Source organism: Lacerta agilis, chromosome 3 (assembly GCF_009819535.1).
Source record: "Lacerta agilis isolate rLacAgi1 chromosome 3, rLacAgi1.pri, whole genome shotgun sequence".
Taxonomy (NCBI): domain Eukaryota; kingdom Metazoa; phylum Chordata; class Lepidosauria; order Squamata; family Lacertidae; genus Lacerta; species Lacerta agilis.
The window spans coordinates 94,581,242-94,725,420 of record NC_046314.1 but is presented as its reverse complement, the minus strand read 5'-3'; the positions used below and the strand labels follow the sequence as shown (position 1 = coordinate 94,725,420).

The following is a 144,179-nucleotide window of genomic DNA, read 5'->3' as shown; positions in this document are numbered from 1 at the left end:
AACCATCGTTGTGTGGGATGTTGACTTCTGTTTCAGTGTATCTGAAGAAGTGTGCATGCACACGAAAGCTCATACCAGGAACAAACTCAGTTGGTCTCTAAGGTGCCACTAGAAAGAATTTTCGATTTTGTTTTGTTCAGAATCAGGAAGGTGAAGACTTGATCTAGATTCTGCTGCTTCTTGATTTTCTGACTGCAGCAACCCTAGCACAGCCCTAGCAGCCAGATCAGGTTGCATGGTGTGAAAGCATTTCTAGACCTATGCCCTAACTGGCCTGGGGCTTGAGATTTGGTGAAAGACTGGGCCCTTGTTAGCCATATCTCATGTCTCAGAACTCTACTTAAACTAACCTTGCATTACGCCCCCCCCCCACTGTGAACAAATTCATTTAGCCAAACCTCCAGTTAGAAATGTTTTTGATGTTACCAAACCAATTTCAGTAAGAGGAGAAACAAAGGACCCTGCCAAGTTTCATGTTTTATACAGCAACATTTATTTCCTTTTCAGTTTTCAGGTTTTATGCAAGGAAACACAAGAGTCATAACTGGTTTAGCAGAAGCCCGTTGTCACTGGCATGATGTCGCGAGATACAGATATGCCAATTATGTCTCCAAAGCATTGGTTTCAAATACGACCCATAGAATTTAAGAGATGCCTTTCGAGCTACCACTGAGCAAAAGGGTTTGGAGACTAAGCTCAAGAACACTTAACACACAGAGAGAGAGAGAGAGCGCATGTGGGGGAGGGGGAAAGAACCAGGCTCACACATTTGTAAGACATGGGAGTGTTCTTCACACAGGCATTTTAATGACAAACCCAGAATCACAGAGGTATGAAAGCTCCTGTTATAAGTAAGGCTGCATTTGGCTTACAAAAAAAAATAATCTGTCAAATATGTTCTTATTTCAGGCACATGAAGCATTATAGTACCTTTCAGTCCACCAAGAGGTGAAGCAATGGTGCAAGATAGAACTAAAATAGAATATTTACTGTAATATTCAGTAACTGTTTTGTAAACATAAGCCAGAGTCCCAGAAGGCTACATCGATGCTGTTATGAAATTAAAGCAGCATATTTAAATATTGTACTTAATACCCTTAAATACATAATACTCCTTTCACGAGAAACTTAAAAAGTCAAAAAGCAGAGGGTGTAGTGTTAAAGGTAGTTCCCCGCCCCATCAATGAGAAAAGTCAGAAAGTGCATTCTATTCTAAACAGTTTCCCCATTGTCTCAGTGGAGTCAGTGCCAGAGCTGCTCTCAGTGCTCTTAAATGAATCTCTGAACAGAAACTTCATTTGCATACAGCAAGAGTTAGAGGTGCTCAGAGGCTGGGAGCGAGGGGGGGAAGCAGATTTTATAACATAACAAAGACATCTTCAGCACTACTTGCTTCCAGCACTTTAAGTGGTTTTGAAACATTCTCCAGAATTTTAGGTACCATTGTTAAACGCTCAGTTTTGTTTTGTAAAGGTAATTTGTTTGCGTAGTATGATGTTTTGCTCAGAATAGTCCCACTGAAATTAGTGGGCATTACTAAGTTATGTCCTTTAATTTCCACAGGGCTGCTCTTGAGTAAAAGGCTGAATACCACCCTTTGTATTAGAGGCTGGTTCTACAAATATTTCGTGATTCAGCAAATAGACCCTAAGTGTTCAATTATTTCAAATCTCTTTGAGCAGCTTCATATATTAACAGTCAGTGGATACAACAGTGTGTTTTCACAATGAAACTTGTAATTTGAGGTGGCTTAGTACTCTGTTCATTGCAATATCCCAGAAAGCTATGATTAGTTTTCGCTGCAAAACTTCAGAATAAACTCGCACAGCTACTTCACCACAAATGCACGTCCTGAGCACAGTGTGTTAATTACTTTTATCTACATGGAACAGCCTTCAACACCACTAGCATTCAGGAGAAAAATACTACCTTATACAAGAATTTACAAAACTGGCTTCAATATTTTCATATACAATCAAGTACAAAAAAATGCCTCCTATAGTTGGAAGGTACTCCAGCTGTTCCATTTTCTTCCAAACGTACCTAAGACAGCTGACATACCAGAAACCTTACCTGCAAAAGCAGAGATGAACACAACATATTCTGTTGTAAAAGCCAAGCTATTGCATAATAATAATAGTAATAATAATTATAATCAGGACCACACCTGGTACACAATTAGCTGCTTTTCTCCCTTACCACTGCAGTGCAAACTCAATGAGAGTCAAAGTTCGTGCTTTAGAGAGACGAAGCAGTCTTTGAAAAAAGCTATTACCATATTGCAAAGTATACTAACCCAGATTTTAAAAAAAATTGGCCCATCAGGGGACAGATGAGGTTAAAAGTGAGACTCTCTTGAACTAGAATGTTTACTATGTGGGATATAGGCCACACACATTTTTAAAAGAGGAAGGGAGGGAGTGGGAGACAGAGAGTGAGCAAGCTCATACTTCTAGCACTAAAAAGATAGGAAACCTTGGCTTCGAGACCCAGAATTTACAGCATTATTGTAGCTTTCCTGCCTGTCCATCAATATATGCCTGCCCGTTCCCAGCTATACCAATCTAGCCATGTCAATGTGAAAGAAAAGCAGCTGAAAAAATCTTATTAAAATACAGCTCCATGAGAACTGTACAACAGTTTTTACATGCGTGCAATAATATGTGGGGGACAAACTGGGAGTATTAACTAACAAGTGGCCCTTATAACAAAGAGCCCAGAAGGAAAAGGTAGATGTATTTGATCATTTTACAAATACATATTTCCAACACTTTACAGCTCCTTAACAGAATAATTTTGTTCTGAAAAAATGAGGTTTGACTGCAACACTGCTGAGCAGGGGGTGTAGAGTGGAAGCCACTGATCACTTGCTTTGTTTGCAATTCCATGCCAAGAATGACAAATTAGTGACTTTCCATTTTTAAGTTGGGGAACAAACCTAAATAGCAATATAATAAAAGAGTCTGCATTTAAACAATGCAAATTACACTGCCCCACCCCCACCCCCCCTCATCAAAAAGGTAAAGTAGCAATGCATAAGGAAGACCTCAAACATCCTATTTCTTCTTGTAGTTCCTGGTTCTACAGCAATTGTACATAAATCAACTGTTGGAATAACTAAAATATATAAGGAAATTTTGCAATCCCATAAAGACTTCCAATAAGGGCTATTAAAAATGCTTTAGAAATAGTCAGCATTAATGCCAGCTCTGATTTAAGAATTAGCTCTATTTCTAATTGATCAAGAACAGGTAAAGGCTAGTTGCAATCCAGAAATCTATTGGCTAGCACCCTTGCATTCAACATAAGATTAGCCTCTGCAACTTCAATAGAACTAAGGTGGCGATTTTAAGAGGATTAGCCAAGTGGCTTGACTGCAATCCACAAATTTATGCAGCAATTCCATTTCTGAACAGGTACCGGTAGCAGTAACTGCTCCTCAAAACCAAGAGCAGAAAAGGCTAGAATTTGCTCCAACATGCGCATTCAATACACAAAATATGTTCCGGGTTATGAGAATTGACTGGTGGAGGAGTTCAGATGTCACAATAAACCGTGGTTTATTGATAAATTGTTTATTAATAAGCCATGGTTTATTGACAGGAAGAAGGCCCCAAAAGTCTCAAGCTCCTGCTGCTCCTCTGTATGGCTACAAGGAGGTCAGAAGCTTTCACTTCTGGTTTTGTTTTTGTTTTATTAGCTGCAATTGAGCACAATTCACCATTATATCCAAAACCTAAACTGTGGATAAACTATGGTTTGTTGAAACAAGCCTGCTTCATAACCCATAGTATGAAGTTGATTTGTTTCAACCAAATCTTATTTAATAATTATTATTGAGTTTGGATGAACTGAACAGCTGCAATTGATGAAGACTGGATGTGAAAGCTTCTGCTTTCTTCACAGCTGGATCTCAAAGCTCACTCATGTCACAATAAGCCAAGGTGTGCCATATCCTTCTCCAACCTGATACCCTCCTGGTGGTTTTGGACTAAAACTTATCACACCTTGGCCACTGCCATGTTGATTGGAGCAGAAGGGAGTTGCAGTTCAAAACATCAGGAAGGCACCAGGTTGAGGAGGTTGATTTGAAGCAGCTTAGTTAAGTTGTAACAGTTGCTTCATGAAGCAGCTGCCTGTATTGTGTTAAAAATAATGCATTTCAGCTGCACATTGGGTAAAATGGCTCATCATGGCTCATCATGAAATACATCAAATGAGAATATGTTTATACACTGCTAAATTCCATGTTTTTAAAAAAAAAGTAAAAAACCTTCTTTTAACTCAAAACTAGATGTAATCCAAACAATATTAACTCTTCCATTTCAGCAAGCCGTAGATGACACTGCAATGACAAATATCAGCTGTTTCTAGTGCTGGCATAAATTTACTTGAAAGTAAGGTATTATTTAAAAAAATTCTTAAACCTATACAATTGGGGAATGCACAAACTGAGATGCCTTTAAAAGGACTGGTCAATTTCTGTCTTAAAAGTTATCCTTAGAGTCATGTGGATATGCATATCTTTTACAAATCCCATTTTCAAAGCAGCCATTTTTCATTAGGCCCCCAGTACAACACATAAACAGGGTTTGTTTTTTTAATCAACCAGTACTAGATATGTTTTAAGATGCTACTACTAATACTATGGAGTATAACCTACATGAAATAGGGTTCACTTTTTCATGTATAAGGGAAAAAATTCCTCAGTCTACCTTAAAAAAATAATTCTGCCAACTTTGGCTTCCTTTATGGTTTGTAAAACATTCACATTCACACACACAATAAGTAGAAAGGCTTCTTCCTGGATTTCTCTAACACATACTGATTTCCAAATGGAGAAATGGGTTGCTGAAGAACTCAATTTTAATTTTTAATCAAAAAAAAAAAAGCAGCATCTTGGCAGAAATGTTGATACTGGTTCTCCAGAGTTGTTGAAGCATCGGTAAACTTTTCGGTGTAATTCCACTAAACGTTAACACAAGCACATATTGTGTTGGGACGGCACAATTATATCCTTTCAAACAGGCAGCCTAGATTTAAGTATTGTGACCAGAACAGGGACTTCAACAATTACAATACTTTGCAACTTGTCTCTTTAATGCTAGTCTTTCTTCTCAAAATCAACCTGTGGTTGAATCCAGACTTCACTCAGCACAACTTTGGGAATTACAAAGACGATTCAAACTGTTTGTTAGGATCTTCCTCAAGCTTTACAGTAGGTATACACTCTGATTTAGTCCTCCTGGTTTTGTGCTGTGAAGAGTCAACGGCTATTTCAGAGAAAGAAATAGAAACGGAAGGGGACTTATCGGTCTTCTTTGTAGTAGTCTTTCCCGTAGTTCCACAACACTGCTTCAGAGCACACTGGGTTCTGCAGGGAAGTTCACATTTGGTTACAGCCTCCCCAATAGTAAACTCAGGCTGTATGGTTGTTGCGTGTATCCCTTCATTATGAAATACCTCTTTAATATCCTTCGCAACTTTTAAGTAAGTTTCTGGGTCCTTAAATTTAATGTGAGCAGTGCCAATGATCCTGCTTCCTGCTAGCTGCCAAACATGCAATTCATGGACAGCTTCAACTTCTTCCAGTTTGCGGAGTTTCGCATTTAAAGAACGAATATCAATTTGTTTCGGAACTGTTTGCAAAAGGATGAGGGCGGATTCTTTAAGAAGTGGGTAAGTTGTATAGAGCAGAATGCAAACCATTATGAGACACAATGCAGGATCTAAATATAGAACCCAGCAGGGACCAGCTACAGGAATTTTCCATAACTCAGTTGTATTCAATCTACTAGATAACTGTGTAATGTTTTCTGCACAATCGTCATTGATACATTGGTTAATGCAAGGCCCATCCTTAGGGCAAGGAGTCCAGTAAGCGTAAAATACTAAAGCATTCACCACAACAATAACTGAGCCCAGGGCATCTCCAAGAACATGAAGAAATACTCCACGCATATTGAGTTGACCACTAGTGTCTTCGTCAGGTTCTATGTCCAGAGCGGTGTCATTATCAATATTCCCATTTGGCTGAAGTTCCATTTGGTTCTCTTTTGCCCCATCACCTGCAAACACAAGAGCAACATTGTTACATGGACAGGAAGCCTTGTGGAGTGGGTTAACAGACTACTAGCAATATTGGGGACAATATAATATTTGGAGGAGGGGAGTTATGGAAGGCAGTTCTCTTTGTAGAGTTTTGCAACCACTAGTATACACACACCACATTACAGAATAATGACTTGTAACAGCAACCAAGTCAGTGGTTTTTCAAACACTACAGAGAGAAGTCATCTTTTCAGATCCCAGACCCACTTTTAACAGAAACCTGTAATAAGGAATCTCAATATTAATATTTTAATAATATAACCATCTTTCTGCTCTTCTCATTTTCAGGGGGTGGGTGGGAATATCCTAACCCAAGAGGATAAAAACAACAAAATGGTGGTATTACTGCTAGTCTAGATGCCCCAGTTATGGGTTCTGACTTGCAATCTAGAAACACTGATTCAGAGCATTCAAAGGATTCAATGTATTCTCAGTATTCCTTATTATAACACTAAAGTAGGTCACTATTATATCTGTATTACAAGGGAGGCAGCTGAGAGAGGGTGGCTTGATGGTGGCAGAGCTAAGAATTGAATGGAGGCTTCTAAGTTCAGAATCACAACACTACACTAGCTCTCATGCATTGTTTTAATAAATTAGGTAATGATTCAGTAAGATTGGGTGGAAAGGGAGGGAAGGTTAAAGGAGCATGCAGTCTGTGTGCAGCAAGGAACGGGGAGAGATTTGAGACATTTCATTATTTTCCAAAAAAATACAAGCTCCAGTCTGCACAACAGGTACCATCAGTTGAAATAATGCACTACCATGAACTATCATGTCACAGATATGAAGCAGCTTATACATGCCTACATGTCCACAATGACATGGCAGAGAAGCCATGTCACTGCAATGGCAGGTGGCGTCTATCAAAAGAGTGGCAGCTGTCAAGACCATATGAAGTCAAATGCCATTACTGTAACCTTTGTTATGCAAGTATTATTTTGAACTGGAAGTTATTCCAACTTTGAATTGTATTGAAACAGACATGCACCCATCCTACTTTACAAGTGTGCCCTCAATTCTGATTCAAATAAAAAAGACTGTCCCAGATACTAATAGTTTTGAGAAACCTCTCTGCAGCTTTTTGACACAAGCAATTGTTCTCACACTGGAATATCATACAAATGGGTTTGCTGATACAAACCAGCCATTACATCAAAGGAGATTTTTCTTTTTGTGAACTGCAAAAAGTTTTTGAGATATTCACGCATGGATATCGACTGTGAGCAAAATTTTGCTTGGTGATTTCACCAATATAACCGGTAGAACTGGAAACCATCACAACTCCCACACTTGTTTCACCAGGTAAACTCCACCTATATAATGTACTTTACAAGTCCCAGAAGTAGCATCCTCAAGTGAGTTCAAGAGTTATGATCATGCATACCAAAAAGAAGACAGCTTTTAAAAGTAGCAGAAAGTCAAGGTCTGCTAACAGGTATATGCTTAAGATATGAACTAAGCACACTGATACATCACTTTTAGGCTTCATGACCTGCAACTATAGGAACTACTCAAGAAATCCTCCTTCCTGTTTTGCACTAAGAAATAAAGCTGAGTGAATAAGCCAGCATATTGCCTAATTGTGATAGTCTTGCTCTGCCGGGCCGAACATTTATCACCTCCAACTATTGCCAGACTAACTTTATGCCCCCCCCCTAGTATTTTGCAAAACTTACGTTCAACTTAAAATCCTTACTATACCTGGGGCAGGACATAGAAGGTTTGCCATGCTTGGCATAACTTTTTAAAAATATATTCAATTCCATTCACTTGCAGTTCAGTAAAGGAAATATAGCTGTGTAGTCTGTTGGCAGCTAATCATCCTTCAACTGTATGGACTAGCTTCAGTGGAAGACTCTGGGCTACATACAGCCCTAGAGGAACAACAGTGTGCTACCTAGGTGCCAATACTGAGGATGACTGGTGGGCTGTAGAAGACAGAAAGAGAGACCCTCTAGAGACAGAAAGAGAGAAGTTGGTCCACTTCTCTATGAAAGGGAACTTCGCCATACAACTACTTGTCCAGATCCTACCAGCTGTCATAATATGCCGCCTGACTATTATCCTATCACTGACTCCCTATTAAAACATGAAATAGAGGCTTAAAATAATTTAGTGGCATAACCTAAAATTATATTAAATATACAGTAGTGTATTGCCATAGATTCCCATTTATTTCTACAGTAGATAACAAGTTCTTTCATCTGAGATGTTGCTAGGATCAATTATGAGTTCCAGTGGCCTGAAATTAAGAGATGACTTTTCAAATACATAGGGCCTTTATTTTCATTTTTTTACAAAAACCAAATTACTAATGCTTTAATGAAAACAGAATTAAGCAAGAATACCAAAGCAGAGCTAAGTAGTTCAGCTGACATAGCAACGAGCAACAATGTAAACTTTTGTACCACTCCACTTTTACAGTATTTTGGTAAGATCCCAGGAAATTATATCTGGCTTGAATAGGTCTTTAATATTCTGACTACGCTGATGGTTTTGCAATATTTCAAGTCTCTAGAAGAGCTGTAAGCAACACTTATAAACAGACACTGTATTCTGTATTATCAGAAATAAAACAAAACTGCTTTTTCATAAGGAATTTTACATTCCACATCCATAGTCATGATCATTGTCATCTATGGATAATATGCTTCCTATTGCAACTTGGTTCCATTTAAAGACCTGGCAAAAGAGGAAGTGCTTCTAGTTACTGGAACCAATACCATGCAAAGGCTTTGGGTGCAGATCAGGAATGTCAGCAGAGTTCATTCTGCTCATCAGGAGTGTTGGGAAGGCAGTTAACAGAAGCTTCAGCCTTCTGTGAGCTTTGCCACTCTGTCCACTTTAATGCAACGTGTTAAACCTTACATAGTGGGTTCTGCAAATTTCCCCATGAGCCCAAATTGCGCTATAGGATATAAAGTTTCCTTCATCAAGCTGTAAAAGAAAGAAGGTTGATTGTAGGACCTCAATTGTCAAAACTGTTCTTGGAAGCCCAAGGGTTCCTCAGTGGCAAGAACATTAACAGCAGTAACTTCCTCTGTAACAGCTTGCCCACCACTACTGAATTTCCCCTGCAATGCATGGTCACAGGAACTTATGGTTCCTAAAGTCATACTTTTTCATTAAAGTAGGATGGAAGGCATGCCTGACCTGTCTTATGTGCTTTTAAATCTGCATCAGACTCCTCTGCAAGGTTCGAAGGCAGACATGCTGGATTGTCTCAGCAGACATCTTGGAAAGGGGGCTCTAAAGGTAAGAAATCTGAAAAGCATTGCTGTAGTCCCTTTCCTTGCGTTCTGCGAAAGCTTAATGCCACCAGCAAAGATTGTGAAATGTTGGTGGCTTTCATGTAGGGAATTCAAGGTACTTACACTGGTACCTCTGGTTAAGTACTTAATTTGTTCCAGAGGTCTGTTCTTAACCTGAAGCACCACTTTAGCTAATGGGACCTCCTGCTGCCGCTGCACCGCCAGAACACTATTTCTGTTCTTGTCCTGAAGCAAAGTTCTTAACCTGAAGCGTTATTTCTGGGTTAGCGGAGTATGTAACCTGAAGTGTATGTAACCAGAAGTGTATGTAACCCGAGGTACCACTGTATCCTATAAAGTAAGGTGTGTTCCTGTTCTGTACAAAGGGGTCCTTCCATAAAACAGAACAGAATACTGAATGGGTGCTGCAGCAGCTTCCCATAATTCCTGATGGTCAGAATGAGCTCCTTGACATTCCTTGATCTACACCCAACGCCTCTGCATGGTATTGGTTTCCAGTAGCTAGAAGCACTTCCTCTTTTGCCAGGTCTTTAAATGGAACCAAGCTGCAATAGGAAGCATATTATGCGCCAATGACAACTATCACCAAGACTATGAGATTTGAAGTGTGCAATTCCTTAAGAAAGGGCAGTTTCATTTTATCTTTGAACCTACAGAATGCAAACGTCTGTTTAGAAGTGTTGCTTACCGGCTCTTGTGCAGACTAGAAATATTGCCAGGCCGCCAGTTTAGTTGGAATATTAAAGACCTGCTCAGCCGAATAACCTGATTCTGATGGAGGCTCGGACCGCTTCCGGGTACCCCTCATATTTGGGGGTGTGCGTGAGAGAAGCCAGCCATCCCCGGGCAGAGGGGAGGCCTTCTCGCCCACCTCTCTTCCCCCCCCCCCCCCAGCTCACCTAGCTTCTCCAGGCTGACTCCATTGAAGCCGCTGAAATTGTCCACCAGGGTGTTGGTCTCCTCTTCTTTCTGCCGGTCTCCGGAAGGCTGCTCTGCCTTGACCCGGGAGTTGCCCCGGCGGCCCCCTCCTCCTCCCCCGTGCGAGTGCCCGTGGCCTCCTCCGCCGCCGTGCTGGTGGAAGAGACACAGCCCCAGGACGTTGACGAGGAGCCCTGCGGCGCCGACGCCGATGACCACCCAGGGCTGCTTGATCTCGTTGGGCTCGGTGAAGCGCTCGATGGCCTCGAGCAGGATGGTGAAGCAGAGCGCCGTCAGGAAGACGGCGTTGACCAGCGCGCCCATCACCTCAGCGCGCACCCAGCCGAAGGTGTTCTTCTTGGTGGCGCGGGTGCGCTCCGCGAAGCGCACGGCCACTAGCGCCACCACCAGCGCCATCACGTCGGACAGCATGTGGAAGGAGTCCGACAGCATGGCCAGAGACTCCGTCACCCGGCTCACCACCACCTCCACCACGAAGAACAGGAAGGTCAGCGCCAGCATGCACATCAGCCGCACCCGGCGGCATCCCTGCTGGCGCCGGACTGGAGCCTCCGCGCCCATCCTCAGCCGAGACGGAGGAGACCCGGCAGGACCCAGGCGGCGCCCACGAAGCGGCCGCTGTTGCCGAGGGAGGTGGTGGAGCGGCGGCCGGCGGCTCTTAGACTGCGCCTCGGCCGCTTCAGGCTGTCGACGCTTCGGCTTCTTTGCTTCCGCTCTCCTCAGCCGCCGCCTCCGTCTGCCGCCGCGTTCGAATGAGGACCAGTAGCAGCGGCACCGCCGTTCTTTGCAGACGGTTTGAAACTAAACTTTGCACCCGAACCCCCTCGCACTCCTTTCCACACGGAACCCCAGAGCCGCCCGCCGCGTGGGCCCGCCCACTCGGGGCCTCCTCATTGGAGACGGCTCCCGGCAACCGCGCCGCCCGCCGCGAAGGCCCGCCCACCGCCGACTCGCTCATTGGCGGCGGCCCCGGCAACCGGGCGGGGTCCGGTCACGCCTCCCCCGCGAGCTGATTGGCACCGAGACGGACTTGCGACCAGTCCCAACCGCCACGCCTACACGCGGCTTCGGGATTCGCCCGCCGAACCTCCGGCTTCGTCTGGGGGGGCGGGGGCGCGGCCTCGGGGGGCGTGGCGCTGGTTTCGATTGGGGTGACGCGGTCAGTCGCGGTGTACGGCAGCCTATCAGCTTTCGCTTTCCGCTTCTGCCTCCGCCTCCGAAAGAGTCATTTTTTTCGGGACTGGTGCAAAACGTGGTTGCGCTGAAGGAACAGAAGAGCCTTCTTCCTCCTTCGCCCCTCCCCTCCCTCCCCCCACCCGCGCGCATCGTCCCGGTTTTCCACACGGCCCACCAGTGGAACGCGGCATTTACCTCACAGTGGCTCTTTTACACCCGGCCCGAGCTTCCCCTTTCCGCCTCGGCGATACTGACCGGTTGACCCTCCCGCTCTTGGCAGCCGCTCCCGGACACGAGGCGAATGTAAGGAAGGAGGGCGCTGGGCTGCATGTGTGAACCTGTCAGTGCGCACGCGATACACCGCACTCTTCCCCTTCGCAACAACCAAGGGCAACGGTTCCCGAGTAACGATGTCCCTGTGTCCGTCAAAAGCAACAACAACATTTCCATACATTTCTAGGCTCCCCTGCCTCGGGGGCGCCTACATATCACTTGCCTCATCATCCTCTTGCAATGTAGGTCGTGCCGGGGGGGGGGAAACAGGACTGGCCCAAGATCGCCCAAAGAGTATTGTGGCACCTTATGTAACAATAGATCTTGTTTGCCCTTTAGGGTAGCCACCAAACACTCGTGCTATTTAGTCCGCTCACAGCCTCTCCACAACATCCAAATAAGTGAGCAAGACTCACCCACACCATAAGCGATATGGCAGGGTAGACCCAAACTATTTTAGATCATATTTACCGCTTTGGGACCTTACAAAAAGATCTTGGCTTGTGTTCTCCTATGCTCAAGCCTCCCTAGATAGCAGCCTGCCCAAAGCATTGAAGGTCCTGCTTTTCTTCTCTTGGATGATAAGGTGAATCCTCCAAATAACAAACAGATGCCAAAGCTACTAAGAATCCCAAATGCGCACACATTTCCATGTTGTCACCTCTCCAGGCAAAGCAATGCGTGTTCTAGCTGTATGGACACCACCTACCACACCGACTTGAGTCGAAATGTATTAATATCGGCTTGCATTTTACGCACAGTCAATGCCCATCCATCTCTGGCCAGCTTGCCGTATGATGCACAAGTGGTTCATGACATTCAGGCTTTGACAATACAGGCACTAAAACAAATATACCAGCCCTCCCATCTCAGTCCAACAGGCCCTGATGAGGCACCCCATCTTGTGCCAGATATTGTGACAGCCGTAAATTCTTCCGTAGCTCTGAAAAATGTTTGTGAAGGTCTGGAAATCCTATATTCAGCACAGAGCTATCTGTAAAGTGTCCATGAATCTGGTAGGACTCACAGATTTCACAGCCATCACTTATAGTTTAGGTATTAAACTGATTGATCCAGTCACCATTCAGATTACCACCCTGCTCTGAACAACCTAGGTTTTACAATAATTGTTTTGCCAGAATTTAATCAACCAGCCAGCCGACCATTTTTATCTGAACCATAAGTCTCAACAGAAATAAAACCATCCCCCAGCAGGCGGCTGTTACTGGAATTCAGCCATTGGGATGTGTAATTCTGCCTGGGGGCTTGTGATGCCCAGAAAAGGCATTTCTTTTCCATTTTGGCTATCTCCTCTGGAAGGCACAAGGGATGCTGTTATGGATAAAATCTTTTTTTTTTTTTATAAGATTTTTATTATTTTCCATTAGAACAAGAGAAAAACATAACATAACATAAACACCAACATTAACACAATAAAAACACAATACATAAACACATTCAAACAATGACAATAAAAAGAAAAAGAAACTTATACAAACCTTAAACTAACTCTTATCTTCGTACTTTCCTTATTTCTATCTTCACTATTTGGGGACTTCCCCCATTCCCTCCACTGTTATGGATAAAATCTTATTTGTTTTAACGAAAGCCAAGCATCACAGCTGACATAACACCTAATATAGCTTTATGCTATATTAGCTCGCCACTGTTGGCATTGCTGCAGCATGCTTTCAAGAATCACCAATACTTTATAATTTTAATTTTATTACTACTTCCTTTCTTTCATAACTTTAAAGGTAACTTTCATGAATTTGGGGGTTTGTGGACTGAGAACAGGCAATTGTTTAGTGATCTGTGGTTTCTCCACAAGAGGGGTGACTTGAGAATATATTTCAGCATAGCCAATAATAATCAAATTCCAAAATTAACTGCCTGTTTACACTGCCAGTGCTTCAACGTCTTGCATCATTTCATTTTAAGGATATTAAAAGTTGCCTGTTTTCCAAATGGTGTTCTTCTCAGACAGTCTCAGTAGATTAAATCTCCTCGGTGAATAGTCCACACTTGAATTGTGGCAGTTAATTCCAAGGTCATCTGGCAGTTATTCCTGATAATAATCTGGCTGATTCAGTTATTCCAACCATTATTTTGATAATGGAATGGAATGTCCCTCAAACCAACTTTTGCCATTACTATTCCAAAAAGCAGCAGTTGCGAAGAGAAATTGCAATGGCTAGAACTGTTAGAGCAGTTTACTCTTGAGTAGTCCAGTGTATCTTAATGAGAGGATAAATTGTTTGGAGACTGCTGCAGCAGGGCTTCCCTTTGTACACAGATTCTTAGCCAACTGCTCTGTGATATTTCTTGCTACTGCTATCTACCCGTATGTAGCAACACAATTGCTTGTGGTTACTTTAGATTAAAGTACGCACTAGCTAATTCTATCTTCCGCTGGTTTGATTGTGTTGCCTATTGAATCAAAATGTCAAGATTTTACACTTGGAGCCAGCTAGTTGTGGCTGTTGTAAAGTTTTGGTTTGGCTGTGAGAACTTCAGGTTCAAACATGCTGCTGAAAGCCTCTTCGCAGATACAAAGTGACAAATTTTATGATTGTTTTGCTACTGAGTAAGCACTTGCTAGAAGTATGCAATTGTTAATCTAACCCTCCAGCTAAATGTACCTGAACAATATTTTTTTAAAAAAACAAAACAAAACACCATAGGTTCACATAAAAATACAGGTATCACATTCTTACATGTGGATCATGCAATGGTTGATGCTGTTACTCTGCAGTTAAACATGTGTATCCTGCTCCTCTGCCAAGGAATTAAGTTCCACCATATCATCAGATGTGAATTTAATTCTCTGTCATTTGGTAAATTGTGGATTTTCAATGAAATTGATTTCTTTTAAGGCTGTAATACTTTGGATAATGACAAATAATACAGATAATTATGAATTTCAAAGGATGGCTGTGTTTTGGTTTGCGTACTGTTTTGGAAAGTGTGAATTTGATAGATTTGGCTTTAAATGCATAATGAATCAGATCTTTTCTCCATCCCTATTTAGAGTAGAACCACTGAAATCAATGGGATTAAGTCAGTTGTCTCCATTGATTTCAATATGCCCAAGCTAAGTATGATTCAGTCAGGTACAACAACCAAGTAGAACTACCTTCCAGTAACCATAAATAATGTTTGGTCACGATGTCAACATACCTTGGGTCAAAGCAATAGGACTTTTTAGTCCAAAGGCTTCTGGTTAACTTGTATAGGTGTGATCTAGGTTATAGAGGTGGCCAGTTCCATATTCTACAGCTCTATGAAAAGCTGGTTCTCAAAAGTCTGAAATTGCCATCTAAAATTCAATCTGAAATGTTGTTTCCAGTATTGCCTGAATGAGGAAAAAAACACAGCCTATTTACACAGATACGAAAGGGCAACCTGCTTCCCAATGCATTTCTAGGCACTGACAACCACTTTTCTTCATAATGATGTTTATTTCCATCTTAAGGGATGCAGTGTTCTCCAGTTTAATAGTATGTGGAAGCTACAGCTATCCATTAACAGTATATGTATTTATCCGTTTAGCAGTACATGTCTATCCAAATGTTAAATTACATACATCCACTGTGCTCAGTGGGGCTTACTCCCGGGTGAGCATTACAGAATTACAGTATCAATGCATCAAGACAAAAAAAAAGTATCATACCGCTGTACAACTTCTTCCTTGAACTCCACCTGTATCAAGTTATGGTACAACACATAATCAGTGAATTGCTGACTGCAGTGTCATATTTCTTCAGCAGTATCCACCCACTACGTCTTCAGTATGAGTTAATAAGCCAGTGTATTACCCAATTATGGAAATGAATGGCAAATTAGTCAAAACATCTGGCTCCTCACAAGTCCTTTCATTGCTGGGGATTGTGAAGGTGGTGGTGGGGAGAACATTTATTAAGAAGAGGAACAGAGTACTGTGTAGCTGAATTACTCTAGGAGGCCAGTAAAGGAAGAGGAAGGAGGGATGACTCACGATTACTGCTCCTTACTGAAGTATTTCACTGGGGATTTAATACAGAAAGTTTTTCTGTTTTCTCTGCAGACCTCAGCAAGGCTTGTTTGCCCCTCACCACCCATAAAAGTGAGCTCCACATGAGATATTTTGCTGTTCCTTAGTCTGATTCTTTTTTCTAAAAGGGGAAAAACTCATAGTAAACAAGTTATATTTAGTTAGTTACTTTTATTTAAAGCAGGGCTTCCCAAATTGGTCTGTAGACCACCAAAGGTCATTGAGCTTCATTCAGTTGATCTGTGGCATGTCTGTAAAAATGCAATTAAAAATCATGCAGGATCTAGCACAGCAGGGGGGAGAGTATTAAGTGGTCTGCCAGGACTGTCTGGTATAGAATTTTTTTCCCCCTTGGGCACCATTCAACAAGCATTCCTGTCCAGTAGAGGCCTTCAGCCCTGACAGAAAACAAATCACAAAGGCATACAGGGTCCATTGCTTAGTGCTAGAGCACATCTTTTAAATGCGGAAGGTCTGAGGTTCAATCCCTAGCATATGGAGGTAGGGAAATAGCCTGCCATGTACACACACACACACACACACTCATTCACACTCCTAGAAATCCTTTTAGTCTTCACTCCAGTAACAAATGGAATCACTCATAGCTGTAGTGCACACCTTCAATTTACAATCCTTGTTTCATGCCATAATGTCCGGAATGGTTTAGTATAATCAGGATCCAATCTTTATCCCCACCTTTCTGGGAGTAAGCTCCGTTGAACTAAATGGTACCAATTTAGGATTTTCATTTAACAAAAAAAAAAAATGATTGCAACTACCTGTAACAGGAACCCACTGAGACAGGAAAGCATTGAAAAGTTCAAAAGAAATTACAGATCCAATTAGAACCTTCCCCCCCCCTTTAGTTTGTTCTTACGAATGGCAGATGGCCTGTAGGTGTTGCGTTCTAGCATCTGCAAGTTGGTGCAAAACAGTATGTGGCAAGGACAAATATCAGATTTAAAACTGTTTTGAAGAAAGGAAAGGGGAAAGTGTTGGTTTTGGTTTAAAAAATAATTGGTTTTTAAATAAAAGAAAATGAAAGAAAAGCTTTAAAACCTGCGATTCCTGATACTGGAGGGAAGAGTGGCTCCATAGTATTCATTGTCACAAAGCATATGCAAGTTTGTAAATATAGATATAGCCATCTCTCTCTATACATGTACTGTAGTCTTGCTTTTCTGTTCATAAATAACCTTTTATACCACTTCCACTTTGGGAGGTTCCTTTGACCTTGTTCTGATACCCTGGGGGACCTTCTTTGTTTTATGCAGACCATAACTGACCAGCATAGCAGCTTCAACATATAAAATAAAAATATATTTGTGGAAGGAAAAAGAAACAGCTTTGGCAATCATTCAAAAGGGGTACCGTATTTGTTTTTTGCTCTTTCCACATATTCATCTGTTCTATGGGAAGCTAGTGATAATGATTCAGCAGAAGGAAAAATTCTAAAAACAATAAATTTGTGGAAGCAAAAGAGAAAGGAAAAAAGAACGGTAAATATTTTCCTCTCCTGTAATTGCAGGAATTGCCCTGTGAGTGGCAAATTAGTAAACTGTACATTTGAGCTATTTTTCTTGTGAAGAATATATTTCTGGGAGGTGGTTTACAGACAGTCTCAGTCAGCAATGGGGACACAAGTACTTTGGTGATCAGATATTTAATTATCTGTTTCCATTTCTGTATGTTTCAGCCATTAACCATAACAAAATTGGTAATTTAAACACTTTGCAAATTAAACTGTATATTGGTCTGATGAGATTTGAAGGGCAGAGGTCTATGATATCAGTAGGGAAAGCTTCAGGTATACTCTGATATAGGTGTACATTTTTTTTTTGTAAAATCTAGGAAGAAAGAATATGAACAGCAATCCATCTCTTTCAAAATGGTGTCAGGCTGAATCATGTATCAGGACACAACATCATTGTCTTGTCATCATTAGTGGTAATGAGAGATTTCTCCTAATACAAATGCCAGCATTCTCATCAAGTCCAAAGAAAAAGAGGGAAAGGGTTAATTAAAAAAAAAAAAACCAACCACCCCAGCTAATGCTCTTTCTTTCTTCTCTTTCTTTCTTTCAAAAAACAAAAACAAAAAAAACCCAACTCTCGACATTAAATGCAAAAGACACGTCTAGCTTCACTGCTGGTTTGGTCCTGAGGCTGTATGTAGGATTAACAGCACCCAGATCCATTTTCCACTCTGTGAAGTTCTTTATTTATCTAGGCCTAGCCTACCTCATAGGGTTGTTGTTAGGATTAAGGTATGTTGCCTTGAGGTTCCTGGAGGGAAAGTGGGATAGGAGGGCAATAAATAATAGCAAATTAATCATTCATACTAGTAGTGAACCAAATTCTCCAAGCGTGAATGCTTACGTAGCCAAAACACCACCATCCACACACAGGTGGGGGGCCACCAGCAAGTTTTTTTTGGGGGGGGAGATTTGCAGAAGTATAAAAATACTTCCAAGAAAATATCTAAGGGGAATCCCCAGCCCAGCCCCCAAATGCCCATTCCAACAGGGCTAAGCATACTTGATGGAATGGAATATTGCCTGACAGTTGGAAATCCAGGGTGGTGGTGAAGCTGGAAGCCTGACCAGCAGCACTCTGTACAGTGTCACACTGACTGGATGCTGAGGAGTGGTGGGAGGTGCCAGTTGGGGAACCCCCAAACAAGGGAAGGAGGCTCAGAGCCTGGGGATTGGTGGTGGGAGTAGAGGGAGAAGAATGGGAGGAGGAGGCATCAGAAGCTGAAGAGGTAACAGGGTGTAGTGAGCAGGAAGAGTCTGTGGCAGAGGGAAGTCCAGAAGCAGGGGAGGAGGGAGGCTAAGAGGCAGAGATGCCAGGGACTGGGCAGAGGAGGAGTGAGTGGTGGAGACCGCCTCCCCTGCTTGACCCTTCCAGGAAGGTGGAAGAGGAAGACAGTTTAGAATTACAACAGGGCTTGGAGGGGGAAATCTGGGAGATAATGGGAGAGGAGAAGGAGGAAGCAGTCCATAGCTGTCAACTTTTCCCTTTTCTTGCTAGGAATCCTATTCGGAATAAGGGAATTTCCCTTTAAAAAAAAAAAAAAAGGGAAAAGTTGACAGCTATGGGAAGCACCAGGGTGACAACAGCTGATGGACATAGTGTCTTTAGAAAGCATTCCAGACCCCCCTTCCCAGAACCCGGCCAGCCTTGAAAGTAGGAGAGCAAAGAGCTCAAATGCAGAGGGCACATAACAGCACTCATAGGAGAGACAATGAGATTGATGAATGGGGGAGTGGGAGAGACAGGGGTGGAGATTCACTTGGGACAATGCCATTATCCAAGAGGCTGGGTTCTATAGCCTCTCTGTGTAAATACTGAATAAAAAGGCAGACGGTAAGAAACACTTCCTTGTCTTTGTACGTTCCTGGACAACCAGCCAGGAGTTGCTGGCAGCAGCCTGACAAGAGATGAGTCAGGCTGGTGAAGAAGCCAAGGTGTCTCCCGCTTCTGCTCTGATGAACGCCCCACCTCCCTTGTCTCCCAGAATCAGATGTATGAAGAGGAAGAAATATAGTGGTACCCCGGGTTACGTACTTCATTCGTTCCGGGTTACAGTACGTAACCCGAATAGGACGTAACCCGAACAATTCGTTCTGCGCATGCGCAGACCAAAGAAACCCGGAAAATACCACAAAAAACACTCTGCACATGCACAAATCGCGCGCACGTTGGGTTGCGCTTCCGGGTTAGCGGAGTTCGTAACCCGAAAAGTACACAACCCGAAGCATATGTAACCTGAGGTACCACTGTAGAGAAATGTGCACCAGCAGAGTCTCAGATTGCTTGGGAAGGACTCGAGAGAGGAGGCGGTATAGGCAGCTATGGGAAGGCAGAGTCCTTTAGTCCCCACAACAGCCTCATAGGGGCTATATCTACCAGGGTGGAATCTACACACATATAAAAAAACGCTGTGAAAATGCTTTTTTAAAAAAGCTTTGAAAGATACATTGAATTTGCCATAGCTCACTGTCGCCATCTAGTGTCACATTTGTATACTGTACTTTACAGCACACGTAGAACGTTTTATTTGCAGCCATATACCTGAGCAGTGTGTGATTTATTACTGACTGGTTCCCTGACACACAGCAACTTTTTTGTTGCAGATCCCACTTGTTAATAATAATTTGCATTAGAAAGCAGGCTAGCTGATAACAACGAACATTCCATCCCCACCTCCCGATTTTCAAGCAGCAAGGCATCAGAAGTATTTCCCCCCCACATATTAATACATCTGTTGCAATGGCAGTTTCAAGTAGGCGCAATCATATTATAACTTCTCTTGAATCTTCACATGCCATTAGGAGCCAGCTTGCACAGTTTTGAATATATCTGCCCTCATCTCAACAAACTTCTTCTACTATAAATGACAATTACCATTAGCTGAATAGCAAGGAGACGTTATTGCATATTATTAAGATGGCTCTGTTTCTTCTCTGACTATGAAATCCATGTTAATTGTAGCCTCCAGTTATAAAATGACAATTAAAATAATAGAACATCGGGAGAATGTTTGTGAGCATGAAAAGATTTATTATCTTATGTTTTCAACCAGTTGTAAGAGTCCCTTGGGGAAACCAACTATAATTATGGATAGTTTTGAAATATTAAAAGGCACTCTCCCAGAAACATAGCTCAGTTTTTGGCTCACAACTGAAGCAGTAGGTATGGGATGAATTGGCTTAGCTCATTTTTCATGGGGAACCTCATGAACTCAGAAAGCTGTAGAGCAGCCTTCCCCAACCTGGTGTCTTCCAAATATTGTTGGACTACAGTTCCCATCAGCTCTAGTCAGCTGCTATCTTTTTTTCTCTCTTGTACAGTTTAGAGAGAAAGCTGGAAAAATCACATGTCCCCCGCCCCCATTTCTTTTCTATCAGCTCTATGTGATTTTCAAGACTCGGATTCATTCTACTATATCTGACTTTTACTCAGTTCCCTTGGGAAAGGGATGTATATGTGCATGTGTGGTGCTGTGGTCTAAACCACTGAGCCTCTTGGGCTTGCCGATCAGGAGGTCAGTGGTTCAAATCTGCAAAAAATCTGCAAAAAGGGATGAGCTCCCATTGCTCTGTCCCAGCTTCTGCCAACCTAGTTGTTCAAAAACACATCAGTGCAAGTAGATAACTAGGTGGTGGCAAGGTAAACAGTGTCTCTGTGAGCTCTGGTTTCCATCACGGTGTCTCGTTGTGCAGAAGCGGTTTAGTCATGCTGGCCACATGACCCAGAAAGCTGTCTGCAGACAAACACCAGCTCCCTTGGCCTGAAAGTGAGATGAGCGCTGCATCCCCATAGTAGTCACCTTTGACTGCAGTCCTTTGTCCAGGGGTCCTTTACCTTTTTTTTAAAAAAAAAAACAACCTCTTGTTGGTTCTCAGGAGAAAGAGGTCAGGTGTGGACCTTGGTAATATGCTGCCCTGTGCAAAGCCATAGGCTTTGGGAGAGAGGAAGGGGGACTCTAGGACCCTGTCAAACCCCAGAAGGCACTGCCTTAAATCTGCCCCTGAAAGGGATTGTTTAGGGGAGAGAAGTAACCAGAGGGCATAACCCATAGCATTTCTGAAAAATCCAACCGTCCTTATGGGCCTGTAAAAATTGGCCACCTTTGCACAAGGACTTCTGAGTGGGAATCTTCTGATTCAGAGGTGGGCAATTTGAGCAGAGAAGTACTGGCATGATGGGCTTTGATTGTAGCATCTACATCTGGGGTTGGCCCTGAGGGCGAGTTCTGCTCTGATTCCCAGTCTCTGGCCTCATCCCCTAGAAGAGAGGATCCTGCACCCACAGGCCTGTCGTCTACTTTGGAAAGGATGTAACAAACACACAAAGAGGCTAGAGCTGTTTCAGCTTCTGGATCTTTAAATCTACTATGGATCTATGGTGTTAGCAGGGCTTCCCCCCCACCCCAAAGCCGGAACATGCCGGAACTCAGTTCCAGCACCTCTCAAATGGGCGCCATTGCCATTCTAAGAGAACAAGGGAGGTTTTCATGCACCTCTTTTTCCAGAAAAAAAATACCGCAACACTGGGTGTTAGGATTTATAAATACTTTATTTATAAATAAATAAATGCTTAGGATTCGTGTTTAAGCAAGGATTATGCGGCAGACACCAGTCTCATGCCAACTCTGCTTCTGGCCAGGGGTGTAGGAAGGGGGGGTGCAGGGGTGTGGTCAACCCTGGGTGTCATCCCTGAGGGGGTGACAAAATGGCACACCGCAGGGGGCACTTACCACAGGGCCTGGCCTGTAACACGCCCGAGCCATGCATCTCTCCTGGGAGTGACACAGTGGCTCGGGGCCCTGTGCTGCTCGAAACGGCAGTGCGGGGCTTGCGTCTGCCAGGCGGACTCCGTGGGCAGTTCACCGCGGTGCCCCCCTGAGCGGATCACCACGGCACCGCCCCTTGGGTAGCTATGCTTTTGGCTACTTCCTTTTGTGCCAGAACTGCTCCCAAGTCTTAGGATGCTATACCTAGGGAATCTCTCCCAACCCCCAAACTACACCCTGTGGCTCTCATTGTTGGATGCATTTGAGCACTTTTAGGGACACAGCAAGAAGCTGGAAGTATTCTGAGCAATGCCATAGCTATTGATCTTTCCACTGAAACAGGCCCTGGAATGTGGACTTTGCTCCTGTTTCAGCCTCCCATTGACTTCCTTGTCAGTCCCACCTTGACTATGTTCTCACCCTGACACTTTGTATTAAATGGCCAGACAGTTAACTTTGCTTGGGTATATTCCTGCCTGCCCTGATTCCTGCTCGTCCCTTTTATGACTTGCTAACATTATTAGCAGCAATGCAAGGATAATGCAGCAGGCAAACCACAAGTCACAGGGAGCGAAAACGGCATAAAGCTCAGAGGGATGGTGAAAAGGCCTGAGCAAATAAAAAGATCTTCATCTGGTGCTGAAATGACACCACTGTAGATACCAGGCATGTCTCTCTGAATAGATCCTTCCACAGTCAGAGACCCAACAATGAAAAGGCCCTCTCTTCCCTACTGGTGTAACAGCCTCTCACCCATTCATAGACTCATAAAGCTGTAGAGTTGGGAGAGACCCTGAGGCTGAGGGTCATCTAGTTCAACCCCCTGCAATGCAGGAATCTCAGCTAAAGCATCCATGACAGATGGCCATCCAACCTCTGCTTCAAAACCTCCAAGGAAGGACAGTCTGTTTAAATTAACCAGCGGTTGTTGCTGAGTTCAGGATTTGCAGTCTCGTAGTTGGTGTAAACAATGAGGAGGATAGTAGAATGGCTAGTTGGCCCTTGGCATCAGCATGCCAGGGATGCTTAGGCTGGCAGGATGTGCAAGGGTGTCAAGGGTGCTTCAGAGCCAAAGGAATGCACAGGGCAGATAGTGAACTCTTTATTGTCAAAGATAACACAGCAGCTTCTACAGCTTGTGTGCTATGCTGCAACAGGGGACCACCCCTCCTCCACCAGTTTATGTACCTTTGCCCAGCAGGCTATGCCTGTGTGGAAGCTTCCTCTGCTCATCCCTTTTCGGTCCCCTCCTGGTTCTGGGAGACAGTGGTGGCAGGAGTGCGCCACTGACCTGCCTCTTCCTTGTCTTCTTCCCATCCATCCTGTGCTCCACCCTCCAGTTCTGAAGCTTCCCCTGCCTTTGACTTTTGCCTCCAGGCCCGTAATGTTCCCTACAAATCACTGTAAGGAACTAAGCTTTCATACCTGTGTTGTAAGAATTTTAAGGTATTTTATTTTTATATATAATAATTGTTATTAATGTACCAAAACAAATAAGGCCACATGTCTGAAAAACAGCACACAGGCCTCACTCCATTTTGACTCCCAACTGACCAAGTATTTCTTTGTCTCAGGAACAAAAGGGGGGGTTGCCCCTCCAGCTACTCAGCAGCCCTCTGCCTGAGTGATAATCTCTGGCATCCTGATATCTGAGTGTCAGACAAAAAGGTGTGAAAACTTGGCTGGGATATAGGGAAATGTAAATATCTTTTGTTTCACTTGATGGGTTTTTGGTGGAGGGCAAGAGGCATGGGGGCAGGGTCCAAGATGCTCAGATCATTGCTACCAGACCCTCCCAATTTGTGATGTAATTCTAATGTATGGAGGGGTGGTCTTGAGCTGGAGGGGGGCAATTTCAAAAGTTTATATAGGAGCTTGTGCGCCTTTGTTCAGGGTCTTTTGCTTGCAAGACACCCTGCTGCAGCAGTTCTAATAAAGGGCTACCGCCTTGCTTTGGGAGATTTTGTATTGTCTCTATTTATTCATAAGTGCTCTTGAGAGGAGGGGAGCCCTACTAAGGCTCTCCCCCGGGTTTGTGGACTCCCTTCTGGGGTTGAACCTAATTTTTATAACACCTGCTTAGGACAATCCAGGTAGTAATTCCCTAATAAACTTCTCCAGTTCCTTGCAGTCCAGTTCAGAAATGGCTCAGGACCTACTTGTAGGCTTCCCATGGGTATCTGACTGGCCACTGTGAGAGCAGGACATTGAATTAGATTAGCCTTTTTGGCCTGATCCAGCACAGCTCTTCTTTTGTTCAATTAAATAGAGCAAGCCACTGCTATTGAGAGTACATTTTAATAGGACTGAGATGACAACTCATTAAGGTTCCTTGACCTTCCCTGTGCTTAAGTAACACAACACTTGCATCTATTATTAAGGGTTATATACTTAGGTTGGATTCTTTCTGTCTAATAAGGCAACACATACATACCAGACCTTCTGGCCTGCTGATTTCATGAAACTCACACACCTACCATAATAATGCTGCCATCTCAATTTTGGCCTTGCCTACTGAAAGTGCTTAGTCTGTGTTTTCTGGCATTCACATATCCCATTTGATTTCAAGCCAATATATGGGACAAGTTATAGACCCCTATCAAATATTGGCTAGCATGTTGAAGGAAATCTACTTCCAGCATAAAGGATAATAACAACAACGGATAAACAATGCAGTTCCTAAAGTGGGAAAAGAAAACAGGACTGCACTGCCCTCTCCTCCAGCTGTTTACTTTATCTCCTTTAGACACGTCCTTCAATGAAGTTTTTCCATTGTAGTGGATATCTTTCTATGCAGGTTGTTGAGTGTGCCAGGCCAACACTATCTCAAAGAGTCCATGAACAGCGTGTTGAACCCTTAGTGACACCAGGGCAGCTAATAATTAAACCTGAGATTTTAAGTATCGATGCTCAAATAAATAGCCAATACTCAAGGAAAGAATACACTTTTTACACACAAAACTAATACTAAAGTTTAGCATATATTTATCGATTGCATTTATATCCCACTTTTCCTCCAAGAAAGAATCATAGAATTGTAGAGCTGGAAGGGACCACAACTGTCATCTTTTCCACCCCCTTCAATGCATGAATAGTTCACCCAATGCGGGGCTTGAGCCTACAACCCTGAGATTAAAAGTCTCATACTCTACCAACTGAAATATCTGCTCCTTCTCGTTTTAGCCTCACAAATACCCTGTGGGGTAGGTTAGGTTGAGAGATAGTGACTGGCACAAGGTCACCCAGTGAACTTCATGCCCAAGTGAGAATTTGAACCCTGATCTCCCAGATCCTACACAACACTGGCTGATTAATATTGTTTTTGGCCAGGTCTTTACTGTTTATTTGAGTAACCAAGGGCAACTTTAAGTGCAACCCCAGCACATGTCTTCATAACCTTATATTCTTTTCCTTGGGTCAAAATCCTCCTACTGTACTATTGCATGAATCTTGGTGCACTGTGAAAACATCTTTATTTCAGCAAGCATTTCCAAAATGTTGATTTTATCCGGTCACGTTTAATACTCTCCTGCTTGATTTGTTTGGTATGTAATTATGGATCTTATGTTGCTGGCAATCAATTGGAGATCTATGGCAATAGGTGGTTCATAAACATCTTAAATAAGTAAATACTACCTGCAACCGCAGTAGCACAATACAAGAATTAAGAGGTGGTCTCTAAATGCATGCTTGGGCTTCAAGGTGGTTTCTGGGTCTGGAAAGGTGGAAGCCAACTGACCTAAAGCATTCTGCTCTATTGTTGCTGGGACAGTTGGTTGCTCTACCACTGACTTAGAGGTACTACGAGAAGAGATAATCATATGTGTTGAAAAGGCAACTGTGTTTCCACAGAGGAGAGAGAGAGAGAGAGAGAGAGAGAAATTTAGTAGAGACACAAACGTGGTGTGCATAAAGAAGAAAATTTTAGCATTGCCCTCTCCCTGGTATTTAATTATGAGCAGGCGGTTTGCTTGTTCTTTGAATAGATCTTCAAAAAACTGAGCCCCCCTTAACCACACCTGCAATGTGAGTTCAGCCACCTCTGTCTCTAACATCACTGTGAGAGTGAGGTAGCACAGTTTGCACTGTTAATCCTTTTCAATGTCATTAGCACACCTCTTAATAACAGGCCTCTAAAGTGAAGTATCATCCCAATCTAGCAATTGGGCATATGTTGACAGCTGCTTGCAGCCGCAGTAACTCACCACTGATGTTGGTGTAGTGTAGTCTTTTAGCTCCCAGTGAGGAAGTAGATACTCTGAACAGTACTGGGCCACCTCGATGTGTGGCTGACCCCAGTATTTCTAATTACACGTCACTGTCTCTCATTCCCAAGGTGCCTCTGACTGAACTTCTGCAAAGGTGACCAGAGACAAAAGGATCCTTCGCCCTTACTAGTTGTGCAGAAAGAGAGATTTCTCATCCTGTCATTGTGACATGTAGCTTCAGGCAAACACCCGGAATCGTTTCTGAATTTGCACGATCTTCATTAAACTTCACTTGTGCTTACAAATAATGGCATAAACAGCAGAATGGAGGGAGATTGTTTCTGGGTGGAAAAAATAATAACATTATCATTCAAACCTGAACTGTTACCGGGGGGGGGGGGCAGGTGGTGGTATGGAATATAGTACCTGACACCGCTCCCTTTAGAAATATAAACTCTCCAAATTTTGTGTGATATAATGTGTGCAAAAATGTGTATATTAGGAGAAAGTGTGCATAAGAATAAATAGCTTACAAGAATGCATGGTATTAGAGAGGCTGCTTGCAGAAACATCGGCATTTCGCAAAACTGCATGCACAGATATGAAATTTATGAGAAGAAGAAAGAGAGTTTGGATTTGATATCCCGCTTTTCACTACCCGAAGGATTCTCAAACCGGCTAACATTCTCCTTTCCCTTCCTCCCCCACAACAAACACTCTGTGAGGTGAGTGGGGCTGAGAGACTTCAGAGAAGTGTGACTAGCCCAAGGTCACCCAGCAGCTGCATGTGGAGGAGCGGGGACGCGAACCCGGTTCCCCAGATTACGAGTCTACCGCTCTTAACCACTACACCACACTGGCTCTCATTATGAGAAATGTGTGCTAGAATGCCAGTAATTTTTCCTGTGGAATTAAAATAAATAAATAAATAAATAAAAATTTATTGCAGAATAAGGAGAATGAAAGTTGGGGGAAATGAGAAATAGAGAGAAACCAAAATTGAAAGTTTTCTCCAACAGTTTGGCCCTGGTTCCCCTCCTGTTTACCCTTGCTGCCTACCTCCTGTCCCCTTTAAGCAGGGGCAGTGGCAGAAGAAGGAGAAGCATGTTCCACTTAGCTTGCCCCTCCCTCTGGGTGGCTGGGAGGATAGAGCCACAAGGACAGGATTGCCATACGTCTGGAATTTCCTGGACATAGACAGAATATGGCAGTCGGAAGCAGTGTCAAGGGGAAATCGCTGAAATGTCCAGTAAAATCCAGATGTATGGCAACCCATGTAGATTTTGGTGAATTTTCTTAAAAACAGCTGAAAAACGTATTCGTATTCTTATTATGATTCCTTAGATTTTGCCGAGCTCAACAACTTGGGGCAGAATGAAAAAGACAGCAGGGAGATGGATGTGGAGTGTGCTGTTTGTGTCCTCTGAGGGCATGTTGTCCCTAACCTGGAACCGCCTCAAAACAACATCTTGTTTATTAGCAGAAGCAACAAGGTGGCATTTTCGCTGCTGCATTCTAGTGTGTCTCCCTTTTTAAAAATAGAACAGATTATAGACTCATTCCACAGCTGGCATCTGTTCTTCCTGTCAGATATTATGCATCCATACTCTAACTCTCTTTTATGTGAAGCCTGTCATTCAAAGGATGTTTGGGGAGCATGCAGAGTTGGGGGCTTCGGCCCCTTGTGGTCTACAATTATGCATTTGTACACCTGAGCAGAGCTCACACACAAACATACACCACACATGTGTGAGGACTTTATTCAAGCATTCAGTTAACACATAAAGGTCAGGGGATTGAATATTTCAGAGCCTCCAAGTGTCCCTGTTTTCTAGGGACAGTCCGGGTTTACAGAAGCCATCCCAGTTTCTGATTTGATCCCAGAATGTCCTGCTTTTCCTTAGGATGTCTCTATTTTCATCAGAGAAAAGTTGCAGGGTATAGAGTTAGCTGACCGCTGATCCATCTGAAGGCAGCCCTGTATATATTTTATTATATTTTTATGTATGTTGGAAGCTGCCCAAAGTGGCTGGGGCAACTCAATCAGATGGGTGGGGTATACAGTGGTACCTTGGTTCTCAAACGCCTTGGTACTGAAACGCCTTGGTTCCCAAACGCTGAAAACCCAGAAGTAAGTGTTCCCGTTTTCGAATGTTTTTTGGAAGCCAAACGTCCGATGCAGCTGTTGGTTATTGTTTCCGGGATGCCTGCACCAATCAGAAGCTGTGCCTTGGTTTTTGAACATTTTGTAACAGACTTCCGGAACGGATTGAGTTTGGCGCTTTTGTTTTTGCTATTTATTTTGCGTTTTTGTTTTTGAGGCTTTTTCGGTTAATTTGTTTTTGTGACTGTGTGGAACCCAGTTCAGCTACTGATTGGTTGACTGTGTGACTGCGGAAATGGATAAAAGCCCCCCCCCCATCCAAACAATGGCTATCATCAGTGCAGGTAAGAAAAAAAATTACTTTTAATTTTAATCATCTACAATACTGTCTTATTTGTTTTATAGTACAATACAGTACATTGATTATTGCTTTCATTTTATGGATCAATGGTCTTGTTAGATAGTAAAATTCATGTTAAATGGCTGTTTTAGGGGTTGTTTTTAAAAGTCTGTAATGGATTAATCCGTTTTGCATTACTTTCTACAGGAAAACACACCTTGATTTTGGAACACTTTGGTTTTGGAACAGACCTCTGGAACGGATTAAGCTTGAGAACCAAAGTACCACTGTAAATAGTAACATGATGATGATGATGGTGATGGTGATAATGATGTCATAGAATGTCCCTATTATCATCAGGAAAATGTTGGAGGAGGTGTGATATTTTCATCACTCCAATAATGAGCAGTGAGTACCAACTGGAACAAGAAGGGAGGAACCCTGAAGTCTGCAGCAGCACAAAACATTTTTTTAAAAACACAGTAACTACTAAGGAGGCACAACGCTTCAGAAACAGTGCAGTGAAAACCGGGTGTGCTCAGTAGCCATGGAACGTTGAATCACTTGGAAAAGAAACCCAGGGCTGGATGGAATGGAGTATCCCGGGGAGGGCATGGCTGGCTGGAAACCTGAACAGGAGCACGGCTGCCTGGAGAAAAAGATAGTTCCACATATGCATGTAAACACCCGTGTGCTGTAATAGCAGTTTTGAGAAAGCATGGAGAGAGAAATACTTCAAACAAATAAATATTATATAACACACATAATTTGGGTGGAGCGTGTAAATTACATGGAATGAGGCAGTGTTCTGGTCAGCACATTGTGGCTGAAGTCACAGCAACCGTGGTCAATAAATTACCTTAACCTGAAGTAATTACAGCTGAATCCCAGAATAACTAGCTCAAGTTATTGACCTAAATATGAGGCTGGTGCATCAAAAGCAGTAGTAGCTCTTTGAGGCTGCTTCAAAGTCTCTCAAAAGGTGCTCCCTTGATATTGAGATAGGGAAGCTTGCATTGTTTTGTGTCACTACACCTGTAGTGTCGGAGTGGTGGTGGGCCAGTTTTCATGGCAAGTCTATCAAACATTTCCAGTATCAAAGGAATCGGAAGGCCTTGGCGTGAAACATTCAACACACACGCAGATCTATTTTCCTTACTCGACCTTTGTCCCCTGTCATATAGTGGTCAGCGGCATCGCCCCCATAGATCATCGACTCAAAGGAAGAAAATTACACTTTAAATGGGTGTGGATCAATGAGGCTGAAATTCTTCCAATAATGTTTAGGAGATACTGGAAAGTGTATCCAATGGGTTGCCTTTTAGAATGGTGAAATGATCAAGAATGTATGAACACAGGGGTGTGGGGGTTTTTTTTTCTATGAGCCTTACATGTCTTGTGGAAGAGTTTGTTCAGTCTCAGTCACACAGAGAGAAAGAGAGAGAGAGAGGCCGCTGTTATGTTGGGGGGCTGTATTTTAGATAACAATAGTCCAAGAATTTGCATGTGATCTACAGGCATATGCAACTTGGCAGATGGCAAGTCTCAAACAATGGGCCTCATGTCAGAAAAACTGGTGGTCTGGAATAAAAGGGGCACAACAGGCCATATGGTGGTGGTATATACTTGAAATGATGAGAGGGAGTTTATACGTAATTCCCAGTTAAATATAAATATGATACATTGGGATACCATTAAAACATTATTAAATAGTGACATTCTTGGGCACATTAAGGGTCATTGTACTATCACGACGGTGATGAAGGTGGCTTACAGAAAATGGAAAAGAAGTAATGGTTTAAAATAATAATAATAATAATAATGACTGCAGTTAATAGCATGGAAATCTTTAGTGCACAGAAGCTGTTGAGCTTCAGTCTATTGCAAGCAACAATTTGGCAAACTTGTTCCACTGGTTACAATAAGACCTGGCACAACAAAACAAACTTTAGCAGCAATAAATAGGCTTATGCGGGGGGAGAGAGAGAGAGAGAGAGAGAGAGAGAGAGAGAGAGAGAGAGAGAGAGAGATGAGTGTTTGCTGTGATGTGTGTTTCCACGATCTTCACTACCTGTGGTACATAGGAAGAGCCCTGCTAGATCAGGCCAAAGATCCACCAAGTCCAGCATCCTCTGGCCAACCAGATGATCATAGATTCATAGAATTGCAGAGCTGGAAGGGACCCCAAGGGTCATCTGGTCCAACCCCCTGCAAGGCAGGAATCTTTTGCCCACAGTGGGCTTGAACCACCAACCTTCTGGTTAGCAGCCAGATGCACTGACCCACTGCACCTCATGCAATTCCCCCAAGCAGGAGCTCAAAGTCACTCTTCTCACCTATGTTCCCCAGGAACTGGCAATGGCTGAGAGAGACACCCATTGGAAACCCTGGAGAGCTGCTGCCGGTCAGTGCAGGCAATGCTGAGCTAGTTGAACCAAGGGTACAAGGCAGTGCCATATGTTCTTGTACCTCTCTATGTAAGCCTTGCTCATCGGGTCTAACAATAGTCATTCAGAGTGCAATTCTGCAGTCCCCTAGCATTCAGTTTATCCGGGAAGAAGCAGGAACAGAGAGACAATCTGGGGACCCTGGGGGAAAAGAAGTTGCTGTGTGCTCCTGGGACATATGCGAAAGTTTTTGCCTTGGAGTGTTCTGGCTGCCCATAACACAGCAGATCCAGCAGTACAGCAGGGACCTGTCCCAGAGGTAACCCAGGGAGCAGAGGTGCAATAGCTTCCATGGGGCTGCTCCACATGCTGCTCTGTAGGTGCGAGACCAAAAGAGGTCTAGGTCATGGAATTCTACTCAATATTCATCCAGAGCAGATTTCAGCATATAGTTACCAGAGTAAAAACTTAAAACATGTTGCAGGATTCCCCAAAAAATAGACCAGAGGCAATTAATATTACATCCAGCAGAGCTTTACTGCTACCGAAGGCAAATGAGCATAATGGTCACAAATCCAATACATTCAGGATTGGCACTGTCCATAAGAAATCCAGTTTCAGCAGACTTAACTTAAACTTAACTTAAACTCCCAGTAGTAATGTACGGAAGTGAGAACTGGACCATAAAGAAGGCTGATCGCCGAAGAATTGATGCTTTTGAATTATGGTGCTGGAGGAGACTCTTGAGAGTCCCATGGACTGCAAGATCAAACCTATCCATTCTCAAAGAAATCAGCCCTGAGTGCTCACTAGAAGGACAGATCCTGAAGTTGAGGCTCCAGTACTTTGGCCACCTCATGAGAAGAGAAGACTCCCTAGAAAAGACTGTGATGTTGGGAAAGATGGAGGGCACAAGGAGAAGGGGACGACAGAGGATGAGATGGTTGGACAGTGTTCTCGAAGCTACTAACATGAGTTTGGCCAAACTGTGAGAGGCAGTGAAGGATAGGCGTGCCTGGCGTGCTCTGGTCCATGGGGTCACGAAGAGTCGGACACGACTGAACAACTGAACAACAACAACAACTTAAACTTACAATAACTTACAATGTCTAAAACCTTAGCACTAAGCATATTATGTATAGAACACCACACCAGAAGGAAGAGAGACAGAAAGAAAATTTGAAGCCCAGGCTCCTTCTGGCCTTACTTTTATAGTTGCATGACCTTGACAGAAAAGATAACAGAACCAGTTTAAGCCAGCTGTACTCAGCTTCTCTGAAGGAATAACCCAAACATCATGAACCTTCTGCTTGTTTCTTTTACACACAGAAGCTTCCAGAACCCTCTTGAATTAATTAGAATAGGAAAGATCTCTACACATCAGATCAATACTTTCTGCACTAAGAACTGCAAACCCAAAGGTCTAGGCTGCAGCTTGTGTAGGTGTGTGGTTTGTGTTTGGGCTGGCCACACACCACGTCTGCCTTGGCCTTGTCTGCCCACTGGCATGCAGATCCAGAGGGAAGATGACCCTCGAACTAAGAAAATGTTTTTCATCCCTGGTGTAGGACCAGTGAGTTAGTAGAGATGCAGATTATCCCAAGGATTTATCCATTATGAAATAAAAAAATATGAATACAGGCAGGGCAGAGCTGCAATATAAGCAACTCATCATTATGCAGAGCTCAGATACTGGTTGCAAGGAATTCGTTAAGGACATGATAATGCACAGTGACTCTAAATCGGGGAAATTTTGGCCCTCTATATGTTGCTGGACTACTTTGTCTCTGACCATTGGACATGCTGGCTGAGAGTGAGGCAGGTGGGAGTTGAAGTCCAGCAACCTCTCAATAGCTACAGGTTCCCCATCTCTGCTTCAAACGAATGGAAGATCGGGAGATCCTTTGGTAAGCTGTTTATTTATTCGCATATTTAAGAGGCATACCAGTCACGTAGCGGCTGAAACTAGACATCCTAAATAATACTGTTGTGTGTTTTTTAAGGTCCACACATATTTTCTTAAGTAGATCTAATGAATCCGGATTAAGTGCCAGGGAAACTGATAACAGCTCATTAAAAATGGATCCTGCATTTCTCAGGAGACTTTGAAGTCTAACCTCCCTAGCTCTAAGTACGTAGGTGAAACTGACGGTCAGCAAGTGGATTGAAGTCACCGTTGACTTCCAGTGAGTAAGGCCACACATCTAGGCCAGCAGGAACCTGGGGCAGGAGCAATGAAGGAGGGAGGTATGCACACAGCACCACACCCAAACCCTTCATCATGCTCTTGATATACCAGCCTATATATGTATGGAAGATGTGTGGGGTGATAGTCAACTAAGTTTTACTCAGAACATACCTACTGAAATAAATGGACCTAACTTAGTTATGTGGAAGACAGGAGTGCCTGGCGTGCTCTGGTCCATGGGGTCACGAAGAGTCGGACACGACTAAACGACTAAACAAACAACAACTTAGTTATGTTCATTAATTTCAATTAGTCTGCTCTGAATTAAACACCTTTAACAAACAACAATTCCCAGGATTCTTTGGGGGGATGGATCCTTTAAATGCCTACTCGAAAGTAAGGTCCCACTCGAAAGGCCCAAGCAGACATACAATAGGAACTATGGAGTCTCCGGTGACTGAATAATTAGTTGGTTGGCATCTGTCTCAGGAGACAATGGAGGAGTGTGCCATTGGGGGTGAAGTCGAATTGTTGGAGAGTTACAGCACCTGCTGTGGCTGTAGAGACTGATACGGGAGAGACATGTTCTGTTGCAGCTGGGGCAGATGAAGGCTTCCGGTACCATGGTGTCTCTTCTTTCTGTGCTCCTCCCAGCAGTCATTTTTCTTCTGGTCCCTACTGTGGATGCACAACCTCTCTGATTGTCTTTAGGCACTGTGGTTGTCTGCAAGGGATTCCCACATGGTTGGGTTGGTGCTGCCAGCCTTCATGTCATGTTTGCAGACATCTTTGTAATGCAGAATTGGGCTGCCAATTGGCCTGGTGCCTGAAGCCAGCTCCCCATAGAGCATGTCCTTGGGGATCCTGCCATCTTCCATTCTGTGGACATGACCAATAATTAGATCCTAAGATAAAAAAGCCAAAACTAGTTCTTTACAGTCTCGCTGCTCCCCTGCTAAGATGCTGAATCAAGTTAAGACTTTTCTGAATTCTGATTTATCATCTCGTCTTCCAAAACGGATGCGGCACGTCCGGTTTCTGCATCAGCCACCTGTTTAATAAATGTCCTCATGCGTCTTTTGTACAAGGTGAACTGCCAGCCACTGATTAACCCAGAAACAATAATGCTATTAGCAGAGCCTTTTGTCTTAAGCAAAGGTTACGTTGCCAAGCTGTGACACAAGCCTGATGCTTGATAACTATAATCTATGATTGCGATGACACATAAGAGAGATGTTACATCTGGGCACGGGGGAGATGTGAACAGTATTCTTTTGACTACATTTTTCAACAGACAAAGCAGTTACTCTTTCTTTCTTTCTTTCTTTCTTTCTTTCTTTCTTTCTTTCTTTCCCCAAAACTGCACAGTGAGCCAGTTGGAATGTCATGTCTCCCTGCACACACACACCCCCACACACATAAATGTATGAAAAGATCAAATCAGCACCTGTTTCTCTCAGTCCACCCAGTGCACTGTTCCATCTGAATAAATCACCTGATTCTTACCTACATGCATGGAAATTGTGAAATTTCTTTATTTAACTAGGAATCAACCATGCAAGTTGCACACATGTTAAGTGGTCATTAGCTGATCTGTCCCTAAGTACACCGGCAGGGACAGCACACTTAGTGGGTCAGTGGAGAGGACCTTCACACACTTTCCGTCATGTACCGGGCTAGGTAGACTGTGGCGAAAAAGTGCCACCTGTACCGATGACAAGACTTCCCCTTCCTCACCTCTCCAGAGCGGGTTTTGAGGAGGCAGGGGTGGGGAGGGGACCGGAGAGCAGAGTGTCATTGAATTCTACTCAGTATTGATTCAGAGCAGAACTCTGACGTATAGTTAGCAGAGTAAAAACACATTGCAGGATTCCCCCAAAAATAGACCAGAGGCAATTAATATTACATCCAGCAGAGCTTTACTGCTACTGAAGGCAAATGAGCATAATGGTCACAAATCCAATACATTCAGGATTGGCACTGTCCATAAGAAATCCAGTTGCAGCAGACTTAACTTAAACTTACAATAACTTATAATAAGTCTAAACCTTAACACTGTATACAAAACACCACACCAGAAGGAAGAGAGACAGAAAGAAAATGTGAGACCCAGGCTCCTTCTGGCCCCACTTTTATAGTCAGCACGACATTGACAGAAGAGATAAGAGAACCAGTTTAAGCCAGCTGTACTCAGCTTCTCTGAAGGAGTAACCCAAATATCACGAACCTTCTGCTTGTTTCTTTCACACACAGAAGCTTCCAGAGCCCTCTTGAATTAATTAGAATAGGAAAGATCTCTGCGCATCAGATCAATTCTTTCTGTACCGTACTAAGAAATGCAAACTGACACAGAGATGGGAAGGAGGAAGTTCTGTTGCACAAGCAGAAGGCTACTGTGTTGTATGCAACTCCTCATGTTATAGATTGAAGCCCAGTAGTGGTAATGGAATACTGCTCAGTGCTTTGATGCCTTGAGCTCAGGTAAAAGGCAAACGTTCGGGGCCACAGCCAAAAACTGAGGTGGGCAGCCCCCAGCAAACCAATTGACTTAACTGGGTTTAGGAACATATCCCCGCTTTCTGGACTATGGCACCAGTCTACTGAGCCCACACTATTTCTTGCTTATGCAACATGCTGCAAGGAGCAGGAGTTGTGGCCAGCTATTTTATGCGTAATATGTTCAAAACAGCACAATCCATTTGCAGCATAATTCAAAAAGCTTAGTCAGTGAGTAAACAGGCAGTGGCATCTACTGCTCCTCCTTACCGCCACCAGTGGGGTATCTTGGGGGTCTCAAATTTCAGTGGCACTCTGTGCAACGCCAACATTTGGTGCCCCCCTTTCTTATCTTTCATTCTACATCATAGTTGTGGCGACCCCCAGGCTCCGCGACCAGTGCGACTGAACTGGTTGTGCTCCCCTAAATCCTCTTTTGCCACCGCCACCATTGGCAGGGCAGAAGAAAGAGGTGGGTGAACAAGCGAGTAATTTGCAATGGTGAAGAGGAGGTCCACAAGGGCTTCTTGTCAAATGGCGCCATGCTGGACTGGCAGGTGCCCAATCCTGGTGACCCTTGACACCAGCCCCAACACCTACAAACAACAAGAGGAATACCATTCCATTGAAACAGGCAGCTCTCTTCATTGTCTCAGCCTCACATTCATGCTGGTTCTCCGGTGCACATTTGAACAAAAACTGATTGTCCTGACACATGAAAGGACAAGCCAAGAAATGTAAACAAACACTTTGTCCAACAGCTAATTAGCAGCAGCAACTAACATGCCAAAGAACACTAGAATTGTGTGCTTTGCTTCTGTCTGTCAAAAACATGAGATAAGCCTGCTGGATCAGGCCAATGGCCCGTCTAGCCCAGCATCCTGTTCTCATAATGGCCAATCAGGTGCTTGTGGGAAGCCAGCAAGCAGGATCTGAGCACCAGAGAACTCTCTGCTCCTGCGCTTTTCAGCAACTGGTATTCAGATGCAGCACAACCCTCCCTGCTTTCTACGTAGGAAGTGCTGAATCAATACGCTCTTTCCACAACCACTCATTCAACAACTCCAGATTATGCAATGTTTTTATTTCGAACTGGGTGTAACCCAGTTTCAGCATCATGAAACCTTCACCTTGCTCTGCGACTTGGCGGTTTGAGGAGACTATATGGATTTGTTGACAAACTGCAGAGCTAAGTTCTGATTTGGCTCGAGAGCCCAACTTTCCTACTGGCTGGAAGTGTTCGAAATGTGGATTAGTGCTAACCTACCTCTTATTATATTCTTGGCTTTCACCATATCCTTAGTATTAAATATGAGGAAGAAGTCCTGTAAAAGTGACTCACAGAGGAAGATGTCTCAGAAGATACAGAACAGGTGCATTTGCTGGTGCTTTAATTAAAAAGTGTGCTGTCTATTGCCACAATCTTTCGAGAGATCTATTTCCTTCTTCTTTAGGTAGTCTAATCTTTAGCAAACAAAGAACAGCATGGATTAATCCTCAATATAAATTTAGAACATTTAGGAACTGCTTAGTTTTTTAAAACCTCTCTTAAGTACGGTAGTGTCCATAAAACAGCATTACTGAATACATAGGTTAAATTTCCAAATATGAAAAACAAGTGTACATAACTAAATTATATGTCTCGATGGGCTTGTTGAAATAACAGAAGTTCATTGTGAGGTCGTTGTGCAACATATTTCTGCTTATCTCCTGAGAACGCATCCATTGCCCTGTTTCTTAACTACCGTATTTTTCCTCCTATAAGACGCCCCCATGTATAAGACGAGCCCCAATTTTAAACCTAATTTTTTGGTTAAAAAAAAAAAAAACCTAGTCTTATACATGGAAAAATTCTGTATATGAAATCTATAGAGGGACAAGTTACTCACAAACAATTCTTAGAATTAAAAGGTGGAATGGCTCATGCTATCTCTTCTAGCTCTGGATTTCTTGCCAGAGCAAAGGGATGAACTAGATGGCCCTTAGATGGCCCTTTTCCACTATGGTTCTGTCATTCTATGACTCAGCTCAGCATCCTTGTGAGGAAGATGCTATCGGTGCCACTTCAACCATCCCTCCCTACCAAATATTCCAGGACTACTCCCTCCTCTGGTCCAGTTGTTGGATGGGACTGATTTGCTTGTACAGGTAGAGGAAGGAAGTTGAGAGGGGGAGGGATAGAGTACTAATCAGAGTCCTCTGCAGTATAACAAAGGGTAACACAGTGGGAGTCCGGCCACTTTGTAAAAAGAATTTGAGAAGGTCACAGGGAAGGTTAAAAAAAAACAATTAAAAATTCAGAATTAAAAACAGTTAAAATAAATTGCAATCGTGGGAATAGGATGGGTCTTGAAAACATACATCCTCAGTATTTGCTGGAAGTTTGATAGTGAAGGTGCCAGATGGACCTCTGTAGGGAGGGAATTCCACAATGTGGGGCTGCCACAGAAAATTCAGGCCATGACACCTGAATTTCTGAGAGTGGAGGAACTACCAAGAGGGTCTATAGAGAAATAGGTGGTCTCTCGGATATTTTGAGTGTAAGTCCTTTAAAAACTAGTGCGAGCCCCTTGAATTGGGCCCACAAATGAATGCAGTCCCTTGAATTGAGCCCCTTGAATCGGGCCCACGAAGTCAATGCAGTTGTTTCAGAACAAGGGTTCAAAAGGCAACCTGGCCACTGCATTTTGAACTGGTTGAAGTTCCTCAGTAATCTTCAAGGAGAGCCGCACATAAAGCACATTGCAATAATTCAGTCTGGAAGTTCTCAAAGCATAGAGTACCATGGCCAAGTCATCTCTGTCCCTGATGGCCCCAAGTCTCCTTGGATGTTGCAGGCATCATGAGATGACAGAGGGGCACCCTCCCTAACAACCTGTCAAATTTGGCCTGCAGTGCTGAGCCTGTGAAGGTTCTGACCTATGAAACCAAAAAGGTTCCCCACCTTGGTTTAAGGTGAAAATATTTTAATCTGCTAGTTACAGGAAAATAAACTTTTCACCTTCACTGAAGAGGGTTGATGAGCTGATGCCACTTTATCCTATCTCAAAAACATGACTGATGTATCTTGACAACTCCCATATTGTCACTGCATTCATTTGAGCAAAAAGTACTTGACATCTTTCTAGTCAACCTCATTATACAAGTATAATTGTTTCATGACTTTGTTCCACCACCCCGGAAGTCATTATCTCAAATGGTCTTGTGTCGTGATTTATTGCCCTTCTTATTGCTTTGTTTATATTACCAGCTTTAACGTGTCTGGATTCTCCAAACAGTGCAGTTTAGCGACTTACTATATGACAGGTCACAGGAACATCAGTTGGCGCATGGCCAGGCTATGCCTCCTGCTTATTCTGAGGCACTCAGATAGCCTATTTAAACCAAGGGGATTGAGCATACAGTAGCTCTGTTGGAAGTGCAACAGCAGAGATCATTCTGTGTGCAACTTAAGGGTTAACTTTCCTTATCGTTAAGGTCAATTAGCTAAAAGGGGAAGGGTGGAGGTGTTGAGTGGATTTTGACTGAAGGCAGTAAAGGCACTTTCAGGGCCACACCCCTCCTCTAAGAGTATCACCTCTGTCTTAGTTCAAAGGAAACTGCCTCATGGGTCAGGAATGGGAATTTTAATTTAATTAATAATAATAATAATAATAATAATAATAATAATAATAATAATTTATTACTTGTACCCTGCCCATCTGGCTGGGTTTCCCCAGCCACTCTGGGCGGCTTCCAAAAAATATTAAAATACATTAAAATGTCACAGATTAAAAACTTCCCTAAACAGGGCTGCCTTCAGGTATTTTCTAAATGTTAGGTAGTTGTTTATCTCTTTGACCTCTGATGGGAGGGCGTTCCACAGGGCCGGTGCCACTACCGAGAAGGCCCTCTGCCTGGTTCCCTGTAGCTTTGCTTCTCGCAGTGAGGGAACCACCAGAAGGCCCTTGGCACTGGACTTCAGCGTCTGGGCAGAATGATGGGGATGGAGGCGCTCCTTCAGGCATACAGGACCGAGGCCATTTAGGGCTTTAAAGGTCAGCACCAACACTTTGAGTTGTGTTCGGAAACATACTGGGAGCCAATGTAGATCTCTCAGGACCGGTGTTATGTGGTCCTGGCGGCCATTCCCAGTCACCAGTCTAGCTGCCGCATTCTGGATTAATTGCAGTTTCCGGGTCACCTTCAAAGGTAATTTTAATGATCTTATGAGGAAGTTACAAGAAAGGAGATTCCAACTGAACCTTGGGAAGAACTTTCTGACAGTAAGAGCTGTTCGACAGTGGAATGGTCTCCCTCGGGAGGTGGTGGACTCTCCTTCCTTGGAGGTTTTTAAGCAGAGGTTGAATGGTCTTCTGTCATGGATGCTTTAGCTGAGATTCCTGCATTGTAGGGGGTTGGGCTAGATGACCCTTGGGGTCCCTTCCAACTCTACAATTCTGTGATGTTGATTGTGATCTCCTGGGTGTGATTCATAGTGCTAGATTTGATCTTTAAACATGTAACTAGTTTGTGGGCCTGAGGAAACTTCCAGGTGCTTACCGGTATTCCTTTTGGATGTGATTCAGTCACTTACAAGGAAATTCAGGTTGCGCAATGCAAGTCAATTTGGAACTCTTGCACAACAAACCTGTTTTCCTAACAAACAAAACCTGGGCCTTTTGCAATAAGGAAAGGGGCCAGAAAATTCTCACACACATACAGCTCCCTTCAGAATTGGTACCGAAGGCAGCTGCCTCATGGGTGTAGCAAGTAAAACAATAGATATTCTTAGCTAACTAACTGACCAAACACATCAGTTCTCTTCCCCCCCCCCCAGTCCTGCCCCTCCCAACAAAAATCCTGGCTATGCCGATGCTCTGCCTCATGGTACAGCACGCCCTTGCCTACTGGCTGTGCTGGCTGGTACTCATGGGTGTTGGAGTCCCAATAATATGTGGAGGACCACAGGTTCTCCTGACCTGACTGAGGCTCCCAGGGATTTAAGACAGAGGTCTCTGCCAGCTCTATCTGAAGATGCCAAGGATTGAACATGGGACCTTCTACATGCAAAACAGCTGTTCTACCTCTGAACGATGCCTCTTCAAGTTTGCTGCACCTGGACTTTTGCATCCCTGGTGATGAGCAGCAATGGATGACATGGAAAACATTATTGGTCTTCAGGCACTGTACATCCAAGTGGTCATAGGAAGCATCAACTACAGCAAAGGTAAAAATTAGGTCACACCTGGAAAAGCTACTGAGTGATAGGATTGACACCCTTGTGGTCTTAGCAGGAGTTTCTGTGCCTTTAATTCCGGGCACTTTCAGATTATCTGTTTATTCATCTTGATTTATTCAGAGGAAGATTAGATGCTGGCTAGTTAATGAACATTCACTGGGATTTGTTTGCAGGGAGGATAACTGATGTTGCATCAAAGCCAGTGGTAGCTCGACATTTTCCTGGTCACTTTCCTTATCACAAAAAGTTTGATCCTTTTTGGAAGCAGGTCTGTTGCATCAGACCTCTCAATCAACAATCAAGCTGGAAGTTCCCTTAGATCCCAGGTTCTTTGAGGCAAAGAACTGTCTTTTGTTATGCTAACCTGTTAAGCACCATGTCAACAGATCTGAACAGGAACAGTAGCACATTGGTAGTAACTAAAAATGGCAAGGGAATTAACTTTGGTGATTCATTGCAATTCTTTTTGGGTTCAAAAGGTGGGCCATGGTTTTGATAGGAAAACAATTGGGAGAAAGGCCCATTTGACACAGTGAGCCTAAGGGTAATTGTTGCTATTTTGAGGTGGGATACAACTGCATATTGGCAAAATTAGGTTTGCGATTATAGAGGATTGTGAGCTCTTGTGCCACAAACCAGCTTCCCCAAAAGATCAGACTTTTGTGTGTGCGTGCAATAATGCTTATTTAAATGAGCCACCATAGCCACTAGAGGGCTGTGAAAATGTGTGCCCTGGGCTTTTCAGGCAGCTTCGTGTGTCCATTCTTTATGGCACCGTTTCTCAAACTTTCTTTGTAGGGGTGTAGTGCAGTGGTAGAGCACATGTTTGCATGCAGAAGTCCTAGGTTCAATTCCTGTAATTAAGAGGATTACATGTTCCTTGCTAGAAGAGCCTCCCATTCTCACAGTCACCAATTAGATAATAGAATAATAATAGAATAATAGAATGGGGGCACGGGTGGCACTGTGGTCTAAACCACAGAGCCTAGGACTTGTTGATCAGAAGATCAGTGGTTCAAATTCCCACAATGGGGTGAGCTCCCGTTGTTCAGTACCTGCTCCTGCCCACCCAGCAGTTTGAAAGCACGTCAAAGTGCAAGTAGATAAATAGGTACCACTCCGGCGGGAAGCTAAACGGCATTTCCGTGCACTGCTCTGGTTTGCCAGAAGTGGCTTAGTCATGCTGGCCACATGACCCGGAAGCTGTACGCCGGCTCCCTCGGCCAGTAAAGCGAAATGAGCGCCGCAACCCCAGAGTCATCCGCGACTGGACCTAATGGTCAGGGGTTCCTTTACCTTTACTAGAATAATAAAATAGTACAACCTCATGAGAAGAGAAGACTCCCTGGAAAAGACCCTGATGTTGGGAAAGATGGAGGGCACAAGGAGAAGGGGACGACAGAGGATGAGATGGTTGGACAGTGTTCTCGAAGCGACTAGCATGAGTTTGGCCAAACTGCGGGAGGCAGTGGAGGATAGGGGTGCATGGCGTGCTCTGGTCCATGGGGTCACGAAGAGTCAGAAACAACTGAACGACTGAACAACAACAAGAGCTGGAAGGGACCCTGAGGATCATCTATTCCAGTCCAAACCCCTGCAATGCAGGAATATGCAGCTCCATGAGGTAGACTGAAGCAGCCGCCTCGGACGGCAGAACACCAAGAGCAGGCGCCCTTGGCCGCTGGTGGGGAAGTGGTGGCGGCAGCGGCAGCGGCAGCAGCAGCAGCAGCGTCTTCAAGGTCTCACAAGATCTCACCAAAATCTCGCAAGCTCTCACTGAAATCTCACAGGATCTTGTGCATGCCGCAGGATGTTGCAAAAGCCCTTCAAGATCTCACCAGAACCCACCGTCGCTGCTGTGCGACCCAGAGAAGGGAGCCTTTAGTGACAGCAGGGGGGGCATCTTCCCATTTCACCTCAAGTAGCGGAACAGGATGCTTCCCAATTGTGATTCCCAGTAGCTGGCATTCTGGAGAAGGAAGATAACCTGAGGGGGAGGGGAGGTAGTAGCCAATGATAGCTTTATCCTTCATGAATTTGTCCAAAGCCCCACTGCTGCTTTAATGGAAAGGATTTTTTTAAATTTTATTATTTTACTTTTTTCAGGGGAAATGTGCTTTTGGGATTGGTGTAGGGAAGACCTAGGAATTCTTTCATGGCTTGGATTTTAATCTGATAATTGTAGGTCTTTAAAAGGTTACCTATGCTATCCTGTGCTCCGGGAACTAGATGTGTTGTGCATGTACAAACCCTACCAAATTCTGACCACCGCTCCAGTTGGGCGGTAAGGAGGGATTTATGAGGCAGGGCCAAATTTCCTGCAGCTAGAACAGGATTCCTAACCAACAGAGAATGAATGAGGCAGGCAGCCAAGCAAATAAATAAGTAAAACTAGTTATGTAACACACTTTGAGTTTGTTTAAATTAAGTATTATCATTTTTTAAAGTATTTACAAGTACATGAGCACTTAGGCACCGATATGCTTTGCAGTGAAAATATGGTCATCAAATTAATAAAGGACAATGAACAATCAAGTCCGAACTAACAGACAAACATTTCAATTACTTGGAGTCATATAAAACAGCAGACATCAACATGAATTTCCTGCAAGCAATGACAACGAAGAAAATCTCAAGTTTCCCATTTGCCAAATGGCTCGAGGGCTGCAAATTAACTTTGCATGCTAATCATTTAATGCGTATGAACAGCAAGCAACCTGGGAAGACGATTGTAAGTGCTGGTCCCATAAATCACTTCTCGTTCCATTTTGTTTGAAAAAGCCAAACAAATGTTTGATGTGCATCTGTGCAGATACACAGTGGACCAATCCCAAAATCACAAGCACTCTAAATTCCATCAGCTTCAAATCTGAATCAATATTTAGTGACACCGGCCTGTTACTGATTGCCACAGAAAACGACTTCCCAGAGATTATATGCAGGATTAAGTCAAAGAAATTCCCAAGCGTGGCCTTTATCCTTCTGCACCATCCTGTGTCAGATACAGGCAAATCCTTGCTGTTATCATACTAACTTTCCAACCTTGTTTGGCCGAAAAGATTAAATGGAAAAGCAGTGTAAATGACGCACAGTATTAATGCAGTATTAATATCAGCCTATCAACTGTTCTGCAGTCGTAAAAATTAATATTTAATCTTTGGCTGTATTCTAACAGTGATCTGAAATAACCTTTAATGAATTGAAGCTATAATCCACCCTATAAACACTTATATAAGGATAAATCTCATTCAACACAGTGTTTGAAGTACACATGGATAGGATTGCATTGCCTGTCTTCCATGGTTTATCACAGGAGGAGGATAACCCGCCAGAAGTTGCAGAACTACAACACCCATCATTCCTAGCTATTGGACATGTTCGCTGGGGCTGATGGACATTGTAGTTCAGCAGCATCTGGAGGGTTAAAAGGTTCCCTGCACCTGCTATATATGTACATATACATACAGGGCAGGCCTATAGATGTCTGCTCAGAAGTAAGTACCCCTAGGGAAGTGGGTATAGGATTGCAGCCTTACCCTGGAAGCCCCAGGAGGCTTGCTCTGGAGTAAGCATACCTATGCAAATGAAATTTTGTTGTTTTTGATTAAAAATACAACAGGATCCAGTGTAACCATTGCATTTCCTTGGGTTTGTGCCTGCTGACATTGACTGCTTCAAAAAGAGTTGCACATTAAGTATACAACGTAGGAAGATTTTGCTGTGATGAAGGCTACAATTGTATGCACACTTAATCTAGGAAAGGAACACAGTAGGATTTGGTCCTGCATAAGCATACATAGCAGTGGGATGCAAGTCCCAGGGAAAACAATTGAATGGGATTTGCATAGGGGTGCTCTGGAAATTTAATCAGAGGTAAATCTCTTTCAAGACGGGTGTGAGCCAACACAACACAAATGTGCATTGGCTTGTGTAGTGTGGCTTTTCCTCACAGTAGGAGGACTGTGACTCTGTAGAAGAGCATGCGATTTGCATGCAAAAGCTCCCATGTTCAGTCCCCTCCTTCTCCTGGTAGGGCTGTGACACACACATCTGAAACCCCGGAAAGCCACTGCCAGTCAATAGACCCAATACTGAGTTAGATGGACTAAAGGTCAGATGCAGTAGAAGGCAGATTCCTCTGCTGCCCTCTGCAGCTGCCCCTTCCACAAAATCTGCCCTCGATTGGATGGGGGTGAAATCTCTCGAGATTTTGGGGTCACGTGGCAGTTCTAGGGAGATGGTCCCTATCTCCAGGTGCAGCAGGGAGCACAAGTCCTGTGGTGGAAACAGAAAGCAGGCAGACATTGGATGCTGCCCAAGGATGTTTGCTTCCAAATGTAAGCTTGGAATACAATGGGACTTATTTCTGAGCAGACAAGCAAATCCTTAGCAGGAGGTAGCAGTAACATTGCTGGCTTGGACAAGGACCCTAACCTTAGACTCCCTCAGCCCATTTCTGCTGCACCTGGAGAACAGCTTCCTGTTGGCCAACTAGCCACACCCATGAAGAGCAAGAACTTTGCTACAGCTGTAACAAGTTTTCTACAGAAAGCCATTCTGAGGCCACAATAGGCTGGTGAAAACTAGTCTTAGGCTCCCCAGTCTTTCTTCACTAGACCTTAAGATGGCAAGATGTTGGAGAAACCAGGTTTGGTAGGTTGGTTCAACCTGCCAGTGAAGAGCAAGAAGTTTGCCACAGTTGGTTGTGGGTTGTTTCTGGGGGTGCAAAGGAGGGTAGCTGCCACTACCCCTTTGGGCTGAGATTAAAGGCACACCTCATGGGGGGTTGGTTGTGGGGGAGTTTGCTCCTAGGTGAGAGACTGGAATGGTTAGGGTGAGAGTATGTCTCTGCTTGCCAGCTCAGTAAGTCAGAGCTGTGCATCTGCGTGTCCGGCATCTCTCAAGCCAGAAACGAAAGTAAAGTACAGTACAATAACATCACATGTGTGAGAAAGCAGATAGGACTAGTGGCTTTCTCACAGGATAAAAACAGACAGTCACGTCAGCCTCACTGCTGCTTTTGCAGCTTGGCGTGTAATAATATCCTGACAATTATTTCCCCTAGGTACCAAGGTGGAAAGCTGGGGAGCTGCTGTGTGGTGAAAGCATGACTGCAGCTCATGAGTGGGATTGGTGGGTGTTCCAGCACCTCTTTTTCTAGAAAAACAGCACTAGAAGTAAAGAGTACTGCAAGGGTTTGGAAAACCTAGCTATTCAAGTGTCAGTGGAACATGTTGCTGTAACAGCTTAAAATTCACATTTCAAGTTACTTTTGTAATTTGTAAACTGGTATGCAAAGGGGAGGCACAAACCAATAAAAACCAAGCACTTATCTGCCATAGTTCTCACTGAAGATAGATAAGCCATTTCTAGGCTGTAATGCAAAATAGCATGTGTGTGTGTCCGTGTGTGAGAGAGAATTTTAAGAAGACATAAAGCCTGCAACTCATGTGCCATGTGCATATGACCAGGCTGCAATGAAGTCAACAGCTATCCCATTACTTCAGAACATGCATGTATTTCAGAGGAGTTGGGTGGCCATGCTTTTCTAAAATAATGTGTTACAGGTGGGTAGCCGTGTTGGTCTGCCATAGTCAAAACAAAACAAAATAAAAAATTCTTTCCAGTAGCACCTTAGAGACCAACTAAGTTTGTTCTTGGTATGAGCTTTCATGTGTGCCCTCTGAAGAAGTGTGCATGCACACGAAAACTCATACCACGAACAAACTTAGTTGGTCTCTAAGGTGCTACTGGAAAGAATTTTTTATTTTATTTTGTTTAAAAATAATGTGGCATGTGAATATAGGTTAACGCTGAATGCATGAGCCAAATTCATTTGACAGTAAGCTCTACTGAAGCAGAAAGGAGTTAATTTCACATATAGGCACTTGCAGCTGAGGCATAAGTCTGGCTCACCACATCAACAGAGCAAGTGCACCACCTTCAGGCCACTGGAGAATTAAGCTATTTAAATTCTATCCAACGTTTTGGATTAACGAAAGAGACCAAAAGTGGCTTTATACATTCATCACAAGGCGCAAAAAAGACAAAAAGGCATACAAGACTTTTTACACTTCTGCTTTTAATAACATGTTGCTTCATCCAAAGGTTATGTATGTATCCTGACCACTGAAGTCCATATATCTCCCTGCCTGGGAAATTTATGACCTTCCTTCAGACGTAAGAAATCATGTACAGCCATATTTAATGTATAAAACCTCTCATGAGAAATGAGTCTTTAAACAAAAGGCTACCTGTAAATTCTTTTCCTCCAGTCAAATTTTGCTATCTACTCCGTTCTGTGGGGATGTCCTGGAACACATTACATACTTGGGTCTCTTTTTAACATTTTTCATTAAACAATAACATTTCAGAAAACTTTGCAGGGCAAGTAATTCAGCTAATTAGAAGGAACAGATATTTTGCTAGGTGCAACATTATGCTTGTAAAACATCCAACTATTATATACACCTAAATTAGAGACTCAAAGTGAGGGTTTTTTCTTCTTCTGATGCAGCAGAATCACTTCCTTAAATCTTATAGCCAGTGTTGTGCTATTTGTTAAAATCACATCGTAATCATTAAAAAAAATCTAGCTAACCACGCCATGAATATTTATATTTAGAACTGGCCTAGCAATGCAACACTAGCAAGCCGAATGCAAACTCTAAGGAAAAGAGTTATCCGCATACAACCACACAATTATTTACATTTATTTACATAGTTTAAAAGACTATTTTAGCACCTTTTCTAAAAACCATCCTACGCAGCCTTTCATCATAAACACCACAGGAAACATCAGCTTAAATGACACTATTGAAAACATCACAGTTCTGTACACGATACACACAAATATTCAGCGCATTCCGAGAAGCTGGCGGCTTTTGAGCTGGTAGTGTTTCTCCAGCTCACAAAGGGCTTGAGCCCGCAGGTTGGCAGCGTAGAGACGCTTCTTCAGATTACCACCTTTTTCTTTTGAGAGGGGGAAATTCTCCAGGCTGTCCTCTGACTGAGCATTTTCTTTGCTTTCGTCACCAAACTGAACCTTCTTTTTTCTCGTAGTGAAGACTGGCAGCGCTTCATCATCTTAAAAAAACAGAAAGATGCTTTTCAAATACTAAACTCTCACTCACTGCATATTCATTTACAGTGGTACCTCGGGTTAAGAACTTAATTCATTCTGGAGGTCCGTTCTTAACCTGAAACTGTTCTTAACCTGAAGCACCACTTTAGCTAATGGGACCTCCCGCTGCTGCTGTGCCGCCAGAGCACGATTTCTGTTCTTATCCTGAAGCGTTATTTCTGGGTTAGCGGAGTATGTAACCTGAAGCGTATGTAACCTGAGGTACCACTGTATTCTTTACTCTGGGGGTGGATGACTTCTGGCTCTCTGATGTCGTTGGGACTCCCAACTCCCGCCATTCCATGGAGTTGGAGTCTGACAATGTCTGGCAAGCCAGAGGTCAGCCACCCCTAGTTCACTTCCTTCCATTTAGAGTTTTCAGCAAAGGCTGCAAGTGTTCATACCCCTCTACAGGGCAAAATTTTGATTACAGTGAAGGCTCCACAGCTGCCACACTCCTTGTAAGAAAAAAAATCACTGAGATCACTGCCTTTTGTTTGGGGAAGTGTGTGTACCATGCTAGTTACATGGGAAAAAGTGTTCAGTACTAGTAATAATAATTACTAATACTATTTATACCCTGCACATTTGGCTGGGTCCAGTACTCTTATAGGGCTCATCTGGGAGAATGTGCCTTCTAGACTGTGTACACGTTATTGTGAAGGGAAGGATCATCATAGAGATCTGTGTGTGAAAGAAAGACAGAAATAAATCTCATTTGCCTTAGGAAACTCAGAATAGGGTCTAGAAAAAAAAAGAGCCAACGGATGAGGGGCCTTGTTTCTTACTTTTAATTCACCTCTGAAGGACAATATTGGTCTTGCACTTTTATTTTATAAAACTGAAGCAATCTGCAAGTATGAACCAGTTTAAAACCATGTCAAGTGGGTGCAGCATAAACATGCTTAGTTGAAGCTAAATTTCATGTGTGGCAATTGTTTATACACAGGAAATTGGCAAGTGAGCACATTAATTCATGTATATATTCTTCTTACACCCACAGTATACAACACTGCTCCTTTACTGAGTTTTAGTGTTATGTGTTTTTATTATTTTACACTGCACAGGAGGCTACATGTTCCATACAAAAGGGTGGTTTCACTGAATGCTACAGGTTTTGATTTTATTACATGTTTATCCTCTTCGTAGTAACTCAGGCCACATCCACCCATACATTTAAAGCAGTATCAGACCACTTTAACAGTCATGGCTTCCCCCAAATAATTTTGGGAACTGTAGTTAGTTAAGGACACTGAGTTGTTAGGCAATCCCTATTCCTCTACCAGAACTCCAATTGTCAAAGTGGTTGGCCAATCAATCCTTCTTCCCACAGAACTCTGAAAATTGTAGCTATGGGAGGGGAGTAGGGAGGTCTCCTAACAACTCTTAGCATCCTTAACAAACTACAGCTCCTAAGATTGCTTGGAGGAAGCCATGATTTTAAAGTGGCATCATAGTGTTTTAAATGTATGGTGCAGATGTGGTCTCAGACTGCATACCCACATGGTCACAAACAGCTTGGGAAACCGTTTATGTCAAGAGAAACTGGCCCACAATTACTTAGCAAGTTTTGTAGCTGAGGAGGGATTTGAATGCAGGTCTCCCTAGCAAAGGATGAGGAACCACCATGGGGAACATCAGTCTAGCAACATATGGTGGTTCCCCATCCTTGATCTAAGAACAATGATTAATCATGGTTTTTGTATCTCAAGCTCAGTCTTCTATTTGGAAGCAGATTGGTGAAGTGTCAGATGTCAGTAGTGATGGGCAGCTGCCAACACCCATGTCCAAGGAGAGCGCCCCACTGCCAATGCGTGGAAGCCTCAGGCCCAGCTGCTGCTCCCACCTTCAGCTGTCATCTATTAATGATGCAACAAGGAGAGGTAACATCCACTGACTTCATCCTCTTCTTCTGGGAAACTGAGGGGGAGGTGAGTAATTTGGCTGTTTTGAAGGAGTGTCTAGACCCTGGAAGTAGCACTGACCCTGCTTATCAACTGATGGACATAACCTAAGATCCTACTGGAAGCAGCAGCAATAATATTTTTATTTATTTGTTCAAGTCATGAGAGAACTGAAGAAAATTGGGCAACTAGAAGGACACAGCTAAAAATGAAAAACAGCCCAACTTTCATTGAGTTAGGTAAAAGCAGTCTTCTCCAACCTATTGCCCTCCAGATGTTTTGAACAACTCTCATCAGCTGCCAGCAGCATGGTCAAAGATGATAAAGTTATAGTCCAACACTCCTAGTGAACAGCAGATAGAAGGTCCCAACTCTGAAGATACTGAATACTACTTGCTCTCATGTCTGTGTCAGGATACATAGAATGTTGTGTAGCCTAGTAAGTCTGCAGGCTTGAGCTTGCTTGCAAAGTAAAAGAAGCTGATGCAATAGACCTGCAAACCTTACTGTGTCAGAGTGACTCAGCAGGAGTGGGCCGACAGATGATTGGCTGTTGTCTTGTATTAAAAGGGAACCTGTTAAGCAGGGTGTGGTGGTGTAGAGTGGAGTCAGAGAGAGTGAGAGTGAAGTTGTCCTAGTTGTCTTTGTATGAACTGTCTGTATGTATATAGCTCACATTAAAAGAATACTGCACTAAAGAACCTGTGGCTTTTGCACTTCTCTGCTACAACGCTGTGGAGCAATCCGCGACAGTCTGTTCCAGAACTTGGGAATGCACTGCCAATCTGTGGCTACAGCATTATATTTGTCTTTATCCCCAGCCAACCAAACCCCAAGTGCATGCCATTGTATTTTTTTCTCCCACTCATCCATCCCTTCTCTGACCCACCTTTGGACAATGTACCATTTACATTGATAGTGTGGGGATTTCCCCCTTTATAATAGTAATAAAAAAAACAAGCCTGCAAAATGTTCAGCTTCAAAACCCATTCACCCGTGGTCCGTTAGCCCACTTCAACTGCAGCATTTATCTAAAACCTGAAAGTAATCCCTGCACTACATGTTATGGAACCATATCTAGATTTTGGGTACATCTAGACAATAGCTAAAGATCAATAATAAGAAAAGCACCAATAACTGTCTTTACTATGCCTCTTTTTCTGAGGAGTCACTGGGCCTAATTTGCACATCACAGTAAACCATAGTTAACGGTTTATCATGAGCATGCTGTTCCAGGGTGCTTTGCTCCTTAATGCTAGAAAACAGGAGAAACAGACCATGTTCTTTAGCTTAGCATTATGCTAAGACATCTCTGTTGGTCTGCTTAGTTCCAAGAAACACAGGATTAGTAAGCCAAGAATAAACCTAACTACAGATCTAACTACAGATCTTGACTTCTGAGGAGTGAATGAAACTATGATGCCTGACTCGAACATAACACTAATCGTGGGATTGTGGAAACGCAAGTGGAGAGCAGCTTGCTCATAGCAAACCATTAACTGTGGTTTACTGTGATTCACAAGCTGGACCAATATCACAAAGAACTGCCTGAATGTAGAAGTAGATATTCAAACAGGCAGACTTGTGTGTTGAACTGTAAACAAATAAAAAGTAAGGCTTGTTTAAGGCTGCTTGTGTTTTGCTAGTCTGTGGCAGCCATTTGCCAGAAACTAGGGGGTGGGGGTAAGATTAGACAAATAAGAGCATTTTTCTTTCCGTTTGCCTTTTGCAAGGTTTCAGAGGGCTTTGTTGTCATTTTAGGGTCAGAATTCCATGGTTGGCAACGCTTTAGAATTTCTATGGCAATCGTTGACCAATTACATGAACACTAACCTAACAAATGATTTCCTGAATACGCATTGTGTTTGAATAGTGGGACTGGTGTGTATACAGCTTTACTTACCATGAATGGTAGTAATTTAGCCAAGCAATTTCTCACATCAAAAGTATATTAAAAAGGTGACTAGTGGGCATGCAAAATTAGATATTTTGCAAGTAAAGGGGGGGTTCTTATGTTAAGAGAGCCCACTAGTCAGGCCTCCTTTACAATTGTTTTGAATAGACTTTAATACCTCATTGTAAGGCACTGTAGAATACCTTTTTGATGCAGCTTAACTGCAATGCTTTCAGATTTCTTTGGCCACAGGAGATGTGAAGGCCCAGAAAACACTGGGCAAATTCAGCAAGCCCACCTTTCAAGGACTTTCAATACCCCCAACCAAAAATTACATATTTTAATGATAAGAAAAGCCACACATAACATAGAATACAGCCTGCATATGGAACAATAACAGACTACTATATGCAAGAGCTGTATTATTACAGGACAGCATCCAGCTAGGTAATATTCTGAATGTAACTCCCTGAAATCAATGGACTTTGGTTACTTAAAGTCCATTAGTTTCAAAGGGGCACCACCCAGATAATGCAATTGTTAAATTATTACTCAAGTCAAGTGGGTTTGCCCAGCGATGCAGGGCCCTTAGAACACAGAGCTGGGGTGGAAAAATATCAGTTGCAACCACAGTGGCTTTTTTTTTTTGCAGAAGCTTCATTCTGATTTGAAGACTACAAAGAAGTTCACTTCCTGAAGATGCTTTGATATCACACCATTCCTTTTTGAAAAGTCAGATAAATAAGAATTCTATCATCATTTAAGTTTGTAGTGATTAGCAAAGACCTGCCTGTGATTTTGAAGGGAAAGCCATTATCCACAAAGAAAAATGGTATTTTAAAGAGGCTACGTTATTTGCTGGATTTCTTTACTAGGACTATTGCTCAAACAGCAACATACTAGAATTTGGGTTTTGCATTGACCAGACACCCCTTGGCAATTACTCTGGTAGGCTTCCAGAAGTCCACACAGCTAGCTGCATGGGGTTTTAGGCTTCCATTTATTATACAGGAAGCCACTCCTGCTGCCTGACAAACAGCTTTTGAAATGAAGAGGGGGATCCCAAAGAAAAGTCAAGTTTAAAGAAAAAAAATCAAGCTGCATCAGTTCATGGTACCCCAGGCTATATGCCTAGAAAGCAGCATAGAACCTAGAATTGCAGTATTTTAAAGCAAGATATATGAAAATTGACTAGACTACAGTAAGTCTCCATCATATAAACCCCAAGTTAGCCTCTTTGCACTGCCATTTACAAAATGCTAAGTTAAAATATATTTTATTTCAGGATTAACTTTAGAGTTCAAGTAAGCCAAAATTGGCTCCAAATCGTAAACATGTAAGACGACAGAGGTATAATGCACACACATAGATCTGGCACTAGAAAGTGACAGCTGAATTGCAGAAAATATTCACTGAAGTCATGATGCCTCCCATCTTGGGTAGCAGTGGTATCTCAACTAGGCTTAGCAGTTAAGTAGCAGAGGCAAAGAGAAGCAGAGAGGTTTAGGTTGTCCAACTCATTTGTCTGAGTGGCAAAGATGTTAAACACCTCTGCCCCTGACCAAATCTTCAAGGAATTCACAGTATACAGCACTTCAGAGCCCTCCTCTTAAAAGTCATGATTTACCATACAGATGAGGAGCATCAACAACTTGAAGTATCCAGCATTTACTACTGGCAAATGGAAGTACCACCACAGTGGGTATCCAATCTGGCCCCTTCATACACATATTAAGCCCACCCTAAGCTGCCGCCAGTATTAAAACATACTGGAGCTGCCAGGAAAGCTAGCTTAATATCCACCATAGAAGGAGCGTTACTAGAGGTCACTAGTACTAAGGCTGGTAGCATCTGGGGGTTCCTGGTTTAGCAGTCCGTTAAGAGCTTCCAACATCTTCTCCTACCTGGGCATGTCGCTGGCTGCAATAGCCTCTGGTCCTTGAGTAAGTTGTAATTCTTCACCATGTTCTCAGCCCTGTTTAGAAAGGAGCTGGTTAGTAAGAGAAAAGCCTTTATCAAAATAAGACACTTTTAGACATTTTAAACCAACCTAGCCAGTTTTTCTTCTGCCAGTCTCTCTCGAACACACAGTTCCCGCTCTCTCTCTGGAACAAAAGACAAGCCATGTTATCCAATTGCAGACAGTGTGCACCTATGACAGCTTTTTATTCTTTTTTAAAAAATAATTTTTAATTGAAAACTTTTAAACTCCGTACAAATTATCAGACAATACAATCCCATAGTATTTCCCCCTTTCCCCTTCCCACCCCCCCTTCTGAGACCTCCCCCAGCTCCCTTAACTGCTTTATTAAAATCAATATTGTTTCTGCATATTGTTCAATTTCAAATTTTGTTTTCCTGTTGTTCAAAATCCTACTTGTTAATAAAGTTTGTGTATGTTTATTCAAATCCTGCCAGCGAATCTAAGTCTGACAGCTTTTTATTCTGACCAGTAAATGGCCCATGGGGAAAGCAGCATGCAACCTGCATAGTATGTGAAGTCCCTCTGCTTCTATGAACAGTGTCCTTGGCTTATTATAGAAGGATAAACAAGATCCATAACGGAAAACACACAGTGTCACTGCATCCATGTTTAGGCACCATGATTGCACCATGAAACTATTAGTTGAATATATCATCTATTCAGATGCATTCCAAGTTACATATGACTCGACCCTCATTCATTCCAAATGTGCTGCCGCATCATGCATGCAAGAAAGGTGGGGGGTTGCAGGTAGTGCTGTGGTCTAAACCACTGAGCCACCTGTGCTTGCCAATCGCAAGGTCGGCAGTTTGAATTTGCAAGACGGGGTGTGCTCCCACTGCTCTATCACAGTTCCTGCCAACCTAGCAGTTTGAAAGCATACCAGCGCAAGTAAATAGGTACTGCTGCATCGGGAAGATAAACAGCGTTTCTGTGTGCTATGGCTTCTGTCGCAGTGTCTTGTTGCACCAGAAGCGATTTAGTCATGCTAGCCACATGACCCGGAAAGCTGTCTGTGGACAGACTCTGGCTCTCAGCCTGAAAGTGGAAATGAGCACTGCACTCCATAGTCAAATTCAACTGGACTTAACTGTCCAGGGGTCCTTTACCTTGCAAGAAATATATTAATGTTTCCTTCATGTCACCGAAGGGAATGCATCCCACTCCCCATTGAAGGCACTGCTAAAGCAGGAATCCAAACCCCCACATCCCATTGCTGTTTTAGTTCTTACGTTCTAGCCTGTGTTCTCTCTCTTTTATGGCTCGCTCCCTCTCTTGTAGCTGCTGCTCTTTCAGTTTCAGCTCATTCACTGGAGTTCCTGAAAGTCTTTCTACTTTATCTTGCTCTCCTGATCGTCGCCCTCTTCTCTCCAAGTTTCTCCCTTGCTCCTCCAATACCAGGTTGGCTATCAGAGGGTTCTGCAGAATTTCTTCAACTGAAGGCCGACAGTAATCCTTGAAATCAGGGAGACTTATTATAGTCACTGTGCTGAAATGTTACGTTTAAAAAGCCATTACAAGTTTTTTTCAGGCAGCAGCACATTTGGGGATCAAATTATGTACACAGTACTTGTATGGATTGGGTTTGACTGCAGCCACCTCTGCTGCATCAAAAACGAATATGGAAGGGTCATAAAACACTTCCTTCTTTGGGGATATAATAGGCAATAGGCCAAGAATAAGGGTAGAAGCTTCCCCCAGCAGCTCATTGGACACCACCCTTTGTACCTTTGAGAAATCACCCTTACCTTTAGGTGCAGCATCTTTGTGATGAGTTCATTCAGCTGATCTGAGTAACGGTATGGGATCCGTCTGAACTTCCCTTCTCTTATCTTTTCTGCCAACTCTTTTTGGTTAAAGGCTGTGAATGGAGGCCTAGAAAGAGTGAACAAACATGCTCTTCCAGTTCACCCCAGCATCAACCTGAAATGAATTCTTATTTATTTGTTCTTTCTAGAATGTTTTGGTGCCCATGTTTTGATTTAGTTGCTTCTTCTCAAGAGCATGGCTATACTGTGAAATGAGTTTAAATGCTGCCAAATGCCTACCTAGAAACCTTTGGCTGGTACTATACTTACGACAATGCACACAACTCGTAGAGAAGACATCCTAAAGACCAGATGTCAGATTTCTCATTGTAGGACATGCGATTTATTTGTTCCTAACAGGGAGGAAACAGAATATATTAGTACTAAGCGTTTAATAATTAGTTTGCAAATTAGATGAAATGTGGCCACAAAATTGGTTACCAGTATGCATTCTGGAATATTACTTAGGAGTTAAGCATTAGAAAACACATAGTAGGTAGGATTCCATAATGGCAATAACACTTTTAGTGCTAACTCATACTTGCTGCTTACTGTATTTTAGAAATGTCAATATAACACTGAAAGAGGAAAGTCATATTGGAATCCAAACCTGTGTCCAGCAGTTGGTGTTAAGAGGGTTAAGGTTTGCTTTTCTTAGTGAAATTTACCACTTTTTCCCTTTTCTAGAAATGCATTCTTTCATAAAATTAGTAGCAATGAATGACACAAAACCAATTAAACTGAGCAGTTTCTAAGCTGCCATCACTTTTAAGACTCCCCCAAGGAAGCATATATTAGTATGTTAACATTTAAATATTAAGAAAAGATTGAAGGCTCCAAAATCTGTTAAGGAAGCACATGCAATTAAATTTACATGACTTTATGAGTTGACATGTTTTAAGCCCCCTATTGATTTTAAGTATGTTTTGCATTTTTTTAAAATTACCTGCTGTTAACTTTTCTTATGGACAATTCCAGTGTTGCTCTATTTTTGTAAACTACTTACAGTTTATGATCAAGCTGTATATAAATATTGTAAAACAATTGTGTCAATATTTACAAGTTTTACCATAATTTTAAAGCTGAACACAACATTTAAACCAGTGTAATTTATTTAATTCTTCTCTATTAAATATTTCAGTTGTTATTTCTTCTCTCTGAAAGATATTCTGGAGATATTTTATACAGTATACAGCATGGTATACTTTGACTTGTATTTAGTAAACAAAACAAAACATGCTATATTAGATACCAATTAATTTAAGGCACTGCTGCTGAAAGGTAAGTTAGATCTGGCAATCACAAAGTAAAAATGCTCAAAATCCAAAGCAGCTGCTTTCATCTTGAGACACTTACTGGAGACATATAATATGGTGTGCCAACAAATGTTTTTGCAAAACTGGTATCATGGTGAAGTATCCTGGCCAGGCCAAAGTCACCAAGCTTCACATTCTTCTTGCCATCAAGGAAGATATTTGCTGGCTTTAGGTCCCGATGAAGCACAGTGTGGCCACCATCACTCCGCCTGTGGCACTCCTTCAAAGCCAAGGTCAGCTGGGTGAGGACGCGAAGGACAAAGTTTTCTTCCACATAATGTCTTTTGAAAGTGGAAACAAGTGGTTATTTTGAGTGCCTTTAAGCCAAAATCCATTCTCTCTCTCTCAGCCCATTTTCAAATATTCCATTACTTTAGTAAAGAAAATCGAAACATGGGTCTATGCAGATAGAATAGGGGTGAAGCTAAGTAGCTTGAGTCCCCAGGAGCCAAAACTGCACCCCCATTCAACAGGTGTTCCCCAAGTTCAACAATTTCCCCATAGAATTGAATGGTTGCCATTCATTTCTTTGGATAATGTGTTTTGGATGTATGTGTTTTGGTCACAAGCATACATGAAAGTAACCGAAAGCTAACTATAATCCCCTGAAAGAACCCCACAAATATTGCCTTGTCTTATTATCTAAATCCCATTTGTCCTTGGTATTATCTCCCTGCTCGCTAGTCCTTTCTGAGGCAGGAATTTCCAAATTATGCTAACAGTGAAGAAAAGAACAGGAGACACTCTTCTTTCTCTTTGCCACATTGCTGAACCTCTGAAGACCTCCAGTACTCCTAGAGCACTTGGAAGAGAGACAGTCTTATCTAAATCTGCATACATGCCAGACAAGGAATCTCTCCTGCTAGTCATTATCTTATTCAAACTTCCACACAAGTGAGAAAAATCCCCACCTCTTCCCCCAAGTCCAAGAGGCAGAATCTTGTCTCACTTGCACAGCAGTTTAGAGTGGATCAGAATCTAAAGTTGCCGTTTATCTTCTACAAACCTGCATCCAAGAGAGGCATGGCTGCTGCTCCAGGCCCTCTGACAAATAAAGAATTTGGGAGACAGCTTTTTCTAGTATTACTCATCCAAGCATGGATCAGGTAAAGGTCACTGGTAATCCTCATTCTATTTTCCCAATGCCAAAACTGTAGCTATCCCAAAGAGTTTAAGTATAAAGGATATTCTATCTCTGGGCAACTACTTGAAAGCCCCCACAATCATTTCATTACTTGCTAGGCAGATTAAACTTTTCACCAGTTTTTTTAAACACAGAAAAATGCAGTGCCAAACAGAAGGATTACAGCTCAACAAATTAGACATTTTATTTATTTAATTAATTTTATAAAGCCAAGTGCAAGACGCTCCAACTTTTAGGCTATTTTACAGAGTGACATGGGTTCCTTATGAGCAAACTGTAATTTGTATTTTTGAAGTCTTAAGTCAAAGATTTTGATGCGTTTCAAATTTAGTATATCATGTTGTGATTTTAGGATTATCACACCTGTATTGTAGTGTTCACTACTGACAAGGTAGATTTCCTATTCTAAAGCAAACAAACTGAAGTAATAAAAATAAATAAAAGAATGCACAGGAATATTCCTCCTGAGGATTACAGGGAATAAAGACAACATTTACTAAGTATGTAATTACTTAGGAAAGCGCTTGTCTATGTCCAAGCAAACTGTCATTTCCCCACAATCAGGCAGTTTGTGTAGTAAGTAATCTTATTTACCACATGGTAAAGCAAACTACTTGGTTGCCTGTATGATTTAACATCTTGCCAAGTGGAAAAGAAAATTTCATCAGTGTGGTAAAAATTGTCATCTCTGCTCAGCAACAACCTTGTATCCTCAATGACAGTTGGCTCAACACTTCCAAAATTATTTCTGGTTGCTGTCTTAAAATACCTGTGACCTCTCATAACTAATTTAATAACCTACAGCACAAGATAATGTCATGATAATCCAGAAGTTTTACATGCCTTTCTTTTGTACATTTTGCAATCAGAGTTGCCAGGTCTCCACCTTCACAGTATTCCATCACAATATAAAGTGTTGTATTTGTCCTGTCAATTATACGGTCATAATACCGGACAATATTCGGGTGTTTTAGTTCACGAAGCAAGTTCACTTCAGAAACAAGCATTTGTTTTTCAGATTCTGTCATAGATCCATAGTCAAGTTCTTTCCAGACCAAGACCTGAAAAAAGGAGCAAGCCATCTCTAGACAATAAACATATAAAAAACTTAAACAATATAATGATTTTAAAAGCTCAGTGGACTAGCATCTTACTTTAAACCAAGATAAATCTCACCCCCGCACCCAACAGCAGTAAACCTGACCTCATTCTCCACTGCTTCCACAGCAAGAGATTCACACCTCATTTTATTAGTGCAAGGATCACTTGTGGTAGCGTTGTAATTTGAGATTTTGTTCATGGCAAATCTTCCCATGCCAAACATACTAATAAACAAAATCTGCAACTTACTTCTAAATGTCTAGCCAACCTAACTATAGAATTAAGAGCACAACACAGTATAATGTTCAAATGAGGTTGGGGACTCCTTTCATGTGATAGAACCAATCTGACCCTTTTGCTTGCATATGAATATGGTGTCTCAGGCCCCATGCCAGGTACAAACAGTTTCTGAAGCAGAGATGCAGCAACTGAGACCTTAGCCCACTTCCTGAACAAAAATATGAGAAGTCAGGGACCAAATTGTTTCCAACAGAAGGAAACAGCCAGAAACCCCACGTTAACAACTAACAATCAAGTAAGGAAAATAAAGTAGTGAGCTACAGAGCCACCTCTACTTCAGGGAGCATCTCTAGAATGCAGCATCTTGTCCCTCTTCACCTCACCCACAAATACAAAGACTGGGGCCACACATTTGGCTTTTAGGGGTGGGAGGCATGAAAGAGGGGAAAAAACACCAGGAACACAGCCTGCATAGAAAGCCTGTGTTGTGGTGCAGTAGTGAAAACAGGGGGGGGGGGGGAGCTCAGAATAATGGCTTTTTGCACCAGGGCTGAACTCTAACACTGAAGTCTGTTTCTGATTCCAAGCTTTGTTTTGCATCAAGCTTTCTTTGGTGGTATCCCTATGGATATGTTTTAAGACAGGGATAGCGAATTTGTGGCCTTCAGCTTTCCTTAGACTCCAACTGCCTTCAGCTCCAGGCTACATGAGCATAGATAAGACTATCAATTTATCCTGACTGGCTGCATACCACCTTCAGTGGCAGAGACAGCATATCTCTGAATACTGGGGAACAATAACAGGAGTGGGCTTGATTACTGGCTTCCCTGAGGCATCCCATTGGCCACTATGAGAGAAGGGACGCTGGATGAAACCCCCAGCAGAGAAAGCTGCAGCTGGAGCAACTGCAGAGCAGATAAAACTTCTTCCTGCACTGTATTTGCGACTCCTACTGCTATGTTTGCATAAGAGAGCTGCTGGACCATTCGGAGAACGATACCCCTGCTCTAATTTACAGCAGCTGGCCTTGATATAGGAATTTTGGGTGTAAGTAGAGACCTATCTGATGACATATAACTAACTAACTTAATTAATCATCACCATCAGTGTTTTTTTTCTGGGGGGGGGACTCAGTTGTATGCATACCCCTAAACATTTTGTGAATCTTTGTGCTTTTGTCCATTTACTGTATCTATTTTTCCCGCTTTGAACTATAAAATGGTGATTTTCTTGAGTCAAAATGAGAGTACCCCTTAACATTATTTCTATATATACTGATAATAACACTAATCATATAATATGGCCTTTGGCCTTATCCAGTAGGGCTCTTCTCATGTAACACAACATCTGAGGAAGCACAGCGTTCCCACCCCCGGCCTAGGCCCTGCCCTTCCGCACGGCTTCCAAAGGGCTCCCACAAGCCTCCGGGGCGCCCCCACCCCCGCTCGCAGCCCCTCCTCACCTTGCCGTCCGACCTCCGCCGCACTTTCTGGCACCTGCCGTAGGAACCTGCGCCGATAGTGAGAAGCACCTCGTAGTCCTCCGGGCGGCTCGGCATCGCTCCGTGGCGGCCAAACGACCCAAACACAGCGGAACACGCAGCCGTCCCCCAGCGCAAAAGACGTTTAAAACACGCCGCGCCTGCCGCCGATTGGTCTGCCGCTGCCCACGCCCGCCCGCCCTCTTTCCAATTGACTCGCGCGGCTGCCGAGGTCACGTGCCTCCCAACGGCTGCTCCTCTGCCCGGTCGCTAGGCAACCGCAGCTGCCGCTGGCGCTCGAGGGCGGCGCGAGAAAACTTGGGGCTGAGGTATTTTGGGTACGCTGCTTGGCACGCGGCGGAAGCGGATCCCAAGTTGCGCTTTGATCGTGTCCTGCCAGTCAAAAGACGTCATCAGGCAGGCGACGAGAATGTATTTTTACCAAACTGAACAAAACCCAAGAGTTGCACATAAGTCATTACAGTACTTCTGGTTCCATATCGCAGGCATTCGACTCTTCAGGTGACCTAGTCGCTACCAGGGACAGGATGGAATATAACTATATATTTATCATACTCAGAGTAGACCCACTGAAATTAAGGAGAATGTTTGCTAATTTCAGTGGAGCTACTCTGAGCAGGACCCTAAAGACCCATGGAAGGCGAAACCCTTTTATTTTAAAATGGCACCCTTAGCCTCTCATGGAATGGCAAAATCAAGTGCATGTAGCAGAACATAAGAATTGAGCCAGGGTAAAGTGGACAGTGGGAATCATGTTGAAGAATCTTCAACATCAGCTTCGTTGGACTGGTCATGTGCGGATGCCTGATGATCGTCTTCCAAAGCAACTACTCTATTCCAAACTTAAAAATGGAAAGCGTAATGCTGGTGGTCAACAAAATTGGTTTAAAGACCGTCTCAAGGCAAATCTAAAAAAATGTAGTATAAACACTGACAACTGGTAAACACTGGCCTGCGAGTGCTCCAGTTGGAGAACAGTCTTTACCAAAGGTGTCATGGGCTTTGAAGATACTCGAACTCAGGACGCAAGGGAGAAACGTGCTAAGAGGAAGGCACGCTTGGCAAATCCACACCGTGATCAACTCCCGCCCAGAAACCAATGTCCCCAACTGTGAAAGGACGTGTGGAACCAGAATTGGCATCCACAGTCACTTACGGACACATTGTTAAAACCATGTTTATGGAAGACAATCTTACTCAGCTACGAGTGATCACCAAAGAAGGACAGTGGGAGTTTATGAATCACTGTATCTTAGTATATTCTGCCGCCGCTGCCCCCCTCTCCCTCCACCACCCTCATTTGCCCTTGGGGTGAATATAAACTGCTCTTAAATAATCATAATGAGCTGTCGTTTATTGTTCCTTCCCATCACGCTTCCTTTCCATTTTAAAATTGTTTACAGTTTTCCTTGCATTAGCCAAAAAAGATATTCCTATTTTCCAAACGGGGGAATGAAGGCTGGGAGAGAGTCTCCACCAACTGAGCTATGTGTCACGGCTTTGTAATTTGTCCACAATCAGACACAACACGGTTCATGAGCCAGAAAATGGCTTTTAATTCCCAATTTCAGCTCCTAATTTCTTATGGAATTCATAAGAAATTAGGAGCTAAAGTTTTGCATTTGCACAGACCTGGCTTAGATGCAAAGCTTAGAATTGCATTACGAAGAGGGACAATGCACTAGGAAACAAATCACGAATTTGGCAGTTTGCAGCTACGTGGTTACATCTCTGAAGACTCTTTGCGGTTTTTGGTATCATTGCAATCATCAGAGGATGGGATTTTAGCCACCTAACCTTGGATTGCTGCTAATATACTATGGTAGGTTTTCAATCATTGCAAGTGGATATCCCAAAAGTAACCCGTTGTATATATCCTGCAAAGGGGGCACAAGGAAAAAAGGAAGAATGCCAGAGTAGGTTCTGAAGGAACAAGATCCGTGTCATATCTAATTATTTTCTCACCTTGACTCTAAACATGGGAAATTATGTTGATATCACTGAGTTACAACCCTATCTTAAGCATTCTTACCAGAAAGAATGTTCTATTGGGGAATATTGGGGAGTGGTCTGTAAGGTGGTTTGGTCATACTGACTTCAGTCAAACAGATTTACTGTATTTACTCGAGTCTAATGCGCCATCAAATCTAATGCGCACCTTGATTTTCACAACGTAATTTGGCCAAAAAAGGTGAGCATTAGATGTGAGTAAATACAGCAAATGCAGTCACTTTGGGACTTAATTAATTGTGAATTGAGGTGAAAATCTGAAAAACTGATCTCTTGAAAAATAATGTTAATGAAACCTTCGCTGGTTTAATATTGGATGCTGTGCTACAACATTTCCATTAGATGGCACTTGGCCATCATTTCTGATACTGAGGGGAAACAGCAAAATTGGCACTTTCAGGATTTACAGATTTATTGCGGCATGAATTTTTGTGAACACATTTTGTTAGATGTACTGTGTGCCCTTACACGTGTGTGTATATCTCACCTACACAGAGTGAAAACTGAGGTCAGAATGACATGAAATATAAGAGGCACAAATGATCTGTGACATTCTATGGAAAAGCTAAAAGCATGAAATATGAATGCACAGCGAGTCATTCACAACAGCAGCCACAGGTCATAAAACCTGTCTTTTCAACTGCTTTGCTGTTTATCACCTTTGGCCCTGTTAGCACTGCGCAATTGATTGTGAATGGGTTACTGTGCTTCCATCTAACAGTTTTCAAACTTTTATTTACCATGGTCCACTTGAGATCTCAGTGTATCACAACTTTCTTTGTTTTACAAACCAATGCACATATGTAACTTATTTAAGTAACTATACTTTAGCCTTTCTAATACAATGGATGAAGAAAAATAAAACAGCAGCATTGCATTACCTGCCTTCAGCACTGGCATCATTATCAAAGCCAGAATCAAATTTGCAGACCCTAGGCCAGGCTATTGAGAAAGGCCTCTTTTAACTTGACCCTAGGCAGTGTTGGTCTGTTTGATCATCCAGACCTGCTTAAAACAGCCTTGATATATTGTCCTATTAAAATATCAAATAGAGAACTAGGTATGGATATTGTTGACTGCTCCACAGCCTTTTTGTGGTCCACCTGAATGAGACTCATGCTCCAGAGTTTCAAAAACTCTACATTGGCATGGTACAGACATATCACAAACCTTTTTTCAGCTCCTTGCATTACCATTCACCCCTTGGAATCCATGTTTATATTTTATCTGCCAAAGGCAGTGGGGGAGGGTCCTAATCCACAAAAACTGCTACCACAATCAGGATTGCAATCTTATACACACCTGGGAGTAAGTTTCTTTGAACTTATTGAAGCTTACCACTGATGAGACATGCATAGGATTGCAGTGTAAATCTGTTTAGTTTTTAAGATGCTATAAGATCCTGAACTATTTGTCTTCTGGAAATGATCCATAAGGCAAGATGAAATACATATGAAAGCGTCATACTTCATAGCTGAATAGCTTTGTGTACTGACTGGGTTAAAATGCTTCTCCAGTAAAAAAAATAATACATAGCATGCTTTCTGCCATGCTGCAGCTTTAACACATCTGTGTTTGTATTATTAACATACATCATAAATAGTCAAATTTAATTAAAAATATACTAACAAATATAAGTGATTCTCTTAAAAATTATTTTTCCAAACAGAAAATGTCTGTATCACATTTGCTGTTAAATTTATTGCAATTTGTTTCCAGGAGAATGAAAGTTCATAATAACATATACAGTATTAGAATAAATTAGATAGTGACATATCTCAATTTCAGCCAAACAATACTGCTGTGTCTCCTTCTTGAATTATGTGTGGGGTTTGTGTATCTCCTTGTTGCAGCATTCTCAGAAACTATGTGAAAATATTTATGAAATGTAGCCTTGAATTCATAATGGCCTTATTCAGTCAATTTCCCAAAGCCTGGACCCATGCCATGAAGTATTTAAAAATAAAATTTGCAAACTATGGCTAGAGCTTTTCCTCCAGGCAGAATCAGAAACCCATGCTGAATCCCACTGAGGAAGGCAGAGCCATAACTACGGGAGGGATATTGAGGTTTTTTTTGCCCTGGGTGAAGCCTCCAGAGGGGCATCATTGAGGCTCCCAGCATGTATGTGCATGGGTGGGTGTGCCAAATTGGGTCTTTGACCTGGGTGAAATAAAGCCTAATTTCACCCCTGGGGAAGGGCTGCAGCTCACTGCTAGCACATCTGCTTTGTATGCAGAAAGTCCCAGGTTCAGTATCTTCAGGTAGAGCTGTGAATGGTTCAGCTGAAACCATGGAGAGCCCCTGCTCTAGATGGCTCAATGGTCTGACTCACTATAAGGCAGATTTCTATGTTCTATCAAGTTCAGTAAGTTGCATTCCAAAACAAAGCTCCTTCAGAGTACAGCTTCAGTTATGCTAAAGGGTGCTCTTGCAATATTTTTATGAAGCCGGGAAGACTGTAATTCTACACATGGGTATTTGGGCGCGAGTGGGATTGACGTTCCAAGTAAGCATGCATAAGGTTGTGTTATCTGTGCGTTGCTATTATTGCCTACAGCTGTGGTCCTGGAAGTACCGGTAAGCTCTTACTGGATGAAGGCCTTTATGTTAATTATTGATATAGGTTAGCACCTCCACACACCCATGCTCAGCTGGTTGGAACGTGGTGCTGACAACATTAAGGTTGCAGGCCATGCTATTTTTCTAGGGAAAGAGGTGCTAGAACTCACCGGGAATGCCTCCTTTGTTCTCTTTTTTTGTGTGTGGGGGGGAGTATTTATTTGGGGTCTTGCTTTTGGGAGCTTCCTTTTGGTTGAAGTCTGTTGCGTTGCTTTTCCTCTGCCTGTTGCTCTCGTTCATTCTACTGAGCTTTCCACATCTCCATCCCGTGATCCATTTCTGTGGAGATCATGGCTACCCAACGAGCCAAGTTTTCATTCTTTTCCTTCCGACGGAGATGATTTTTCATCGGTGGGGCTGGCCGCCCATCAGCAAATGACCAGTCGGGAAGGTCTGTTAAGGGTCCGTAATGCGAAGGGTTTATAGCGAAACCATGCTTCACTCTCCAGGCCCCACCAGACTGATTCACAGTACCGCAATGGAAGGTCCGAGACACCGAAGCAATTTTTGCCAGCCGAGGTCCCAGCTTCCGAACCACGCAAACTGCCATTTTGACACTAAACATCGGAGAAAGGGACCATACGCTTCTGTTCGCAGAGGTTGTACGGAAAAAAACACCCCCTTGTTCTCTTATAATGGCAATAGCACCCACCTGAGAGGTGCTGGAACTGAGCTCTGGCTGAAAAAACCCTGGTTGCAGGTTCGATCCCCGTAAGGGACAGCTGCATATTCCTGCAATGTAGGGGGTTGGACAAGATGAGCCTCAGGATCCCTTCCAGTTCTATGATTTTGTGAGATATCTATGTGTGTGTGTGTGTGTGTGTGTGTGTGTGAGAGAGAGAGAGAGAGAGAGAGAGAGAGAGAGAGAGAGAGAGAGATTGGGATATAGGGTTATAATTCTGTTGTTTAAATGCTTTCAGACAAAAGTTGTTCCAACCACAGATCACATGCTTGGGCAGAAATCCTAAATACACTTACTAGGAAATGAAATTTGCTTCAAAGTAATTTCTTTAGGAGTGGCATGTTGAAGCAGTAATTGCACCAAGACCCAGAGCATGGCCATAGCAATTTGTTCATACCTTAACTGCCACTCAGTTAAAAATAGTTTTCAATTTCACAATGATGGGAACGTGAAATGCACATTTCAGATTGTCTTTGAAAGGAAGAACTTAAAAGGTTTCTTGTTACTGTTGTATTGCTGCAGCTGGGTAATGGGTGAATCATTGACAATTCTGGTTATAGTGACCTTACAGAAAGAAGGATTCTCTTACATTATTAGCGTCATAAATAGGCAGTGCCATTTGTCAATGAAATTACAAAAACAAAACTTTACCACATTTATCTGTCAGGTTAGATTAAATTGTAATTGACAACTTTAAATATATAGCTTTAAACGTCTCCCATGCAACAGAACCTCAAGTGTGATTACTCAAAAGTAAGCCCTGAGTTCAATCTGACTTATTTCCTTGCAGGTGTGCTTAGTATTGCAGTCTGAACTCATCAAAAAAACATGATTTATCACGATGGGAATGAGTCATGGCAAGTCTTAACTTTGCACACTCCCCACCCTTCCGCTTCCAGTGAGGCCAGTAGATATTTGAAAGCTTTCAGTCCCATCTTTATTAAGCACAACTTGTCTTTTATTTGAACCTGACAAACTGTGGTTAGCCTTAACCATAGTCTGTTCATAAAGATTAACCACAATTTAGAATTTGAACAGAAAGCTAAGCTGTCATTGATATAAAACAGGGGTAGGCAACCTAAGGCCCGTGGGCTGGATGCGGCCCAATCGTCTTCTCAATCCGGCCCATAGACGGTCCGGGAATCAGTGTGTTTTTACATGAGTAGAATGTGTCCTTTTATTTAAAATGCATCTCTGGGTTATTTGTGGGGCATAAGAATTCGTTCATTTCCCCCCCAAAAAAAATATAGTCCGGCCCACCACATGGTATGAGGGACGGTGGACTGGCCCATGGCTGAAAAAGGTTGCTGACCCCTGATATAAAATAATGGAAGTGAAAGCTTCTGATTTTACTGGAGGAAGAGAGGAGAGTGGGGAGGTGCACAACCCCAAGGCTCACTTACATTAATTCCTGCTCACAATAAATCACAGTTTAGCACAAAGTCTGAACACAGCTGCTTTGTCATTTGGTTTGTATCTCTCCATTTATATGCTTCAATCAAACCTTTATCACTGGACATTGCAACTTCAGTTTCATAAACTTGTAGTTATTACCGGTAACTGCAAGGTAGTTGATAGCTCAGTTGGCAGAGCATGAAACTATTAATTTCAGGGTTGTGGGTTAAAGCTTTACATTGGGTGAAATATTCTTGCATTGCAGAGTGTTGGATCAGATGACCCTCGTGGTCCAACCCTACGATTCTATGAAATCTATGTGCTTTTTTAGACTGCAGAAGAGGGTTCAGTGGAGCTGGAATATTTAAAACATGGTAATTGTAACTGTGCCTTTAACAGCAGGTTAATGTGCAGACTTTAACAGGCAATAATGTTTTATTTCCTTTTGAAAATCTTCACCCTGCTGTGCTGGCTGGGGCTGATGGGGGCAGTTGCAGCCCAAAACAAGCCACATCAAGTCCCAAAATGAGCTGCGCTCTTGTCCTCAGGTTCCTTCTAGTGAAATGCAAATAGAGCAGGCAGCCTTGGGGCTGTCGTTTGGAACAAATCTAGTTTATTATCCTTTGCAGATCCTACCAGGCAGATTCACCTAGCATAGAAGAAGCAACTTGCAAATAAGTACCCTTATATAAGAATTTGTTGATGCATAAAGCCTAGGACTACCAACTGACAGGCTGGGGAGGGGTGTGTGCTAGGCTACTCTGATACCTTTACAAGCTGCTCAGTGTGTAGAAATCGGCCTCCAAAACTTTTCACAGCCTGGAAATAAATGTTATCTCCGCCTGGTGTCTGTACATAAGACTTCTGTTAAAGATTCTTCAGTGCATATTTAACCCTAATAAATACACAGGCTTGCCAACAGCAAGTTATACTAATGACATTTTCCAGGGGGAGGGATGTTTTCAAGAGTATTTTTAGAGGTTGTAGGGATGCAAAAATGGCAAGACAAAAGAGCTAGCCCAACAATGTAGGTTCATACCAATTTATCAAGCGATAGCATTGTGCACCTCATTTGAGCAAAAATGTCAAGAGAGCTGGGAAGATAAATTTTTTGCTTTCAGAAGTTGATTAAGATATGCGAGCTGTTGTCCCCAGTACTTTGAAGCCCGCCTACCAGAACTTTAACTGGGAAAAGGAGGAAGTAAATGAAACAGATAAAAGGGACAAAGCAGTTTAAAAAAAAATAACATGAGAGAAAAAGATTAGAAACCTACACAGAGGCAAACAAAGGAGACATTTTCTCTTAACAATTGGCGTGTATTTTTGTTTGTTTATTCTCTGACCAGTTTCTCTTGTATCATCCTCTATTATTTCCAGGTACAGTAATCTCAAAAAACACATATAAGAAAACAATCCCTTTTAAACTGGTAGAGTAGGCTTCCCCAGCCACCTCCCTCACCCCAAGGATTCCAAAGTGTTGTTTAAAACCAACATCATGATTATTTGAATAACACAATCCAGCCATCCTCTTAACTCCATTTTCTAAGATGCACCGCTTTAGATCAATTTACATCCACTTCCATCTTCATAATCTCCCACAAGGCCTATCGTCCATTGTTAAAGCACACGTCTCAAATGTCTGTTTTGCCCTGGTAATGCTGGGGGCGTGTGTGTCTCCCTGAGACTTTAGTTTCAGTACATTTCCGAGCACAATTCAAAATGTTGGTGCTCATCTTTAAAGCCTGTTATAGGAATTCTAAGGTCTCATATATATAAATCATATGTTCATAAACTTACAAGGCAAACACATACATAAGTATATAAGTAATAGTACAGGAGAGCAATCCTGAAGCCATTTTGGCTATTCCAGTGACCTCAAATATTATCTGAGGAAGGAAATAGGAAAACCTCCCCATTGTCCCTTTGCTCAAATCCTGTCTTAAGGACGTATTTGTGTATGAATAGGGTGAGCTTGTGACCTGGGTTTAGGAACTAAGTATTTAGCATCTCAAAAGGAATGGTCAGGCTGCCCAGGTGGAGCAATCAGTGACCATTGTCAGGTATCCTGACAAACAGAATTTCTGTGGTAGACTGCCTTCTGTGAAGTATTTCTGTTGGAGACCGCCGCCTTCTGTGATGTATGTATGATGTTTTGAGGGTGGTCTTGAGCTACAGGGTAGGCAATTTCAAAAGTCTATATATGGGCTTGCACACTATTGTCCCAGGTTCCTTTCCTCCCTCCCTGCGTTGGGTGAGCGGGGGACCCTGTTGCAACAGTTTAATAAAGATCAGGCTTATTAGCTGCTTTGCTTCTCAGTATTCTCTGGTTGGCCTCTGTTACTTTCTCCTACTGATAGGGAACCTACTCTATACGGACTCTTGGATACCCCATAAGGGGAAATAATAATAATAATTTATTATTTATACCCCACCCATCTGGCCGGGTCTCCCCAGCCACTCTGGGCGGCCTCCAACAAATACCAACATACAATACAAAGAAGTTGTTGTTGTTTTTCTTGTAACAGTTCTAAACTGCCTCAGCCCAGTATACCCATAGGAGTGTCTCCACCCTCATCGTTCAGCCCAGACACTGAGTTCCTCCTGAGGGTCTTCTGCTGGTTCCCTCTGTAGTAGCGTGGAGATAATGATTTCAGCAAGTGATTTCAGCTCTCTGACATAGCAGGCAGGAGACAGCTTCTTCATGAAACATTCTTTATTCAGGCAAACAAGACTGGGGAACTGATGAGAGGGAAGCTACATTTATAGGGACAGAAGACTGGCTAGAAAGGATACATTTTGAAGGGAACAATCTCAAGCAATCACAAAGCTGCCTTTTGGTGGGAACCAATAAGACTGAGGATCCAAATGCAGCAACTTGAATGAACCAATAGTAGCTGTTCCTTCTGGAACAGAAAGGCAGTTACTTTCCCCTAATGTGAATACAGACAATAGTAATCCAGATATGATAACCCTTGAATCAATACACAACACCCTCATTGCGAGAAGTGAAGTTACAGGGAACCAGGCAGAAGGCCTTCTTGGTAGATAAAGAACTATAGTACATAACTTTTATAAGACAGTTAAAGGCAGCCCGATATTGGGAAGTTTTTAATGTTTGATGTTTTATTATGTTTTATATATGTTGTAAGCTGCCCACAGTGGCTGGGGAAACCCAGCCAGATGGGCAGAATTATTATTATTATTATTATTATTATTATTATTATTATTATTATTATTATTATTATTATTATCGTAACAACAATAGCCACTCTCACACAAACACACCCATATGCCTCATACAGGATAAACATAAATGCAGGGCACACCCGCCCTCAGTGGATCTATGCAAATCAGGTCACTACAGGGGGTGGATGGAGAATTGTACCCTCTCCTCTCATCAATTGCCATTTTGGGCGCTGTGATCTTACACAATTTCACACAGTGTTTTCCCCGGGGGGGGGGAACACATTTTAGGATGCCACACAAGATCACAGCTCCCTAAAACAGCACTTTTTCAAGGAGGATCATGGTGCGAAATTCCCTGAGATCATGGCACCAAAAATGGCTGCCATCTTCCCGCAAGAAAAAGAATGGGGTGTCCTGTTTTTTTCCGGCACACTTATGGGGTAAGATATTTTTGAAGTGCTACAAGATCCAACAGCAACAGTGAACCCTGGTTGGTGCCCCCCTCCTCGTGCATCAGCCGTTGGGGGTGGGGAGAGTTGAATTCTGCATTGTTCTGGTGCACGAGCAGTGCAATGGCTACACATCACTAGGACTAACCCTGGAAAATCACGGTTCTAAATGCATGGTGAACCTATATGGATACAAAAGACTCCACATGGGAGGTATTTGCCATCAGTTTCCACAGTCTCCCCACCGTGCGCCCCCCCCCCCCAAGTTTATATTAGCGTAACTGTAGGGCCTGAAGAAAAATCGCGTCAAAATGGGTTTCTCACTTTTTCAAAAAATGGAAACAAGGGGGTGGTTCACAAACACCCAATGAAAAACTGCCAGGTAGCCAGCCTTCTCTGCTCTCATTAATGCTGGAGGGCGATGAGGAAGAAACATTATTAGATTAGGGTGACCTCCAGTCTGCAGAGCACAACTTAATCATAACATTTCTGTGAAAATTATTACAAGGGATGGCAGGCAAACGAAGTCAGGCTAATTAGAACGTTGCCAGGCCACTTGGCGCTGCATAGCACACACACACCCACTTAAAAACTCAACAGCAAATTTACGGAGGGTGGGTTGGAGGAACTTGTTCTAAACCACAGTGCTCTGAAAAGATTAGTTCTTACCTTCTTTTAAGCTAGAGAGAGACAAAGGAGATTTTTGTCGCAACAAATAAAGTGGTAGGGCGGTGTCAGAAATCAGGCATAGGTCAGCAATAAAGCACCTAATGTCAGTGATGCTAACACTTTATTCAAAGAAAAAAAACCAGCTCAGTCCTAGTGCTCACAGCAACCCATCGCAGGAGGTCTTGCCCCATTGAATCAGTTGCAAGGACTGAAGGTCCCTGCTTTCCCACCGCTCCTAAGGCTAATCTCAGTTCCTCAGAAGGCTAAGGTTCTGTTGTCCTTTATCTTGTAGCTCCGCCCTCGTCTCCCATTGTTGCCCCATCACCAATCCCCTGGCTCTGAGCCTTCTTCCTTTGGGGGTTCCCTTGAGGGTTCCCCAGTTGGTGTCTCCCACCATTCCTCAGCATCCAGCCGCTCCATGACAGATAGAGCCGTTATTGGTACTGATGGCTTGCGGCCATCTCACTCCAGTTGCTACTGGTTCTAGTAGTGCTCCAAAAAGTATAAACAGGCTCCTCGCTTTAAAAAAATAAAAGGTGCCTAGCTCTGCTGTCCATCACCGTTCCAAACAAACAGGTGGATAAATTTGTGCAGTGGCAGAACTTGGGTTCTCAAATTTCAGCGGCATAGGATCGCTGCCTTAAGAATATGATAGCTGCTACTGTATTCTGTTTTGTCGTAATGAGAGCTTGATGATGGATTGCAACAATGGAATCCTAAGGCTGGACCAGACACCAGCAAGCTGGCAGAATCATAAATCTATTGCCTGCATGCCTCTAGAGCGCAGGCGAGAAATGGGTGCCCGGATTCTGCCTGCCTGCCACAGCACAACTTGGTTTCAGCTGTAAGTCTCTGTGTCTCGAGGACCCAGCTCCAGAAGTTGCTGTACGATTCCCGTCACTCCTGGCTGAGTCTGATGAGAGTTGAAATCCAAAAGATCTGGAGAGCCACAAGTTCTCCATCTCTTCTCTAGCTTGTACAGTCTGGGGCTCAATTTCAAGTGGCAGCATTCATTCCTCATCTCCTGAGCCATAATAAACTTAGCTTGAAACCAGTGTTTTGGGTTACTACATTCTTCAGCCAATTCCACAGCCTATGGAGTATGTCTAATTAATTTAATCATCACCCTTAGCAAGAGAGCATATTAGCTGCATGACCTCTCAGGATATCAGGATTAGCAGATTGCATAGAGGAGTTGCAGGGCACTGAGGAAATTGAATTAGCAAATGCTAACGAAGCTGGGGACTTTCCACACTCGTGAGCATTAGGGGTTTCAGTGCCTTGGGGATCAGGGACACCAGGCATATTCTTTGCCATATTGTGCAATGTGGATACTTCCTTAGGGATGGGGAGAAATATGCATTTGAGTTTTGTATTTATTGAGCAGCTTGTGATTCAAATGACCTAATTAACACACACACACACACACAAAATTTCAAATGAAAATGCATACTGTTCCAGGAATCAATCGGCAGTTTCAGATTCAGCTTAATAAAGGATTTGTCTTCTTTTTTTTCTTGACCTAATCTGTGCACCTGATTCTGTGTAGCATAAAAATTCTATTCTGATTTATACTCACTGAACGAAGGTAGGTTAACTCTTAAATCGCCCCCCACCCCCCGGATCTCAGAGGCATGCCAATAATCCGCAGTAGTGTTTTGACACCATCGCACGGCTACTAGGGCAGGCTGTCTTCAGCAAAAACCCAGATTGCAGCAGGACAGCAGCAGCAGCACAGTGGGGAGAAATGGGCAGAGTTGGAGATGAGAGCTGAGGTGAAACTTTATCCTTGCCTACGGCTACTTCCTACCCCTGCGTCAATGTAATGTCATACCTTGCAAAAGAGGTGCTATACACTGAAGCACCTCAATGCTACTTTAAAAGTCATGGTCCGTCCTCCCCAAATAATTCTGGGATCAGTAGTTTGCTAAGGGTGCTGACAGTTGTTGTTGTTGTTGTTGTTGTTCAGTCGTTCAGTCGTGTCCGACTCTTCGTGACCCCATGGACCAGAGCACGCCAGGCACGCCTATCCTTCACTGCCTCTCGCAGTTTGGCCAAACTCATGTTAGTAGCTTCGAGAACACTGTCCAACCATCTCATCCTCTGTCGTCCCCTTCTCCTTGTGCCCTCCATCTTTCCCAACATCAGGGTCTTTTCTAGGGAGTCTTCTCTTCTCATGAGGTGGCCAAAGTACTGGAGCCTCAACTTCAGGATCTGTCCTTCTAGTGAGCATTCAGGGCTGATTTCTTTGAGAATGGATAGGTTTGGTCCAAACTCTCTACTATGACCTGTCCATCTTGACCTGTCCATAGCTTCCCTGAGTAATTCAAGCCCCTTCGCCACGACAAGGCAGTGATCCATGAAGGGGCTGACAGTTGTTAGGAGACAACAACTCCTCTCTCAGAGCGATAATTCCTGGAGTGGTTTAGAGCTGGGATAGCTCAGTCGGTAGAGCATGAGACTCTTAGTCCCAGGGTTGTGGGTTTGAGCCTCATGTTGAGCAAAAGAGTCCTGCATTGCAGGGGGTTGGACTAGATGACCCTTGTGGTCCCTTCCAACTCTACCAATCTGTGGTTCTATGGTTTAACAAGCAATACCTCTTCCCAGGGGACTCTGGGAATTGGCCCATGGGTCTGAATCCAGGGCACCATGAGGTGCCTCTGCAGCTGCCTCAGATGTCTGGGGGAGCATTAAAAAAAGGAATGTGCTAATTAGCAAAAAGACCCAATGTTTTCTGGTGGTTGGTTTTGTTTTTGTTTTGTTTTGTTTTGTTTTTGAAAACAAGACATTTTAACCAAGCACATTCCAAATTAAGATGAAGGCATGAACTTGCTCACCACAGCACAGGAAAGGAGGAAAAGTTGCTGGTACAGCAGCGGATATTGGAAAACAGCATCACAGAGATTCAAGAGAAAGTTATTATTTGGAGGGTTGGGGTGGGAAACTCTGAAAGCACTACTTCCAACCTGAAATATGAAATAGGAGATTGTTCAGTGCAGCCCTGAGGGCTACTAATATACAGAGAGGTTTATTACGGTCATCAACTGTGTCCCATTTATATAAAACCCAGTAATTATATTACCTTGTCTGTGCTCTGAAAGCATGCCACCCACAGTGTTGCTGTGTTGTGGCCATGGCTCCAAAGGTTTTCTGGCTGCCAGCCATGTTCAAGGTAGGTAAGAGGTGCAAGGTCATGCATTGGCTCAATATATTGGACTTTGACTATAGGAAAGCTGAACTGTGGTTACAAGGCAAAAAAATAAATAAATGATAGTACAGTGTTACCATTTTGTTCTCCAGTGCAGTGGTGGGAGTTCTTTATAACCCTTGTGAATCTTTTTGAGAGTCAAATTTAACATTGTTTGACACATACATCTATAAGAGCAACTTAATTGTTCTAGCTCTATCCTGGGACCTGTTACTTGGACACAGTCAAATGTGACACAATGTTCATTTATTAATTTAATTTAATGTAATTTAATTAGTGTGGTGTAGTGCAGTGTTTTTCAACCTTTTTTGGGCAAAGGCACACTTGTTTCATGAAAAAAATCACGAGACACACCACCATTAGAAAATGTTAAAAAAATTAACTCTGTGCCTATATTGACTATATATAAAGTAATTTTTCAATTTTTCCCACGGCACACCAGGCAACATCTCGCGGCACACTAGTGTGCCGCGGAACAGTGGTTGAAAAACACTGGTGTAGTGGTTAAGAGTGGTAGACTCGTAATCTGGGGAACCAGGTTCGCGTCTCCACTCCTCCACATGCACTGCTGCGTGACCTTGGGCTAGTCACACTTCTTTGAAGTCTCTCAGCCTCACTCACCTCACAGAATGTTTGAGACTCCTTCGGGTAGTGAAAAGCGGGATATCAAATCCAAACTCTTCTTCTTCTTCTTCTTAAAAATATTGATAGACCGTTATGCTAAAACACACACACACACACACACACACATCAAACAAACCATAGCGGCTTACAACCATTGTATATAAAACCATATAAAATGTTAAAATCTGAAATCAGCTAACTGTTGTATTCTTAGTTGCCTGCACAAGCCCAACGACATAGAAAACTTTTCAGCAGGCATTTAAAAGTTGGAACGAAAGGTGCTTGCTGAATCTCTTTTGGCAGAGTATTCTACAATACCGGGCCAATGACACTAAATGCTTAGGTTTTTTTTAGTTGTTGTTGTCAAATGAGCCTCACCAACTTGGGGAACAATCCATGATGCTCCTCCGTGACTGAGCTGGAATATAAGGGTTCAAGTGTTCCATTGAGGTACCTTGGACCTAAGTTGTTCAGGGCTTTGTAACTTACTACAAGGACATTGAACCTTCTTTGGTAATAGATGGGCAGCCAGCACACGGTTTTAACAGCATGGTCACATGCTCTGACGCCCCCATTGGCCACAGTCTGGCTGCCATATTCTGCATCAGCTGAAGCTTCCATATCAGGCCCAAAGGCAGCCCCACAGAGAACGCATGGCAGTAATCCAGCCTGTTGGGAACTCTCTATTATACATTATTATGAGACAGACAGAACAGCCCCAGTTAGGCTTATCTGCTGTGAAACAAACAAGTTTACAATTGTGTTTGAAGCTGGCCATAAGGTGAGGTATCATAAAGATGAAAATGGAGAACGCATCTCTTCCACATTCTAATTTCACCCTCTCTCTCCACAGCAGGTAATGAAATTATCTGCAAAGCTTCATGGTAATAAAAGGTTCTTATTTAATTAGCTCTATCTAGAGATGCGATATGCCTGTTGCCCTCCCCCCCCTTTATGTCAAGAGAGAGGATGGTGTTTTCAAGGTTTATGTGTACTATATAACAACAGCAGAAATGAACAAATCCAGACACTCTAGTGTCTTCGGCTGAAGCAGTTCTCTAAGAATGAGCCAGCCAAAGTTGAGCACATTGAAGATTTCAGATGTTGCAGTCGTATTGCAACTTCTGAGCATTGGTCAGGCTTGCTGGGGCTGATGGGATTTGGAGTCCAGAGACACCAGGAGAGCACAGGTTCATCACCCCCAATGTAAATAATAGAGCAAATTTGCATCTATCTGTTGACTTCACATAACTGATTCTCCTCCAACTAGCTATGGCAAGGGCATGATGCTTCATTTTTTAAATTGAAATGGCCCTGGAAGTACAGCTGCTCCTTTATTTCCTTTCCAAGTAACAGTTGAAGAAGGGAAAAAGATATTAACATGTTAATCTTTAGAAAATAAAAGGTCAGCTTCAATATCCCAAAACCATCTGGGATCCATGATTTCAAGATCCAAGTGTTCTTGCCAAAGCACAGGATATGTCAGCTTCTGATGTCAGTTAACCTGCTTTGACTTTTCTTCTAGTTCAGCTAATACTGGAGTGGGGGGGGGGGCAGCTGTTCAGGGCTAAACCATTAATAACTATTCCTGTTTAGCTTTAGGGAGCCAGCCCTAGAGGGCTGGACTCAGGCGTAGGTCCGCAACAGAAACAATAAATCACCCAAGGCCCAGTGCAGTTAAATCTTTATTCAAGAAAACAAACCACAACTCAGACCTAATAGTCTCGGCAACACTTTCTAGGCGATCTTGCCCCAATGAAGCAGTTGCGAGCACTGAAGGTTCCCGCCTTCCCAGTGTCCACTAGGACTCCTTCTCTTCCGGGTCTTTTCCATGCAGTCTCAGGCTGCGCACAACCACCCTCCTCCTCTCTGCGTGTTTTATTTCTCTGCAAGTTATAGGAGACCAGAGAGGAGAGGAGCTGGTCACAACAGGAGAGGGAGACTCACTGGATTCTTCAGCAACCTGCCTCATCTCTGTCTCCTGGCCCCTCTCTCCTCCAGCCTCAGGGTATGAACTGTTCTCTGCCACAGACTCTTCCTGCTCACTAAACACTGTTGCCTCTCCAGCTTCCACCACCACCACCTCCCAGTCTGCTCTCTCTTTTCCCTCTGACCATTCATCATTGTCCCACCCAGTGCCAAATTTACGTATAAACTAAACAAGCCATAGCTTAGGGCCCCACTCTCTTGGGGGCCCTGAAAAAATTTAAAGGGAAAAAAACTGGATGTACATTTCCAAAATATAAAAAAACCATACATACAGCAACATTGTTTTGTGCTGTGTAGGCTCCTATGATGTAAGTAATGGGCCCTGGCTTTCTCCCGATTGATGTGCAGAGTGTTTGAGGACCAGAGCATTCACAGGGAAACCAAAATGCTTGTTTACTACCAACCTTACTATATGCTTGTGAAACATGGACCACTTATAAATGCCATCTCCAACTCCTCAAAAGATTCCATCAACGGTGTCTCCGAAAAATTTTACACATCACTTGGGAAGACAGGAGATCTAATACCAGTGTACTGGAAGAAGCAAAGATCACCAGTGTTGAAGCAATGATTATTCAACATCAACTTCGTTGGACTGGTCATGTTGTGTGGATGCCTGATTATCGTCTTCCAAAGCAACTACTCTATTCCGAACTTAAAAATGGAAAGTGTAATGCTGGTGGTCAACAAAAGAGGTTTAAAGACTGTCTCAAGGCAAATTTAAAAAAATGTAGTATAAACACCAACAATTGGGAAACACTTGCCTGCAAGCACTCCAACTGGAGAACAGCCTTTACCAAAGGTGTCATGGGCTTTGAAGATACTCGAACTCAGGTCGCAAGGGAGAAACGTGCTAGGAGGAAGGCACGCTTGGCAAATCCACACCGTGATCAACTCCCACCCGGAAACCAATGTCCCCACTGTGAAAGGACATGTGGATCCAGAATTGGCCTCCACAGTCACTTACGGACTCATTGTTAAAACCGTGTTTATGGAAGACAATCTTACTTGGCTACAAGTGATCGCCAAAGAAGAAGAGCTAGCCTGCTCCCTAAAATATAACTGGTTTGCTCATTTCTGTATATAGGGTGCCTACATTCTGCATGTGCAAATGCCTTTTGATACCTATTAGGTCCATAAGTTACCACACAGCATATACTCAACACAAAAAACAGCAACAATTTGTTGTTGACAAAGGACAGCTGGACATATAAAGGGCTCCATTACCTTCAGTAGTTTAGGGCCTCATCAAACCTAAATCTGGCCCTGGTCCCACCACCAATCCCCTGGCTCAGATACTTCCCCAGCTGGTGCCTCCCACCCCTCCTCTGCATCCAGCCAGTCCATAACACTGCCTTCTTACCTACAACCAGTCCAGGAGGCAGTACTGCCTATCAGCTTCCTCCTCCTTAATACCATTGTTTCCCTTTTTAAGCTCAGCAGAGAGAAAGATGGGGACAAAACTGGAGTTAATTCGGTCTGCCTGTTATTGGCTCTGACTATTGTGGGTCTTTCCACCTTCTACCCAATGGGCACCAGCCATTGCTGCCTCCTTAGAATACAGAAGGGAAACGAATCTGCATGCTCCCATTTCTACGATATGGGGGTGGGCTGGGCACGCACTCTCTCCTGTACAACCCCCTTTCCCCATTTAGAAATAGAACATATCGGAATGGGAATCAAGGGAGCTTGTATTTCTTCATTCCAGATAGTGTAGAGGTATTTGCCATAATCCCCAAATTGAAACTCTTCTGAGCATGCTCAAATATGACTCCAATACTGTTATGGTAAGTGTAGCACTGATGCCAACTGCAAGTTATCTCCTTTTGCAGCCACCTTTAACATTGTACAGAGGGGGCCTTATAGAAAATATGGAAATGCACTTATGCACTGTTTGTAGCTGGTGTGCCCAGAGCAAAAACAGAACATCTCATGCCATATTCCATGCATTGTGGTCAACTCATGTTTTCATACACCCTGAAGATTTTAAGAAGTGGAAGAAAACAGCTATAGGGGAAAAGCCATCCTCTGACTGAGGCTTCCAGACTGTTTGACAGCTTGACCACCCTTTATCTGTTTGCAGAAAAGGGTGAGGAAATCAGCCGGCAGCTACAATATTGGGCAATATACAAATATTTAGCACGAGGAAGCAAGAAAAACGAGCCAACGAAAGAGAAAATATATATGGGAAAGTACTTACATTTTATTAATTTATATAGTGGAATTTAATTTGTAAAACAAGTACATATGAAAAGTATGTATAAAATGTATGAGACAATGGCGGATGTAAGAAATCGAAAGTACAATAAAATATTTTTTTTTTTAAAAGAGCAATATACAAATATTTAAATGTCGAATCCAGAATGAAAAATAAGAACTTGTACCTTGCACCATTTGCCAGGACAACCATGGTGTTGAGTCAGTGTAATGTACCGGTAATGGTTAAAGTGTTTGAATAGATCTTGGGAGACCACAGCGTTCAACTCTCCCTTCAGCCAAATAGCTCACAGGGTGAACTTTGGCCATAGTCTCTCGATCTAATGCTTTTTCTTGGAGGAAAGGTGGAGTGTAAACACAATAATCTACTCTATATTTTGGGGAGTTGTGTATCAGATGAGGGAGCAGATTTTCATCTATCTTTGAATAGAGTTGAATGCCATTCTGAATCAAGGTGATGGAATGGACCTTTCAAAACTGCATTGATTTTAACCACAGATTTCAAAATTGCCCTGATGGCTTGGTTTCCTGGAATTTCCCCAGCAATGCCTAGTATAACGTTGCTAGTAAATAAATAAGCAAGCAATCTGGATGTTAGCCCCAATGACCCCATGCTTCCTATTGCTTGATAATGTTGTTGTTAATTTTCTTTTTTAGGATAACTGTTAACACAGTTTACAAAAATAAAGAACATTTTAAAAAGAAACAAACAAAGTAACTCTCAGTTTGAGTGTTGGAATTGGTACTTGATAGTACTGTATTGAATGGCATTTTCACATGCTACATATATCTCGTTTTTGAAACCACATGCAGCCTAATTGAAAATGAGCTACTTTCTCATCTGCAGCATTACATTTAACTTCTGAATAAAACATAGATGATAAAAATAGATGAACGTGCTACCTAAACTCCCTAAATGCATGTTTGCATAAACAGCAAGAAGCATGTGACTGTGTTCTTAAGTCAGTGTTGGTGCTAATTATTCCAGCTGGTCTCTTGACTTTGCTGCATGTACCTTTAACGAACACTCAAGTTTTGCATTACGTTTGTCTTTCCTATCGCATCAAAAAGGCTGAGCTAAAAGACTTAATGCTTTAAAAGATTTAACATTTCAACCACTTATTCTCCACGTATTCTTCTACCTTGCATTGGATGCCGCCATCATTCATTAAATGAGAATCTCACCCTCTCTTATTGAGTGTAATAACACCCAGAAGCCCCACTCCAAAATAGGCACATTGGTCATTTCCATAATTTTTTTAGCATTAATTGCACAAACTTTGTAGGGAGGTTCAGCAGCACCTGATATTTATTAAGCATGCATTTGGATTAGCTGGCAGGGAGATTATATGACGTTATATGACGTTCTGAGAGTCAGTGTGGTGTAGTGGTTAAGAGCAGTGGACTCATAATCTGGTGAACTGGGTTCGATTCCCCGCTCCTCCACATGCAGCTGCTGGGTGACCTTGGGCTAGTCACACTTCTTGGAAGTCTCTCAGCCCCACTCACCTCACAGAGTGTTTGTTGTGGGAAAGGAAGGGAAAGGAGAATGTTAGCCGCTTTGAGACTCCTTCGGGTAGTGATAAAGCGGGATATCAAATCCAAACTCTTCTGTCCAGTAAGTGTTATCCCACACATTCCAGGTGCAATGCCCCATTTCTTTCCTAATTTCAAAGTGTCTGAATTTTTGGTGGGTGGGGAAGCAAGTTTGTTGTGCAAGTGTGCCAAAACAGCTTTAATTGCGCAACCTGATTTTGTCGGTGTTGAGATTGAATCTCACCCAAAAATAACAACAGTGCAGAATTCCCCCTGCTCTGTTACAATCAGGACACCTATTTGCAGAGCTTTGAGGGAATGGCTCAAGGATAGATACAACTGGCTACAAAGGAACATAAGAAATTTCTCAGATTTCATGTCTGTCAACATATAAATATGCTTCTCCCTCCTTTGTTTGGCACATCTATGCACTTAGAACTGCATTGCACAGGCGGTTACAGTAGGCCATCGATTCAGGGGTTGCAGACTTAGTCTCTCAAAAAATGGGTGGCAGTAAAAGGGAAACAAAAAGTTAAGCAGCATTGCCATTGACCTATTGTTGCTGTTTTGGTACTATGGCAACTCATGAGTGCTAATCCTTCTTTCTAGTCCATGCAGAGTGACAGTGATCAGAACGGGAATTTCCCTGTCCCCTTCCTGAACCTGTAATTTTAGAACACCGATCATCTACAAATATGTTTGAGTAGACGCACCCAGCAAAACCTTTAGCAGCGGTGTAAAAATGAAAGTGAATGCCCCTCCTGGTAGCTCACTCCGTTTCTGATATACAGTGGTACCTTGGTTCTCAAATGCCTAGGTACTCGAACAACTTGGAACCCGAACACTGCAAACCCGGAAGCGTTCTGGTTTGCAGACTTCTTTCGGAAGCCGAATGTGCTCCGTTTTGAGTGTTACGCTTCCGATTTGAGTTCCACACTTCCATTTTGAGTGTTATGATTAGGTCTGTCTGTTTTTGCTATTTATTTTGCGTTTTTGCGGGGGGTGGGGGTGACTGTGTGGAACCCAGTTCAGCTACTGATTGATTGTGTGACTGCAGTACATTGTTGATTGCTTTCATTTTTAACTGTATAAACAAGAAAAACAGAAAAATGACAAGATGGACCAGTTTTTGGACATAAACGGATTGCATAGAGTCCCAGAAGACAAAAAAACATTGCTCAACCACCCAATCACAAGACAGGAAGTAGAAGAGGTGATAAATAAAATGCAATTGGGCAAGGCCCCAGGACCAGATGGACTAACAGCTAAATACTACAAAATTTTGAAAGACTGGATGATTCAACCTTTGATGGAAGTATGCAATGATATTTTAAGGAGTAGTAGGGCACCCGAGTCATGGAAAGAGGCCTATATTACTCTGATACCAAAAGCGGAAATGGATAAAGCTCACACGAAGAACTACCGTCCAATCTCCTTGTTGAATGTGGACTATAATTTTTTTCCAAATATTGCTTTAATTTTATGGATCAATGGTCTCGTTAAGATAGTAAAATTCATGTTAAATTGCTCTTTTAGGGGTTATTTTTATGTCTGGAACAGATTGATCCATTTTGCATTACTTTCTATGGGAAAGTGCTCCTTGGTTTTGGAACAGACTTCTGGAACGGATTAAGTTTGAGAACCAAGGTACCACTGTACTTAGATCTAGACTGGCTTGTAAACTCTGGCAAATACTTACCAACTTACTCCTTTGCAACCTCTAACCTCATTTCCACTGTGGTCTTTGCTATTTTTCCAATGCCATTCTGGTACTCAAGTCAACAAATCTGTGTTAGTTTCTAGCCAAGGTTCATTACATACCGGGTAATTCACATGACCAGAATCAGTGCATCACATTCTCTCTGCCCACATGTTGGAGCAGGGGAATCCACAGAGCAGGCTAATGGATTACCCAAAAGACCAAGCACAAAGAGTCCTGAGAGGTATAAACTTTATTGATTTATATCCAATCAGCATGTTATGATATGATCACACCTGCTCATACAGCTGACATTCTTATAGCCAAAGGACAGATTCCCTCCCCCCTTTTAAAAATACATATTTCCCCCCTAGCAGGAAGGAACTTAACAAACATTATTTATATTAGGAATTAAAAACAATGGCTTTTGTCAAGGACGTGCAGAACAGGGCTGGTCAGCACTGGATCTTGTAGTGCTTTATACTTCATCATCCCCCCTACCCTCGTTTTGATTTTTATTTAAAAAATAACACTTTCATCATCAGCACAAAGAACACAAATCCAAACCCAAAAAAAATCCAGAGGTGAAACAAAGAGGTAGACAGTAACCACAATGCACAGTTCTTTGGACTGCGCAATGTGCTTCGGCTCGCTCCTAAGAGTTCCATTTGTTTCCACTTTCCTATTACGGCCACTTTGCTTAAAACATTGACACCGCTTGACTAAGAGTTCAGACTAATGGCATCTCCGTGCAAACAACCAGGGCTTCCACCAGGTTTGTGTAGGACTCAACCTCGGATGGTGTTTTTATAGCACGCCCTACCATGCCACGTGCAAATCTGAGCTACAGTGGCAATTCACAAAAAAGGGTCCCGTGTCACGGCCATAGAGGCAACCCCCATTTGCGCGCTTGCAAATTAGTGTCTCTACAGAAGTTCTGCCAGCTTACAAAGCCACACCTTCTCCCTGTGGTGTTGCTTTTAACCTGAACCAGGCCTTAGTGTTACTAGAGCGCTGCATCTCAGGACAGTAAGTCCATGGCATCATGTCACCCTGTATTGCTTATTTTAAGCTAAACGTTCTTTAAAGTGGTTGCATACATTTCAAACAAACAAACAAAGATACTTATGGCAGCAGCCTTCTTCTTTCCCTTAAACAAACTCTGAAATGTTCATACCTTTATATTGGTCGCTAGATCTCTGCAAACATTTATGCAGTTATTACCGTGACTGAGTTAAAATGGCAGGTGACAATCCAGTCCCTCCTTGCAGAAAAAGACAAGTCTCTATGCTATTCCTGAGAACTATAAATAGAACTATTCCAGCTGGAAGCAGAATTAACAAACCATATATTTAGCTAACACACATACAAACTTGCAGCAAGAACAATTAACACAACCGATTCAATGTTTTATGGGAAACAAAATGAACCCGGCACATTATTTCCCTTTCTTGTCTATTAACAACTGTAACATGGAAAACAGAAACTCCAAACCCAATAATGCCATAAATTTGCCTGCGAAGAGGAAAGCATTTTTGGTATCTGCGGAAGTATAAAAAAGAAGAATGTTGCTTGGTTATTTATTTTGATAAAGAAGAAGTTTCTGAGGAAAAAAATCAACTTGAAGCACAAAATCCAAATGTGACCAGTCCTTTAACAGACTCACAGCATGGTGCCTGTATTCATTCCAATCACATATGGCATAAAATAAAAGGGGAAGAAAAACAGATACACAAAAGAGAGGACTAAAGACCAAACTAAAGAATATGGCGTCCCAAACCCCATCACCTTCATCACCATCAAGGAGGAAATTCAATGCAAGGTTGTACTGGACATTTAAGAAGTGTAACAATAAAATGCATAGACTTTCTCAAAGCCACCTTATGTTTAAGGAATTTTCGTAAACAGGTATACAACAGGACAACCTACAAGTTTTGTACAAGAGTAACAAATGTAATTCACAACTAATTGTGATGACCTTGTAGTTTAATCTTCCCTTTCCAACTCCCTCCTTACAAAACCAAGCGTGTAACTCTGCAAAACATGGTATTTCATATGTACATTTTCATGTGGCTCCCCTCCCCCCGCCACCTCTCCCCAGTATGGTAGCTTCAGCTGTAAGCTTCACTGTGCTTGTTTTTGGGCGAAACAGAAATCCACAGTCAAAGGCCAAGCGTCAATACCATTCCTTCATACCAACCTGTACACTGAGAAGTCCAGGGGGGAAAAAATCATTAACTCTGGTCCCAAGTGCGTGTAACATTTTGTCTAGAGGAAATTCCCAGTCTTAACTGCTGCCCTACACAGTTGTTTGGTATCCTTGTTTTCTATGGACAGATGGGACGATGCTCTGCACTGAACAGTCAAGAGGATGGAAGGCAGCTTTGGGGCACAGAACACCAAGTGCTGCAGCGTTAGGATATAAGAAGTGGGTCCCCATTAAAAAGAAAATTAACTGTGGAGTAGATGTTGGTAGGTTAGGCATGGTTTGCATAATTGTATTAGACTGGCCCAGTTTACAGATGCATGCTCTATCTCTCAATGAGCCATCACTGACCATTACTTTGCTTTCCATAAAAGCAGTTTGCACATTCAGTTGCGAGTCATGTGCTGAACAAACCAAGTCACAAAAACGCACACGTTTGCAGACCAGACCTGACATCCCTCATATTTTGGCTGGATTTCCAAGGAGTATGGTCTTGCTTCCTGAATACCACAAAACCTTTGGATCTTTAAAGTAAGGTTTACAATTGTAACTTACGTTCTTGCTAAAAACCGCATAATGCGTAAACGTTAAGAAAGCTTTGCAGAACAGTGACTATCGACTCAAAGAGTGGGGAGGAAAGGATCTGTGTGAATGGCATGCGTCACTTTAAAACGGTTAAGGCCGTGATGGTTTCTTGTTAATAAATGGGTTAGCCTTCAAAGCGCTTACAATCTTCTTCAGTTGATATTTTACACTACCTAGTCAACATACTGATGCAAATTTGCAAGACTAAGTAAGAATAGGTTCAGCTGAATCTCCAACACCCACACCAAACCTGAGAAAGCATTGCAATTTTTATCCTTGTCTTTTCTACTGCTCCATGATGTTGAAATGAAACTGTCTAGTGTCTCATGTAAAACTGTTAGATCTGTAAAAACAATGGTATTCTACACAAACTCTTCTGGATAGAAAATAAATATGCAGGCCATAGTAAATCGAGCTTTGTGAGTGGGTGTCTGCCATCCACCATTCAGGCTTTGCCAAAAAAAGCCCTCATTATCGTGGAATGCTCTCCCAAGGGAGGTTCGGCTGGTGCCTTCATTATATACTGGTACCTTTTGGCGCCAGATGAAAACGTTCCTATCAAGCAGGCCTTTGGCCAACTAACATCTGATGCCCTTTTAAGTGTGCTGTGTGTGTGGGGGGGAGGATTAATAGTTTGTTTTTGTTCTTATTTTTATCATGTACTTTGTGTTCTTTATGTTGTAATTCTATGGATGAAGGGCAAGTATACAAATTTAATCATTAACAATAAAGTAATTATTATTCATAGTCAATTCTAACATTACATCCTCCAGTCATGCTGCTGAAAAATGCACGTATGTGTTAGGAGTCACAATGTCTGAATTGCCAGGTGAGTTTTGCATGATGACCCCAATGCATCAAGATATGTCCCACAGCTGCTAATGCCCGTATGATGGCATACAAGTAGGGTAAGCCTCAGCATGGGATGAGCTGGCTCTACATTATGTTTTTGGAGAGAAAGCAAGGGTGCCTATTGAAGTAGTTCAACACAAATTAGTGGTCCCTTTCTAATCTTCAACTATTCTAATACCCTTATATAAATGCACCTCTTTCATTGTATGCTTACATAGAGGAACATGAATTGTAATGTGAGCTAGCTGCTGCAAAGGTGGAACTGCGAGGTGCTCATCTAGATGACTTGAACCAATGGATTCAAGTTACAAGAAAGGAGATTCTGAATAAACATGTCTGATGTTTAATTATGTTTTTATATGTGTTGGAAGCCACCCAGAATGGCTGGGGCAACTCAGATGGGCGGGACATAAATAATAAATTTTTAATATTAGTATTTTTATTATCATCAGGAAGAACTTTCTGATGGTAAGAGCTGTTTAACAGTGGGACGGACTCCCTTGGAAGTTGGTGGGCTTCACTGAAGGTTTTTAAGCAGAGGTTGGATAGCCATCTGTAAAGTGTGATCTAGTTGAAATTCCTGCATTGCAGGGGGTTGGAATTGATGACCCTCGGGGTCCCTTCCAACTCTACAATTTGGATACAGAATTGTAAGATACTGTCTTATGCGGGATTAGGTGATGCAAAAGATGTTGAGGAAGTTCATTATACTCCAAGACGCAATGAATCCTTTGTCTCCTCTTTATAAGAGGCAGACAACCCAGGACAATGTCCACTCATAAGAACAAAAGAGCCTGCTGGAACATGCCTATGTTGAAGCCTCACTCATTATGAAATGCTGTATTATATGGAAGGCTCAAGCCAACATTAACACAGGGTGTTTTCAACTAACTACTGTACTCAAAAGGATGCGGGTGGCACTGTGGTCTAAACCACAGAGCCTAGGGCTTGCCGATCGGAAGGTCGGCAGTTCAAATCCCTGCGATGGGATGAGCTCCCATTGTTTGGTCCCAGCTCCTGCCAACCTAGCAGTTCAAAAGCACGTCAAGTGCAAATAGATAATATAATAATAATAATAATAATAATAATAATAATAATAATAATAATAATTTATTATTTGTACCCCGCCCATCTGGCTGGGTCTCCAGATAAATAGGTACTGCTCCGGCGTTTCTGTGCGCTGCTCTGGTTCGCCAGAAGCGGCTTACTCATGCTGGCCACATGACCCGGAAGCTGTCTGTGGACAAATGCCGGCTACCTCGGCCTATAGAGCGAGATGAGCGCGCAACCCCAAAGTCGTCCGTGACTGGACCTAATGGTCAGAGGTCCCTTTACCTTTACCGTACTCAAAACAGACTGGACCAACCTACTGCATATATACAGCATTTCATGTATACACACATTTTAAAAATGTTCTCTTAACTAACTTTCCATTCTTCTGTATTCCCCAAACATACTGTGGATTCGGTTCTGCTGAATTCAATGCAGCTATAGCAGAACAAACAGGAAGTCTGATGAAGCAGCACAACACATACCTTGTTTTCACTACCTACATTTAGATGCAAGCATGGGCATAGCCAAGAGGTGGCAGGGGGAGCAGCACCCCCCCACACACATCAAGTAAAACAATAGAAATACTTAACTGACCGATCATATTGGTTCTGCCTCCCCTAACAAAAGCCCTGCCCCCCCCCCCAAATCCTGGCTACGCCCATGGATGCAAGTCTTTGTTTTCAGAATAATCATGCCCTTCCTAAAATAGGTCGTATGTCCAAATAAATTATACACTAAAACAGCAGCTGCTGCTTTGCATCCCAGTTCAAGATGTTTGTCATTCAGGATTGAAGCTACATACATCGTTACCAGAAATGAACTCTGTAACAAATGAAGCAAACTGCCTGCTATAACTCAACAAGGCAAGGAGGATTAAAAACCAAAGAACTCTGGCCACTCCCACCCCCCAAAGGCTTCCTTCTGCAAGAAATGCATTTTATTTCTATGTTTTATCCTTAAGTTTGCATGAAGTTCAAAAAGCAGGTCTGAACTGCCAACTGACTTTTTGCATTGTATCTGCGGTGGTCTCATTCCAGTGAAATGTACCGGAGTTATCTTCTAGAATGAATGGCGGATGTTGCCATCATCCATGCTAAAATGTATTTCATTATTTAAAAACACTATTCGCCTGTATTCAGTAAGGTGAAATTTCATTCCCATAGCGAGGGGAAATTCATCTCTGCCCGTTCCCCCTCTTCCCCACTCAAAGCAAAAGAAAAAAGGATGATGCTGTGGTTTTATATTTTTATTTTGTATACTACTCACCAAAATTGGTTCTCATGTGATTTGGGTGGGAAAAAACCAGGAGAATATATACCTCAAACTTAGCACAGACAACGACTGTTGGCTTGGTTTGGCTCTTAGAAAAACTTACAGTCCATAAAAAGACAACATTCTGTCATTCAAGCTTCGTTTGCGCGTCTGTATGTGGAAATTAGGAACTGTTTCCTAGGAATGGTTCTTTTTAAATATATCTTCATATAGTCATACAGACAGGATGCCAAACGTTCCAAGAGTGATAGGTAACAAATATCTTTCCTTCAAAACAATTATAAAACTGTAACGTTATGACCTGAAATCCTGCTTTAGTGCCAGTCTGCCTCTTAAATTAAAATTCCCTTTCTATGACAGTGACATTTTTCAGCAAGATGGCAGATTTCGTAATGCTCTTCATGGTTCAGAGAATTTTTACATTAGTTCAGGATGGTAAAGCAAACGTTTTACCCAATGACTAGATATATAGTGTTTCATGACCCTGCTAACTTCCTTTTATTTATTTTTCCTATAAGCAAAGAATTGTGGTGCTTGGCATAAACCCTCACATGGATGTTCCAGGTACTGTTGTGTCAAATGGAAATAAAGGCCTCTATAAAGGTTAAAAACAACACCCACCCATATCACCTGGGCTAGACTGTGGCAACAGGTACACTTTAGGGATGGCAATCCACATGACCTTTCTGAACTGCTAATAGCTATCAAGAATCCAATCTATCATGGACAGCATATAAATTCCTTTCAAGCTATGCTCTTTTCTATCACTGTATTGCATTTTCAAAATTGTTTTGCAAAAAAGAAAGAGAAAGAAAAGATCCCAATTTACAAAATGCATCGTAAAACCAAAACAGGAAGCGGGTTATGTGATGTGCCATCTTTGAAGTACCTTTACAAGAGGATGCTCTCAAGAGATTTGAAGACAGAAAACATGGTAAGAACAGATGGGTCAATGAAGTATGCACAATTTCTTCAATACTTCATGACACAATTAATGCCTTTTGCAGAGCGCTTTTCTTTTTCTAGCTTTCCCATACAAGATCTCACTGAGATATTTTTTTTTTCAGAAGAAGAAGAAGAAGAAGAGAGAGAGGTCTCTACTAAACAGGTAACATGGGGCAGTCACAATACCATAACCAGGTCTGCAGAGTACATTAAACAGATCCAGCATGATTAATTACAATACAACTTGAGCTTGTGCAGATGAGGGATCTCTACCACAAGACTTGCAGTACAGACTACTGGAGAGAAAGTTGTTGAAGATTCCGAGTTTTTACTACAATGCTGAATACTACCTGCGGTGAAAGCAATCTTGCAGCAGATGTTCACCTGTGGTGGTTGTATAATTGTATCTCCTGTTCAAACACCGAATTTGCTGACGTGGATGTGCGAGGAAGACACACCCTTTAAAAATATGGACAGTTCTTAAAATACATCATTAGGTTGCTGTGTTACTGATTCTCTCTCCTAGCGGAGTTTAAAATTCCCGAAGGGGGAGTAAGTCCATCCAGTAATGTTCCTTTATCCTGGTATATTCACATTTGAACATAACATGATGCACTCTGTAAAGTACCAAGTTCCTCCTTTTGTTCTTAGGTCCCATTCATTCACCTTTTAAAATAGGCATTGATAAAAATACTGAAGAATGCAGTACCACATACCACCTGACAAAAACGCAAACAACTGTACGAGTATCAGCCACAAATTGCTAAGGGTCATCTCCCGGGAAACAATTTCTGTCTGTCCCTGCAAAGGGGGGAACGCTCCTGGAAGAGAAGGAACAGCCTGTTAGTTACACATTCAAGCTGCCGTTTCAGAGTGTTGCCACATCATGGATAGAACAAGAACTCGGTGCAATGCAGATGTAGCACAGCACTGGATCTTATTTATCAAGATACAGGTTACTCAACAAGCCAGACTTTAAAAATCCTTCTCATTACATAATTAAGTTTTACTGGTGTGTTTTCTTCTTCTTTGAAGTAAGAGAAAAGGACAGAATTATACCTACAGGATTTCGGATTTGTTTAGCTTCTTAGGCCCTCCTTAATTTTCCCGAATTTCAAGTGAAATTAAGGAAGCTACAGCTGCGCCATTTCTGCAATGAGACAGCATGACAATGGCTTGGCAGATTTGTATACACATTAATATACTGGATGTGTGGGGTATGTAGTAATTAGAAACATGAGTTGGAAAGGATCCAAAGGGCAGGTAAAGCTATTTATTTGTAAAGGAACCTCCAACTACAGATGGTAGTTTCCCTAATGTGCATAGGGTGGAGAGCTGATTACTTGGATCTTCCTAGAGAAAAAGGGCTCAATCCCAGGCTTCCTCAAACTCGGCCCTTCAGATGTTTTTGGCCTACAACTAACAGACTGTTTTGGCCTACAACTGAATATTAAAAATGCTTGCTTTATATCTTAAGAAAGTGTTACCTGTTTTGTAAAAGTGTGACAAAAGATCCTCCTTTTCAATGAACCGTTGATACAACCAAACGGTGAGGGCTGCAGGCTCAACAGGTACGTCTTTAATTGGAAAAATCCTGCATTTCAAAGACAGACAGAACAGTACACTAACCATATGAAATAATTTTCCATTTGTAAGGTGAATCAGGTGAACTCTGGAACAGGACCTGGCATATTCTCCACTTTTATTCATTCTATTCTCAGAAGAACTGTTTGCATAACCCATTACACTTTTTAAAAAAGTGACCAATTGTAACAATTAGAGGCACGCTTCAAATTCAGATTCAAGAAGGTAGCTGTGTTGGTCTGATGCAGTCGAAATTAAAAATTAAAAAATGGTCCAGTAGCACCTTAGAGACCAACTAAGTTTGTTCTAGGTATAAGCTTTCGTGTGCATGCACACTTCTTCAGATACACTTCTTTTCAAATACCTTAATTAGTCAAATACAATCAATCTGAGGGCGTGTCTAAGCAAAAGAAAAAAGAAAGAAAAAGTCCTCATCTGTTGGTGAAAGACTATTAATGAGGAGGCAAAACAGTTCTTCCTAGGAGAGAAGATGCAGTCGGTGCAGCCACTAAGAAAGCTCTCCTACCGCCTTGTCAACGCACCTCCCCCCCCCCCAAATGCAGACTCTGAAAGTTATTATATTCTAACATTGGTTCCCTGTACCAAACCAGTCCAATTCATATTTCACAATGAAGAGAGTCCATCAAGCATATTTATCCTGGCACATTTCTTCTCCAACTTTCCTCTGCTCCCTTCTCAAGGCCAGTTCCCATTGCATCTTCAACCTTTATCATTCTATTCATATGTAAATAAAACATATGCAGTGCCTTCTGTTCCTGAACACATTCTAGTTCCCTGGATTCAGAATTTCAATTTAGTAAGCAAAGTACGGACAGCTAGTATGGCCCTATATCCCTGCTACCTGCCGCAAATGAGAGTGTTTGGGGGGCAATTCTGCACCAAACAGGACTTTTCCTTAATGTCAGAACAGCATCATTATGCCACAACAGCCAGGATCAGTCCTCAAACCAAGAAGAGCATCCTACTGTGCCATCACCATAGCACTTAACCATATGCCCCAAATATTCCAAAACACAAGATCAAATTGCACCCCCCTCACGCCTTCATTATAATATCGTAATAGGATCGCTAGCTAGAGGAACATCGTTTCATTGCCCTATGACAAAAAGCTAATTTACTGAATGGAAAATTTCACACTCACTTCAACCACCAAATATTTATCTTACTCATTTCACCAATAAATTTCCATTCACATCATCACGACCTCTCTTTTTCTCCAGGATCTTGCTATTACGTTTTAGCTTCAACAAGCCTGGAAGATATCGAAAGGTCAAGAAAGTAGCTGCTCTCCACTCTCATTAGCGAGCTCTTTAACTTAAGTGCCTTTTGGCTTCTCTTATGTAAGACTGCTGTGCATTGGCCTTCCAGTTAAAGGCATGAAATGACTAGTTGAGTTTAGTCTCTGAAAGAAAAAGTCTTTCATAATAGGATTCTGTTTGCCATTCCACCTTCCATTTGCCCTTCCTACACTCTTAGGTTTTCATTACCTTCAGCAGATTTCTGAGTGCTATTTAAACTCTTAATTCACAACACTGAAAAGATTTTCAGGAACAGGCTGCAGCTGTGTGTGCAATGTTTTATACAATAAATGTTCTCAAGGGGGACCTGGGAGGTGACTGGAAAGGATTATGAAGTGCCAGGTCTCAGCTCTGTTCAAATGTTCTCCCCCACCCAAGCATTTCCCCCACTGATCTGTCATCCTGGTCTCCTGGATTCACAACTGCATGCATATACCAGTACATTCTTGACTTGATCATTGGTCTTACCTCTCTCCCTTAATGCTTCAAGTGGAAGGTTCGCCTTTTTAATGTTTAAAAACTGCTGCATGCATTTCAATTGTCACCATATAAAATACAAAACTGCTCCAGGGGTTACATGGGAGGGTAAAATGTTCCTTGATAGTATCACAGGCAATTGAAACTTTGCACAGCTGGCTTCTGCTGAAATTACGCAGAACATTTTCTACGGAGCTGAACTCTGGAATGGTAAGTGGACTGAAGAAAAAGGGGAATGTACATTTCTAAAATAAATATAATAAACCCACTTGACTATTTTTATATAAAATATAATAACCCTCTTTAAACCCTTCTCTCCTTCCGCTGTGTGCCAGCTTCAGCATGAAGATCTTGCCTTGTTCTAAAGCAGAGTTTTGCATTACACAAAAAGTGGGGGAATCTGGCTTAATGCAGGTCAGGATCTTCATGATGAAGCCAGAGTGTGATGGAAGGAGCAAAGGGGTACGGGAGGAGCACATGTTACTGGATTCATAAACCAGGCAGGAATGGTTGTCCAAACGGGACCCGAGAAAGAGAGAACAGAAGAAAACAGTAAATGCTGACCCTTCTCCTCTTCCAAATATATTTCTCCCAAGCTATTTCAGGCGACTCAACAGAGATGCAGCTTAGCAGCCAGACTTAGTGACAGGTCACTGTGGAAAGGTGGGCTCAACCCCCACTCTCTAGCCTGCACTCAGTGGTCTGTTAGTTGTAGGCTTTATGAATTAAACCTAAATGTAACTGGCCCCCACTATTCAGTAATTTTTCCAAAGCCTCTATTAACTTGCTTTGTGCCATTATCAGAGGACCACTTTATGCTGTGTGTGGCAAATCCAGGGTAGATACATTGAAAGCGAGTCTTGTAGTAAACACTACTATTGTTTGCAGGGCAAATACATGTAAACACATGGTGGATATATGTGAAGTGAACGCAAGACTAACCAGACTTCTTTGGCAAATGTGCATGACTGATGTCTGACATCACACCTGATGGGCAGAGCCAAGTCAGATCTGGCCAGCCCAGCTGCCCCACACAGGTCTTGGTGATACACTTGCTCATCCATGATCAAAGCATGGATCTGCATGGTTTATTGATTGACCTGGCATTCATCATTCTTCATTACAGATGTCATGGGCAGACCCAGTAAGTGTTTGCCACATTTGCAAGAGCCACATCACATTATGGTATGTAAGATCACCGTGGGTGGATGGATAGGGTCCCTTCATCCAATTATTAGCCAAGCAAGAAACAATTTCCTTGCTTTGGTTTTCAAAAGACACAAATGACCATAACTGAAGTACTGGCTTTAATTCAAGGAGTATGCTGTTATACTCTGACTTTTATGCTATTGGGAGGTAAAAAAAAACTCACCTATCCCCACAGAAACTTCTATCTACAAACATACACCCCCAAGTTACCTTATTGAAAATAATTTGCCTGTCCAAAAATGAAGAGTTTTGAGGAAGAAAGTAATGTGAAAATTTTATTTCAAGACAGTCTTATTCCAAAATGTCCTACAAGTACTTAACGTATTTTTTCCAGGCCTCGATTCAAAATTAACAGAAGACAAACGTATTTTTCCTACCTGTAATGTACATGTGTAATTGTTGGTCGCCTATAGCCAAGAATCCAGGTCTGGATGTCTAGGGGTTCAGCTTTGGGATATGCAATGGTTGTATCTATCACCCACTGAAGACCTTTTGGTTTACTTTCTAAGAAAGGGGATTATAGAACAAAAGAAAGGAAACAGAAAGAGTAAGATTTTCAACTGTTAGTATCGTACTTCTGTTCTAATACAGTACATCACGCCAACTCATTCAATAATAATCTGCATTCTACAATTTGATAAAATACCACCATACTACACAATGCCAAAGCAGGCAGGAACATGTTCAGCTCTTACTTCTCAAATTAGAGAATTGGCAGAAAACTCCCTTATATTCCAAATCATTTTATACAAAAATGGCTATCCTTGATCCTTCATACCTTTCAATTATTTAAATTCTGGTTTTCCAAAGACCCCACTCCATCTATCTCCCTCCCCAATCCCTCTCGCCCTGTTCTCACACACAAAATCTACCGTGTATCCTCCATATAGCCCTAGGAAGGAATAATTCAAGGTATATTATTAGCACTGCTGCTTGCTTTAAAGAACTTCTATTATTTATGTTTCTATGGCTATATGTACATTAGTAGGATTATTCAGATATACAGTGTGAGAATGTTTTAATAACAACATAGAATCATAGGATTATAGAGTTGGAAGTGACCCTGAGGATCATCTAGTCCAACCCCCTGCAATGCAGGAATATGCAGCTGTCCCATACGGGGATCAAACCGGCAGCCTTGGCATTATCAGCACCATGCTCTAACCAGTATGATTTAAATTATCAATAAGCATTAAAAGTACACCATTAAATTTCTGGCATTCTGTCAACAAGTGAGATGCTAATTAAGCCAAGCACTTAAAAAGCTTAACTTAGTACCATGTTCGGTGTAGGAGCACTTTCTCCCTGGGCAGAGGAAATGACATACGTCTGATACACCACTGAAGCCTGTGAGTGCTTGCAACTTCTGGTCTCAACAGGCTTAGTACACAAATCTGTTTTCAATACCAGGATCAGCATGGAATGTATGAAGTATTATCAAAGAAGACATGGCAACCTACTAATATATTTGTTTTGGCGTATGTTCTCATCGCCTAGAGACCTTTCTTCTCTTAGTTACTCATTCTGTTTCAGGCTTTCAAAAGCTTCTTCATCACACTTTCTCAATGCAGAATGAGCCCTTTTCAAAATATTTTTTAGCAAACAAAATAGTGGCTATTATTTAATAACTCTTTAACACAACAATACATAGATACACATTTTAATTTATAGCCCATTTACATTAAACACTTCATTACTATTTAAGTAGAAGTTTTAAATCACAGGAAACCATATATTCACAATCAATGACTAGAGGATATTCTCACAACACCAAGGAGAAAACCATCACCATACCTAAGAAAGGAAGTCTTCATAGAAACAAGAACCAAAGTACTATATGCCAACTTGGCTTATGACGACAAAACTACCATGAAAATATTAGACAGAAAGAGAGCAACTTAAGCATGTTTTATTTTCACTCAAATAAATTGGCTCACTTATTTGAAAGGTTTATATGTTGCCTCTCAGCTAAATCGCATTCAAAGTATCTTAGTCACAAAATAACTCTCAACCGCCAAAAAAACAAAACAAAACAAACAAATAAACAAACAAACAAACAGGAGGAGAATAAAATACAGGTGGCAGCCATTGTGTGCGGAGGCTTCCATTGCTGGCCCCCGCATGTGTCGGCGGAGCGCACAAATGCCCTCATCGCCCTGTTCCGTCCACCGTTCTGCCCTCTTCCAGGTCCAAAAGGACCCCATTGTCAGCAGTCGTGCGTCAACTGGACGCACACAAAGTTGTCACCGCCTGTAGTGCGCAGACATAAAATTACGGACAAAAGCAGCAGTTAAAATGTGACGCATGATTATATTATTTTAACTGCTGCTTTTAACTGTATGTTTTATTCTCCATGTATTCTCACTGGCCCGTAACTCTGTGACATGTATGCCTTTCAAAGGCATACTTCTTATGCATATAATGGACTGCTGGGAAACCTTAAGCCAAAGGACTGGTTGATTTGTTTCAATAAATATGTGCAATGCATTAGGATTTCTGCCAAGAACGATCACGTTGCAACAGGAAAGAGATGGTTCCTAAACCCCTGCCTTACATTCTTGACACAAAAATCTCAAGCAGCCAAGCTATTTTGATCTTTCCAATTAGAATACTTTTGTTCTGCATTAGAAGACACTGAGAGTTTCTTTTCAGCAAATGGTCCAATTACCCTGGTGTCCTGGACTTAGCAGCCAGCTACATCAACTCTTCCCTCCAGGGACTGCTTATTTTGCTTCAGATTTCATCCTGGCTTCCACTTCTTCCATGCCATATATGTTGATATTCAAGCAACCCTGGAAAATTAAACCCGTAATTCCCCCAAGGATCACCTACACACATTGGAAGCTAGTATAGGCTACCTTGCATCACAGAAAGAAATTACAGCATGAAGAAAGTAGCTCTCATCACTCTCTCCGTTTCTGTTCTTAAAACCAGAAGACAGAAAAGGAGATGTTGCAAGCAGCACTAGATCCAACGTACACGTACACACTCTGCAAACACTTGAGGGAGCCACTATAAAAGCAATAGCTACAGTGTGCTGATGTGTTGTGCTGATGTGCCCTGACCAGTGACCTGATCTGCACACTCTGTCTCTGCCAGAGGCGAAAGGGGAAGAGTGAGAGAGAGAGAGCACACATGCACAAGCTCCATAGCCACGCTGTATTACTGTACTTCCCCAACTAGAGAAGCAAAAAGAACTGTTGCCACACCTTCCACGCTCTTCCTCTTTTCTGAAAGCAGAGAAATATCTGTGTCCTAGTGTGCAGTGATGGGGACCACGAACGTAAGACGCTGGCTTATACAGACCATTTGTCCATCTAGTTCAGTGCTGTCTATGCGGCCAGTGGCATGTCAAGGCTGGACCACAGGCAGTGAGTGGCCAGGAGAGTCAGGACTCAAGGACCATCAATACCTGTGGGCAATCCAGAAAGCTCAACCAGGGAACAAGCTAAGGGTCTGGACCAACAAACAAGACCACAGAGGCAAGGCGTGATAGAGTCAGGTAGACCTTGTGGTTTGAAAAGGGGTCAGCTGAAAAATAAAGTGCTTTATACCCCTTTCTGCCTAGGCCAGCCTGAGAGAGTAGGTTCTTCCCTGATTTGGTGCTGCATGTGGCTCATTGTATGGGGCAAATGGGCAGCAATTCCTTACACAGCAGTTCTCTGGTGTTGCTAACAAGAGGATTTTTTCGTGCCCTAGCTGAAAGATGCTAAAGGGCCTTCTTTGTACAGATGCTCCACCATTGAGCCATGACCATTCCCTCAAAGGCTGCATCAGCTTGCATGCTTATGCTGGGAGGGCCGGGGTGCCCTGACTTCAGTCTTGCAAGGTCTTTTCAAAAGGTCAGACTGCCCATGGCCCACCAGTTTGTTTTACAATGACAAAGCATACTTTTTTTGATTATTTAATTTCTAAGCTGTTTAATATATTAAAAAATATCTCTAAGCGGTATACAAAAAACTGAAGCAACAACAGACAACTTAAACAAAATATTGCAAAAAGACATAGTATTATTATTATTAGTATTATTATTACTACTACTACTACTACATATAAATCAATACCAATTGAGTTTCCTCCTAACACACCCTCCCTTTCAGCCTTTGGGTTCTCAGCCAGGGTCCAATCAAACCCTCAACTCACCCAAAGAAAGCTCACAACAAGAAGTTGTGGAAAGAGTGGATTTTATCCCAGTCTCTCACTCTAGACTTGCTTTTGTCCTCTGCCCCTCACTCTGCCCCTGGAGTGGTGGTGGTGTGTGTGCATGTGCACACCTGCCCCAAGCAGCACGGAGACATGCTCTACTGCTGCCCCTTGGCTCTCAGCGCCCTCACCTTTCCTTTCTCCTGTCCCTGCTTGCCTCCTCCTCTCACTGTGCAAGCACCTAGAGGGCCAAGCAGACATTCCCTTAGCAATTGCGCCCTGAGTGCTGCAGCAGCCCTGCCCGGCGTGCTACAGCCTCAGAGGAGAAAGAGGAGAGCAAATGAGCCAGGCAGCATGAGCCAGAGTGTGGGCCTGGCAAGGGTGATGGGGCATAGGGCCCACAGGCTTCCACCTCGCTACCGCTGTCGCCATGATGTTGCCATAAAAAACCTGGACATTTTGCCAATAAAAAATAAAAAAATTAAAACCCGCCTGGAATCTTTACCCTAAAAAAGAGGACGTGTCCGGGGGGAAATGGACACATGGCAACCCTACCATAGGTCCCAAATAGAGGTGGGTCACAATGAACCCCTGCCTGCCTCCTCCCAAAACACCTGAGAGGGTCCAAAAAACCCTGGACAAGGCTTGGGAGTATGTGCTACTCTTGGCCAACTAAGGCCTAAAATTTGGAGAGATGAATGGAAAGAAGTGGTTCACCAATTATTCATCCTCAGTCCAGCAAAGAAGTACTTAAAATTAATTTGGGGCCAAAGCTGCTCATCACCCCCCCCAATCCTTCCACTTGTCCATAACTCACTGTAGGGTATTATATTATTAATATTATTATTAACATTTGTATACCGCACTTTGTGCAAAGATCACAGGGCGGTTCATAATATAAACAAACAAAATGAGAACACAGAATACAGAATAAAACAAAAACAAAAGCAAACCAATAGACCCCTTTATTGTGTCCTTAGACCTTAGGCCTCTGAGCCCAAGACAAACCTGTGCTATGGCATCAGAGCTGAAGGAGACAAAGGAGCAAGCTCACCTCCTTGGCCTCCAGCTTTTACCACAAAAGTGCCAGTGTAAAGAGCGGATCAGAGACTAATGCTTCTGAAGAAATCCCCGTTGTGCTACCTAAAGAAATACAATTTTATAAATACTTCAGAGACTATACCTAAAAAGATTTTTTTTTTTTACACTGTTGCTCCACTTGAGAATACTCTTAGTCTTTGCTTCCTCTGGAAGCAAGTAAATTAGCCCACGGGGATTTGAATGGAAACCCTGCAGGCTGCGGCATGTATTTATCTATCACTCTCTACAGGCCCTTCCTTCCCTCTGGGTTCCTTGCAGTCAGGGGCTGCCAAGTGCAATAGCTTGACCTGGCAGTTCTGAATGTACTCTTCAGTAGGGCTGCTTTCATCCAGTGCCAAGGCAAATTCTCACAACACTCAGAGCAATCAAAGAAACAGAAAAGGAAGAAACGTCTTTTAGCAATACTACCCAGCCGAGGATAACATTTTGGGCTACGCGAATCCCAGCCAAGCAACAAACAAATATATAACACACATACACATTCTCGTTTTAGACGTTTAGCAACCGGAAAAGTAAGGCATCTTTGTGCCCCCAATATAATTTGGGCATCATAGCTTTGGAAAGAAGAAAAAGTGTAGTATTTATTAAATACAGCAATAATAGATATACCGGTATTGCTTTTGTCCTGGAAGCCCATCTGATGCTTAACAGTATAGCTCAGACCTTATCTAAATGGAAGCATTTGATTTAAATAAATTCCTGTGTCTTGATATTAAAAATCTGCCAAAATATTGTGGGATAAACACTGAATTGACAAAGTGACAGAACTGCTGGCATCAGGCCCTGCTTGTGGGTTTCGTGGCAGTGAATGTCTGGTCTAATGCTGGACTATAAGATGGATTCGTGGTCTGATCCAGTATGTTTCAAAATCATTTCCCCCTTTGAATATCCAACCTGATGAAAAAAAATTAAAATAATAATAGTTGGTTGCAATAAAAAGATAAGGTCTCACTCAACTCTGTTTCTCATTTTGTGGAACCTAAATGCTTAAAAGCACACAGTGTGGGCTGTGCTTGATATCTACAGCCAGGATAGGATTCATTGGTTATGCATGCTGACAGACCAGAAAAAGCAAACTCCAAATCTAAAATGAAGAGCATGTTTATCTTCCCACGTAAACCAAACAAGACACCCCTTCAGATGTGAACTGCAGTGAAGATTACAAAAGGTATTCTACCTGCATTCAATGGGTAAACATCAAATTGATGAATATAAATAAGCCAGCAGATTATCCAATATTTGTCTATCATTACCCAATTTTTATCATTAAAAGCCAGCAATATTTAACACTGCATTTCAAACGAAAGCTCTAAAGCATTAACAAACAAGTAGGCGGGCACATCTTAGCCCCATCTGATACGATTCAGGAGGGCATTGCTATAGCACATTGCTGCTGCCTATAGACCAAAATAGGTAATACAGGTGTTTTAGACTGGATATTCCATTCATTTGTTCTACAGGTGGCAGTTAACACGTTGTAGCAGTGACTTGAATGTTTCCCTATTAATTTAGATTTCTCAAACACTGTGCCCACTTCTCATAAACATCTTATTTCCTACTCCTTCACCTCCTGTACCGTCCATCTCTTATATCAGGGGTGGCCAACTCCCAAGAGACTGTGATCTACATTCAGAATTAAAATCTGGCAGTGATCTACCCCCCCCTTTTAAGGGGTTCAGCTGTTGTTGAGCTTTTTTTGGGAGGAGGAAAGCTCCATTTTTGGGAGGTTAAGATGCAGGCTTCTTTGGGGAGAGTTCCTTTTGGGGGGGGAGGCAAGGGAAGTTGGGGTTAAGTCATTCACAAAAATATCGCAATGGATGAAAACAGCCACACAGAGGGAGCTCCATCTTCCCTTCCTGAGTTCAAACATCAATGGAGGGCAGGACGAGGGGGCAGGGCAGGAGTCAGATTTACCAACACAGAGGACTGGGAGCCAGAGATTGACCGCGATCTACCAAAATATCGTGGGGATCTACCAGTAGATCGTGATTGACCTGTTGGACATCCTTGTCTTATACAATCTCTACTTCTCACTCCTTGTTCCTCTTCATAGGCTAACTCCAGCCCTAAGTAACATAGAAATATTGGGCTGATGCTCTTTGCAGGATTGGAACATAAGCAAAAGATACTATGGTTATACAGAACAACTAGGGCTGGTTTCATACAGGTAAACAATTAATTTTAAATCAATTAAGCCTGGCCGAAACTAGAATTAGGCAGAAAGCAGCATATTCGAGGTTGAGGAGGCATCTATGCAACCATCTGTGCGCCATATATAACAAATGCACAAATTTAAACTGGGTCAGCTATTGCACACAAAAGAAAACACTTCTTTAAAATGACATCAGAGTTCTATCATATGAGGTCATAATTCAATAAATAACACATGCTGATCTATGTAAATAAGATTTATTCATTATCTACATTAATAAAAACTTTCATCAGTATCAGCAAGTAGTGCACTGCAACTATTTTTTTGTGAACTTCAACTATTTCATTCCATTATACCTCTGTCACGGAACACTTAATTGCTCAGGTTCAATGTTAAGGTATCTGCAAGCCCATTTTGATCCAATGAGGATGTTACTAAGGAGACTTTCTAACACATCAGGAACAATGCATACACACAATACTCCAATAGCAGGTTTACAACAATCAGTAATCACAATCTTTAGCAGAACCGTGCTCCTGAAAATTGACTCTGCAGTGTGATCATTTTAAAGAGCCCAAATGAATTGTGACAAAGGCATCTCTTTAAAAAATGGACAACTGGAAACTGCTTATACTGCCAAAGTCCAGTATTCTGATAAAGTTTCTGTTAGTCCACATTGCCATTAAAAAACAAGATAAACCTTGAAGCAGTTACGTGTGAAAACCAAACTTACATATAACCAGACACTATAACCTTGTAAAATGCTGTCCAAGTGAAAAACAGAAAACTCTCACCCTAAGGAATACCAAAGAATTTGCTATGTATGCACCACATTCTTGACAAGATTTAGGATATCCTGTAAAGTAAAAGTAAAGGTAAAGGGAACCCTGACCATAAGGTCCAGTCGTGTCTGACTCTGGGGTTGCGGCACTCTTCTCGCGTTACTGGCCGAGGGAGCCGGCGTACAGCTTCCAGGTCATGTGGCCAGCATGACAAAGCCACTTCTGGTGAACCAGAGCAGCGCACGGAAATACTGTTTACCTTCCCGCTGGAGCGGTACCTATTTATCTACTTGCACTTTGACGTGCTTTCAAACTGCTAGGTGGGCAGGAGCTGGGACCAAGCAACGGGAGCTCAACCCGTTGCGGTGATTCGAACCGCCGACCTTCTGATCAGCAAGCCCTAGGCTATGTGGTTTAACCCACAGCGTCACCCGCGTCCCGTAGGGTATCCTGTAGAGTTATATAAAACAACGAAAGGAAGGACTGTAGACAGGGCACTGCTGGCAAGACCAATGAAACTGCCAAGCAACTACAATATGCTTCATCAAATACTGAGCAAGACCAACTGTCAATGTCAAGGTCTCAAGAGAGAAGAAATCACATTTGGTGGCCAGGTAACGAAGAACTGCACACAAATGAATGCATATGCTTTTTCCCTTGTAAACTCACATTCCTACAGATACCCAAATTCAGCTGAGTCTCAGATCTTAAATAAGTAATTTCACTTACGTGGTGAACATAAATTGCTTGTTAAATTCTGCTGTATCCCCAAAGTCACGAGACTGTTTTGCAAAGCAAAATACCGAGAAAGCTCCCAGAGTTTCTCATATTAATTTTGAACACAGCTGAATTTTGGAAAGCATACCTCTAAAGCCCCATAAAAACAATGCTACAAATTCAACACACCTTCACTCTGAAACAAGTAATGTAGAAAAATAATGTGGAAATTCTTCTTCCGATGACAAGGCCACACACAAGTAACATCCAGGCTACATTACTATAATGTGCTGTACAGGAATTGCCAAAACACAATCATTATATGCTCAATTGGTGGGAAAAGGAAAGTTGGACATTGCCAGTATGTGGATAATCTACAAGCATAGCAAGAGACAAATATATCATATGTTTATTAAATTTCTACCCCTGTTTTCTTCTGGAAATTCAAAATGAGTAGCAGCACAAAGGTACAAATAATCTAGGCAATATCAAACAGCATGATAAAATATCAAAATAATGGAATCAGCAAATACAACAGATTATCAGTTCAGTTTTCCACAAATACTTCTTTAAAGAGCCAGCTTTTCATAAGCTGCTGACACTACACAGACCTCTCTAGGGAAGAAGATTCTACTACAGCATCAGCACAACCAAAAGGGCCCAGTTCACGAAGAACCCATCTAAGAGAAGGTGGCAGTCCTTTAGATGCACTAGCTTATGAGTGATGGAATAGAGGTGGCAAAGAAACACACCCAAAAGGCTTCCTTTGTTCTTAACACTGTAGAGCAGCTGGGGGGAGAAACAGCAACAATAACTGAAGATGCAAAGGATGTGTTGCATCCAGAGAAGCCTGGCTTTGCAACTGGGTGAGACAATATGACTTTCCTTCAGCCCATGTTTCTTCTTCACCCCGGCCCAGAATAAATTTGTTCATACAAAGATGCCCAGACAGTGTTATTAAACCAATAGCCAATGGAAAAGAAATTTCTCTTTAGGGGAGTAATGGAAACTTATTTTTAAAGAAGTTGTTTCCATGAGATAAAGTCGGTGCTTTTCATTTTCTAGCCCACAGGCTCCATGGTGGAGATTACTCCTGTAAGGTAGGAGGAAAGGACTGCAGTAGAAGTGTTTTAAATGCAGCCTACGGCAAAGAACTTTGAATTCTGTAACGCTGCAGGTGAGAGCTATATATTCTCCTTCTGGCAATCAGACTTATAATAGACGCACAACAGGGGAAAATTCAACAATATAGAAGTAGTAATTTGCACTCTCACAACTTCCCCTCCTACACTAATGGTGTATACAGAACACTTATGATCCCAGAACAGTTAAATGTATGTGGTTAGATAATCCAAGGAGCACGAGATTTTTTTTTTAAAAGGAAAAAATAAGCACTTGTTAATTCTGGGATGACTTGAATTTGCTATAGCTTGGAAGTGCTATATATTTTTGGATGGTCCAAAAATCCAATTCTATTTTTTTTAAAAAGTTACATTAAAAATATTTTTATGTAAAACATAAAACCTGACACTCATTTTGACTTGATACTGATTCTGAGATCCCAATCAGCTGGCAACTGGTTCTTTAAAAAGTTTAAATGACCCATACCTGCTTCTGGAGCATCGCCACCTGCCAGAGTTCCATTTTCTTGCTGAGCTATCAGGTTTTTCAATATAACTTGTGTGGCCCCCAGTCTTGGCAGTGTAACATGTGTAAGAAATGGCAAATTGTTTTTCTTGGCAAATGCCTGACTGGTCTCTCTTCTTTTTCTAAGAAAACCACCTTCTGGAAACAAAACAATCCACTTCCGATCGCGGCTCCTATAATGTTTTTCTAGATGTTCTTGGAGAAGCAAAAGCTGCCGGTCACGATAAGCTTTTCCCTAAAATGCAAATGATAAATAGGGACACGTAAGTACAACTTTCTATTATTTTGATAATGCTATTGTTTACTTAAAAGAAATAATAATTCCAAAACAAATTATCTCACTTGGCTGAATTTAGAGTTGGGAGAGAATTCTTACCTACCCCTATTTCCATGTAAATACTCTTGTCACATACTATCAGAAAGATAACGTGATCCCCTCCACATAGTCTGTGACAGCCTTCCCCAACAAGGTACCCTCCAGATATTCTGGACGTCCAGAAGACACCAGGTTGGAGAAGCCTGGTCTAGAGCTCTCAGGCTGCCCAACTCACAACTGCATGGTCGTTTCTTCATTGAAATCCAAACATAGAGAGAAACATGATATAGCGTTGATGAAGTTTTTTTTATTTTTAGTTTTTATAGTTTTCATTTATATACATTTCAATAGTTTAACATTAGTTCTAACATTTCAAATCTTGACTTCCTTCCTCCTCTTCCTGCGGTTCCTTAAATTTATTTTATCATTTTCTGCATATTCTAAATTGACTTATTCTTTTATTCATCTATTTTAGTCATCTATTTTAAAACAATATATAAACTGCAGGTTATTAAAACAATACTGTCCATGTCTTTATCTGTTTATAATTTGTTTGTTAGATATTCAATAAACCATTTCCATTCTTTTATTTAAAAAAACGTCATCTTGATTTCTTATTCTTCTGATAAGTTTCACAATTTCTGCATAATCCGCAAGTTTTTGTATCCATTCATCTCTCGTCAGGACTTCATTGATGAAGTTTGTTTATTCATATCACATCTCAGAGGATGATGATGAGGTCAATGCTAGCCATTTCTTACAGACATGTATCCCACAATATCCCACAAGCAACACAACCTTCTGCTTCATACTTCCCTCTTCACCAACTATGCAACACTCCCAGATCCAGCAATTCTAGCCCAAATGGCTAGATAAATCAGCTGAATTTTACTGACTTGTAGCTTATGTCAGTCAAAAGGTCCTATCAGTAATACCCCCACAAACTTAGATGCAATTAGGCTTGAAAGAATATTGCACCTGAGGAGGAAGCGCTAGGCTTATGCCTGCTCATTCCATGCCTAAATAGCCCCAGAGACTCTATAGCACAGATAGGGAACCTGTGGCCCTCTACATGTCATTGGACCCCAACCCACATTATCCCTGATCACTAGCCATGCTGACTGGGGTGGATGGGAGCTGAGTCCACTATGTGTAGGGACACAGGTTTCCCACATTTTCTCTATAGAAAGTATTGACTAGTTTCCAGGAATGAAGAGGCAGGCTCAATTGCCCTGAAGCCATTTCTTTACATTCCATTTCAACTACTATATATTTAGGTATCGCCATGTGTTTCCTGCATTCTCTCTTCTCCCCTCCCCAGTTCACTTTTAGCCACCTGAAGAATTTTGGGGAACAAGTAGGATAAAAGTAATCCTAAGTAATATATTATCTCTGAAACATTAATTTGGAGATAAACAGTTGGTTTTGTGCCAAGGTACACTGTGGAAATGTTTTTAATACACTGTGACTACCTAAGCAGAGTCGATGAAAAGGGTGACCACTTTGAAAGCAGATTATGCTACTGATACAGTTAAAAAAACAACAACTATTACCTGTCTTATAAAGAAGTCTCCATGAATTAGAGATACAATTCCAAAGTTTGTATATTTAAAAATATAATCCATCAGCCACATCATCTTACGAACAACCTGGGGAAGTTCAGACAAGAACCTGTCAGTGCACTTCAAAGTAACACAACAAATAAACAAGCCAATGTACAAAGTAAAACCTGGTAACCCTTCAGAACACATTAGCCAGCAGAAAACCATTTTCCTTACTAAGAAGTCTGAATATGAATGCCATCATCGAGAATATCTCTGTACAGATGTAACCACTAAAAGACTATTACCTTTCAACAAAGTCTTATTTGCAAAAACATAACCTCCCAGAATTCTACTCCCACTCAATCCAGTATCTTCACTGTTTTCATTTTACAGAGGGGGGAAAAACAGATTTGATCTCTATTTGTTAAACATCTTGGGTAAATAATTTGATTCTTGGAAAAAAGATCAGTCACTTCCAATTAATCTGTATTAACAAGCTTTTACAATGATTTCATATGCACTTTCCATTATAAGCTATACAAGAACAGCACCTATTCAATGAATTATCTATTGTATTCTTTATATTGATCTGCTTCAGAAGGAGAATATATACACTATTTAATTTTAAAAGATCTGTGCAAGGAGAATATATACACTATTTAATTTTAAAAGATCTGTGCAGGTGTACAATGAGGTAGGGGAGTTTTGAAATATGAAGACACTGGCAAAAAAAATAATCTATTTTTTTCCTTCCATCATATTACCTCAAACAGTGTTATGTATACATTCCATCCACCATACTTTGAACATTACAAATCTCCTGCACAGAAAGCACGGTCAAAGGAAGATAAGCCATGAAGACCATGTAAGTTGTATGTGTCAATCACATTCATCTATTTGTCTGCACACATTAAGTGTGGGGAAGTGTAGGCAACACCAGCTTCTCAACATAAAAATATGCAGTGAAAACAGATGCATTCAGAAACTTTTCATACTTCTTCCTATATCAAGATACCTTTTATGGAGGCAGTTTCTATCTAGGAATTTTGTAGTGTTTACATAGTTCTCAGACTGTAAACCTTCTGGATAGAAAATTCAGGTTTCCCCTTAATTCATTTACCCAACAAACATCCAACCATTCAGCCTCAAATTAATCTGGAACGCTGGCAATCAGAGCAGACAACATTGGACAAGATCTATATTCCGGAACCTTTTCATACCAAGGACACATCTTTCACTCAAATGTACATTCAGGGACCCACTTATTAGGAAACTATATATCTGTAAGGTGTTAGTGTTGCTGCTGTGACCCACTTTATGTCAGGTCGCAACACACAAGTGGGCCAGAGAAACAAAAGGTCCTAACCCTATATGCTTTATTGGCATTGAGTGAATGGCTGGTACTGTATTTAATCAAGGGATGGGTTCATCTATTTTGGTTTAAACTTTGCCATACCCGTATATTTTATTAGTTATATTAATAGCTATAGATGGGCGAATTGACCCATTATAATTCAGAATCAGGCAGCCAGGTTACCAGTGCAGGGTTATAAACTCAGGCAAACTCTTTCCTGTGTTACAATCTTCTGAAGCACCTCTGAATTTTCGCGTGTGCACATCACCAAAGCAGATCTTGGAAACAAAAGTGTGAATTTGGCATTTTTTCTTCCACTCCACGAATCACAAGGCATCCTTCTCATGTGGGCTTAGTTTACAATAATGAGTAGATCAACATGGAACCACAGGCAGAGACAGCAGCTATGGAACAAGCCAAACAAGAAGCAGTGACAATGCCCATTCCTATTTGTTGCAAGACTCAGTATGCTGCTGTCATCAATGTGGAGACTGCTTCTGCCAGCTGTTGTTCCCAATTCCAGAAGGTAAGTGTATTTATTTCTTTTTTTGGGGGTAGGACGGTTAACTGCAGAAGTGCTAGACGCCTTCACTTATTTTTATTATTTAAAATAACAATGACAATGGGATGGATGGAAAGTTTGTATTCTCATCCAATGTATTATTTATTTTAAAAAAACTCTAAAAGAGTGCCTAATTAAGCAAATTTAAGACAGAAATAACCAATTTTTGCTTCATTATTAGAAGTTTATTTGGTTTTTGTTATACTTCCTTTCCTGCCTTTTTGTACTTAAAATAATTTAAAGTCAGGAAATATAAACATATCATGTTTAAGCAATTATCAAAAATAATAAACACTGTTTCTGTATATAACCAGCTTTACTTTATTGTGCATTAAACTAACATGATGGTATGAATATTGCACTGTGGGTTTTCATGCTTGTTTTGAAAAATAGTTCATTATTGACTTCAATGAGGACTTCTTTAAAAATGGCTCTTTGATAAAGGTTTGGTCCTTTCTCCTCCTTCTCATCTTCCTGCTCCATATCTGCTGCGTCTGCTGTTGCTGTATGATATGTGTGCTGGGAAGCCGCAATGTGAGTTTTTAAGGGTCCACTGGCTACATCTTTTGGTATCCGTGACTGGTTCAAATATGAACATTCTCTGTCGTCAGATTATTTCTGCTGCCTGTTACAATCCTTCCAGCTGTGCTGAACAGACTCTCAAGAGAGGATACTGGTGGGAGGGCTAGCAAGGGAGCCCAAAGAAACAGTGTGTGCTGAGCGCTGCAAATGCCACTTGTGTTCCTGATAAAGCATATAGGTCCTTAGGGCTTTGTTAAATTCTGGCACATCCTCCCCCTCGCAAATTTCTGCCCTGTTGCTGCTGCAGCTTCATGTCTGATATAAGGTGAGGAATCCTTTTCATTTACGAGTCCCAGACAATCCACCTGGGACTTCTGCAAGACGAACAAGGAATCAGTCTCAATGTCTCTGGATGTTGCTGAGATTTGTTCTGTAACCTTTGAAAATTTGCTACTGAGTGTATCAGATACTTTATGCTGTACCTTACAAACACCTAGTGTTTCAAGACAAGCCACCACAGTTTCTCCCACCAGATACTCATTCATCCTACCTAACTTCTTTTAAACAGGACCTTCCTCCCTAAATAGTTAACAAATCTTGGGGTAAGGTAACCAGCAGTCCACCAGATAATCTCCCCCTGAACTGCCTTGATATGCCTATTGGTCAGAAGGCTGCTTGTGAGAAAGGTCCTTTATTATTCCTATTGCCTAGGAATGAAGTGCAAGTTGTAAAAAACAAAAACACCATTGATTTGGGTTGTTTGCAGAGGTACAATACTACTGCAGCTTGCTGTTCCAACTTGCAGGGACATCCTACACTAGGCAGCACAGTGGTAAGTTGTTGTGGTGGTCTCAATCTTTCAGTATTGTTGGTAAAGATACAGTTTACTTGAATTAATCACTAATACTCCTTGCAGTTTTATGTGTGGTCTGCCCTTCAAAACCATGTTTTAGCAGCGAGATATGTTGGATCCTACCATCATACAGTGTCTTCATAATGTTTGTTGCACAGTCTGCTTTAAAATCCAGGCTGGGGAATCAGCACTCAACTGAATGATTGCTGTCAGTTTGCATGCAACACTGACTGCAGCATGTACACAGCCAAATCCAGGTATGTTTAGAACCACCTGTTGTCTCACCAGACTGCCCATATCTGCAACTGTAAACCAATGAGTAGTAACAGACATATAGTCTTGTACTCATTAGCTATTGCAAATATCTATGGTGAGATGTAGGGTCCCACCAATGCCATCTTCAAAGTTTGTACTGAGAGCATCTTGTAACAGCAGCTGAAAGTGCAAAAACTTTGTTGTTGTTGTTCAGTCGTTCAGTCGTGTCCGACTCTTCGTGACCCCATGAACCAGAGCACGCCAGGCACGCCTATCCTTCACTGCCTCTCGCAGTTTGGCCAAACTCATGCTAGTAGCTTCGAGAACACTGTCCAACCATCTCATCCTCTGTCGTCCCCTTCTCCTTGTGCCCTCCATCTTTCCCAACATCAGGGTCTTTTCTAGGGAGTCTTCTCTTCTCATGAGGTGGCCAAAGTACTGGAGCCTCAACTTCAGGATCTGTCCTTCTAGTGAGCACTCAGGGCTGATTTCTTTGAGAATGGATAGGTTTGATCTTCTTGCAATCCATGGGACTCTCAAGAGTCTCCTCCAGCGCCATAATTCAAAAGCATCAATTCTTCGGCGATCAGCCTTCTTTATGGTCCAGCTCTCACTTCCGTACATTACTACTGGGAAAACCATAGCTTTAACTATACTAATGTGTTTGAAAAGTACAGTAGTTCCTTCCAGACACAGTGATGGATAAATGTTCCAAAATACAGCTTATCAAGAAGGGTTAATGGTTCACTCCCATGGTGATTAACTCTATAAGCCACATAGACCATAGAACTGTAGAGTTGGAAGGGACCACAAGGGTCATCTCATCTAACCCCGTGAAATTACTGAGTTCCACTGTCCTGGGGTCATTGGGCTACCAAGTTTGCTTCCTAGCTAGCTTTTGATGCAGACTGACTGAATTCCGCATGCTATAATTTTGTGTGGAGATGGTGTTGGGGAGGACAACAGGCACGAATATGTGCAAGTACTGAAAAAGGCTGAACACACAGAGAATGCATTGCATTTCTCATCTCCTTCACAGTGTCACCCAGAACCAGCCAAGTACTTTACAGTACAGTTCTTACAAAAAAAGAAAAAGAAAAAAGAAACTTTATTTTTGATACTGGGGGAGGAGGGATCAGTAGTAATGTAACTAGCTGGAGGAGAAAAGAATGCCCAACTACGAACAAGAAAGAAATGGTGCAAATCAACATGTCTGATTCTCCAAAGTGATTGATGGTTGTATAGTTTCAGATCCAAACTTTTAAACTGCTTTGCTACACTTTGTCAAAAGAACCAAAGTGGTAAAAGGAAAATTTCTCTGAACATGTACAACATGGGATATTTTCATCTCCTTCGGTAACTAAAGGGTTACAATAGGCAACATCTGAGCTTGCTAAAAGATGTTCCACGCAGATGACAGAGGCACAGAAAAGAGATATCTGAAGAAGTGTGCAGGCACACGAAAGCTCATACCCATAACAAACTTAGTTGGTCTCTAAGGTGCTACTGGAAATAATTTTTTTTTATTTTGTTTTGACAGAAAAGAGAGTTTAGCTTGTAATAAATTTCACTGGCTCCAAGTCAGTGTTCATTATGCAAACAGGAATTATAAATCTGCTAGGTTTACCATTTCAACGGACTAATTAAGAATTCTGGTATCATCACAATTACACACACACACACACACAAACTACTGGAAGCAATTTCATTTTTGGACTGATGTTCAGAACAATTTATTTCAACCCACATTCATTTGATTAAAAAACAACAACAGATGGATGGCATGTATTCACTTTTATAGCCTTGCGCCAACTAGAAATAAAACACTAAATCAAATGCTTCCCATTTCAACCATCTTGGAGTATAGACCATAAATATTCCTAAACAAATATGCTTTGCAGGCCATATCCCATTTTAAGAACTGAAGATAATGGGAAATGCAGAATTCCCATTTTATCACCTGAACATAGCAGTCAAGGTTTATGAGCATTTTATCATGAAAGACTAATGCAGTGCAGTGCGTTCTTATTCAGCAAGCACTGTCTATAGTACACAAAGGCAAAATTAAAAGGATGTTTGCTATCCTTGAATGCCCCCTGCTTTGCTCTCCATTCAGGGGTAACAGTCACTGTGCAACTTCAACTCCTTTCCTCTCCAGAAGTGGACATGGGGAAGCTTCTCTTACTTTGTGCCTTTCCTCAGTCACTTAGTTTGATCTGCTTTCCCGGGCCACTTGGATTGCTAAATGATTCCTGCCCTGCAAACAACTCTGGTGTTTGTATGCCCTGCTTGTATAGCACAGCCATCTGGAGGATCTGGGCCCCTCTGCAGGGGAAGAAGGGCAGCTAGATCCATTAAATGGATGTGAATTTGAGTCTCAGAACTAGGTACCAGACTTGGCGGTGGTCTCCAGTGCTATGAATCGGAGCATATTCTCAATATCGCCTACCCAGTATGAAACAGCGGTGAATACAAAAATAGCATACCGTGCCTTTGTCCTGAAGGCACATCATTAGGGTGCAAATGTCTCCTGTTGCTTGATGGTTCACCAACATCACAGCTTCATCTTCTGAGATGGTTTTAATATCATCTCCCCATTCTATGACTATTTTGAAAAAAAGGGAAAGAAAAAACTTATTTAAAATCACATATTTCTAAAAGTTAAAAATTCTTTTAAAATGTCTTTACAAGCAAAGTTAAACTGGAGATATATATAATATATTTAAAAAATTATATATAGGCATATTTTCTTCAGCACAAAAGAACCAGTCAATTTATTCAAAAGGCATTCTAGCAGACCACGTTAATTTATAAACTTAGAAGAACTATTAAAAAAATCTGCAGCAGTAAGATAAAACTGAATTGCAGTTCCCGAATTAAACATCAGGAATAACACATTCACAAATCAATACACTGGTAATTAAGTAAGGATGACAATATTAGTTACCGAGCATACAATCTTTAAAGGGGGGGAATCATTATAAAATTGACACAAGCACTTTAAATGTGTCAGTTCAGAAACAGGAATCTGTATTCTGACACCTGAAGATTTTAAATGCTCTAGATAGCAGAAAGGATACCAGGCCTAGTGTTGCACAAGGAGAACAAATCACAGTGACCCTTGGCCTTGTAGGCTCCCCTCTCTTCCTCTAAAGTGGACTAGTTCAGAAGCTTTTCACTTCTGTTTTTACTTGTTAATGTAAAGTACCGGTAAGTTTGGTTTAAAACAAGCCAACTTCAAACCATGGATTATGAAGCTAGTTGATTCTCCAGATGTTGTTGGCCTCCAACTCCCATCACTCCAGCCAGTATAGCCAAGGGACAGAAGTGATAGAAGTTGTAGTCCTGCAACATCTGGAAGGCCACAAGTTTCCCAGTCCTGGTTTAAGAGTTTGGATGCCGTGTTGGATGTGGTTAATAGAAATCAGCAGCTCACTCCAATCATGCCGGAGAAGCAAAGGGCAGCAGGTAAAAGGTCCCCCCCCCGCAAAGGAACTATTAATGAAGGCGGGGGGGGGGGACTCTCAATAGTATAATTTCCACACTTCTTGGGGACAAGACAGCAGTAGCAATCTATATATATATGTATGTATGTAAATGTAAAAGGTGGATGTTTGTGACCGATCTTCTCCGTAACCGCTTGACTGATTCCGTTAAAATTTGGACACAACGTTCCATGGCCATATGGGAGTGTTTGTACGTGCTTACATTGTACAGATGGCACACCTTTCACAGGTAAAAACGTGATTTTGTTCCAAAAATATAGCGCCCTCAAAGACCACACATCTCATTTTACCTCCACACCCCACCCACCTCCGCCCCCTCATTCTACGTCACCACCCCTCCGCTCCCCAGCGACGAGTTGAGCAAGTCTAGGCCCAGCGGGGAGCACAATTTTACTGTGGAGCTTGAACGGAGAAGGCAGCGGCGGGAGCAGCAACTGCAGCAGGAAGGGCTGCCAGAGACCCACCGCCCTTCCACTTCGCCCGGTTCCTTCTCCTCCTCCGCCCGGTTGGCCCAGCCCAGCCCCTGGGGGGTTGGGGCAGAAAGGGGACGGGCATCCGTGAAAAAAGACTTTGACAATCTCACCTGCCACTGAACCAAATGTGTTTTGACCATACACGAATTTGGTTTTAGGCACTCTCCCAGATTGCAACCCCCGCATAGGCTGTGGGCAGTGATATGAGGTAAGAAAATTCTCTGGAGAATATTCTCCACAAACTGTAAATTCTAATGTAAGAACCAGTTTTACAACCCACATTTTAAAAATCTAGTAAATAATAAGTCAAGCTGTGATACTGCCAGTGTAAGTAATGAATGAATGAATGAATATACTTTATTCGGTCACAGACCAGCATAAAACAAGATATTTACATTTATAAAAACAATGTAAAAACAATGTAAAGATATATATTTAAATGGGTACTCATTATATGATGAGGGCATATTCAACATATCCAGCCCGACTTAAACCATGTCCTTAAAATCATTGATTAAACATAGATATAACTAATAAAATTTAGACTCGGGTATCGGTTCTATGAGATAGGCTACTAAAATATAGATCCAACAATATTTTAGGCCACTATTTAAAGTTGATTTACATCACAGACCATCTTTCGACGTATATCTATCAAGGCTGCACAGAATCTGGCAACAGCGTAAGTGATTTCTGGGCTTTCGTGTAAGTAATGAATAATTATTCTTTTGATCCAATTACATTACTGGGCATTGCGTCATTCACCATTGGAAGTTCTGAAATGTGAGCTACAGAAAACATTTTTATTTTTAGTTTTTAAAATGCTATTCATTTAATTTGATGAACATTTGAATTCGTATGTATTTCAACTATATGTAATAGCATTTTTTTTCTATTTTGGTGTGACCTTATTCTTAGCAATTCTATACCCTTGGCCATACAGTGTGATTTTTTTTACACAAAGTAGCTTTAATGCTTTATACACTTAAAGTACCTAGGCCTATACAATTATGTGTAACAGCATGTGAGGTGGCCTTGATTTAAACAGTTGACGTTTCTACATTTTTATTTAGTGCCAGTAACTGGTTTTTGCAGTGCGATTCAATGGCACAAGATGCCATTTACCAGAGAATGACATACTGAAACCTATTATCATATAATGATAATATATTTAATGTTAATGGCTTCTTTTTTATATGTATGCATATCGTTTTGTTTATCAAGCTCTGTTTTAGTCACCAAAACAGTTATTATATGTTAGAGCTATTAGAAGCACAAGATAGCTTATTACAGTTTTTGGTTGCCATCTGAACAAATTTACAGTGCCCATGAATGAACATGTATGTTAACTACCGGTAGTTATATCATTTTCAATGCATTAAAGTGAAAATTCGCCTATTTTAAATGAAAATTCTCTAATATTCTCATTAATTGAGAATATTCTCCATAAGATTATTCTCGAGAATTTAACATCACTAGTTGTGGGTTTATGGTATTGCAATATGTTGTGCATAAATTTGCCCTTGAAACCAGCCTGAAAAGCATAGATGGTCCAGAATGTTGTGGCAGATAAAACATGTTTAAGCAGTATTGCAAAAAACTTGAGAACACTTCATAACCTGGGAACTTGGCGGGCACCTCTATCTGCCTATTGTCATCATTATCAAAGGAACAGATTAAGTGAAGTAAAGGAATGTGGTGTTCGGAGCAGTGGTGACTGGGGCTGTGGAATGACCTCCAACAGGAATTCTGATTGTATACCTCCCTTTCGGCTTACTGTCAGTTATGTAAAGCTCATTTATTTAGGAAAGCCTGGGGGCATGAGGAATTGATGGCTTTTTAAAAAAGTGATTCCTGAGTTTTACTCTGTAGGAAAGCTTGGACTACTTTTCAGCTGCACTGCTCTTCTGTGTTTATAGATATGATGTTCCCCATAACCTTGATTGTAAAGCTGCCTTTAGCAGTTTTAGAAAGGTGGGCTAAAAACAGTAGTTTAACAAACAAGTACCAGAAAGTTGCTGTGTGTGTGTTGCAGCAAAAGCCAGAGAGACTATTGTGGCACCTTAAAAGCCAACACATTGATGATGGGACAGGCCAGGGGTTCTCAGACTCAAATGTTCTATCCTCAAGCCACTTGAGATGCGTACTGAGCCCCACCAGACAGAAAATGGAGATACAGGGGAGAAGCCAGCTGCAAAACAGTGGCAGGTGGAGGCAGAGCTTGGCATAATCAGCTGCCAATTACTGACACCACTTGTCATGGCTCTGTGGTCAAACCCCACCTTCCACAATGTCATGCTCGCAAGTGACCCTTTAGCCTTCAGACTGCTGGAGCAAGGAAAACAAACATAGTTTGAGAGATGTTTTTTGTGCTTCTTTCCATGCATAAAGGCTTAAAAAAAACACCCCTCAATCTATCAATCACCAGGAGCGCAGCAACTAAACAAGAAGACATTGATGTGCTCCCCTGTGAAATGGCCAAGGAGCATTCACGGGTAAACAGTTTAAAGGGCTACTGAACAAGAACAAGCACTTCCATTACAAATTGTTCCTATTGCAGAACATTTGAAGACTGCGCCTACAATCAAGTAATAAATTATAGTACACCAGAGAGAGAGAGAAATGTCAAAATATTTCAGTTTTTGTTTATTTGTAACCATAGACCTGAGGGCAGGCAACCACAGCTCTGAGTTCAGGTGGCTCACAACAGAGGCGTAATGTAAACAGATCCATGAACCAAAAAAGCAAAATGAGAACAATTCAAAGTGTTGGTGTTGACCTTTAAAGCCCTAAACGGCCTGAAGGAGCGTCTCCACCCCCATCGTTCAGCCCGGACACTGAGATCCAGCACCGAGGGCCTTCTGGCGGTTCCCTCACTGCAAGAAGCAAAGCTACAGGGAACCAGACAGAGGGCCTTCTCGGTAGTGGCGCCCGCCCTGTGGAACGCCCTCCCATCAGGGGTCAGAGAGATAAACAACTACTTGTCATTTAGAAAATACCTGAAGGCAGCCCTGTTTAAGGAAGTTTTAAATTTGTGATTTTGTATTGTATTTTAGTATTTGTTGGAGGCCGCCCAGAGTGGCCGGGGAGACCCAGCCAGATGGGCGGGGTATAAATTATTATTATTATTATTATTATTATTATTATTATTATTAATGATTTAAAAAACAGATAGGCAAAGTGGGGAAGGTCGCTCTCATTCCTTGCCAGGTGCAATAGTGGTGCTTCTACCTTCCTCACCCTCCTGCAATGTCTTGGTTATTACTTGCACTCAAAGTGGAGAGCTAAACTTGATGAGAGAGAGGACTGGAGGTTCATTATTAGATCTCCCATGGTCTGCCCTGCCCTGCCCTGCCCCCTGCAAAAAAACCCCAAAGCAACAGGTAGACTGGCCCAAAACATTTTGGCACCTGAGGCAAACCACAAAATGGTGTTTCCTTCCACCAGGGAAGAAGGGATGAGTGAAGATCTACATCAGGAACAAGGATGGGAGGAGACCAGCACTGCTTCCTATTTGCCAAGAGGCCGCTGTAGAAGCGGCATGAGGGGTGCTGGCCTCCACTGCTGCCAAGGCAGTGGCAAGTGATGCATTCCTTAGAGATCAGATCTTCTGCCCCTGTGTATGCTGCCACCCGAGGTGGTTGCCTCACGTTGCCTCATGGGGGGGCAGCCCTGGAGTGGGGAAATGGAGCTGCAGGATAGCAACTTTTATAATTATTCCCCCCTGCATATACCTACGTGCTCCCTCCCATCTCATTATAGCTCAGTTGGTTACAGCATGGTGCTGTTAATGCAAAGGCTGCAGGTTCGATCCCCATATGGGACAGCTGCATATTCCTGCATTGCAGGGGGCTGGACTAGATGATCCTCAGGGTCCTTACCAACTCTACAATTTTATGATTCTATGATCAGTAGTGTAAATATCAATGAGGGCATTCAATCACCCTTCCTCCATGCAGCCACCCTGGAACAATTACTCCATCTTGCCTCATTTGAAAACTAATCTTTGTAAAGTTCTCAGTCAAAAATTAGTTATTCACTCAACTCATTTGTAACCCTCTACTCCAGGTAGGGCAAACTCCAGCCTTTATCAGTAACTATTTCTGAAACCTCCCTCCCTGTATCATGTTATAAATGTTAATGGTTCTGCCTTGGGCAATTTTTGTGCTATTTCTGCCTAGTTTGACTTTCTTCCTCCCACCAACCTTCAAGCTCCATAAATCAAAGTCCTACTATTTTATTACAAATGTAGGCTGAGTGTTTGAGGAATGTCTTTCATTCCCACCTGCCTTGCAACGTATGACATCTCTAGTCTCTTTTCTGTTGCAAAGAGGAAATAAGACAGCTTGCAGCCAACTTCCACAACGCTCCCTAGCTCTCGAGTCTGATTTACTGTACACACAGAAAAATAAGCTCCCAAGAGGAACCTCGCTTAACCATGTGTTTCGACAAATAATTTCTTCAATTAAATTATTCGTCAGTTTGTCCTGAGAAAAAAAATTATACTGTGCAGCAAGCAAATGTTTATAATCTTTTTTTTTTAAAGAGAAGCCAAGTAGTTTGAACAAGCTATGGAGGCAGAAGTTCATATCCAACTGCAATAAACAGTTTAAAAAAAAAAAAAAAACCTAGCTAACTAACAACCCTGACTGCTCAGTGAAAGTCACAACATGTTTAAAACCAAAGCATGAAAGTAAAATATGTTACAATTCTTTGTATGAACAAGGAAGGCTTTTGTGGGACCTTAAAGTCTATTGGTTGTATTACTTATTCAGCATATAATTAGAAGTATGTAAAAAAATTGACTTTTAAAAGGATTCATGTTTGAATAATGGATCAGCTTAATGCATGCTACCTATTACAGTGCACATAATACAAATTGACCCAGTTTGCACTCCACATTAAACTAGAATTTATATACAGTACTGCTTGACTGTAAAAAAAAATAAGGCCTTAAAGCAGTTAGCTAATGGTTTACTATGTATGCACCTATCTGGCCTGTTTGTCTTCTCTTCATATTCAATTTAAAAACAAACAAACAAAAAACAACGATCTGAACCAGAGATTGTGGTTTTGTTTCATTTTTGGATTACTGATTGTGATTTATTAGAATAAACTTTGGCTAGAAATCATGATTTGTTGGAAGCAGAATAATTATGATCCCTTGATGTGGACATCAAAGGGATCGTGACTTGTTTTCTACCAGTGCCCAGCTAAAAATGAACAGGGAGGAGCAAAATAATGGTAAGTCATTGTTTACATTTGTCACTGTGATGGGAGATACACTAAATGAGAACATAATGAAAATACAGAACACAAAATAAAAACCCGAACCAGATCTTTCACGACTTCTCCATGAGGTCTACATTTGTATGACACATCCAAAGGAACTGAGAAGATTTCCTTAATTCAAGTGGACTTTGCCTCCCTGGACTTGCTCTACATGTGATCTGAGAGCTGCATTGCAAAATTTGGAGAAGATGAAATCTAAAGGAGAATTATGTTCGAATTCATGTATTAGTGAGAAAACTGACTTACATCAGTTCACTTAAAACCACAGACCAAGCAAAATTCTACTCTATCCCAAGATTTTTGTTTTTAATACCGTATTGTGGATTTTTACACTGTATGAACACGGTTCTGAAAAGCATTTTAAATAAAAATAAAAATAAAGACATAGTATATAAATTCTGAAAGAAATACTGTCTGCTGCTTTGGTTGAAATCAAACCAAAAGGGCAAAAACACAGCGCTTTGGAAGCCTCAATGATCATCTGATCATCGGTGCTTGCAGAATCTAGTGCACAGGGCTTTTCAGGCACTGCCAAACAGTTGAATAATGGTGCCTGCAAACCCCTTTTGGCCAAAGCCTCTCTTTACCTATCCCCACCTGACATCATAAATTACCGTACATAAGGTGCAAGTCAAGTAGCCATAACTTGATCAAAACAGTCTGGTACACCTTATTATACCTGATCTATGGCAGAATATTTTTAAATGCTTCAATCCAAGTTGTTCTGCAATGTCTACCAAATGTTTGTGGGGTTTTTTTAAATTAAGATATTCCATGTAAAAAATGCTTGAACAATTGAAAAGTTCAGTGATGTACAAGCAGCTAGTTATTTAAAAGCTTAGTTGCAGAACAAAGTTTACTTTAGCCTTGACTTTGAACTGCCTCTAACCACATCTTGCTATTGGTATACCAACCTTTGGCATGGCCCAAGTTCTGGCTGCTCATTAACACTTGGGTTGCTCGACAAAATCCTGAATGAAATAGGTCAGAGGTCAGTTTCTAGTCTCCCAAAATCATTCACCTTTTACAGTAATTGAATATAACTGTAAACGATGAACTTTCAAAGAAGCAGCAAAATACATGTAACTGAGAATGCAAGAGAAGGCAATGACATTTTAAAAAATAATCTCCTTTTTCAGCCACTTCCTATCTGCTTTACACAGTTCTCTTCACTTCCGCATCGGCATAGGCCAGGGGAAGCCCACATGGTACCCTCCATATCTTGCTGTACTCCAACTCACATTAACTCCAGCAAGCATGGCCACTCACCAGAGATGATGGGAGTTGTAGTCCAACAACATCAGAAGAGCACCATGTTGGCTTATCCTGATACAGGCATTCCTCTCTCCTAATGTTCTACTTTGCAAATGGGGCAGATCAGCTCTCTTAGCGTGGGTGGCAGTATCTTAAATAAGCTGTTTCTATTTCTGTTCAGTGATAAATAGTGTGATGAATTTGGTTAGACCAAATCAGCAAAACGTACATAATATGTAATTTACAGGATATGGCTTTCCAGGGTGCAGAACTTTGGTTGATTTGCAGTTAGTAGACCAAAAATACCCCTGTAACTGTAGATACCATTAAATTTTGTATTTGTCTGGTTCACTGCCACATCCCAAGTCAGTCCATAAAAAGACCCATCCATCGATTTGACTATGGATGAAGAGGCTGATCTGATGTACGGTATATTACCGAAATGTGGATGGGGGGGGATACTGACCCGACCCAGCTATGTCTACCTGGGTACTTTGGCCACAGTGACCCACACATTGGTAACTTCCAAGACTAGACTACTGGAATGCAGACTACTGGAATTCATTCTAAGTAGGGCTGCCCTTAACATTGGTCTGAAGCCGAAGCTAGTGCAGAATAAAGCAGCTAGACTGCTGATTGGGCTACCTGCTGTGAGCATTTTCCACCACTTCTGAAAGAACTGAACTGGGCAGTGGGCACCAAGTTGCTGCTGAGACAAATTTAAGGTTCTCTTGTCAACTTACAAAGCTGTAAACAACCTGGGAGCTGGACACCTGGTAGAACACCTTCTCTCACTCTGTATATTGAGACCCATCTGGTTGTGTCAAAGCATGCTGAGATCCCATCTTGCAACAACCAGGAAATGACCCTTTCAGATGGCACCCAGTTTATGGAATCACCTCCATTCTGGAATAAGGTAAGCACCAACTTTTGATCAGCTTTTGAAGCGTGCTAAAAAACTTTTTATAGTCTATGGCCAGATTGGATGCAAGCAGAAGAAGATTAATTCGTTTCAGTCTAAGACTGCAACCACACCATACATTTAAAGCATGCCTCCAACCGGGGGTGGGGGTGGGGAGTGGGGAACTGTAGTTTGTTGAAGGTGCTGGGAAGCTGGGAAATGCCGTTCTGAGAGAAATAAACTACAGTTCCCAGAATTCACAAGGGTGGGTGCTTTAAATATATGGTGGGTTCACAGCCCAAGCCTGTCTCAATCACATATAAAGCAGAGACCAGATTAGATTTTTAGAGAAAAGGGGACTAAACCCATCACTCAAAGCTTACCTCATCACTATAGAGATTTAAGTAGCAAGCGCAGGGTTCAGAAATGGTTTAAACAAAAGGTTCTGCCACTGTCACATCTAGATGGTTACTGACCATCATTATTAAGGGCTATTTTCAGATTTGCAATGTAACACTGTTAAGTAATATTTGCCCTGTACTGCAGTGTGATCCAAGGGCTTAAGAAGCAGCCTAGAAGAGATTATGTATTTTTCTCAATGTAATATGAAGAGAACAAGCAAGAGGAGATAACAAGCAAGAATGGTCACAATAATGTAAACCATTCATCCAATAGTCAAGAGATGAAGCTAAAAAGAAAAATAACAAAGCACTACTGAATAAAAAGCTAAACCACTAAACACGAGGACAACTTCCACAACCAAGATGAAGAAAAACTTTTTTATACAGTAACCGTTAAAATAACCTGCCTATTGGAATAACAAAGAGATAAAATCAAGTAAGCCCATCCAACATTCAAATCCAAGATGTACTTTTTAACACTGTGACTGCATAAAAGAAGCTTCCAAGCCTAAACCATGTTCTTTCTACAACTGCCTCAAGGTACCTCCAGTTTTCATTCAACAAATGGCATGTACTCATCATACCAAAACTGAGGAACAGCAAAGCAGTTCAATCTATTATAAAAAGGCAGCAAAATACAAAACTAATTCCGCAGCACATTTCAGCCCTGACCTTTCCAGAAGTAAGCAATTTATTCTAAACACAATGATCCACGTCAGCGTTTCAATAAATTTATTGAGGACCAGGTCTTCCTGGTAAGAGCTCCCCTGAAAATGTTATGCTTGCTTTTTAAATGTACGGTGGTACCTCTGGTTACAAACTTAATTTGTTCCGGAGGTCCGTTCTTAACCTGAAACTGTTCTTAACCCGAGGTGCCGCTTTAGTTAATGGGGCCTCCTGCTACCGCCACGCAATTTCTGTTCTCATCCTGAAGCAAAGTTCTTAACCCGAGGTACTACTTCCAGGTTAGCAAAATCTGTAACCCGAAGTGTTTGTAACCCAAGGTACCACTGTAATTGAAATTACCTTTAATCCTGTAAGCCCCCTTGAGTCAGCGGAAAAGAATAATCTGACAATCACAAGTATCTATATTAAAAAGCATTAGGTATATTTTATCTATTTTAAAGGTAAAGGGTAAAGGGACCCCTGACAGTTAATTCCAGCCGTGAACGACTCTCAGGTTGCGGCTCTCATCTCGCTTTACTGGCCAAGGAAGCCGACGTTTGTCCACAGACAGTTTTAACAGGTCATGTGGCCAGCATGACTAAGCCGCTTCTGGCGAAACCAGAGCAGTGCATGGAAACGCCGTTTACCTTCCTGCTGGAGCGGTACCTATTTATCTACTTGCACTTATCTTTTTTGGCGTGCTTTCGAACTGCTAGGTGGGCAGGAGCTGGGAGCAAGCAACGGGAGTTCACCCCGTCGTGGGGATTCAAACCGCCAACCTTTTGATCAGCAAGCCCAAGACTCAGTGGTTGACACCACAGCGCCACCTGTGTCCCACACTTATCTATTTTATCTAAGTCTAACAGCTAGAAGACTGCTACAACAAAGTAATCCTCAAAATGTGCCAGGTTTACTGCAAAAAAAAAAAACCAAACAGCCACCTTCAGAAGTTAAGCTGCCACCATTCAATTTCCCAGGGATAATGGAAATAAAGTTGAAAAAGCAAAACAGTATATCAGCAATTAGTTATGGTAGCAATGAACAAAAAAATAGGGATTTCAAGTTTTACTATTATGGAAATAGTTTACAATGGGTATCAGAATAGAAAATCCAAACACCCTAAGTATCCAAACAACAAACCTTTTGTCCAAATTTTAAGTTTCTTTAGGATCAAGCTCAAGATCTAAACTTAACTGGCATCAACACCTAGTACTGTTATTAGTATTATTATTATGACGACGACCACTATAGAGAATCTGGGGCAGAAGTAGAATACTTAATCTAGAAGTAAATTAAGTCAAACTTAAATCACACAATTGCTGTGACTGCCTGCAAATTTAAATAATAATAATAATAATAATCTGCAATACTGATTTCAACCAAATGTTATTTTTTATGAATATATAATGTAGCAAGAGAATGCCTTCACATATATAAGATCTTCAAGCCTCAACAAATCACTGAGGTATAAATATATTTGGGCAATCAAAACCCGTATTATTACAGTTCACTAACTATATAAGGAAATTGTAATGTAAGCACTTTCAGGTGAGGAAATTAAAATCTGAGTTCATAATAGATAATGGTAAAGCATTTTGTGTCTCTAATTTATTCTTTAAAATGGAATTCTCCTGTAAAATGAAACAGTGAGCCTAAAGAGTAAGGCATCATCTAAACTAAGCCTTGAGTATATATTTAGAACCACTGCGATATTTTTTCATTATTTGCTAATCTGAGCAAAATAGTTATGACTAGATGACATCAAAACTCCACACCACTCACTAAAAATGATGAGGTTCTTGTTAGACCACTTACAACATTTCTCCACCCCCATTGTCTCCACCCCCATCATCTCCACCCCCATTGTCGGACACTGAGGTCCAGTGCCGAGGGCCTTCTGGCGGTTCCTTCACTGCAAGAAGCCAAGTTACAGGGAACCAGGCAGAGGGCCTTCTCCGTAGTGACACCCGCCCTGTGGAACGCCCTCCCACCAGATGTCAAAGAAAACAACAACTACCAGACCTTTAGAAGACACCTGAAAGCAGCTCTGTTTAGAGAAGCTTTTAATGTTTAATAGATTATTGTATTTTAACATTCTGTTGGAATGGCTGGGGAAACCCAACCAGATGGGCGGGGTATAAATAATAAATTGTTGTTGTTGTTGTTGTTGTTGTTGTTGTTGTTGTTGTTGTTGTTTTCTGCCTTCTGTGATGTGCTGTGGTAGAGCCTTAGGCTGTATAATATTCTACTGCTTGTGGTCAACTGTTCCATTTTCACAGAAATATTATAAATACAACCTACAGAATAACAGACTTGTTAATAAACTGAAAACCTAAGTTATTCCTCATTATATATGAAAAATTTGCCAGTGTATCATCATTGGCTGTTCTCCTACAAGATTAGTACAGCAAGGATTTTACCTGCCAAATATTGGAGGCCCCAAATGCAAAATGTTCAAAGAAGAACATTCACTACTATGCTGTTATTACTAAATTACGGTAATACACTGCATGGGACTAATGAAGGAAGGCACCACTATAATTAATTGCTTAAAAGTGGTTGACCTTTAATTACAGGGTGGAACTCAACTAAGTTTTACTCAGAGTAAACTCACTGAAATTAACAGACCTTGTTGTTGTTTAGTCGTTTAGTCGTGTCCGACTCTTTGTGACCCCACAGACCAGAGCACGCCAGGCACTCCTGTCTTCCACTGCCTCCCGCAGTTTGGTCAAACTCATGTTAGTAGCAACAGATCTTAGTCATATTCATTAATTTCAATGGGTCTACTTTGAGTGAGACTTCGTTAAATAACACCCGTAAGGCACAAAACACATCTATCTGTAACTGTTAGTCATTTATTTATTTAATAAAATGTATGCACCTCAAAGAGGTCTACAGAAGACAAAACAGTAAAATCAAGAAAGATTCACAACCCTACTCTAAAACATGCAAAAGCTACAATACTGAAGCGGATTAAAATTACCCCAACTCTCTAAGCTTCTGGATAGAAAAAGAAGAAGAGTTTGGATTTGATATCCCACTTTATCACTCCCCTTATGGAGTCTCAAAGCGGCTAACATTCTCCTTTCCCCACAACAAACACTGTGAGGTGAGTGAGGCTGAGAGACTTCAAAGAAGTGTGACTAGCCCAAGATCACCCAGCAGCTGCATGTGGAGGAGCGGAGACATGAACCCAGTTCACCAGATTACAAGTCTACCACTCTTAACCACTACACCACACTGGCTCTCTAAATTGGCTAGTCTAAACAGGTATGTTTTTAGCAGGCACAGAAAAGAGCCCTGTGAAGGCACAGTACTCAAGGGGCAATGAGTTCCAAAGTGCAGGCTCTGCCACACTTAACAATTGAGTCCTTAAAAATGTGGAACAAGTATTATGCGACACCTGTAGTGGTGCCAATTCCGCCGATCAAAGTGGTTGGGTGGACATACTGAGGGTAAGGCGATCTCATGGGTAAACTGGCCCTAAGTTGTTAAGGGCTTTATATACTAATAGTAATACTTTGAACGCAGCCTGGTAGCAAATTGGCAACCAGCGCAGGTCTCTGACCACTGGTGTTACATGCTGACAAGGCCTCACTCCTGTCAGCAATGGTGCTGCAAATGATAATGTTATGCAAGTTACAAAACATGCCACTTTTCTTGGATATGAGAAGCTCTTTCATGCTTATCTAGTTATTTAAATCTACAACCAAAATTCTATTAAGTTCTATGGAATTCAATAGGATTTTAAAATAAAACTACAATCAAAACATACAATTTTACAAGTACATTTCTGCTACACCCATCCTGTCCTGTGATCCTGCTTGCTAAGCAAGTCTGCACTTTATCAGTCCATATTATTCTGATAAGAGTGTACAAGATATATGCTTCATAGAGTCTCCTCAGGAAGAACACCCTGGTATGTTTTACTCAGAGAGGCAAATAATAAAAAGGTTTATTTGCACTTTTTTCCCTTTCGTGTCATTTAAGCAAAAGTCCCTTCAGTTGTTTCTAGTCTCCATTCTCACTTACTTCCCATCCCAAAAACCATGCTGAATTACAATTTTTCAGCCAGAACTCAGTTCTGGCATCTCTCAGGTGGGCGCCATTGCCGTTGTAAGAGAGTGAGGGAGGTGTTCATGGTGAGTTCTGGCACCTCTTTTCTCTAGAAAAATAGCACTGAATAAATCCATTATTAATAACATGAGAAATCGTTTGGTCCCAATTGCCCGACAAGGGGGAAATCATAATCCTTGTCATAACTGAAGTACTTCTTTTTTATTCATATAATAGTGCAAGAAGTGGCAACGGAAGAACACTTTGCTTCCAGTAAGAAATGCTCAACTAACCACAGGACTATAGAAAGCACAGCTTAATTGGTATCACAGTATGAATTCGCTCGCATCATTTTGTTTAGTACAGATTTAATTGGATCCCCTGCAAGAGAGACATAAAAACAATACAGATGCAATTTGTGCAAGAGAATCCTAAAAATCTGCCAGTCTCGACGCACCCTGACAGAATCAAACAAGTCATAATTTAGTTATTGCCAACTGTCTATAAAAGCTGTGGTTTTAAATTGGTGCCCATAAAATCCATTAGAACCATTGCCCTTACATTTCCTGTGGCAGGCATGGTGTATTGTAGCTGCAGCGAGGCAGAACAACAGTAGGACTGCCAGCTATGACTCCATGCTTTTCTGGATTTCTGTTCTGCTCTAGCTTAAAAAAACCCCAATCTGCACGCAGAAGCAGGCTTTCATGCATACATCACTTAGATTGACAACTGTAGTGTACACTGAGTGAATAACCATCCATGCATCTAAGAGAGAAAGCTGCCTATTCACGCTGCATTGCTTTTAACACGACATGCATTCCAATACGCATCTTGTAGCAACCTGCCTCACATAACCTAAATTGAGCTTAATATTTGCGATCAGTTTTTGAAAAATGCTATCAACAACGCAACCCAAGTAATAATCTACAACATCCACTCCCCTTATAAAAAAAGGTATGGTAGGAAGGAAAGCCAGGAATGAAGTGGTGGCTGAGGATAGGGAAAGGATGCCAGAAAGGGAGGGCATGACATTAGGAATGTTAGCCAACAGAAGGAGGGAGAACCGTGGCAGAGTTTCAAGGTGATGTATACAGCAGTGAGAGTAAGATAAGGGGAAGGGGGGATTTCTTGTGCTAAAAGCCCTTTTGTTTTCTAGCTGTCACTAACAGCCGTCCCTTCATGGATCCAGACCCTTCACTTCTATGTGTGGAGGGAGATCTGGATTAGGCCACTGAGCAAGCAAGCAAACAAACAAACACCAAGTAATACAAGTTCACATACATTACATTCTATTCAATTTAGATAATTATTTGATTTTATATTATTATTACTACATGCTGTTTAATCTGTACTGATCTTGCATCCATGGCATCAACCTGAAGGGTTTGATCCAAAGAAGTGAAAACAGACCTCTGTACATGCAAAAGGAGTTTCCCACCTCTCTTCTCTACTGAAGCCCACTTGAAGCCTCTGAAAGTCTGTTTGAGGGACAAGGATCCTGAGATAGAGATCCTGAGATAGAGGAAAACTGGTGGAATTGTAGAAGTGCCTACGGTATTTGCACAAAGCACCTTTGGATACAAACAGAAAGCTGCTTGGGCCTAGAGATCATCTAGTCAAACAAAGTTAATCCTTTGTGTTCTTAACCTGCAACTGACCCTGGGGGAGACAGGTAGACATGGCTGGGAAAGGGAGTGGATTAATTTGGCCTGCGTGTTTCCTTCTGTTCCACCCTCCTCAGTTGTCACTTGAACTCCCTAAGGCTTGTGCTGTCACCATTCATCTTTCTCTTGAGTATAGAGCTAGCCCCCCCCCCCCGTAGAATAAATAGGGTGCGCACATGCCCTGGGTGAGCCCAGTGACAGCAGCAGAAGAAGAAACAGAGGGGGAAACATGTCCAACTAATTCACTCCCTTCTATTCTAGCCATCTCTCTCTCTCTCTCTCTCTCTCTCTCTCTCTCTCTCTCTCTCTTTTTTCTCTTCTCCCAGGCTTCTAAGCAAAACCAGCAGTATGACTCACTGGGGGCAAGTCAAGTGACAGTGGGGAGGATGGGGGGAAACAGCCCTAACAAATAAATGTGTTTCTTTTCCAAGCCATTTTGGATGTCAAACATCTGGGTGCAGACAGCAGGCACAGGTATGCAGTTCCCTTACAATGCAGGTGAGAAGAGAACAATTAAGCAAGTTGTGCATTCCGGATTCTGTGCAATGCACACCCTCAACTACAGCAATTTCTTTGTTTTATTATTCTGCCCTATTCTGAAGCTCACGGGTTAAACATTTTTTTTTAAGGGAAAATACTCTAAAAAATAAGCTCAACATTGTTCCTATTTTTCAAATGGGGAAATTTAAGGATGAGAGACAACAACTTGCCCACACCTTTTTCCCTGGTGGGACTCAAGGCAGCTACACACACAGCCTTGAGTGTGGTATCCATTCTAGGAAAGAATGTGAAAGTCCAACGTTCTGAAATACCCCATCCTCTAGGATACTGGATGCTTCTGAAACAAGGGACAAACCTTCAAAATTATGCTGCACTAAACATCTTTCAGAATTGCAGTAATATCATCCTTATCATTGTGTGGAAGCCCTTTTATCTTCTCACCAATTCAACTCAATTGTAATTCCCCTAGGCTATAATCCATACACAAAAACTGAAGCGGATGCCAGCAAATTTAAGTTGCAGGTCCCTGCCAGAAAAAGCAAAATCAATAGCTGAAATCCTGATGTTCCTCCTTGGGAATCAACTTGTTGCCAAAGAGTTTTCTGTGTGCGGTAACCAAATACCTCAGTTGTGATCTGCTGTGTATTACCCTTTCTACAATCCCAGCAACAGTGTCCCCTTTGACAACACATGAAATTAGATGTACCACATCCTCAGTGGATAATATGGTTCGAATGCAAACTTACTCTTCTCTGTATGGACTCTTTGGAGATGAGATATTCCACATAGCTGTCAACTTTCCCCTTTTTTAAAGGGAAATTCCCTTATTCTGAATAGGATGCCTCGCAAGAAAAGGGAAAAGCTGACAGCTATGTATTCCATAGAAAACAGGTTTTCATTTTATTTTGCCTCAAAGTGAGGTGGCTCTAGTATAACCAAAAATGGATGTGCCTAAAGACAAATGCAGCCCTCATCCATGTGACCCCCAACCATTCAGGGACACCTCCTGAAGGCCTTTTCCAACTCCACTTCCATTTTCCAGTGCTTCATCTAATTCATGTCTACCACTTTCAAATGTTTGTTCTCAGAATTTTGCCAGGGTTCCATAGCCCATAATTACCTATTTTGTCCATTTATAGATCACTTATTGTTAACAGATTCCAAAGCAGTTTACAATGAGGAAAATCCAAGCAAATAATCAAAATTCAATTGTATACATTAAGGCCAATTAAAGCTCTAGAACTTTATGAAATGTGTATACGCCACCTCTCTGCTAATGAATAGGTTACATGGCTCTAAGCCTACCTGAAGCCTGCCTACACCACAACTCCAGCAAAGTTTGAAAGAAGAATAAGGAGTTCCCCTTAGAAATCTAGGAGCCAAATACAATGTATGGATTGCTATGGTAACCTCCCTCCGAAACTGCTGGAGAGACCTGAGCTGTTTCTGAATTTCAGCAGGGACAAAAGTAGCCTTCTGAGTTGCACAGCCCACCTCCTCTAGAGCTCAACACTTTGTCAAGTGACAATTACATAATCACATCAGTTAGACATGGATTCCCTTTAATATTATAATCCCAGAGACAGGCAATAAAAATCCTCTGATGATTTATTCTTCGGTAATTTTACTGCAACACATTCTTTTTTTTTTTTTTTAGATTCTAGCTTTAAATACAAATAAGAAAAGCACTGTAATAAATAAATAGGCAAATTTCTTTCCTGATATTTTTTTCCAGCTAGCCCAAAGGCACACATCTTACACAATATGAATAAGGTAAGGTAAATGTGGGTGAAAAGCTAAAAAAGGCAGGTTACCACGAGATATTTTGCATAGGCCACAACTGTAACAGGCATTCACTTTCTTTTATATAAATTGTTTTAAAGAGACAAAAAGAAAGCCATGCTTAATTTATACTTTTTCCAACTGTGTCTTTTCCCACCCACAATTAATCTATCAGAAACTAGGTACAGCCTAGGAAGGGAAAGTACTGCAGAAAGAAAAACTGTATACCATATGTGCATAGTCAAACCACCCTCCCCATGTTGACAGTTCTTGAGCTCCATCTTCTATGCATGGTGTCAATAATGGAAAGTTGCTTTTGGGTCTTTTCAGTAGTGGAGGCAGTCAATGTGTTCCCCCAAGGCACTTGTGCTAGCTATACTGCCTAAATAGTTCTTTAAAATCCTGAGAATCAAATAATTCTATTGAAGAAAAGGAGTGTTTCCACCTCGCATGACAGTTCTGAAAATATACTGAACACTCAGAAACAAGGACTAAAAAAGAAACCCAACTGCATTATGTTTTTCATATTGCATTATTCCACGGCAATTACAAAGTTCACTCTTGGGTGTTTTACTACAACCCAGTCAACACTGTTCCACAACCAGATAGAGGTAAAATTATAAATTATAGTTGCATGCTGCACTGAACTTTGCACTATTTTCCCTATGAACATCCTGCTACCAGAGTCTATGAATTCACTTCCACTTTGTCCCCGCACTCCTAATTTGGTCTCCAGCTGGAATGTTTGCCAAGCCAGTTGTGACCCTCTATTTATATGGAAAAAAGAGCAGCCTGGTCTTTGATGCCTCAGGTTCTTGGATGCACAAAAGACCAAGTTATCTGTAACCTAATGCAATGAGAACAAATTATGACCTATTAATGGACAACAGAAAACCCCAGGTTCTTGTGTGACGTCCCAACAAACATCAAAACACTCTTGGCTTACCAACTGCGGCTTCTTTGGAGAGAAACAAACCAAAAGCACTAGTTCACAGTAAGCCAACACTGAGTTCTGTTAGTCCTACCTCCCAGCAGTGTAGAACAGAGTAGTAAGTGCTGGGGGCTGCAGCTGCCCAGGCATCCCCGGGGCTGCGGAGAACCTCCCGGGACTGGACTGTGCTTGGCAGGACGGGCCTGCAGAGACAGGCGACAGCTGCTCCCGTAGCTGGATGGCTGCAGGGGAGCTGAGTGTGCAACCCGCCTCCCGCTGCAGCCGGGCCCTGGGGGCACCTTTGCCGTCAGCTCAGTGGGTACGGAGATAGAGCGGGCAGGCGTGGGGGCTGGGGACCGCGGGAGCTCTCTCTCGGAGGCGGCACTTTGGGCTGGCCGCCCGCGAGGGCTGCAATCATCCTCGGACCTGACTTTGGGCAGATGCGGATGGGCCTGCCTCTGCTCTGGAATGCAGCACGTGCGGAGTGCAAGCTTCTCCCGGGGCTCGCAGCCCTTTACGCATCGACCGGGGTCCTTTCGTTACCGGATTGTGCAAGCCTTACCGCAGCCTTTGGCCGTCCGCCCTTCTGATAGTCCGGGTGACTAAAGAGCGGGACTTCCCTGCAGCTCCAGGGCATTCTGTGGGGCAATTGGGGAATTATTGTAACATGATCTGATGGCTTTCGTGATTGAAGGCAGAACCGCAGGGCTGTAGTTACTCTGGATTAATTGATGCGGAGTTATTACAGCATGGATGTTTGTGCAGGAAGCGCAAGGATCTGTCGGAGGTTTTCTCCCTTGCTGGCTTCTCCTTTGGGTGCCGATGGGGTGCTCTCCTAGCACCTCATTGTGACCCAGAATCTTGGACTGGAAAAGGGCCTGAAGGTAGACTAATAAAACTTGATGCGCACGGACACACACACATATATATATATACCCCACCCTTCCTGATTTAAAAACCGGGCTCAGGGTGGCTAACAACAAATATAAAACATTGATTAAAAACGACTTTAAAAACAGCACAAAGTACAACATAAATGTAGCATCGCCAGGGCTAACTGGCCAAGTTAGTCCTGCTAGGGCCAGCAAGGAGACCAGGGAAGAGTTTAAATGTGGGGTCTCAGAAGGGTTTCTTCATAGAAAAAGGGAAGCGAAAAAGGAATGAAGTATCAGGCTAAATTGAAGGCCAGGCAGAATAGCTCTGTCTTACAGGCCCTGCGGAAGGAGATAAAGTCCTGCAGGGCCCTAGTCTCATGGGACAAAGCATTCCACCAGGTCAGAGCCATTACTGAAAAGGCCCTGGCCCTGGTGGAGGATAATCTGGCTTCTTTAGGGCCCGGGACCCTTTAACTATTATTATTCATGAACCTTAGGCTCCTCTGCGGGAAATACCAGGAGAGGCGGTCCTGTAAGTACAAGGGCCCTAGGCCGCTTAGGGCTTTAAGGTCAAAACCAGCACCTTAAACCTGCTCCCATGGCAAGGACCCCGTGAGGAGCCTCGCAGCAGCATTCTGCACCTGCTGGAGTTTCTGGGACAGATTCATGGGCAGCCCCGCGTAGAGCGAGTTACAGTAGTCAAGCCTGGAGGTGACCGTCGCATGGATCACTGTGGCCAGGTCAGGGCGGGAAAGGTAAGGGACCAACTGCTTGATATGGCGAAGATGGAAATTTTTTGCCTTGACTGTTGGAAAGGGAGGCGTCAAGGATTACACCCAAACTCTTAACGGAAGGCACTGGCACTAATTGAGCCCCCGCAAGAAAAGAAGGCTGAACGCCGAAGAATTGATGCTTTTGAATTATGGTGCTGGAGGAGACTCTTGAGAGTCCCATGGACTGCAAGAAGATCAAACCTATCCATTCTCAAGGAAATCGGCCCTGAGTGCTCACTAGAAGGACAGATCCTGAAGTTGAGGCTCCAGTACTTTGGCCACCTCATAAGAGAAGACTCCCTGGAAAAGACCCTGATGTTGGGAAAGATGGAGGGCACAAGGAGAAGGGGACGACAGAGGATGAGATGGTTGGACAGTATTCTCGAAGCTACTAACATGAGTTTGGCCAAACTGCGGGAGGCAGTGAAGGATAGGCGTGCCTGGCGTGCTCTGGTCCATGGGGTCACGAAGAGTCGGACACGACTGAACGACTGAACAACAACAACAACAACAAAAAGGGAGTTGGTCCCCCAATCCTATACCATCCCAACCCAGCCAGAGGACCTCTGTCTTCAAAGGATTTAATTTCAGTCGGCTCCCACGAAGCCATCCAGCCACAGCCTCCAAGCATCTGGTCAGTGTGTCCAGGGTTGCCGTCCATCAGCAGATAGAGCTGAGTGTCGTCAGCATATTGGTGACAACCCAGCCCAAATCTCCAGAAAAGATGTTGAAAAGCATCAGGGAAAGGATTGTGCCCTGCGGCACTCCACACACCAAGGAGTGACGCGACGACATCTCCCTCCCTAGCACCACCCTCTGTCACCAACCAGAGATGAAGGAGCGCAGCCATTGTCAGGCTGTGCCTTGAATCCCCACATCGGCAAGGCGGTGGTCCAAAAGATCGTGATTGAACATGTCAAAGGCTGCTGACAAATCTAAAAGAAACTCTCAAGCAAGTTCTGTCACCAAATGAACTGTTATTTACCTCCTAATTCCTCCTTCTTATTCCAACAGGAATCCCTTTGTATCTTCATGGTACCAGTCACCCTTCCTTTATTTGGTGCGTCTTTTTCCAACTTCTCTCAGCATCAGCGCATCCCTCCTTCTCATTGTACCTGCCCCAATATCTTCTGTTCTCTATAGATTTAACCACATAGTCACCACCCAATCTAAATTATGCCTTTGTAATTCAGTGAACCTTTTTCCCTTTCTTGTAATAAACCATGTACATAGACATTTTATATCTCTCTGTCTTGATCTCATTACCAGTTCCGTTAATTGGAGACTCAATTTTCCATGGCACACCATGACTCTTAATTAAAGATCCAGACATATGGTTCTACCTGTTCAAATCAGTGATGTGTAGATGAGGACATGCGATAATACCATTCCTATTATGATTTCATCCACTTAGTACAATAAATAGCTCAAAGCAAACAGTATAGTTTCGATATATAGTTTTCTGGGAAGACCCTTCCCAGGAACTGGTCACAGAAAATAAGAAGTCTCAGTTGAACTTCATTCTACCTTACTCTTACATAGTCTGTTGCCCAAATTCCTTTATCTCTAAACCCAACTCCAACACCAGAAGTAACCAAGGACAAAATAAAAATGCCTATGACAATACAGAGAACCTGTTCAGCTTTCCTCACATGTGCACCTCTTTTTATGTTAAAAAAAATAGACACACCCACCCTTCAGTTTATTCGTGAAGGGTGCAGACACAGCGAACAAGCACTGTCATGCCTAATTTGGCCTTAATATTGAAGCCTTATATTGAAAACAGAAAACAAAGAACAATATGTTAACAAGAGATTTGTGTTTTCTTTTGAGTGTTACTAAAGAGCACACGTTTAGAAACAGCTGAAAGCAGAAATATATAACCAAGCATAAATTGTCTCAAGTACTCTTATAATAGTAGACAAGCCAGCTAATTACTAGGCCACAAAACTATTTCTGGGGCTTTTTCTACACATGTGGCAAAACCAATTTGTCACCATGAATAGAAAATTTAGGTGAAGAAGCAGTCATCTGAACTCTTCATCACAGTTCCACTCTGTTTTAGCACAAGAATGCAAATAAATGTTGACACCTGCGGAGTTAAAGACAAATGCTTGAACAAACGCTAACAGATGACATAACTGTAAAGCACATGGTACAAATGTAAAGAAAGAACGAAAAGAGTTTTTCTTTTTTAGGGCCACTTTCTAAATCTTCCAGAATATGTGATCTTATGCAAATAAGCACTGGCACTTACCTTCTAAACACTAAGGAGCACATCAAGTCTTTTAAGTACATATTCACAAGTATTATAGGTATATGGAATGCCTGAGGTAATGATAATTGGGGAGGGGAGGGAAACAGGGAATAAGAAATGTACTTCTCCTTTCTTAACACAAACATCTACAGGAAAAAATGCACTGGCTCCTACAATTTCATATGTTCAACTAATTTCTTCATGTACAGCATAAAGAGAAGGATATCACCACTTTGTTGACAATGGTATAGTTTGCATGAGCCAAAACATCAGTGTGAACAAACAATATGTGGGCTCCTAAAGAGGTGATTACAACTACTTTTCTTCTCCTCTGGTCATTCTGCTGCTATAGCTATGGTTGGCATAATGTGTTGTCTGAACCCATGCTTATAAGGAGCGGTAATCAAAGTTTGTCCTATGGTTTACAGCTTGTGGTTTGTCTAGAGAGCGCTAAACCTTGAGCTCAGGTATAGATGACATGTTAAGCCAAACCATGGTTTAAATCAGCAGAACAGCAGAACCAACTGTAGGAGCAAAGTGGTTAAGTCATGGTGTGCATTATTAGTGTGATATGCTAACAAGGACCATATATGAATCCTAAACAAACCTATACAATTCTTAACTTTGTAAAGGAAAAAAGAGATAATAGGTCTGTCATAATTTCAATGGCAGATTATGAATATACAGTCGTACCTTGTGTTGCGTTCACTGCAGGTTGCGAACAGCATGGGTTACGAACGCGCTGAACCCGGAAGTAACGGAATGGATTACTTCTGGGTTCGGCGGGTCGCGCATGCAGTGACGTCATGCGCATGCGCACCGAATCGCAACACGCGCGTGCACAGAAGCAGCGCTGCGGGTTGCAGACTGCTCAGGATGCGAACAGAGCTCCGGAACAGATCCCATTCGCATCTAGAGGTACCACTGTACCTCTTGCCAATAATGCCTTTTGCGCAACAGGCAAAAGAAAAAACCTTCTCCTGCTGTCAGAAGAAATGGACTAAAAACAAAAAAGCCTTTCAGAACCACTAACATCATCTAATATCATAGAGCAATTGGCCTGAATTTTAACTAAAATTGTCATATTACATCCTCAGGATAATAACCGGGGTCTTTAACCTCATCATTTTTACAGTAAACTTCACATACCTAACACAGTACAGCATCAAAATCCTCTTTCCTTGCTGGAATAATTTTTCTTCAATGTGTGTGTGTGTGTGTGAAGGCCTCAGGTGGAAACTTTCCACTGTGAATACTATGTAGACTGTTTCTGAATAGACATCTTTAAAATCTACAGCATGAAAATCGTATCTGAATAACCTCTATAATGGGGGAGAGCACTTCTGAAGCACTGCGATACTCAAGAAGCCCCAAAAGATGTGGGATGTTTTCCAACGTAGGGGCCTTAAAAGTACCTTTGACCCATACTCCAGCTATTTGTGGCTTTTGTGAATGTTGCTCGTGAATGACAGAAGACTAACAAAAATACAAACTTGCACCGCAATCACATTCGTATTATAGGCCAATTAAAACTTTAGTGAGAACATTCTATAATATGAATAAGAGCTGGAATCATTGGATAACTACCAACAAAACCTAATCTTAAAGCATCTGGGTTTTTTTTTTAAAAAAGTTTTACTCAGAAAAGCCCATGATAGAGTAGAACAGGGCATATTATTAAAAAGGACAGCTGTTCTTGAAGTCTACTTTGCAGAGAAGTGAGGAAGTTCTTTCTAGATTCTAGTGCTAAACTGGCAAGGACTCTAATTAAAATATACTGACTAGGAACTACTGGAACTTTCCCCCAATAAACATACAGGCAATCCTCTTTTCACATGGGGGTTATGTTCTGGACGCCAAACACATCAGTGGAAGCATAAGCCTACCCCGTCCCTTTTTGTAATGTCTTTATGACTTTTTTTGGGGGGGTCACTTCTGGGTTCAGCATCTTATGTGATCGTTCGCATGGCATTCAGACGCGCCTAAAGCAGTTGTTGCCTGCACTTAGCTCAGGTTCTTTAAAAGTCTTACAGTATTAGTTTCTGTTACTGCTGCGAGGCACTATGATCATGTCTAAGCTCTACAAAAAGAAAAAATATATATATCAGTAGAAAAGAAAACATTTTGCAGCATAGCGGCATGGGACTTTCTGTAGATACTGGGTTATCTACCTATTTTTTCAAACTGTGAGCATATCAATATTCAAAAACTACTATTACACACTGTTCTAACAAACAAAAGCAAGCCAAGAACAGTCCTCATGCATCTTTATCGTTTGGGAAGCCATTAGTAAAATGGAAGTCACTTATTAAGAATTACAGAAAAAGCAAACCTGTCTAGTCAAACTATTTATAATATATGTATTATTTCCCCTTTTACAAACGCAGACAAGTGATTGTTGTTCACTGGCATATCCACAAATTTCGATTGCCCAAAATCTGATAAATGATAAGAGTCACAGAAATATGTACATAAATATTCACAAAATGTATGTAGAGCCGTCAGCATTCATAACTGAATTCCATGTTTTCCAGTTCGAACATTTAGTATCATTCACTCACACGTGTACATATAATTCATGCATATAAAAAAGCCAGTTCCCAATATTCTGTCACACTTTATCACAATCATAAGACACAATCTGGGATAGAGCTCAGGAAGAATAAAACCTGTGAATGTTTACTATTAAGCTATATGGAAAACAGCAAAGTACTGCACTTGGGACCAGTGTTGAAGTGGGGGCAAAATGCACCCACCACTTCTGATGATGGAGTTAAGGAGTTCTCACCAATATAAATCCCATAGAAGGGCATGAAGTGTCCTACTATTCTGGAAACCTTGAGTATATATTATGTTTGTATCTCACTTATTTCAAAAGGGCTTCCTCCTTCCCCAGAGAAGCCAACCTGTCTCACACCTCCTCCCTTTGGCTAAGTGTGTCTTTGAGCCAAAATTCTGCTATTTGACAAGCACTGAATATACATATCTATTAGCACATAAAAAGACTTTAGGAGACTTCCACATATAGGTTTACTTCTGTATACATGCATAATCAATTTCAAGTAATAAGTTCTTACCTGTATATCCTGCACACCAGCCCCAGGAAGCCACCATAGCTAAAAGCCATTTAAATAATACTCCTTCAATATACCAGAACCGTTTACTATCCAACAATCGGAGAGGTTGCAGTACTATTAAATACAGAATGTAGGACGGAATAGCGACAAGGTTATTGGAAACCATGAAGCCAAATCTTAAGAGTGCTTTCAGAAATATATAGGCCGCCCTTCGGGCCTGTTCTAAAGTCACAGCCATTCTCTTCACACGGGAGTCTGTAGTCGTTTCCTACAGAATAAGAAAGAGAGAAATTACTCAACACGAAGACAACTTCCTGCTTACCAATGTCCAACAAGGCCTTATTTCAAAGAAACAGTTATATGCTTTGTATGTATTGAGTCACCATAGTGAAGATTTCCCCCACTAATTAGCCTGTTTGCACACACATCATCTATTGAGTCATAACTATCTTTCCATCTTGATAAGAAGCTAAGGATTTTTACTTGGGTCTACCACACAGAATGCATATACCCAAGCTCACTTTTAAAAACTGACACACACAAAAATCTACCACGCTACAAAAGGATCACTTGTGTTAGTTGTTAAACTATGTTTGTGGAGGTTGTAAAGAAATCTCACAAAACCCTTCCCCGTGGACCTAGGGTTTCACTTTGTTTTTACAGACACATATGAGTATAATCACATAAATAAACTGTAAATGGACTGCATCATCTTAATTCAGCCTTGTAAAGTTATAGCACGGATGAAAAGGAAACGCACATTCGTACATTCCATGCTGCAAGAAGACAATCAAATGCATTAACTGTACAGTAAGGGGCAGTCCAACAAAGTGGAAAATTATTATGGGTTACACTAAAATCAGGGTGACAACTCCCCTTTAGTTAACAAGGGGAGGTAGCTGAGGGGGAAACAAGCAACCACCAGCTGCATTGAGAGGACCTTTTAGCAGTTACAACCAATAAGCAATGAAGCCAGACATGAGAATACCTGAAATGGCCTCTCTAGCCTTCAAGTTAGTCAGGAAAGAGTGGACATCCAAACGTATTAGGGGGCAGTCAGTAGGTAAAAGCAGAGATAAATAGGAGAGGGAAGGGCAGAGGTGGCAGAGAAATGGAAATGGAAAGCAGGAATTGGGGGGGGGGGGAGAAGACTAAAGAGGACTGGGGGGGCGGCGCCTGCAGCCTGTGGAAGGCAGGAAAGGGATAGTGAGCAACCACAACGCCAAGCCAACCAACGGGACTCCGCGGATCATCACTCACCTTCTGCTGCGCAGAGGGAAGGAGATGGCAGGGCCGAGCGAACTGGGCCCGGCGGCGGCGGCGGCAATGTGCGCCCTAGTTGGCAGTGGCTGCTGGTGAAGGAGGCAGCGGCGGCGGCGGCGGCGGCAGCTCTGACAGGAGGGCGGCGGGCTCATGGACACGGAGGTGGCTGGCCTGGCCCCAAAGTAACGGGCTGGGAGCCGGCTCCCTATTCCGTCTGCAGCTCCCTGAGTGCGGGGGGGAAGAAAGGCGCGGAGTGAGCGAGCGAACGGGAGAGGGAAGAGAGAAGCGGCGCCAACGCCGGGGGCTGCCAGCCCGGCGAGGGAGGTCGCCGGCAAGAGGATTTGTCCCGGGGTTGCGGCTAAATCCGCCGCCGCCACCCCACCGCCTCCTCCAGTCGCGGCTTTCAGGGCCTATCGCGCCCGGTTCTCTTAGGCTAAGCTTGGCGGCCACCAGCCCCGCGGGTGGGTGAGTGTCCCCCGCATCTCCCACCGAGGTGGGTGGGGTGCAAGAGGGCAGGACAAGAGGGCGGAGGACGAGGAGGAAGCATGCGCGACACCTGTTGGGGTACAGAGGCGCTGCGAGGAAGGGGTGGATACAGGAGGTCTCGGGAACTACCCGCCCCGTTACCTTTCTCCTCCTGCAGCGTATTTGGGGGGCAGAAGGTGGGGGGGAGACACCCTCTGAAAAGCCGGGGGAAAGGGACGCCTCTGCGCCCCATTCAAATATGGAGAAGTAGGAAGAACTCCGCGGTGCTCTTCCTACATGCGCCCCACAGGGGGAGGGAGGGGCTCGGCAGCTCTCGGAAGGAGTCTCGGAGTTGCACGCCGGATAGCTTCGGTTATTATTATTATTATTCTTGTTATTATTATTATTATTAATCCGCTGCCCCACCTCAACCTATCCCATAGGTTGTCGCAAGGGCGACAAGAGGCAGATGCCAGGCAATGCTGGGGAACATCCAGGCTCTGATCAGAGCACCAGGCGTGACCCACATGTCGACTATTCACCCACTGGGAAAAGGGGAGGGGGTCCTCGGGATGAGCCACTCGGGGTGGAAGGTCCTCTCAAGGGCAGAAACAGTGCCATCCTGCTCCTCAGTAAGGTGGGCTCTCAGTCTCCCCACAACGAAAAGAAGCTGGGATGAGGTCAGGCTGCCCCCGAGAAGTAGTCCAGTCCTTCCCTCGTACGTACCTTGAGCTATCGGTTTTGGGAAGTGACCTTTGCCGGAGCCTAAAACTGCCCATTCCCTACTCTCCCGCCGCCACCATGCGGGGAATTGTCTCAAGGGCACCCGAAATAAGGGGATTTCCAAAAGAGCATCCATAGGGCAATGACTACCACCGCCATGCACTCCGTATAAAGGGATCCTCGCAAGGGCGTCAGTGGGGCGAGTTTCCCGGTTGTCGGGGAATCTTAAGGACACCCCCTCGTGAGAAGCCCTTTCCCTCCTGCCTAGAGAGAGCTGGCCTCTCAAGGGCACTATTGGGGTGACGGCCCCCCCGCCAATCTCAATCAGAATTCAGAGGGACCAATGTCCGTATTTAATCTGCCCGAGGAAGTGGCATGTTCACCCCCCTCTCCTAAAATGGGCGTAGAGAAGCAGCAGTTAGGAAGGGGCGCAGGAAGACCCCATACCCTTTCAGCCTGAGGGGGGATCCATCTCAAGGGCGACAGGGGAAGACCCTCCTCCTCCTCCTCCCCCCCTAGAAGAAGAGGAAGGACCCCGGGAAAGCGCCACTGGGAGCCTCCTCCCGGCACGCGCGGTAGTTGCGGAGCGGAGACCCTCTCAAGGGCGCCAAGGGGCGCGGGAACCTGTCCTCCGCTTCTCCTCCGGAGGGAGCTGCCTCTCCAAAAGCCCCAGCAGGCGGATGAACGGCGAGGCGACTCCCCCCCCCCTCCACACGCACGCGCGCGCCGCTTCTGCTGTCCCTTTTCCCGCCACCCCCCAACCAGCGCCCCATTTATTCTCGGGTAAGCGAGGACGGCGCGGGGGTGTTTTCGTACCTCCGGCCGGCCGGCTGCCTTCCCCAGGCCGGCTCCCAGGAGCTCGCGGGATGCATAACGGCGGGCCGGCGGCCGCCACAGGGCCCGGCCAGCCCTCGCCCACCTCTCGTGCCGGGAAGAGGTGCCGCCTCTTGGTGCTCGGAAGGGTCCCTCTCGCTCGCTCCCTTTCCGGCTTCCGAAGAGGCGGCGGCGGTGCTGGTGGTGGTGGTGGAAGCGGCGGCGGCGGCGAGCGAGGCAGGAGCGGGCCCCTCACTGCAGCAAGCGCCGCTCCCTCCGGCCGACAGCTCCCTCTAACGAGCCTAGGAAAGCTGGCAGGCTCAGACGGCCGAGCCGAGAATCCCCCCGGCGGCGGGCAGGGCCTCGGCAGGCCGCCTCCTTCGCTCGACCCCCACCCCGCGCCCGGAAGGGAAACGCGTGCTCAGCGTCGCCCTTTCCTCAGAGGGGAAAGTAGGGGGAAGGCTCCTATGTCGGGGTGGGGGTTCCCCTTCTCTCTCACACTCAGAAGGGGGAAATGCAATATTATAAATATTATAAATTGATATTTTATATATATATTTAACATATGCTGCTATGTTTCCACATGCATGCAAATAGGGGGACGACAATAGGAGCCCACCCCACACACTTCCTCCTGCCTCCTCTTACTGAGCTTGAGCAAAGCGAGAAAGCCACTGGATTGGATGGATGCAAGACCCCACACCGCCCTTCTCTCTCCCCACACCTCTTACATTGTCATTAACCAGCGACCCCTGACTTGGAAAATGTCGCGTGGAAGGGCTCGAAGCGGGTAGCGTGCACGACGAACACGGGCACATGACTCGTGTGCATGCTCGTGCCTAGCGGGGAGAGATGGGCAGAGAGGAGGCGGGGACTCGAGGGGAATTTTAAGGCACGGGCAATGGGTTTTGGGTTGGGGGAGTCGGGGGCTATGCCTCACACATAAGGGCCTGCAGACGTATAGGCTGCTAGGGTTGGGGTCGGCAAAGGGGGGGGGGAGGAGAAGCTCGCTCAAGGTTTAAGGAGCAAATACATCTGGGGGGGGGGTGGACAGGCCAGGTTGGAGTGGATGTGGGAGGGCCAGGAAATGAAGTGGGTATGAAAACCATGTGTTAATTTGGAAATGCAGCTTTCAAAATGTTTGACCATGTGTGTACATAAATACATAGATCATTTTATTTGTATGCCACCTTTCCGTAGTTAAAACTATGCTCCAGGCAGCTTACAACATGAAATAAAATCACATACAAACAAAAAGGTAAAGGACCCCTGACAGTTAAGTCCAGTCACGAACGACTCTCGGGTTGCCGCACTCATCTCGCTTTACTGGCCGAGGGAGCCAACTTGTCTGCAGACAGTTTTTCCAGGTCATGTGGCCAGCATGACTAAGCAGCTTCTGGCGAAACCAGAGGAGTGCATGGAAACGCCATTTACCTTCCCGCTGTAGTGGTACCTTGCACTTTGACATGCTTTTGAACTGCTAGGTTGGCAGGAGCTGGGACCGAGCAACGGGATCTCACCCCATTGCGGCAATTCGAACATTGCAGAAGAGGAGGAGTTTGGATTTGATATCCCGCTTTATCACTACCGGAAGGAGTCTCAAAGCGGCTAACATTCTCCTTTCCCTTCCTCCCCCACAACAAACACTCTGTGAGGTGAGTGGGGCTGAGAGACTTCAAAGGAAGTGTGACTAGCTCAAGGTCA

General features: G+C 42.5%; 3 protein-coding genes across 4 annotated transcripts; all 3 read right to left on the bottom strand.

Moving 5' to 3' along the window:
- Window positions 1-5,023: 5,023 nt before the first annotated feature.
- On the bottom strand, window positions 5,024-11,111 carry SLC30A1 (solute carrier family 30 member 1). The gene is made up of 2 exons (XM_033144822.1): window positions 10,286-11,111; window positions 5,024-6,068 (listed from the first exon to the last, which is right to left on the bottom strand). Exons 1-2 carry the CDS (start codon window positions 10,884-10,886, stop codon window positions 5,170-5,172), a joined length of 1,500 nt encoding a protein of 499 aa, XP_033000713.1. The 5' UTR covers window positions 10,887-11,111; the 3' UTR covers window positions 5,024-5,169.
- A 36,443-nt stretch (window positions 11,112-47,554) lies between these two features.
- On the bottom strand, window positions 47,555-61,176 carry NEK2 (NIMA related kinase 2). The gene is made up of 9 exons (XM_033144821.1): window positions 61,028-61,176; window positions 59,068-59,285; window positions 57,121-57,361; window positions 56,035-56,117; window positions 55,705-55,831; window positions 55,189-55,411; window positions 54,023-54,077; window positions 53,877-53,947; window positions 47,555-48,137 (listed from the first exon to the last, which is right to left on the bottom strand). The coding sequence occupies exons 1-9, from the start codon at window positions 61,121-61,123 to the stop codon at window positions 47,908-47,910; spliced, it is 1,344 nt and encodes a 447-aa protein (XP_033000712.1). The 5' UTR covers window positions 61,124-61,176; the 3' UTR covers window positions 47,555-47,907.
- A 29,215-nt stretch (window positions 61,177-90,391) lies between these two features.
- On the bottom strand, window positions 90,392-142,606 carry LPGAT1 (lysophosphatidylglycerol acyltransferase 1). 2 transcript variants are annotated; one of them, XM_033144819.1, is made up of 9 exons: window positions 142,479-142,606; window positions 140,472-140,698; window positions 139,212-139,479; window positions 113,289-113,407; window positions 107,266-107,361; window positions 105,358-105,631; window positions 95,232-95,358; window positions 91,753-91,859; window positions 90,392-91,086 (listed from the first exon to the last, which is right to left on the bottom strand). In XM_033144819.1, the coding sequence occupies exons 3-9, from the start codon at window positions 139,447-139,449 to the stop codon at window positions 90,935-90,937; spliced, it is 1,113 nt and encodes a 370-aa protein (XP_033000710.1). In that variant the 5' UTR covers window positions 139,450-139,479; window positions 140,472-140,698; window positions 142,479-142,606; the 3' UTR covers window positions 90,392-90,934. The 2 variants fall into 2 exon arrangements, with proteins under 2 accessions (XP_033000710.1, XP_033000711.1); XM_033144820.1 differs by lacking the exon at window positions 140,472-140,698.
- Between the last annotated feature and the right edge of the window lie 1,573 nt (window positions 142,607-144,179).

Bases quoted from the DNA above. Each gene is read 5' to 3' on its own strand.
- SLC30A1 (XM_033144822.1), bottom strand. From the start codon at position 10,886: ATGGGCGCGGAGGCTCCAGTCCGGCGCCAGCAGGGATGCCGCCGGGTG. The intron at 6,069-10,285 runs GTGAGCTGGGGG...TTGTGTTTGCAG, and splicing joins AGTCAGCCTGGAGAAGCTAG to GTGATGGGGCAAAAGAGAAC.
- NEK2 (XM_033144821.1), bottom strand. From the start codon at position 61,123: ATGCCGAGCCGCCCGGAGGACTACGAGGTGCTTCTCACTATCGGCGCA. The intron at 55,412-55,704 runs GTAAGGGTGATT...CCTGATTTCAAG, and splicing joins CAAAGATGCTGCACCTAAAG to GATTACTGTCGGCCTTCAGT. The intron at 48,138-53,876 runs GTAGGAGAAGAT...TGTTTTTTTAAG, and splicing joins GCAGCCAGCGACATGCCCAG to ATGATGAAGCGCTGCCAGTC.
- LPGAT1 (XM_033144819.1), bottom strand. From the start codon at position 139,449: ATGGCTGTGACTTTAGAACAGGCCCGAAGGGCGGCCTATATATTTCTG. The intron at 95,359-105,357 runs GTATGGGTCATT...CCCCTTTCTTAG, and splicing joins TGGCGATGCTCCAGAAGCAG to AAAGTAAACCAAAAGGTCTT. The intron at 91,087-91,752 runs GTAACACTTTCT...CTTCTCTTCCAG, and splicing joins GTCACACTTTTACAAAACAG to GAGCGTTCCCCCCTTTGCAG.